Source organism: Dendropsophus ebraccatus, chromosome 10 (genome assembly GCF_027789765.1).
Source record: "Dendropsophus ebraccatus isolate aDenEbr1 chromosome 10, aDenEbr1.pat, whole genome shotgun sequence".
NCBI lineage: Eukaryota > Metazoa > Chordata > Amphibia > Anura > Hylidae > Dendropsophus > Dendropsophus ebraccatus.
Window position 1 is genome coordinate 3,372,364 of NC_091463.1, and position 144,179 is coordinate 3,516,542.

The 144,179-nt window shown below is 48.2% G+C and overlaps 4 protein-coding genes, 1 long non-coding RNA gene and 3 other non-coding genes across 15 annotated transcripts in view; 2 read left to right on the top strand and 6 right to left on the bottom strand.

Moving 5' to 3' along the window:
• Nucleotides 1-1,728, top strand: part of DIPK1B (divergent protein kinase domain 1B) — a 130,002-nt gene extending 128,274 nt beyond the window's left edge. For all 4 annotated transcript variants that reach the window (XM_069985626.1, XM_069985624.1, XM_069985623.1 and 1 more), the window contains one exon: nucleotides 1-1,728. This exon is cut by the window's left edge and continues 114 nt beyond it. In XM_069985626.1, the coding sequence (XP_069841727.1) occupies nucleotides 1-699 (699 nt within the window). In that variant the 3' untranslated portion in view covers nucleotides 700-1,728.
• A 2,322-nt stretch (nucleotides 1,729-4,050) lies between these two features.
• Nucleotides 4,051-8,043, bottom strand: LOC138802611 (uncharacterized). 4 transcript variants are annotated; one of them, XR_011364788.1, is made up of 5 exons: nucleotides 7,992-8,043; nucleotides 6,787-6,818; nucleotides 6,234-6,264; nucleotides 4,913-4,946; nucleotides 4,051-4,547 (listed from the first exon to the last, which is right to left on the bottom strand). It is a non-coding gene; the product is annotated as an uncharacterized lncRNA (long non-coding RNA). The 4 variants fall into 4 exon arrangements; XR_011364787.1 differs by having other exon boundaries at nucleotides 4,913-4,943; nucleotides 7,992-8,042; XR_011364789.1 differs by having other exon boundaries at nucleotides 4,913-4,943; nucleotides 6,234-6,267; nucleotides 7,992-8,035.
• Nucleotides 4,751-4,881, bottom strand: LOC138766723 (small nucleolar RNA SNORA17). Its single transcript, XR_011358761.1, has one exon. It is a non-coding gene; the product is annotated as a small nucleolar RNA SNORA17 (small nucleolar RNA).
• LOC138766721 (small nucleolar RNA SNORA17) lies at nucleotides 6,072-6,202 on the bottom strand. Its single transcript, XR_011358759.1, has one exon. It is a non-coding gene; the product is annotated as a small nucleolar RNA SNORA17 (small nucleolar RNA).
• On the bottom strand, nucleotides 6,625-6,755 carry LOC138766722 (small nucleolar RNA SNORA17). The gene has a single exon (XR_011358760.1). It is a non-coding gene; the product is annotated as a small nucleolar RNA SNORA17 (small nucleolar RNA).
• Nucleotides 8,044-26,487: 18,444 nt separating the features above from the next.
• MRPS2 (mitochondrial ribosomal protein S2) lies at nucleotides 26,488-40,711 on the bottom strand. 2 transcript variants are annotated; one of them, XM_069986349.1, is made up of 4 exons: nucleotides 40,555-40,711; nucleotides 34,996-35,109; nucleotides 34,791-34,920; nucleotides 26,488-27,105 (listed from the first exon to the last, which is right to left on the bottom strand). In XM_069986349.1, the coding sequence occupies exons 1-4, from the start codon at nucleotides 40,694-40,696 to the stop codon at nucleotides 26,562-26,564; spliced, it is 930 nt and encodes a 309-aa protein (XP_069842450.1). In that variant the 5' UTR covers nucleotides 40,697-40,711; the 3' UTR covers nucleotides 26,488-26,561. The 2 variants fall into 2 exon arrangements, with proteins under 2 accessions (XP_069842450.1, XP_069842451.1); XM_069986350.1 differs by having other exon boundaries at nucleotides 40,589-40,698.
• Nucleotides 40,712-44,477: 3,766 nt separating this feature from the next.
• PIERCE1 (piercer of microtubule wall 1) lies at nucleotides 44,478-48,851 on the top strand. The gene is made up of 3 exons (XM_069986375.1): nucleotides 44,478-44,672; nucleotides 44,836-44,914; nucleotides 48,468-48,851. The coding sequence occupies exons 1-3, from the start codon at nucleotides 44,560-44,562 to the stop codon at nucleotides 48,654-48,656; spliced, it is 381 nt and encodes a 126-aa protein (XP_069842476.1). The 5' UTR covers nucleotides 44,478-44,559; the 3' UTR covers nucleotides 48,657-48,851.
• Nucleotides 48,852-52,401: 3,550 nt separating this feature from the next.
• PPP1R26 (protein phosphatase 1 regulatory subunit 26) lies at nucleotides 52,402-94,282 on the bottom strand. The gene is made up of 5 exons (XM_069986408.1): nucleotides 94,149-94,282; nucleotides 84,730-88,116; nucleotides 61,154-61,262; nucleotides 56,046-56,092; nucleotides 52,402-54,300 (listed from the first exon to the last, which is right to left on the bottom strand). Exons 2-4 carry the CDS (start codon nucleotides 88,068-88,070, stop codon nucleotides 56,087-56,089), a joined length of 3,456 nt encoding a protein of 1,151 aa, XP_069842509.1. The 5' UTR covers nucleotides 88,071-88,116; nucleotides 94,149-94,282; the 3' UTR covers nucleotides 52,402-54,300; nucleotides 56,046-56,086.
• Between the last annotated feature and the right edge of the window lie 49,897 nt (nucleotides 94,283-144,179).

Below are 144,179 nucleotides of genomic sequence, written 5' to 3' on the forward strand. Positions count from 1 at the left end.
CTGCTGCAGCTGAATGAATTTCTCCTCATGCTGTCGCTTCATGAGAAGGAACACACGTCCCAGCTGCTCGGACACTGCGGTGACCTCTATGTGACGGAGAAGATCCCTCACGACTCCCTGTATGGCACTCAGATGCCTGGCTTCCTCCAAAACCTCCTCCCTTCCCCGATGTATCGGCTCATCCACCAGTGGTTTGCTCCCGCCTGGCCCAGAAGAGCCAAGATCGCCATTGGATTGCTGGAGTTTGTGGAGGAGATCTTCCACGGGACATACGGAAGTTTCTTCATCTGCGAAACCAGCTTTAAGAACATCGGATATAACGAAAAGTACGACTTCAAAGTGGTGGATCTGAAGAAAGTGGCCACTGAGATGACCATCAGAGGCTTCCTGAAGGGCCGCCACTGCGAGCAGAACTCAGACTGCACGTTCGGCAGAGACTGCACCGCTGCCTGCGATAAACTCATGAAACAATGTAAAAATGATGTTATCCAGCCGAACCTGGCGAAAGCCTGTAAACTTCTGCAGGAATACCTACTGTACGGATCACCCTCCGACCTGAGGGAGGAGCTGCAGAAACAGCTGCGGACTTGTATGACCCTCAGCGGCCTTGCCAGTCAAATGGAAGTCCACCATTCGCTGGTGCTAAACAATCTCAAGACTTTACTTTGGAAAAAGATCTCAAATACCAAATATTCCTAACCGGGGATTGGGAGTGGGGTGATGCCGCCGATACTGATGGGGTCCGCACAGGGAGGGGGCTTAGAGAGCTCACGCACGATCGTCTGGAACTGCCAATAAACACACTCTGCCTATATGCTACATGACGCTGGCCATAGAGGGAACCAGTGTCACCCCTTATATCATAACAGCCGACCGTAAGGGGAATGATTGTGTGATTGCTTGTTAAAGGTGAACACCACCAAAACTCATTACAGATGCATCAGAACGGGTCTAGCAGATCCCACACAACAGGCTTTGGTGGTATACAGAGACCCCAGAAAAAGAGCAGCGCCCTCTTTACTGGAGGAAACATGAGTGGTCTCAATCCAACCACTGCCCCCTCAAACCCCCCATCCTGTGTCATACGGTGGATTTAAAGGGATCTTTCGCCCATTTTACTATGATAGCCTATCCTCAGGATATTAATGTCTGATCATCAGGGTGCAGACATCAAGCCCCCTCAGCAGTCAGCAGAGTCGTGGCTCCACCGGACAAAGTGAACAGGTGGAAGCAGGAGGGGCAGGTCGCTGCGGAGTGGCAGCCTAGACGATCACCATGAACAGAGCCATCGGCTTCCGGCCATTCATAATGCTGTGGGAATTCCGGGAGTGGACGAACCTGTGGATAGGCCATCAGTGTTTAATATCTGGAACTCCCCTTTAAGTGTAAATGCACTGTGGATCAGCTTTGAGTTCGGGGAGTTATCAATTTTGATGCCGTTGTGGAGTGAGTGTACTCCGTAGGGGGCAAAGCTCTTCCTGATCCTCTTTCAGAATTTCCATCTATCGTTATGACTGTCGCCATTTACACGGTGTCCATCAATAACGTTTCCCGTAGATCCATCAGCCGTTCAGTGTAGTCTATGGCCGGCTGCCATGCTTCCTCCGTGTGCCACCACCTCTGATCTCCTGCAGGCTCCCGCTTCCCTCCTTGGCTCCTGCTGTATTCGTCAGCGCCGTCTCCAGACGTCAATTTACATGTAAATTAAAGGCTTTTATGTGACGCTAATTCATTTTTTGATGTCGCCATTAGCGGTGAATGTTTCCTATTCACAGGAGCATGAATTACCGGAAGACGCCTCTGCCCCGTGTGCGTCTCTTATCGGCTGCTGTGACCTCTTCTCCCTCAGACAATAAGTTTCTCTATGGCATAATTCATCTCGTGCTGCTCACTATGATTTCTATGGAAACTGTAGCTGTGGGTCACAATAAGAGGGCGGCCATTTATAAACCCTCCGATAACAGAGCAACAGCACAGTGACCCTGCGTGACACGGCCGCCCCAGAGGATGAGGAGCCTGAACCGTGACACTCAGAGCATATCCCATATACTCCACTCCCTACAGGTGAGGTATATCCCTTATACTCTGCTCCCTACAGGAGAGGGGTATCCCGCACACTCTGCTCCCTACAGGAGAGGGGTATCCCGCATACTCTGCTCCCTACAGGTGAGGGTCATCCCACACACACTCCACTCCCTACAGGTGAGGTATCCCGAATACTCTGCTCCCTACAGGAGAGGGGTATCCCGCATACTCTGCTCCCTACAGGTGAGGGGTATCCCGCATACTCTGCTCCCTACAGGTGAGGTATCCTGCATACTCTGCTCCCTACAGGATAGGAGTATCCTGCACACTCCACTCATTACAGAAGAGGGGTATCCGGCGCACTCTCCACTCCCTAGAGGTGAGATGTATCCCTTATACTCTACTCCCTAGAGGTGAGGGTCATCCCACACACACACTCCACTCCCTAGAGGTGAGATATCCCTTATACTCTGCTCCCTACACTCCTTACAGGTGGGGACTGTCCCCAATGCTCCATCCTAGTCTAGTACGGTTTAGGTCAGGGATGGGGAACCTTCATCCCTCCAGCTGTTGCAAAACTACAATTCCCATCATGCCTGGACAGCCTTTGTAGTTTGCAACAGCTGGCAGGCCAAAGGTGCCCCATCCCTGGCTTAGGTGAACAAAAACACACGAGACCCCTAGAAAGGAGTACAGGCCCCCTAAGTGTCAGCTGCATCAGAGCAAAGTGTGATCTGATGTGAGGGCATAAGGTGAAGCCCTCACAATGTGACTGATCCAGAATCAACCATCACCTGATTAGTTATATCCATAGAGCTCTGTCGCCATCAAGTGTCAAACCAGCAGTACTACAGGCACACTAGTCTGATCTGCAATTTACACATAAAAATATAGGGTGCGCTGTAACTACAATCTCCTCCCATCTAGGAACTGGTCACATCAGGAGCAAAGACAATGGCCAGAGGGACAGCAAACAGACAGGCCAGTACAGCCATGTATACAGGTCAATGCATCCCCCCCCCAGCTACTGGTCCATGCCCATATTACAGAGACCAAGTCTTCAAGTGTCATGTGGCTCTCCCAGCAGAACTACATCTCCCAACATGCCTCAAAATCCTGCAGATTACCATTTTAAACCTTTGATTTTCCAGCCATTGCCCAACTACAACTCCCATCCCATTATAATGCCCAGAGCATAATAGGAGTTGTAGTGTAACAGCAGGAGAGCCACAGCTAAGTGACATAACCCAGGCAGATACTGAGCCCCAGTAATGGCTTCTAGCCAAGAACCTCGTCCTAGTTCTGCACAGAGATCAGTAGTGAAGCCAACACCTCAGGTATCCAGAATCACAACCGGTAAGACGGCAAGTGCAACAGCATGACAACCGCCGTAACCTCAGCTGCTGCTCCACCTCTTGTTCGCCATGACTGTGCTGGCTGCATCAGATGAGACCTCAGTGGGATTCTTCAGGCCGGACTCCACTAGCTGTGACCTCTACCAGTTAGTGGCTTCATCCTACTGCCGCTCGGCTGGTGAGGACTTTTGGGCCCAATAATTCCAGCCACCAGACGAGTGCAATCCCCAGCCACCAGACGAGTGCAATCCCCAGCCACCAGACGAGTGCAATCCCCAGCCACCAGACGAGTGCAATCCCCAGCCACCAGACGAGTGCAATCCCCAGCCACCAGACGAGTGCAATCCCCAGCCACCAGACGAGTGCAATCCCCAGCCACCAGACGAGTGCAATCCCCAGCCACCAGACGAGTGCAATCCCCAGCCACCAGACGAGTGCAATCCCCAGCCACCAGACGAGTGCAATCCCCAGCCACCAGACGAGTGCAATCCCCAGCCACCAGACCCTGCCCAACCACCAGACGAGTGATCGCTCTGCCACAAGTAATCGTCAGGAGGGCTGCTGGGGTAAAGGGTGCAGCCAGTGTGAGATGGAGACCCCAGCAGCAACCTGTGCCCCCCAATCATCAAACAACCGCCCCTTTCCAGCAAACACAGCAGAGACACACACATCACTTTATATAAAACTTTATTTAAATACAGAGAAATCATGAGACGTGGAGCTAAACTACCAGGATTCACCCCCCAAACCGGAGCCACAAGGACCCCATTACTACTACAGCTAATGAAAGGGAACAGGGTCATGTGACCCACACATGACGATGAAGATCCAGCAGTCACTACTAACCCATTCCCCAGCCATAGGACAGATCCCTGAGGTGACCCAGGCCAACACATTAAGGCTATGTTCACACAACATTGTGGGGAGAAAAATGGCCACATTTTCATTATTGATAAGAAAAGTGATAATTTATACAAACATTTTGGCCTTTTTTTAAAAACATTGTGTGAAGATTAAACCTTTCAAGTGCGTCTATGTGCGCCCCTCCGGGTGGTGGCAGGCGGGGGTACTGCTCCTCCATTGTGCACAGCACCACATAAGGTTTAGTCAGGGGGAGCTAGGGGCTCGGCATCCATCCCTCACCGTGTCCTCAGAGCAGACGCCATCCTGAGAAAGGAAAAACACATTGTGCTGATCAGTCAGGTTATAACAGGCTTTCCCACCATATATCTGCCCACCGCGCCAACTCAGCACTGCTACATCTACTGGTTACTAGGAGCAGCAGAGCAGAGGCCTCTTCTATAGAGGGGAAGGGGGGGGGATTGGACCACAGACATCCGACCCGTAAGCTACAACATGGACACTGAACCAGTGTGTGGCTGGAAATCATTCCTAGCGCCCACATAGCGGGCACCGAGCGTAGACGCAGCCGTATTCTCTATGCCGCCTAATGACACAGACATGAAACCAGGGTCATATCTGCAACGCCTCTAGGGGCAACAAAACCAGGAATATAAAGATGGCCGACGTACCTGAGGGGGCTCCGGGGTCACCGCACCCATCCTGCTGGAAACAAGTCAGTGACAGTGGCGTTACTACAATCTATCATACATACTACATATATACACACACACACTACACATACATATATACACACATACACACTACAATACTACACACCCATCATGGGTGCACTACCCTCTCAGTGCCCAGGAGACCACCATGACCCGAACAGTAACCCAACAGCCCCTGCATGGTTATTACTTTCTGGCTACTCGGCCCCCCATGATGGATTTCTCTCTATAACCAGGGCGTACATGACTCCAGGTTGGTGGGGGAAGGGACGGAAACACTCAATGGTGTAAAGCAGCGTTTCCCAACCGGTGTGCCGCGGGATCCTGGTAGGAAATAAGCGCTGTCTCTAAGCATCCCGAGAAGCTGCGGCCGCGCAGCTTCTCGGGATGCACGGATCACTTTCATGTTCCGCCCGCACTGAGCGCTATAAGCTGGCGGAACATTAAAGTGAGCAGAATATAGGAGCAGGACCTGTCAGCGTCCTGCTCCTATACTCCCTCCCATAGGCCGCCGGCACTTCATACCAGCAGCCTATGGGAGGCCGGGCCGTGACATCTCCAGCAGGCGTGATCATGTGACCATCACGCCTGCCGGAAGTCCTGTCCCTGCAGCTCGCAAGATGGAGCCCGAAGAGGAAGAGCTGCTGCCTGCAGCCACAGTGTGGATTAGGCGAGTAGGATGTTTTTTTTTTTTTTTTAAGGGGCAGAGCAGGGGGCATTATTAGTTCATGGGGGCACAGCTGGGAATCCTACATACAGGGGGCACAGCAGGGGACCCCACATACAGGGGGCATCCCACATAGCGCAGTTACTTTGGGAGCCGACAGGAGGGAGAAAGGAAAGGAAGTTGCTAGAAATGTGCGGAGCCTAAATTGTTTGTTTCGCAGGTTCTGAAAAGATGAAACATATCTGGAAGGAATCATGGAGGTCTGGGCCAGATGGAGAAGAAAAGGGAAAGTGACGCCTCAGATCAAAGAAGACGTCACCTGTCAGTCACTGTATGACACTTTTCTTATTTTGTAGAACATTTAGTAGGGGCGCCCCGAGGGGGAAAAGGTTGGGAAGCACTGGTGTAAAGAGTCACCAGAACCTTCTGGTCCCACCAGTCACATCACCAGGTGTCCGGCTGGAAATCATTCCTAGCGCCCACATAGCGGGCACCGAGCGTAGACGCAGCCGTATTCTCTATGCCGCCTAATGACACAGACATGAAACCAGGGTCATATCTGCAACGCCTCTAGGGGCAACAAAACCAGGAAAATAAAGATGGCCGACGTACCTGAGGGGGCTCCGGGGTCACCGCACCCGTCCTGCTGGAAACAAGTCAGTGGCAGTGGCGTTACTACAATCTATCATACATACTACATATATACACACCCTACACACTACACACCCATCATGGGTGCACGACCCTCAGTGCCCAGGAGACCACCATGACCCTAACAGTAACCAACAGCCCCTGCACGGTTATTACTTTCTGGCTACTCGGCCCCCCGGTGACTGGACAGCCCCCCGCAGCCCCCCCTGCCTGAGCAGCCATGATGGATTTCTCTCTATAACCAGGGCGTCCATGACTCCAGGCTGGTGGGGAAGGGACGGAAACACTCAATGGTGTAGAGTCACCAGAACCTTCCGGTCCCGCCGGTCACTCAGCGCGTCACACATCACCAGGTGTCCGGCTGGAAATCATTCCTAGCGCCCACATAGCGGGCACCGAGCGTAGACGCAGCCGTATTCTCTATGCCGCCTAATGACACAGACATGAAACCAGGGTCATATCTGCAACGCCTCTAGGGGCAACAAAACCAGGAATATAAAGATGGCCGACGTACCTGAGGGGGCCCCGGGGGTCACAGCACCCATCCTGCAAGACAGACAGACAGCATGAACAAGATCTGCAGACTACTACTACCCCCACCAGCCCCCCTCTTCCCATAACTACCCCCACCTTACCCCAAGACTACCCCCATCATCCTCCTAACTAGCCCATCATCTACATCCACCGCCCTTCTAACTACTACTACCACCCCCACCTGACTAACACCAACAAGTACCCCCACCCTACTCTGCTGACTACTACCACCAACCTTCTTTTCATCCATCCCCCATCCCACCCTCCTCCCAACCACTACTACCCCCATCGTCACCACCCTCCTTCCTCCCGACAGCCTACAATACAGACACTATAGGGATCACAAGGCACTGAGCACTCTACACCCCAATACTGGAGACCATGGACACTTCTGGGTGATGCAGCCAGAGCTGAAATCATAAAGCAGCATTCACCATCGCCAGGTGTCCAGCTGGGAACCATTCATGGTGCCCACATGGGGGCAAGTATATATATACCCCAACCCCAGGGGAGAACTACAGCACCCAGGCTTCTACTGACTAGAACAGAGCACACAGATACACGTATATACCAGCAGCCACTCACAGGGCACACAGATACATGCATATACCAGCATATACTCACAGAGCACAGATACATGTATATACCAGCAGCCACTCACAGAGCACACAGATACATGCATATACCAGCATATACTCACAGAGCACACAGATACATGCATATACCAGCATATACTCACAGAGCACACAGATACATGCATATACCAGCATATACTCACAGAGCACAGATACATGTATATACCAGCATATACTCACAGAGCACACAGATACATGCATATACCAGCATATACTCACAGAGCACAGATACATGCATATACCAGCATATACTCACAGAGCACAGATACATGTATATACCAGCATATACTCACAGAGCACAGATACATGTATATACCAGCAGCCACTCAGAGCACAGATACATGTATATACCAGCATATACTCACAGGGCACAGATACATGTATATACCAGCAGCCACTCACAGAGCACAGATACATGCATATACCAGCAGATACTCACAGGGCACAGATACATGTATATACCAGCAGCCACTCACAGAGCACAGATACATGCATATACCAGCAGATACTCACAGGGCACAGATACATGTATATACCAGCAGATACTCACAGAGCACAGCACCCGCCCGGAGCTCACACAGCGGAGAGAGAGGAAGCACATGCGCGCACAGAGCCTTATATAGCCGCCTACGGAGCGTCAGAGGGGTCAGAACTACACAGGCGCCGCTAGGTGGCAGCAGAGACAACACCAGGTTATGTGCAGGAAGCGTCAGACTAAGCTGTGACATCATAAATCACCACTAGATGGCGGCAGAAAGCTGAGAAATATTACACAGAAGGGATAGATAGATAGATAGATAGATATATAGATAGATAGATAGATAGATAGATAGATAGATAGATAGATAGATAGATAGATAGATAGATAGGAGATAGATAGGAGATAGATAGATAGATAGATAGATAGATAGATAGATAGATAGATAGGAAATAGATAGATAGATAGGAGATAGATAGATAGATAGATAGATAGATAGGAGATAGATAGATAGATAGATAGATAGATAGATAGATAGGAGATAGATAGGAGATAGATAGATAGAAGATAGATAGATAGATAGATAGATAGGAGATAGATAGATAGATAGGAGATAGATAGGAGATAGGAGATAGATAGGAGATAGATAGATAGATAGATAGATAGATAGATAGATAGATAGATAGGAGATAGATAGATAGATAGATAGATAGATAGATAGATAGGAGATAGATAGATAGATAGATAGGAGATAGATAGATAGATAGATAGATAGATAGATAGGAGATAGATAGATAGATAGATAGATAGATAGATAGATAGATAGATAGGAGATAGATAGATAGATAGATAGGAGATAGATAGATAGGAGATAGATAGATAGATAGATAGATAGGAGATAGATACGGTAGATAGATAGATAGATAGATAGATAGGAGATAGATAGATAGGAGATAGATAGATAGATAGATAGATAGATAGATAGATAGATAGATAGATAGATAGGAGATAGATAGGAGATAGATAGATAGATAGATAGATAGATAGATAGATAGATAGATGGGAGATAGATAGATAGATAGGAGATAGATAGGAGATAGATAGATAGATAGATAGGAGATAGATAGATAGATAGATAGATAGATAGATAGATAGATAGATAGATAGATAGGAGATAGATAGATAGATAGGAGATAGATAGGAGATAGATAGATAGGAGATAGATAGATAGATAGATAGGAGATAGATAGATAGATAGATAGATAGATAGGAGATAGATAGATAGATAGATAGATAGATAGATAGATAGATAGATAGGAGATGGATAGATAGATAGGAGATAGATAGATAGATAGATAGATAGATAGGAGATATATAGATAGATAGATAGGAGATAGATAGATAGATAGATAGGAGATAGATAGGAGATAGATAGATAGGAGATAGATAGGAGATAGATAGATAGATAGATAGATAGATAGATAGATAGATAGATAGATAGGAGATAGATAGATAGGAGATAGATAGGAGATAGATAGATAGATAGATAGATAGATAGATAGATAGATAGATAGGAGATAGATAGATAGGAGATAGATAGATAGATAGATAGGAGATAGATAGATAGATAGATAGATAGATAGATAGATAGATAGATAGATATATAGGAGTTAGATAGATAGATAGATAGATAGATAGATAGATAGATAGATAGGAGATAGATAGATAGATAGATAGATAGGAGATAGATAGATAGATAGATAGATAGATAGATAGATAGATAGATAGGAGATAGATAGATAGGAGATAGATAGATAGATAGATAGATAGGAGATAGATAGATAGAATCCTCAGCTTCCTCACCGAACACGACGTTCTCAGCAAGAGCCAAGCAGGGTTCATGCCAAATCACCGCTTCACCGACCATATCTTCACCCTGCAACAACTCATCAAGAGCCACGTCCATGATACAAAGCACGGAAAGATCTAGGCCTACTTTGTAGACTTCAAAAAGGCCTTTGACTCAGTGTGGCATCCGGGCTATTCCTGAAACTTCTGGAGAGTGGAATAGGAGGGAAGACATACGACGTCATCAGAAGCTCGTACACCAATAACAGATGCAGCGTGAGGGTGAATGGAAAGAGAACGGCTTATTTCCGGCAGAGCCGAGGAGTCAGACAGGGCTGCAGCCTCAGTCCTACTCTTTTTAACATTTACATCAACGAGCTGGCAGCAGCCCTGGGGTCCCCCTCGGCACCAGGCCTCGCCCTCCTCGGCACCAGGCCTCGCCCTCCTCTGCACCCTCGCCCTCCTCTGCACCAGGCCTCGCCCTCCTCTGCACCCTCGCCCTCCTCTGCACCAGGCCTCGCCCTCCTCGGCACCAGGTCTCGCCCTCCTCTGCACCAGGCCTCGCCCTCCTCTGCACCAGGCCTCGCCCTCCTCTGCACCCTCGCCCTCCTCTGCACCAGGCCTCGCCCTCCTCGGCACCAGGTCTCGCCCTCCTCTGCACCCTCGCCCTCCTCTGCACCAGGCCTCGCCCTCCTCGGCACCAGGTCTCGCCCTCCTCTGCACCAGGCCTCGCCCTCCTCTGCACCAGGCCTCACCCTCCTCGGCACCAGGCCTCGCCCTCCTCTGCACCAGGCCTCACCCTCCTCTGCACCAGGCCTCACCCTCCTCTGCACCAGGCCTCGCCCTCCTCTGCACCAGGCCTCGCCCTCCTCTGGACCAGGCCTCGCCCTCCTCTGCACCAGGTCTCGCCCTCCTCTGCACCAGGCCTCACCCTCCTCTGCACCAGGCCTCGCCCTCCTCGGCACCAGGTCTCACCCTCCTCTGCACCAGGCCTCGCCCTCCTCTGCACCAGGTCTCACCCTCCTCTGCACCAGGCCTCACCCTCCTCTGCACCCGGCCTCACCCTCCTCTGCACCAGGCCTCACCCTCCTCTGCACCAGGTCTCACCCTCCTCTGCACCAGGCGCCTCACCCTCCTCTGCACCAGGCCTCGCCCTCCTCGGCACCAGGTCTCGCCCTTCTCTGCACCAGGCCTCGCCCTCCTCTGCACCAGGCCTCGCCCTCCTCTGCACCAGGCCTCGCCCTCCTCTGGACCAGGCCTCGCCCTCCTCTGGACCAGGCCTCGCCCTCCTCTGCACCAGGCCTCGCCCTCCTCTGCACCAGGTCTCACCCTCCTCTGCACCAGGTCTCACCCTCCTCTGCACCAGGCCTCGCCCTCCTCTGCACCAGGTCTCGCCCTCCTCTGCACCAGGTCTCGCCCTCCTCTGCACCAGGTCTCACCCTCCTCTGCACCAGGCCTCACCCTCCTCTGCACCAGGCCTCACCCTCCTCTGCACCAGGTCTCACCCTCCTCTGCACCAGGCCTCACCCTCCTCTGCACCAGGTCTCACCCTCCTCTGCACCAGGCCTCGCCCTCCTCTGCACCAGGTCTCACCCTCCTCTGCACCAGGCCTCACCCTCCTCTGTCCCAGGTCTCACCCTCCTCTGCACCAGGCCTCGCCCTCCTCTGCACCAGGTCTCGCCCTCCGCTGCACCAGGCCTCGCCCTCCTCTGCACCAGGCCTCACCCTCCTCTGCACCAGGCCTCACCCTCCTCTGCACCAGGCCTCACCCTCCTCGGCACCAGGCCTCACCCTCCTCTGCACCAGGCCTCACCCTCCTCTGCACTAGGCCTCACCCTCCTCTGCACCAGGTCTCGCCCTCCTCTGCACCAGGTCTCACCCTCCTCTGCACCAGGCCTCATCCTCCTCTGCACCAGGTCTCGCCCTCCTCTGCACCAGGTCTCGCCCTCCTCTGCACCAGGCCTCGCCCTCCTCTGCACCAGGCCTCACCCTCCTCTGCACCAGGTCTCACCCTCCTCTGCACCAGGCCTCGCCCTCCTCTGCACCAGGCCTCGCCCTCCTCTGCACCAGGCCTCGCCCTCCTCTGCACCAGGCCTCGCCCTCCTCTGCACCAGGCCTCACCCTCCTCGGCACCAGGTCTCACCCTCCTCTGCACCAGGTCTCACCCTCCTCTGCACCAGGCCTCACCCTCCTCTGCACCAGGTCTCACCCTCCTCTGCACCAGGCCTCGCCCTCCTCTGCACCAGGCCTCACCCTCCTCTGCACCAGGCCTCACCCTCCTCTGCACCAGGTCTCGCCCTCCTCTGCACCAGGCCTCACCCTCCTCGGCACCAGGTCTCGCCCTCCTCTGCACCAGGTCTCACCCTCCTCTGCACCAGGCCTCGCCCTCCTCTCTCCCAGGTGAGATTTCTCTTGTATGCAGACGACCTTCTCCTCCTCTCACCAACCGGGAAAGGTCTCCAAGACCAGCTGCTCATCCTGGAGAAATCCAGCACCACGTGGGCTCTGCCCATCAACCCAAAGAAAACCAACGTCATGGTGTTCCAGAAAAGAAAACAGAAACCACCCGGGCATTCTACCTTTCTGCTGAACAACCACCCACTCGCAGAAACAGACCGGTACACTTACCTGGGCCTGGAAATCAGCCAATCAGGGAGCTTCAAACAAGCCACAGAAATCCTGAAGGACAAAGCCTACCGAACCTTCTATGCCATAAGAAGGCGCTTCTACCATCTTAGACCACCAGTGACAGTGTGGCTGAAAATATTCAACACCATCATTGCCCCAATCCTTCTGTATGGTAGTGAAGTCTGGGGCCCCGAGATATACTCAGACTGGTCAAAATGGGACTCCGGACCCACAGAAGTCTTCCACCTAGAATTCTGTAAATACCTTCTCCAGGTCCATCGGAGCACTTCACACAGCGCCTGTCGAGCAGAGCTGGGCAGGTTCCCACTACACATTGCTGTCCACAAGAAGGCGCTATCATTCAGGGCCCACCTACACAGCAGCCATCCCAGCTCCTACCATCACAAAGCCTTGGTGCATCAAGAAACCCCAGGAAAACAAAGCCCCCGGGAACAAGTCTCCCAAACCCAACCTGACCAAGCCGCCAACCAGCACATCATTACGAAAAGCCAAATCTGTAAGATGATAGACAAGGAGAAGGAGGATTACCTCAGCGTCTGGAGGAACGACATCAGAGAATCCCAAAAACTGACCATATACCAGAGACTACAGAGGGATTACAGACTGGCCCCATATACCAGAGACTACAGAGGGATTACAGACTGGCCCCATATACCAGAGACTACAGAGGGATTACAGACTGGCCCCATATACCAGAGACTACAGAGGGATTACAGACTGGCCCCATATACCAGAGACAACAGAGGGATTACAGACTGGCCCCATATACCAGAGGCTACAGAGGGATTACAGACTGGCCCCATATACCAGAGACTACAGAGGGAGTACAGACTGGCCCCATACCTGGAGAAACTACCCAACCACAGAGACCGGAAAACCCTGAGCCGCTACAGACTGAGCGCCCACAACCTGGCCATTGAAACAGGGCGGCACCGACAGACGTACAACCCCAGGGAGAGCCGACTGTGCCAGCAGTGCGACCAGGAGGCCGTGGAGGATGAGGCCCACTTCCTGCTACACTGCTCTAAATACTCAGCAGTGAGGGACACTCACTATAGGAGACTCTCCAACCTCCTTCCAGGCTTCTCCACCATGGAGGAGGAAGAGAAACTACCCATCCTGCTGGGGGAAGAAGAGACCACAGCAACTATAGCGGCACAATACGTCACTGCCTGCCATAGACTGAGAGGAGCGTGATACGTCATGGACTCCAACTACCTGACCCCGGTATCACCCCCCATCCCGCCACATACGATACCACAGACACCCATCTTCCCCACCCATCCCCCAAATATCTCCTGTTTGCTTTGGCCATGCTAATGGCTAATATGTTATTTAGACCTGACAATAAAGCTGATTTGATTTGATAGATAGGAGATAGATAGATAGATAGATAGATAGATAGATAGATAGATAGATAGATAGATAGATAGGAGATAGATAGATAGATAGATAGATAGATAGATAGGAGATAGATAGATAGATAGATAGATAGATAGATAGATAGATAGGAGATAGATAGATAGATAGATAGATAGATAGATAGATAGATAGATAGGAGATAGATAGATAGATAGATAGATAGATAGATAGATAGATAGGAGATAGATAGATAGGAGATAGATAGGAGATAGATAGATAGGAGATAGATAGATAGATAGATAGATAGATAGATAGATAGATAGGAGATAGATAGATAGATAGATAGATAGATAGATAGATAGATAGATAGGAGATAGATAGATAGATAGATAGATAGATAGATAGTTAGATAGGAGATAGATAGATAGGAGATAGATAGATAGATAGATAGATAGATAGATAGATAGATAGGAGATAGATAGGAGATAGATAGATAGATAGATAGGAGATAGATAGATAGGAGATAGATAGATAGATAGATAGATAGATAGATAGATAGATAGATAGATAGGAGATAGATAGATAGGAGATAGATAGGAGATAGATAGATAGATAGATAGATAGGAGATAGATAGATAGATAGATAGATAGATAGATAGATAGATAGATAGATAGATAGATAGATAGGAGATAGATAGATAGGAGATAGATAGATAGGAGATAGATAGATAGATAGATAGGAGATAGATAGATAGATAGATAGATAGATAGATAGATAGATAGATAGGAGATAGATAGATAGATAGGAGATAGATAGATAGATAGATAGATAGATAGATAGATAGATAGGAGATAGATAGATAGATAGATAGATAGATAGATAGATAGGAGATAGATAGGAGATAGATAGATAGATAGATAGGAGATAGATAGATAGATAGATAGGAGATAGATAGGAGATAGATAGATAGATAGATAGATAGATAGATAGATAGATAGGAGATAGATAGGAGATAGATAGATAGATAGATAGATAGATAGATAGATAGGAGATAGATAGGAGATAGATAGATAGATAGATAGATAGATAGATAGATAGGAGATAGATAGATAGATAGATAGATAGATAGATAGATAGATAGATAGATAGGAGATAGATAGATAGATAGGAGATAGATAGGAGATAGATAGATAGATAGATAGATAGATAGATAGATAGATAGATAGATAGATAGGAGATAGATAGGAGATAGATAGATAGGAGATAGATAGGAGATAGATAGATAGATAGATAGATAGATAGATAGATAGATAGATAGATAGGAGATAGATAGGAGATAGATAGATAGATAGATAGATAGATAGATAGGAGATAGATAGGAGATAGATAGATAGGAGATAGATAGGAGATAGATAGGAGATAGATAGATAGGAGATAGATAGATAGTAGATAGGAGATAGATAGATAGGAGATAGATAGATAGATAGATAGATAGATAGATAGATAGATAGAGTGAGTATATGGCATGTGAGTATAGCAGTATAGCGGGATGTGAGTATATGGCATGTGAGTATAGCGGCATGTGAGTATATGGCATGTGAGTATATGGCATGTGAGTATAGCGGCATGTGAGTATATGGCATGTGAGTATAGCAGTATAGCGGGATGTGAGTATATGGCATGTGAGTATAGCGGCATGTGAGTATATGGCATGTGAGTATAGCAGTATAGCGGGATGTGAGTATAGCAGTATAGCAGGATGTGAGTATAGCGGGATGTGAGTATAGCGGTATAGCGGCATGTGAGTATATGGCATGTGAGTATATGGCATGTGAGTATAGCGGCATGTGAGTATAGCGGCATGTGAGTATAGCGGCATGTGAGTATAGCGGCATGTGAGTATAGCAGTATATGGCATGTGAGTATAGCGGGATGTGAGTATAGCGGCATGTGAGTATAGCGGGATGTGAGTATAGCAGTATAGCGGCATGTAAGTATAGCGGGATGTGTGTATAGCAGTATATGGCATGTGAGTATAGCGGCATGTGAGTATAGCAGTATATGGCATATGAGTATAGCGGGATGTGAGTATAGCGGCATGTGAGTATAGCGGGATGTGAGTATAGCAGTATAGCGGCATGTGAGTATAGCGGCATGTGAGTATAGCGGCATGTGAGTATAGCAGTATAGCGGCATGTGAGTATAGCGGCATGTGAGTATAGCAGTATATGGCATGTGAGTATAGCGGGATGTGAGTATAGCAGTATAGCGGCATGTGAGTATAGCGGCATGTGAGTATAGCAGTATATGGCATGTGAGTATAGCGGCATGTGAGTATAGCAGAATAGTGGCATGTGAGTATAGCAGTATAGCGGCATGTGAGTATAGCAGTATATGGCATGTGAGTATAGCGGCATGTGAGTATAGCAGTATATGGCATGTGAGTATAGCGGCATGTGAGTATAGCAGTATATGGCATGTGAGTATAGCGGGATGTGAGTATAGCAGTATATGGCATGTGAGTATAGCGGCATGTGAGTATAGCAGTATATGGCATGTGAGTATAGCGGGATGTGAGTATAGCAGTATATGGCATGTGAGTATAGCGGGATGTGAGTATAGCAGTATATGGCATGTGAGTATAGCGGCATGTGAGTATAGCAGTATAGCGGCATGTGAGTATAGCGGCATGTGAGTATAGCAGTATATGGCATGTGAGTATAGCAGTATAGCGGCATGTGAGTATAGCGGCATGTGAGTATAGCGTGACTTTGTGAAACAATTACAACTTTATATAGACGAGTTACAAATTCATACAAAGCATCATTGGTTGTGAGAAAATGATTCAAAGACCAGCAGCTGTGTAGAGACAAGTGCAAACTTAACCCCTTATCACCACATTTGATGGCAATATATGGGAATAATAGTGTCCATAATAGCTTGAGAATTAGGGGAAGCTACATCCCACAAATGATTTCAGAGTCCATTTATAGGTAGATAGAAATACAACATAAATATAGTTGTTCCAAACTTCATTGTGTGGTCCCACAAGCTCACTGCTTCACAAGAGCTAAGACGTTGTTCACATAGCAGAATTTTGTCACTTCTATTGTGCTGAGAATTGGCAGATCAGTGAGGTCCTGGTATCGGTTCCTGTCCGGACTAAGAGCGGCATAAGATGTATGTGCAATCACAATGACGTGCAGCGGCTCAGGGGGGACAGTCATCGTCTCACCATATAGGATCATTGTCAGTACTGTGACCAATTCATTACACCTCCGACACACTGCTGGGTACTAGTGTGCGCCATTCCCGGTAACTTCCACCCCTGCCGTTCCCGGTAACTTCCACCCCTGTCGTTCCCGGTAACTTCCACCCCTGCCGTTCTTGGTAACTTCCACCCCTGCCGTTCCCGGTAACTTCCACCCCTGCCGTTCCTGGTAACTTCCACCCCTGCCGTTCCCGGTAACTTCCACCCCTGTCGTTCCCGGTAACTTCCACCCCTGCCGTTCTTGGTAACTTCCACCCCTGCCGTTCCCGGTAGCTTCCACCCCTGCCGTTCCCGGTAACTCCCACCCCTGCCGTTCCCGGTAACTCCCACCCCTGCCGTTCCCGGTAACTCCCACCCCTGCCGTTCCCGGTAACTCCCACCCCTGCCGTTCCCGGTAACTTCCACCCCTGCCGTTCCCGGTAACTTCCACCCCTGCCGTTCCTGGTAACTCCCACCCCTGCCGTTCCCGGTAACTCCCACCCCTGCCGTTCCTGGTAACTTCCACCCCTGCCGTTCCCGGTAACTTCCACCCCTGCCGTTCCCGGTAACTTCCACCCCTGCCGTTCCCGGTAACTTCCACCCCTGCCGTTCCCGGTAACTTCCACCCCTTCCACGCCGGATGGTCACTCCAGACCGTATTCTACTGCATTACGGCTTCTATATCCTGCTGTTGTTTCACTCATGTTAGAAGAACATCTCAGTATTTCCTCTTGTTAATAGAATGAGCTCCCGGTCCACCATACTGCAAAAGAGAGAGAAAAACCTAGGTAAGTATCTAATGTTTCACAAAGTAAACACCAGCATAAGTGTGAACATGATCCTAGAGATACCACAGGAAAATCCCCTGTACAAACCCCTGCTGACTTTATAGTCTACATTTAATCCTTTAGGTGTGAATGTTTGTAGATCCATTGTCACTCTTGTTTTTCTATCTCCCCCATATTTCGGAGGTGCAATCCTGTCTATTATCATGTATTTCAGATCTCTTCCTCCATGACCAGCCTCAAAAAATGCTTGGAGACAGGTAAGTCTAACTTTCCTTTTGGAATGGTGTATGGGTGTATGGGTGCTGCGTGAATCACATGTGGCCTCTCCTACATATAACATCAATGACCCAGTCAGAGTCAGAAGTGAGAAAGTATCTGATTTTGGATGGCTTACTTCTTTCCATATATCTACAATTAACGCTTCTGCAGCAAGGATAGCGTCCTAGAGGGCGGAGGGACCAATCTAAAAACTGTGATAGCCCCTCTGTCACCGAGACAGCGATTTATGAATTTTGGGGAGCAAGTACCATTTGGGCTTGTGGGGATCATTGGGAGACAATTTGTCAGCGAGCTGGGCATCAATGGCTCCTGCGGCAATATGCGCAGAGATTCACTAATTCTGCCTATTGGATCCTTCTTGAGCTTGGCGTATACGGCCGTATTGCTCAGCTGTTTCTCCGCTTCTTCATTATACTGTGTGGTTGATAATACCACTGTCACTCCACCTTATCCGCCCAATCTGGGCGATTATCGTCAAATCTGGGCGATTTTTTCTTCCTTCTCTTCAGGTGAGATTAGGTACGATTTTGGGATAAATTACAGCCTTCACCGATACTGCTTTCTGAAATTGGTCTATGGCCCCACCTGGGGTGACCTGTGGAGAAAAAGAAGATTATTTGCCTATTTTTGGCTGAAGTGGAGAATAGAGTTATATTTTCTGTACGTAACCCTTTCATTACTGCTTCTCAGGTACATTGACGACCTCTTCATAATATGGGAAGGCGCAGAGACACAATTCCATGACTTTGTCAACTATCTTAATGAGGTTAACGGTGCTAACAAGCAGTTCCCTATAAATACAGGGGACAATGTATTGAATCATGGATGTGTGGGTGTAGGCGAAGGAGGGGCTCCTACATACATTGCTATACCGTAAGCCCACTGTCAGGAATGTGACTTTGCGCTCCTCGATCCGTGCTGGGCGACCAAGGAAGCGCTGAGCCTCTGGTTCTTGTTTGTTTGCAGTTCTGTCTGAATGCTGTCTTAGGGTCCTATTCCACGGGCCGAGCAGGGCCTGATCAACAATGTAAACGAGCGGCGATCTGTTAGATCACCGCTAGTTTACTGGGCCTATTCCACGGCACGATGATCGTTGAGCCAGGGCTGCAGGGACATCGTTACCGATGTCCTTGCAGCCCTTGCAGCATCATACATTACCTGGCTGCAGGGCTTGTCCTCCACTCCGTCTCCTCCCCGGGTCCCGCGCGCTCTATCTTCTGAATGGCCGGTCAGCTGACAGGCCGCGGCGGTCCCGGCTTGTGATTGGCTGAGCGCTCTGTCAGCTGACCGGCCATTCAGAAGATAGAGCGCGCAGGACCCGGGGATGAAGACAGCGCAGAGAAGAAGCCCTGCAGCCAGGTAATGTATGATGATGCTGCTGCTGTTTCTTCTCAAATCGTTGGTCGCCCGCCGCGCACCACTATTCAACTGTAGCCATGCGCTGTGGGGGAATGATGATTTTAGATCTGGCCCTCAATGAACGATCAGCCGATGACACGATCATCGCCTGATCGTTCTCTCTATTTCACCGAACGATAATCGGCCGAATCGGGCTAAATGGGGCCGATCCGGCCGATTATCGTTACTGTGGAATAGGGCCCTTAGTTTCCCAGCCACACCCGCATTGCCTGTTACACTCTGGCAGTGCGGGGGTTACTCCTTCTTAGGGCTCGTTCACACAGAGCAAAAGCAGCTGAATTTCTGCGCTGAATCAGCGCTGAAATTTCAGCCATTAAAATAGGTGCAGAGCTAATTTCCATTGTGTTGAATGGAAATTCTGCTCTGCAGTTCACACGGTGGAATTTCCGCACTGAACTAATCCGCTTTCCGCTAGCGGAAGCCTATACAAACCAATGGGGCTCAGATTTTCTGTTTCAGCGCAGAATATGCGTGTATTCAGCGCGGAATACAAGCGTAATACAAGCGAAAATTACGCGCTGAATCAGCGCAGAAATGGGGAAAAAAAAAGGGGGGAGGAGGATTCTAGTATATATTCTGGTATAGTCTAGTTTACTCGCCAAATACTCGCTGAATTTCAGCGCTGAATGCATGCGGATTCCTCGAGTATTCCGCGCTGAATTTGTCAAGAGCTGATTACGAGCTGAACACTTTCCTAGCGGAATACGCAGGGATTCTGCTTACATTCTGCTCAGAATTCAGCGTCAGTTGATTTGAGGCGGAAATATTTCCTCACGTAATCCGCCCCTTTTGCTCTGTGTGAACGACCTGTCCAGCTGAGCTGGGGGCTGGGATCAGGGCCGATCCAATCACGTGCTGGACCCAGTCCCTGATCCCAGATAAAAAGCAGCAGACTCCTCATTTCCCTGCTGGCTATTGAGTGTTACTCAGCTAAGTGCGGCATCTCTCCTGGTTCTGTTACTTCTGTTGTCTGACCTATTGCTTCATCTCCCAACCTGCTTTGTCTGCTGCCTGCCCTGACCTCCTTGCCTGTCCCCGACTCTTCTTCTGCCTTACGTTTTTGTACCTCGCTGACCCGGACCGTAGACTCTTTATTATTGTGTTTGTTTCATCTGTCTTGTTTTGTGTATCACCTGGTGTAGGACTGACACCGTGGTTGTCCGCGGCCATTAAGGCAAGTAGGTAGGGACAGAAGGTGGGTTCTAGCTTTAGGGCTCACTGTCTTGTCCTGTTCCCTACCTACGTCTGGCGCTTTTGTGACACCCACCTCATGCAATGCTTTGTTATATTATCAAAGCTCCCATCCGGCCACAGTGGGCAATGCCATCCTCTATGGGCAAATGACCAGGCTTAGAAGAATCAACTCTTCCGATGAAGGCTTCATGAATCAAGCCGAAAAACTTAAACAGGGCTTCCTCAGTAGAGGATATCCGGAGGACATTGCTGCTAATAGTATAACAAGAGCCACTGCCCTGGATCGGAATACACTCCTGCGCCAGTCATACAAAAGTAACGCCCCTGATAGATTTGCATTTGCCTTTCAGAATACCCCCTTTAATAAAATCATTGCTTCAGCTATAAGGAAGCACTGGAAGATATAAGAAGCTGATACTGATCTTAGTCCTAAGGTTCATAATCCACCAGTCATCACTTGTAGGAAAACGTTACTATCGGCAATGAATTGAACACCGTCCTCAAGGCAGAAACCTCTACACCTAATTGGCTGAGCCAAACTCTGCCACCGTGCGGCTACTGTAACAACTTCCATGACAAATCCTTCATCAGGCCTAATGGCAGAGAAATATCAGTGAGAAACGTTACCTGTCACAGCACACACCTGGTTTATGTGATTTTTTTGTCCATGTTCCCGTTTTATGTCGGTAAGACTAAATAGATGTGGATCCGTTTCAAAGAACACGTGTACTCGGTCCGATCAGGTAAAGGTGTGCCACGCCTGACCGAGCACATCCATACTGTCCATAAGGGGGACACCATATGGGGTTAGAAAGAGTTAAAACCCCGGCAGAAGGTAGTGACTGGCATAGACGTCTCTTGGTCAGAGAAGTGCTCTGGATCTCTAATCTAAATGCAGTGGGACTCAACGAGCGCAATGACTATAACAACTGCCTATGAATTATGTGTGTTATATACATTTTTTCACTGTTTGTTTTTTTTGGTGATGGTATTTAAACACACCCCTTCCCAAGTTCGGGCGACTTTCCCAGCAGGAAGAAGTGCCATAAGGGTGTGAAACGTCGCTCCGAGGGTGTACGCGCCCGCCTAGTCCATCTGTCCTGCCTTCCCTAGGACCTTAGCCACATGCAATAAAGGACTATCAAGCTTGAAGTTATCAGTGAGTGCCCCGCGCTTTACTCTCTTTTTGTCTTGTTTGCACTCAGCATTTCCCGGGAGCACCACGAGTACGAGCTATCTGTGTCTTGGTCGCTACCTGACATCCGTTGGTTTGCGGTATCGACAGGGCCGACTGAACTCTACTGACCTGCATAACTACTATAATACTGCTCCTATATACAGGAATATAACTACTATAATACTGCTCCTATATACAGGAATATAACTACTATAATACTGCTCCTATATACAGGAATATAACTACTATAATACTTCTCCTATATACAGGAATATAACTACTATAATACTGCTCCTATATACAGCGATATAACTACTATAATACTGCTCCCTATATACAGGAATATAACTACAATAATACTGCTCCTATATACAGGAATATAACTGCTATAATACTGCCCCCTATATACAGGAATATAACTACTATAATACTGCTCCTATATACGGCGATATAACTACTATAATACTGCTCCTATATACAGCGATATAACTACTATAATACTGCCCCCTATATACAGGAATATAACTACTATAATACTGCTCCTATATAACGGGATATAACTACTATAATACTGCTCATATATACAGGAATATAACTACTATAATACTGCTCCTATATACAGGAATATAACTACTATAATACTGCTCCTATATACGGCGATATAACTACTATAATACTGCTCCTATATACAGCGATATAACTACTATAATACTGCCCCCTATATACAGGAATATAACTACTATAATACTGCTCCTATATAACGGGATATAACTACTATAATTCTGCTCCTATATACAGCGATATAACTACTATAATACTGCACCTATATACAGGAATATAACTACTATAATACCGCTCCTATATACAGGAATATAACTACTATAATACTGCTCCTATATACAGGAATATAACTACTATAATACCGCTTCTATATACAGGAATATAACTACTATAATACCGCTCCTATATACAGGAATATAACTACTATAATACTGCTCCTATATACAGGAATATAACTACTATAATACTGCTCCTATATACAGCGATATAACTACTATAATACTGCTCCTATATACAGGAATATAACTACTATAATACAGCTCCTATATACAGGAATATAACTACTATAATACTGCTCCTATATACAGGAATATAACTACTATAATACTGCTCCTATATACAGGAATATAACTACTATAATACTGCTCCTATATACAGCGATATAACTACTATAATACTGCTCCTATATACAGGAATATAACTACTATAATACTGCACCCTATATACAGGAATATAACTACTATAATACTGCTCCTATATACAGGAATATAACTACTATAATACTGCTCCTATATACAGGGATATAACTACTATAATACTGCTCCTATATACAGGGATATAACTACTATAATACTGCTCCTATATACAGGGATATAACTACTATAATACTGCTCCTATATACAGGAATATAACTACTATAATACTGCTCCTATATACAGGAATATAACTACTATAATACTGCTCCCTATATACAGGGATATAACTACTATAATACTGCCCCTATATACAGGAATATACTACTATAATACTGCTCCTATATAAAGGAATATACTACTATAATACTGCTCCTATATACAGGAATATACTACTCTAATACTGCTCCTATATACAGGAATATACTACTATAATACTGCCCCCTATATACAGGAATATAACTACTATAATACTGCTCCTATATAAAGGAATATACTACTATAATACTGCTCCTATATAAAGGAATATACTACTATAATACTGCTCCTATATACAGGAATATACTACTCTAATACTGCTCCTATATACAGGAATATACTACTATAATACTGCTCCTATATACAGGGATATAACTACTATAATACTGCCCCCTATATACAGGAATATAACTACTATAATACTGCTCCTATATACAGGAATATACTACTATAATACTGCTCCTATATACAGGAATATACTATAATACTACCCCCTATATACAGGAATATAACTACTATAATACTGCTCCTATATACAGGAATATACTACTATAATACTGCTCCTATATACAGGAATATACTATAATACTACCCCCTACATACAGGAATATAACTACTATAATACTGCTCCCTACATACAGGAATATAACTACTATAATACTGCTCCTATATACAGGAATATAACTACTATAATACTGCTCCTATATACAAGAATATAACTACTATAATACTGCCCCTATATACAGGAATATAACTACTATAATACTGCTCCTAAATACAGGGATATACTACTATAATACTTCCCCCTATATATAAGAATATAACTACTATAATACTGCTCCTATATACAGGAATATAACTACTATTATACTGCTATATACAGGGATATAACTACTATAATACTGCTCCTATATACAGGAATATACTACTATAATACTGCTCCTATATACAGGAACATACTACTATAATACTGCTCCTATATACAGGAATATACTACTATAATACTGCTCCTATATACAGGGATATAACTACTATAATACTGCCCCCTATATACAGGGATATAACTACTATAATACTGCTCCCTATATACAGGAATATAACTACTATAATACTGCTCCCTATATACAGGAATATAACTACTATAATACTGCTCCCTATATACAGGAATATAACTACTATAATACTGCTCCTATATACAGGAATATAACTACGATAATACTGCTCCTATATACAGGGATATAACTACTATACTACTGCTCCTATATACAGGAATATAACTACTATAATACTGCTCCTATATACAGGAATATAACTACTATAATACTGCTCCTATATACAGGGATATAACTACTATAATACTGCTCCTATATACAGGAATATAACTACTATAATACTGCTCCTATATACAGGGATATAACTACTATAATACTGCCCCCTATATACAGGGATATAACTACTATAATACTGCTCCTATATATAGGAATATACTACAATACTGCTCCTATATACAGGAATATAACTACTATAATACTGCTCCTATATACAGGAATATAACTACTATAATACTGCTCCTACATACAGGAATATAACTACTATAATACTGCCCCCTATATACAGGAATATAACTACTATAATACTGCTCCTATATACAGGAATATACTACTATAATACTGCTCCTATATACAGGGATATAACTACTATAATAGTGCTCCTATATACAGGGATATAACTACTATAATACTGTTCCTATATACAGGAATATAACTACTATAATACTGCTCCTATATACAGGGATATACTACTATAATACTGCTCCTGTATACAGGAATATACTACTATAATACTGCTCCTGTATACAGGAATATACTACTATAATACTGCTCCTATATACAGGAATATAACTACTATAATACAGCTCCTATATACAGGAATATAACTACTATAATACTGCTCCTATATACAGGGATATACTACTATAATACTGCTCCTATATACAGGAATATAACTACTATAATACTGCTCCTATATACAGGGATATACTACTATAATACTGCTCCTATATACAGGAATATAACTACTATAATACTGCTCCTATATACAGGGATATACTACTATAATACTGCTCCTATATACAGGAATATACTACTATAATACTGCCCCTATATACAGGAATATAACTACTATAATACTGCTCCTATATACAGGAATATAACTACTATAATACAGCTCCTATATACAGGAATATAACTACTATAATACTGCTCCTATATACAGGGATATACTACTATAATACTGCTCCTATATACAGGAATATAACTACTATAATACTGCTCCCTATATACAGGAATATAACTACTATAATACTGCCCCCTATATACAGGAATATAACTACTATAATACTGCACCTATATACAGGAATATAACTACTATAATACTGCTCCTATATACAGGAATATAACTACTATAATACTGCCCCCTATATACAGGAATATAACTACTATAATACTGCACCTATATACAGGAATATAACTACTATAATACTGCTCCTATATACAGGAATATAACTACTATAATACTGCTCCTATATACAGGAATATAACTGCTATAATACTGCTCCTATATACAGGGATATAACTACTATAATACTGCCCCTATATACAGGAATATAACTACTATAATACTGCCCCTATATACAGGAATATAACTACTATAATACTGCTCCTATATACAGTGATATAACTACTATAATACTGCTCCTATATACAGTGATATAACTACTATAATACTGCTCCTATATACAGTGATATAACTACTATAATACTGCTCCTATATACAGGAATATAACTACTATAATACTGCTCCTATATACAGGAATATAACTACTATAATACTGCTCCTATATACAGGAATATAACTACTATAATACTGCACCTATATACAGGAATATAACTACTATAATACTGCTACTATATACAGGAATGTAACTACTATAATACTGCCCTCTATATGGTGGGGCAGTCATGTTGCGGGGTCACATGGTGTAGGGGCAAATTATAAATTGGCCAATTACATTACAACATGGCATCCACAGCAAGTGAAAAACGTCAGTAATAACTTTATTGATAATGGACAATTTACAGTGGGGGTCTCCAGGGGGCGCTAAGTTACGACTCTTCCATCTTGTTTCTCAGTCCGTATAGAACCTCCATCTGCTTTCTCTTGGCTTTGGCGCGGGTGATGGTCATCTTGAAGAGTTGTGCGTACAGCTCCATGGCGGCGGGGGTGTCATCGTTCCCGGGTACGGGGTAGCTGATCAGGCTCGGGTTGCAGTTGGTGTCCACTATCCCCACGGTCGGGATGTTCATCTTGGAGGCGTCCCGGATGGCGACGTGCTGCTCAAACACGGTATTGAGAGTCCCCAGGAAGACGATGAGGTCCGGAAGGCGGACGTTGCGGCCATATTGGATGTTGGCGTTGGTCAGCAGACCACCCCTCCAGAACCGCGTGTGAGCGTACTCCCCGCACTCCTGTGCCAGAGTCTCCACCATGTGCACAAACTGACGATGGCGGGTGACTAAGAGGATGATCCCACTGCGGTAGGCCACGTGGGCCGTGAAGTTTAGCGCCAGTTGCAGGTGCTCCAGGGTCTGGTTCAGATCAATGATATCCTGATCCAAGCGACAGCCGAAGATGTACGGCTCCATCAGCCTGCCGCAACGGGGAGAAGAGCAAGAGTTAGAAGAGGAGGAGGCTACACCCCGCCCCCATCAAAGAACACCCCGCCTCCAGCAGCCTGCCGCAACGTGGGGGGAGGAACAAGAGTGAGAAGAAGAGGAGAATACACCCCACCCCCATCAGCCTGCCACAACAAGGAGAAGAGCAAGAGTTAGAAGAGGAGGAGGCTACACCCCGCCCCCATCAAAGAACACCCCGCCTCCAGCAGCCTGCCGCAATGTGGGGGGGAGGAGCAAGAGTGAGAAGAAGAGGAGAATACACCTAATCCCCATCCCAGAACACCACACCCCCATCAGCCTGCTGCAACGAGGAGAAGAGCAAGAGTGAGAAGAGGAGGAGACTACACCCCGTCCCCATCCCAGAACACCTCACTCCCATCCCAGAACACCCCGCCCCCATCAAAGAACACATAGCCTCCAGCAGCCTGCCACAATGGGCAGAAGAGCAAGAGTGAGAAGAGGAGGAGACTACACCCCAACCCCACCCCCGTCAGCAGCCTGCCGCAACGTGGGGGGAGGAGCAAGAGTGAGAAGAGGAGGAGACTAGATTTGTGGTGATGGACCCAGGTCCACAAGGAGGCCCGACAAATCGTTTTTTACAACAAGGGGTTGGTCCCCCAAAAAATGCCCTTATTTCCGAGTGGGTTAAAAATTTACTTTTAATATATTACATAACAAATCACCCAAAAACAGTAACAAAAAGTGAATTTAAAAACCAGGTGTCATGTGTGACTATTAGGCGGCACTATCAGTGGTCTATTATTAGCTGAGAAGTGATCGGCCTTACCTGTCAGTAGTCGTGTCCACACATTTGGGATACAATCAAATCAATTTCGTACAGAATGAGGATAAAGACACCTCAGTATTTGTACAGATGGCTGCCAGGTAGGTACGGCGCAGGAGAGGGGAGACTAGATACAGGCTGCACAACTAGCCGGCCTGCTATACGCTTCACTACATCCCGCTGCAACTCCTATACCCCAGGTGGCAATGGATACACTTCTCACTGCTGATTGGTGCATGCCGCTTACAAAGATGGTCCCAGCTGTTACAATGATCCTAACATATTCCTCACACAATGTAAATCGGCTCTGAGAGGGGAGGGGTTAATCGGCCCTTTTATACTAGTCCAGGAACCCATCCGACCGCATGATTGGTTGTGCCCGGGGGGGGGGGGGACTGATGTATTGTGGACGATCACTATTGGTGCATATCCCGGGTAGGTTAATTGTGTCTGACAGGCGAATCCGTCCACAACCTGGAGGGGTCATTCCAGAGTAGCGCATGTCCGAGAACTTCCATTCATCTTCTCTACTTGTCTCTCTTTGCGCAATGTCTTTGGTGTTAGTCTGGAAATCAGCACGGTGCGCAGGTGTTATAACTTAGTCTTTTTCTGTTCTTTCCCATCTATTGCGCAGGTGTTATAACTTAGTCTTTTTCTGTTCTTTCCCATCTATTGCGCAGGTGTTATAACTTAGTCTTTTTGTTCTTTCCCATCTATTGCGCAGGTGTTATAACTTAGTCTTTTCCTGTTCTTTCCCATCTATTGCGCAGGTGTTATAACTTAGTCTTTTCCTGTTCTTTCCCATCTATTGCGCAGGTGTTATAACTTAGTCTTTTTCTGTTCTTTCCCATCTATTGCGCAGGTGTTATAACTTAGTCTTTTCCTGCTCTTTCCCATCTATTGCGCAGGTGTTATAACTTAGTCTTTTCCTGCTCTTTCCCATCGATTGCGCAGGTGTTATAACTTAGTCTTTTTCTGATCTATTGCGCAGGTGTTATAACTTAGTCTTTTTCTGTTCTTCCAGATCTATTGCGCAGGTGTTATAACTTAGTCTTTTTCTGTTCTTCCAGATCTATTGCGCAGGTGTTATAACTTAGTCTTTTTCTGTTCTTTCCCATCTATTGCGCAGGTGTTATAACTTAGTCTTTTTCTGTTCTTTCCCATCTATTGTGCAGGTGTTATAACTTAGTCTTTTTCTGCTCTTTCCCATCTATTGCGCAGGTGTTATAACTTAGTCTTTTCCTGTTCTTTCCCATTTATTGCGCAGGTGTTATAACTTAGTCTTTTCCTGTTCTTTCCCATCTATTGCGCAGGTGTTATAACTTAGTCTTTTCCTGTTCTTTCCCATCTATGGCGCAGGTGTTATAACTTAGTCTTTTCCTGTTCTTTCCCATTTATTGCGCAGGTGTTATAACTTAGTCTTTTCCTGTTCTTTCCCATCTATTGCGCAGGTGTTATAACTTAGTCTTTTCCTGTTCTTTCCCATCTATTGTGCAGGTGTTATAACTTAGTCTTTTCCTGTTCTTTCCCATCTATTGCGCAGGTGTTATAACTTAGTCTTTTCCTGTTCTTTCCCATTTATTGCGCAGGTGTTATAACTTAGTCTTTTCCTGTTCTTTCCCATCTATTGCGCAGGTGTTATAACTTAGTCTTTTCCTGTTCTTTCCCATCTATTGCGCAGGTGTTATAACTTAGTCTTTTCCTGTTCTTTCCCATCTATTGCGCAGGTGTTATAACTTAGTCTTTTTCTGATCTATTGCGCAGGTGTTATAACTTAGTCTTTTCCTGTTCTTTCCCATCTATTGCGCAGGTGTTATAACTTAGTCTTTTTCTGATCTATTGCGCAGGTGTTATAACTTAGTCTTTTCCTGTTCTTTCCCATCTATTGTGCAGGTGTTATAACTTAGTCTTTTCCTGTTCTTTCCCATCTATTGTGCAGGTGTTATAACTTAGACTTCAAAAGGTAAGAAAACGTTTTTTTCTAGCAGGATTTGAGTCCAGATGTGTCTTCCGGGGAGCTTTAGCCTCTACCGAATATGCTATTTGCATCATTAACCTATCTAGGAGGAGGGGGAGAATAATTCAGATCTACTTCGATAATGTCTTGGCTTATTTCATAAATAGAGAAGTTATACGAGAAGGAGGAAGAAAAACCTTATATGTTATAATCTCTTCTTCCCTACCAGCTGTTGTTACCTGTTCTTTAATTTCATCTTTTCTATTCTATTATCTTATGATTGTAATTCCCTTTGCTGACACCATTCTTTGAGGAGCCATAAGGTCTCTATGACTTTTAGCTGCCAGCCAGAAGTCCCACCCTACGCAGATGATTACAACCAACTAAAGTCACTTCCGAAATGTTTATTTAGGGTGTAGATAACTTCCCATTCTTGTCTCTATAGAAGCGGGGTATAGGTGAACCCTTCATTCAAGCCGGAGGGTGAAAGCGTCTTAAGTCGGAAAATCCACTTTGCCTCAGCCTGAAGAAGTTTCCAGTCCAGACTGCCTTCCTTGGGCCCAATTTAATTTTGGACACCCCAGAACTTCAGTACCCTGGGATCTCCCCATGTTCCGAATTAACATGGCGGGCCACGCTGCTTTCTGTTTTCTTTCTTATATCACTCATATGTTTACAAATCCGATGTTTACAGGGTTGTGGAGTCTTGACAACGTAAAGTCGTCGGCAGGAACACTGGACTACATACCCGATGCCAGAGGTGAGGCAATTTATGAACTCCCGAATTTCATACTGTTTGTTATCGATGGGATTGAGGAAAGATTTTGTTTTGTGAATATATCTGCAGAATATACAGGATCCACATGAGAACGACCCGACAGGTTTCGGCAGGAACCACACCCCCTCCATTGCTTTCTTTAATTTCATTAGAAAAATGGCAATGTACCAGCCAATCCTTTACATTTTTTCCGCGACAATAGCGACAATATGTAATACTGGATTTAGTTGTTATATCTTAGGTCCGGATCTACCATGGGGGTGGGCCAGTATTTTTCTAAAATCTGTCGGATCTTCCAGTGGGTTACGTCATAGGTGCAATGCACCGAATTGTATTTTTGTTTTTTATCCGAGTTTGTATTGTTGATCAGAACCTTTGTATCACTGTTTTTTCCAGGAAGTAGGCTGTGTGTAAGATTCTTTTTGGGTATCCCCTTTGTATGAACCTTACATAGAGAACCCGACACTCTTTTTCAAATGTAGGCTGGTCAGAGCAATTTCTTTGAGCTCTGATATCTTGGGCTACGGGAATACCTCTTTTTAGGGGGGTCTGGTGATGACCGGTCCACATAAAAACTGTGGCTGTCTTCTTTCTATAAATTTTCGTGGATAACGTCCCATCATGTGTTAACGTCCCGTCATGTGAGATCTTAAGGTCCAAGAATGTGGTTTGGTGGTCATGAATGTCACTGGTAAAGACTGATCTGATTGTCATTTGTAGCTGTAACAAATTTGTGAAAGAGGCCGGAATCTCCGTCCCTGATGATGAGGACATCATCGATGTACCGGCCCCAAAATAAAATGTGCTGTGTAAAAGAGTGGAGGGAGTCTGAAAAAACTGTTGGACTCCCACCACCCCAAAGAAGGTTTGCATATGTTGGGGCACATGTAGTCCCCATTGCCGTTCCCGTTGTCCCTCCGGCTTGAATGAAGGGTTCACCTATACCCCGCTTCTATAGAGACAAGAATGGGAAGTTATCTACACCCTAAATAAACATTTTGGAAGTGACTTTAGTTGGTTGTAATCATCTGCGTAGGGTGGGACTTCTGGCTGGCGGCTAAAAGTCATAGAGACCTTATGGCTCCTCAAAGAATAGTGTCAGCAAAGGGAATTACAATCATAGGATAATAGAATAGAAAAGATGAAATTAAAGAACAGGTAACAACAGCTGGTAGGGAAGAAGAGATTATAACATATAAGGTTTTTCTTCCTCCTTCTCGTATAACTTCTCTATTTATGAAATAAGCCAAGACATTATCGAAGTAGATCTGAATTATTCTCCCCCTCCTCCTAGATAGGTTAATGATGCAAATAGCATATTCGGTAGAGGCTACAGCTCCCCGGAAGACACATCTGGACTCAAATGCTGCTAGAAAAAAACATTTTCTTACCTTTTGGAGTCAAAGTTCAAACACCTGCGCAATAGATGGGAAAGAACAGAAAAATACTAAGTTATAACACCTGCGCAATAGATCTGGAAGAACAGCAAAATACTAAGTTATAACACCTGCGCAATAGATGGGAAAGAACAGAAAAAGACTAAGTTATAACACCTGCGCAATAGATGGGAAAGAACAGAAAAAGACTAAGTTATAACACCTGCGCAATAGATGGGAAAGAACAGAAAAAGACTAAGTTATAACACCTGCGCAATAGATGGGAAAGAACAGGAAAAGACTAAGTTATAACACCTGCGCAATAGATGGGAAAGAACAGAAAAAGACTAAGTTATAACACCTGCGCAATAGATCGGGAAGAACAGAAAAAGACTAAGTTATAACACCTGCGCAATAGATGGGAAAGAACAGGAAAAGACTAAGTTATAACACCTGCGCAATAGATGGGAAAGAACAGGAAAAGACTAAGTTATAACACCTGCGCAATAGATCTGGAAGAACAGGAAAAGACTAAGTTATAACACCTGCACCATAGATGGGAAAGATCAGAAGACGACTAAGTTATAACACCTGCGCAATAGATGGGAAAGAACAGGAAAAGACTAAGTTATAACACCTGCGCAATAGATGGGAAAGAACAGAAAAAGACTAAGTTATAACACCTGCGCAATAGATGGGAAAGAACAGGAAAAGACTAAGTTATAACACCTGCGCAATAGATGGGAAAGAACAGAAAAAGACTAAGTTATAACACCTGCGCAATAGATGGGAAAGAACAGGAAAAGACTAAGTTATAACACCTGCACAATAGATGGGAAAGAGCAGAAAAAGACTAAGTTATAACACCTGCGCAATAGATGGGAAAGAACAGGAAAAGACTAAGTTATAACACCTGCACCATAGATGGGAAAGAACAGCAAAAGACTAAGTTATAACACCTGCGCAATAGATGGGAAAGAACAGGAAAAGACTAAGTTATAACACCTGCGCAATAGATGGGAAAGAACAGGAAAAGACTAAGTTATAACACCTGCGCAATAGATGGGAAAGAACAGGAAAAGACTAAGTTATAACACCTGCGCAATAGATGGGAAAGAACAGGAAAAGACTAAGTTATAACACCTGCGCACCGTGCTGATTTCCAGACTAACACCAAAGACATTGCGCAAAGAGAGACAAGTAGAGAAGATGAATAGAAGTTCTCGGACATGCGCTACTCTGGAATGACCCCCCCCCCCCTAGGTTGTGGACAGATTCACCTGTCAGACACAATTAATCTACCCGGGATATGCACCAATAGTGATCGTCCACAATACATCAGTCCCCCCTCTGGGCACAACCAATCATGTGGTCGGATGGGTTCCTGGACTAGTATAAAAGGGCCGATTAACCCCTCCCCTTTTACATTGTGTGAGGAATATGTTAGGATCATTGTAACAGCTGGGACCATCTTTGTAAGCGGCATGCACCAATCAGCAGTGAGAAATGTATCCATTGCCACCTGGGGTATAGGAGTTGCAGCGGGATGTAGTGGAGCGTATAGCAGGCCGGCTAGTTGTGCAGCCTGTATCTAGTCTCCCCTCTCCTGCGCCGTACCTACCTGGCAGCCATCTGTACAAATACTGAGGTGTCTTTATCCTCATTCTGTACGAAATTGTTTTGATTGTATCCCAAATGTGTGGACACGACTACTGACAGGTAAGGCCGATCACTTCTCAGCTAATAATAGACCACTGATAGTGCCGCCTAATAGTCACAGATGACACCTGGTTCACTTTTTGTTACTTATTAAAAGTTAAATTTTAACCCACTCGAAAATAAGGGCATTTTTGGGGGACCAACCCCTTGTTGTAAAAAAAGAGGAGGAGACTACACCCCGCCCCCATCCCAGAACACCCCACCCCCAGCAGCCTGCTGCAATGGGGAGAAGAGCCACAGTGAGAAGAGGAGGAGACTACACCCAGTACACCCCCCCAGCACACTACACCCCCCCCCAGCACACTACACCCCCCCAGCACAGTACACCCAGTACACCCCTCCAGCACAGTACACCCACCCCAGCACACTACACCCCCCCAGTACAGTACACCCAGTACACCCCCCCAGCACACTACACCCACCCCAGCACACTACACCCCCCCAGTACAGTACACCCCCCCAGCACACTACACCCACCCCAGCACACTACACCCCCCAGCACAGTACACCCACCCCAGCACACTACACCCCCCCAGTACAGTACACCCCCCAGCACAGTACACCCACCCCAGCACAGTACACCCTCACCCCCTCCAGCACAGTACACCCTCACCCCCTCCAGCACAGTACACCCTCACCCCCCAGCACAGTACACCGCCTTCAGCACAGTACACCCTCACCCCCCCCAGCACACTACACCCTCACTCCCCAGCACAGTACACCCTCACCCCCCAGCACAGTACACCGCCTTCAGCACAGTACACCCTCACTCCCCAGCACACTACACCCTCACTCCCCAGCACAGTACATCCCCCCCCCCAAGCACAGTACACCCCCCCCCCAGGCCCCACGGTAATAACTGGAGGAGACAGCCCCGCCTCAAAAACACCCCCCCCCGCCCGGATGGATCTCTGGTGGCAGTCAGTGTTGCTCTGCAGCCCTTCATTACCAGTCACCTCCCCCCCCTGTAGGCCATCAGTGGTATTACAGCTCATCTACAGTACCAGGCCCGGCTTGTGGGCAGGGGTGGCCCTGGATGTATCACCTGTGGCGGCATCCCTTTTTGTGTCCCAGGTGAACACGGGCGTCATACAACGTCCGCACCGACAGCAGCTCCTTCACATTGAAGAAATCCGGATGTTTCAGCGGCTCCGAGATCAGCCAATCCTTGAAGTCTGCAAGAGGACCAAAGGGTTAATGGCCAGTCATCATAACAACAGTGCAGAAGGGGTTTTGTGGGGGTCACTGACCTGTCACGCTGGTCTCTGGGGTCTCCGCTGAGGGGGCCGGGGCGCTGCCTGCACCAATAGAGGAGAAGAACCGCAACGGAGCAGGGAAAACGGGAGCACCGAACCTGCGGAGAGCTGGAACACAGACACAGGGGGTAAGGGGGACCCCGAAATCCAGTACCCCCAACCTGAGAATCAAGAGGGACCACGCAGTAAAAAAACCCATTATACAGAGCGCAGGGACCCCCCCCCCCAATTATACAGAGAGCAGGGACCCCCCCCAATTATACAGAGAGCAGGGACCTCCCCCCCCAATTATACAGAGAGCAGGGACCCCCCCCAATTATACAGAGAGCAGGGACCTCCCCCCTCATTATACAGAGAGCACGGACCCCCCCCATTATACAGAGTGCACGGACCCCCCCCCCATTATACAGAGTGCACGGACCCCCCCCCCCCCATTATACAGAGTACACGGACCCCCCCCCCATTATACAGAGAGCAGGGACCCCCCCCCATTATACAGAGAGCAGGACCCCCCCCCCATTATACAGAGCAGGGACCCCCCCCCCCATTATACAGAGCAGGGACCCCCCCCCAATTATACAAAGAGCAGGACCCCCCCCATTATACAGAGAGCAGGGACCCCCCCCCCCAATTATACAAAGAGCAGGACCCCCCCCCATTATACAGAGCAGGGACCCCCCCCCAATTATACAAAGAGCAGGACCCCCCCATTATACAGAGAGCAGGGACCCCCCCCCCAATTATACAAAGAGCAGGACCCCCCCCCATTATACAGAGCAGGGACCCCCCCCAATTATACAAAGAGCAGGATCCCCCATTATACAGAGAGCAGGACCCCCCCCCCCAATTATACAAAGAGCAGGACCTCCCCCAATTATACAAAGAGCAGGGACCCCCCCCCCCCCATTATACAGAGTGCACGGACCCCCACCCCCATTATACAGAGAGAGCAGGGACCCCCCCCCCATTATACAAAGAGCAGGGACCCCCCCCATTATACAAAGAGCAGGACCCCCCCTATTATACAGAGCAGGGACCCCCCCCCTTATACAGAGAGCAGGACCCCCCCCCATTATACAGAGCAGGGACCCCCCCCCCATTATACAGAGAGCAGGGACCCCCCCATTATACAGAGAGCAGGGACCCCCCCATTATACAGAGAGCAGGGACCCCCCCATTATACAGAGAGCAGGGACCCCCCCCCCATTATACAGAGAGCAGGACCCCCCCCCCATTATACAGAGAGCAGGGACCTCCCCCATTATACAGAGAGCAGGGACCCCCCCCCATTATACAGAGAGCAGGGACCCCCCCCCCATTATACAGAGAGCAGGGACCCCCCCCCCCATTATACAGAGAGCAGGGACCCCTCCCATTATACAGAGAGCAGGGACCCCCCCATTATACAGAGAGCAGGGACCCCCCCCATTATACAGAGAGCAGGGGACCCCCCCCCCCCATTATACAGAGAGCAGGGACCCCCCTCATTATACAGAGCAGGGACCCCCCCCCCCCATTATACAGAGAGCAGGGACCCCCCTCATTATACAGAGCAGGGACCCCTCCCCCCATTATACAGAGAGCAGGGACCCCCCCCCCCCATTATACAGAGAGCAGGGACCCCTCCCATTATACAGAGCAGGGACCCCTCCCATTATACAGAGCAGGGACCCCCCCCCATTATACAGAGCAGGGCCCCCCCCATTATACAGAGAGCAGGGCCCCCCCCCCCATTATACAGAGCAGGACCCCCCCCCCCATTATACAGAGAGCAGGGACCCCCCTCATTATACAGAGCAGGGACCCCTCCCCCATTATACAGAGAGCAGGGACCCCCCCCCCCATTATACAGAGCAGGACCCCCCCCATTATACAGAGAGCAGGGACCCCCCCCCATTATACAGAGAGCAGGGACCCCCCCCCCCATTATACAGAGAGCAGGGACCCCCCCTCATTATACAGAGAGCAGGGACCCCCCCCCCATTATACAGAGAGCAGGGACCTCCCCCATTATACAGAGCAGGGCCCCCCCCCCCATTATACAGAGCAGGGACCCCTCCCCCCATTATACAGAGAGCAGGGACCCCCCCCCCATTATACAGAGCAGGGCCCCCCCCCCCCATTATACAGAGCAGGGACCCCTCCCCCCATTATACAGAGAGCAGGGACCCCCCCCCATTATACAGAGAGCAGGGACCCCCCCCATTATACAGAGCAGGACCCCCCCCCCCATTATACAGAGAGCAGGGACCCCCCTCATTATACAGAGCAGGGACCCCTCCCCCCATTATACATCGAGCAGGGACCCCCCCCCCATTATACAGAGAGCAGGGACCCCTCCCATTATACAGAGCAGGGACCCCTCCCATTATACAGAGCAGGGACCCCCCCCCCATTATACAGAGCAGGGCCCCCCCCCCCCATTATACAGAGCAGGGACCCCTCCCCCCATTATACAGAGAGCAGGGACCCCCCCCCATTATACAGAGAGCAGGGACCCCCCCCCCCATTATACAGAGCAGGACCCCCCCCCATTATACAGAGTGCAGGGACCCCCCCCCCATTATACAGAGCAGGACCCCCCCCATTATACAGAGCAGGGACCCCCCCCCCATTATACAGAGCAGGGACCCCCCCCCCATTATACAGAGCAGGGACCCCCCCCCATTATACAGAGCAGGGACCCCCCCCCCCCATTATACAGAGCAGGGACCCCCCCCCCATTATACAGAGCAGGGACCCCCCCCATTATACAGAGCAGGGACCCCCCCCCATTATACAGAGCAGGGACCCCCCCCCATTATACAGAGAGCAGGACCCCCCCCCATTATACAGAGCAGGACCCCCCCCATTATACAGAGAGCAGGGACCCCCCCCCATTATACAGAGAGCAGGGACCCCCCCCCCCCCCCCCATTATACAGAGAGCAGGGACCCCCCTCATTATACAGAGAGCAGGGACCCCCCCCCCCCATTATACAGAGAGCAGGGACCTCCCCCATTATACAGAGAGCAGGGACCTCCCCCATTATACAGAGAGCAGGGACCTCCCCCATTATACAGAGAGCAGGGACCTCCCCCATTATACAGAGAGCAGGGACCCCCCCCCATTATACAGAGAGCAGGGACCCCCCCCCCCCATTATACAGAGAGCAGGGACCCCCCCCATTATACAGAGAGCAGGGACCCCTCCCATTATACAGAGAGCAGGGGACCCCCCCATTATACCGAGAGCAGGGACCCCCCCCATTATACAGAGAGCAGGGACCCCCCCCCCCCCATTATACAGAGAGCAGGGACCCCCCTCATTATACAGAGAGCAGGGACCCCCCCCCCCCCATTATACAGAGAGCAGGGACCCCCCCCCCCCATTATACAGAGAGCAGGACCCCCCCCCCCCATTATACAGAGAGCAGGGACCTCCCCCATTATACAGAGAGCAGGGACCCCCCCCCATTATACAGAGAGCAGGGACCCCCCCCCCCATTATACAGAGAGCAGGGACCCCCCCCCCCATTATACAGAGAGCAGGGACCCCTCCCATTATACAGAGAGCAGGGACCCCCCCATTATACAGAGAGCAGGGACCCCCCCATTATACAGAGAGCAGGGACCCCCCCCATTATACAGAGAGCAGGGACCCCCCTCATTATACAGAGCAGGGACCCCCCCCCATTATACAGAGAGCAGGGACCCCCCTCATTATACAGAGCAGGGACCCCTCCCCCCATTATACAGAGAGCAGGGACCCCCCCCCCATTATACAGAGAGCAGGGACCCCTCCCATTATACAGAGCAGGGACCCCCCCCCCCCATTATACAGAGCAGGGACCCCCCCCCCCCCATTATACAGAGCAGGGACCCCTCCCCCCATTATACAGAGAGCAGGGACCCCCCCCCATTATACAGAGAGCAGGGACCCCCCCCCCCATTATACAGAGCAGGGACCCCCCCCCCCATTATACAGAGCAGGGACCCCCCCCCCCATTATACAGAGCAGGGACCCCCCCCCCATTATACAGAGCAGGACCCCCCCCCCCCATTATACAGAGCAGGACCCCCCCCCCCATTATACAGAGCAGGACCCCCCCCCCATTATACAGAGTGCAGGGACCCCCCCCCCCATTATACAGAGCAGGACCCCCCCCCCCATTATACAGAGAGCAGGGACCCCCCCCCCCATTATACAGAGAGCAGGGACCCCCCCATTATACAGAGAGCAGGGACCCCCCCCCCCCATTATACAGAGAGCAGGGACCCCCCCCATTATACAGAGAGCAGGGACCCCCCCCCCATTATACAGAGTGCAGGGACCCCCCCCCTCATTATACAGAGAGCAGGGACCCCCCCCCCATTATACAGAGTGCAGGACCCCCCCCCCCATTATACAGAGAGCAGGGACCCCCCCCCCAATTATACAGAGAGCAGGACCCCCCCATTATACAGAGAGCAGGGACCCCCCCCCATTATACAGAGAGCAGGGACCCCCCCCCCATTATACAGAGAGCAGGGACCCCCCCCCCCCATTATACAGAGTGCAGGGACCCCCCCCCCTGATTATACAGAGTGCAGGGACCCCCCCCCCCATTATACAGAGAGCAGGGACCCCCCCCCCATTATACAGAGTGCAGGGACCCCCCCCCCTGATTATACAGAGTGCAGGGACCCCCCCCCATTATACAGAGAGCAGGGACCCCCCCATTATACAGAGAGCAGGACCCCCCATTATACAGAGAGCAGGACCCCCCCCCATTATACAGAGAGCAGGACCCCCCCCCCCCATTATACAGAGAGCAGGGACCCCCCCATTATACAGAGAGCAGGGACCCCCCCCATTATACAGAGAGCAGGGACCCCCCCCCCCATTATACAGAGAGCAGGGACCCCCCCCCCCCATTATACAGAGTGCAGGGACCCCCCCCCTGATTATACAGAGAGCAGGACCCCCCCCCCCATTATACAGAGAGCAGGGACCCCCCCATTATACAGAGAGCAGGGACCCCTCCCATTATACAGAGAGCAGGGACCCCCCCATTATACATAGAGCAGGGACCCCCCCCCCCCCCATTATACAGAGAGCAGGGACCCCCCCCCCCATTATACAGAGTGCAGGGACCCCCCCCCCTGATTATACAGAGTGCAGGGACCCCCCCCCTGATTATACAGAGAGCAGGGACCCCCCCCCCCCCATTATACAGAGAGCAGGGACCCCCCCCCATTATACAGAGTGCAGGACCCCCCCCCATTATACAGAGAGCAGGGACCCCCCCCATTATACAGAGTGCAGGACCCCCCCCCCCATTATACAGAGAGCAGGACCCCCCCCCCCCATTATACAGAGCAGGACCCCCCCCCATTATACAGAGCAGGGACCCCCCCCCATTATACAGAGCAGGGACCCCCCCCATTATACAGAGCAGGGACCCCCCCCCATTATACAGAGCAGGGACCCTCCCCCCCATTATACAGAGAGCAGGACCCCCCCCATTATACAGAGCAGGACCCCCCCCCCCATTATACAGAGAGCAGGGACCCCCAGTTCCCCAGTACACACCGTGCGGTACCGTCACCCCGGGGGCCACACTCACCAGTCCCGAGGAGCCCGGCCAGTACGGGGGAGGCCATGCTGCCGGGAAGGTCACACCGTGCGTCACTTCCTCCCTCTGCGCCTTCTCTCTCCGTGACCGCAGCGACATCTGGTGGATGAGCGGAGCGCTGCATGCTGGGAGGGATGAGAGCCTGCTGCTCAGATACACGGCGGTACACCCCAGCATGTATCACCAACCTGGAGGGCGCCTCATGGTCAGACAGCCTGCAAATCAGACTGCAGCAGAACTACAACTCCCAGCATGCCCCAAACCTGTGCAGGACTACAACTCCCAGCATGCCCTCCAACCTGTGCAGGACTACAACTCCCAGCATGCCCTCCAACCTGTGCAGGACTACAACTCCCAGCATGACGCCAACCTGTGCAGACTACAACTTCCAGCATGCCCCGCAGCATCTACATCAGTAAACCTGTGACCCCTCCAGCTGTGCAGAATGAATGAGCTGAAAAGCCTCTATACTGGGGATGGGGGACCTGAGACCCTCTATACCGGGGATGGGGGACCTGAGACCCTCTATACCGGGGATGGGGGGGGACCTGAGACCCTCTATACTGGGGATGGGGGACCTGAGACCCTCTATACTGGGGATGGGGGGGACCTGAGACCCTCTATACTGGGGATGGGGGACCTGAGACCCTCTATACTGGGGATGGGGGGGACCTGAGACCCTCTATACTGGGGATGGGGGACCTGAGACCCTCTATACTGGGGATGGGGGGGACCTGAGACCCTCTATACTGGGGATGGGGGACCTGAGACCCTCTATACTGGGGATGGGGGGGACCTGAGACCCTCTATACTGGGGATGGGGGACCTGAGACCCTCTATACTGGGGATGGGGGACCTGAGATCCTCTATACCGGGATGGGGGACCTGAGACCCTCTATACTGGGGATGGGGGACCTGAGACCCTCTATACTGGGGATGGGGGGACCTGAGACCCTCTATACTGGGGATGGGGGGACCTGAGACCCTCTATACTGGGGATGGGGGACCTGAGACCCTCTATACCGGGGATGGGGGGACCTGAGACCCTCTATACCGGGGATGGGGGACCTGAGACCCTCTATACTGGGGATGGGGGACCTGAGACCCTCTATACTGGGGATGGGGGACCTGAGACCCTCTATACTGGGGATGGGGGACCTGAGACCCTCTATACTGGGGATGGGGGGGACCTGAGACCCTCTATACTGGGGATGGGGGGGACCTGAGACCCTCTATACCGGGGATGGGGGACCTGAGACCCTCTATACCGGGGATGGGGGACCTGAGACCCTCTATACCGGGGATGGGGGACCTGAGACCCTCTATACCGGGGATGGGGGGACCTGAGACCCTCTATACTGGGGATGGGGGACCTGAGACCCTCTATACCGGGGATGGGGGACCTGAGACCCTCTATACCGGGGATGGGGGACCTGAGACCCTCTATACTGGGGATGGGGGACCTGAGACCCTCTATACTGGGGATGGGGGACCTGAGACCCTCTATACCGGGGATGGGGGACCTGAGACCCTCTATACCGGGGATGGGGGGGGACCTGAGACCCTCTATACCGGGGATGGGGGACCTGAGACCCTCTATACCGGGGATGGGGGACCTGAGACCCTCTATACTGGGGATGGGGGACCTGAGACCCTCTATACCGGGGATGGGGGACCTGAGACCCTCTATACCGGGGATGGGGGACCTGAGACCCTCTATACTGGGGATGGGGGACCTGAGACCCTCTATACTGGGGATGGGGACCTGAGACCCTCTATACCGGGGATGGGGGACCTGAGACCCTCTATACCGGGGATGGGGGGGGACCTGAGACCCTCTATACCGGGGATGGGGGACCTGAGACCCTCTATACCGGGGATGGGGGACCTGAGACCCTCTATACTGGGGATGGGGGACCTGAGACCCTCTATACTGGGGATGGGGGACCTGAGACCCTCTATACCGGGATGGGGGACCTGAGACCCTCTATACTGAGGATGGGGGGACCTGAGACCCTCTAAACCGGGGATGGGGGACCTGAGACCCTCTATACCGGGGATGGGGGACCTGAGACCCTCTATACCGGGGATGGGGGACCTGAGACCCTCTATACCGGGATGGGGGACCTGAGACCCTCTATACCGGGATGGGGGACCTGAGACCCTCTATACTGGGGATGGGGGGGACCTGAGACCCTCTATACTGGGGATGGGGGACCTGAGACCCTCTATACCGGGGATGGGGGGGACCTGAGACCCTCTATACTGGGGATGGGGGACCTGAGACCCTCTATACCGGGGATGGGGGACCTGAGACCCTCTATACTGGGGATGGGGGACCTGAGACCCTCTATATCGGGGATGGGGGGACCTGAGACCCTCTATACCGGGGATGGGGGGACCTGAGACCCTCTATATCGGGGATGGGGGACCTGAGACCCTCTATACCGGGATGGGGGACCTGAGACCCTCTATACCGGGGATGGGGGACCTGAGACCCTCTATACTGGGGATGGGGGACCTGAGACCCTCTATACTGGGGATGGGGGACCTGAGACCCTCTATACCGGGGATGGGGGACCTGAGACCCTCTATACTGGAGATGGGGGGGGACCTGAGACCCTCTATACCGGGGATGGGGGACCTGAGACCCTCTGTACTGGGGATGGGGGGGACCTGAGACCCTCTATATCGGGGATGGGGGGACCTGAGACCCTCTATACCGGGGATGGGGGGACCTGAGACCCTCTATACTGGGGATGGGGGACCTGAGACCCTCTATACTGGGGATGGGGGGGACCTGAGACCCTCTATATCGGGGATGGGGGGACCTGAGACCCTCTATACCGGGGATGGGGGGACCTGAGACCCTCTATACCGGGGATGGGGGACCTGAGACCCTCTATACTGGGGATGGGGGACCTAAGACCCTCTATACCGGGGATGGGGGGGACCTGAGACCCTCTATACTGGGGATGGGGGACCTAAGACCCTCTATACCGGGGATGGGGGGGACCTGAGACCCTCTATACCGGGGATGGGGGACCTGAGACCCTCTATATCGGGGATGGGGGGACCTGAGACCCTCTATATCGGGGATGGGGGGACCTGAGACCCTCTATATCGGGGATGGGGGGACCTGAGACCCTCTATACCTGAGATGGGGGCACCTGAGACCCTCTATATCGGGGATGGGGGAACCTGAGACCCTCTATACCGGGGATGGGGGACCTGAGACCCTCTATATCGGGGATGGGGGGGACCTGAGACCCTCTATACCGGGGATGGGGGACCTGAGACCCACTATATCGGGGATGGGGGACCTGAGACCCTCTATACTGGGGATGGGGGACCTGAGACCCTCTATATCGGGGGTGGGGGACCTGAGACCCTCTATACCGGGGATGGGGGACCTGAGACCCTCTATACTGGGGATGGGGGACCTGAGACCCTCTATACCGGGGATGGGGGACCTGAGACCCTCTATACCGGGATGGGGGACCTGAGACCCACTATATCGGGGATGGGGGACCTGAGACCCTCTATACCGGGGATGGGGGACCTGAGACCCTCTATACCGGGGATGGGGGACCTGAGACCCTCTATACCGGGGATGGGGGACCTGAGACCCACTATATCGGGGATGGGGGACCTGAGACCCTCTATACTGGGGATGGGGGACCTGCCACCCTTCAGCTGTTCCCACAGTTCCCACAGTTTGTCTCTGGATATCCGGGCATGATGGGAATTGTAGTTGTGCAGCAGCCGGAGGGCGGCAGGTGACACCTGTGCTCTATGTCACCAGGAGAACGGGGATGTCATGTGACTCTGCCCCTCACACTGGCCACACCCCCTGCTCTGTGACTGGAAGTTGATACTTTGTTGCTTCCTGCTGGTTTCTTAGCAACAGTCTCCAGGAGACTCCATATAAACCTGAGGAGGCGGCCGCAGTGGTGGACGCCATGACTGACAGCACAGGACCCCAGGGGCCCCCCCAGACCTGTGACTACTACCGGGTGCAGCCAGACCTCCCTGCCAGGTTCAACCAGCCGGAGACGTGGCGAGGAGGATACAGGTAACGGCGGCTCGTAGGCCTCATGTCGGCCGCCCAGGACGGGTAGCAGCCAGGCAGCTATGGGGGGCATATTGAGCTGCAGAGGATTGTGGGAGAGCTGGGGGAGGGGGCACTTACTTATTAGCTGGGCTGTAATATATACTGTATACTATATCATCCTCAGGTCAAAGCCGGGAAATCCGCTGTACAGGACGACGAACCAGACGTACGGGAGCAAAGCACCGACCGTCCACGAGATGCCGGTGAGTGCGGACCCCCCAGTATACAGGGGTGGGCTACTGTCACCCTGATATAGTGATACTACAACTCCCAGCATGCCCTGTCACCCCCCCCCCCCACCCTGAGGCTCCAGCTATAGTGATACTACAACTCCCAGCATGCCCTGTCACCCCCCTGAGGCTCCAGCTATAGTGATACTACAACTCCCAGCATGCCCTGTCACCCCCCCTGAGGCTCCAGCTATAGTGATACTACAACTCCCAGCATGCCCTGTCACCCCCCCCTGAGGCTCCAGCTATAGTGATACTACAACTCCCAGCATGCCCTGTCACCCCCCCACCCTGAGGCTCCAGCTATAGTGATACTACAACTCCCAGCATGCCCTGTCACCCCCCTGAGGCTCCAGCTATAGTGATACTACAACTCCCAGCATGCCCTGTCACCCCCCCTGAGGCTCCAGCTATAGTGATACTACAACTCCCAGCATGCCCTGTCACCCCCCCCTGAGGCTCCAGCTATAGTGATACTACAACTCCCAGCATGCCCTGTCACCCCCCCCCCCACCCCCACCCTGAGGCTCCAGCTATAGTGATACTACAACTCCCAGCATGCCCTGTCACCCCCCCACCCTGAGGCTCCAGCTATCGTTATACTACAACTCCCAGCATGCCCTGTCACCCCCCCCCACACCCTGAGGCTCCAGCTATAGTGATACTACAACTCCCAGCATGCCCTGTCACCCCCCCACACACCCTGAGGCTCCAGCTATAGTGATACTACAACTCCCAGCATGCCCTGTCACCCCCCCCTGAGGCTCCAGCTATAGTGATACTACAACTCCCAGCATGCCCTGTCACCCCCCCCCCCCCACCCTGAGGCTCCAGCTATAGTGATACTACAACTCCCAGCATGCCCTGTCACCCCCCCACCCTGAGGCTCCAGCTATAGTGATACTACAACTCCCAGCATGCCCTGTCACCCCCCCCTGAGGCTCCAGCTATAGTGATACTACAACTCCCAGCATGCCCTGTCACCCCCCCCTGAGGCTCCAGCTATAGTGATACTACAACTCCCAGCATGCCCTGTCACCCCCCCCCCCCCCTGAGGCTCCAGCTATAGTGATACTACAACTCCCAGCATGCCCTGTCACCCCCCCCACCCTGAGGCTCCAGCTATAGTGATACTACAACTCCCAGCATGCCCTGTCACCCCCCCCCCACCCTGAGGCTCCAGCTATAGTGATACTACAACTCCCAGCATGCCCTGTCACCCCCCCACCCTGAGGCTCCAGCTATAGTGATACTACAACTCCCAGCATGCCCTGTCACCCCCCCCTGAGGCTCCAGCTATAGTGATACTACAACTCCCAGCATGCCCTGTCCCCCCTGAGGCTTTAGCTATAGTGATACTACAACTCCCAGCATGCCCTAGCAGACCCTATACACATTAGTGCAGTGTTCCCCACCCTGGGGCTCCAGCTGTAGCAAAACTGAGGACTGACTCATCATGTCCTCACTGCTGGTATGTTAGGAGTTGTAGTCTCACTATAGCTGGAGCCTCAGGGGGGGTGGGGGTGACAGGGCATGCTGGGAGTTGTAGTCTCACTATAGCTGGAGCCTCAGGGTGGGGGGGGGTGACAGGGCATCCTGGGAGTTGTAGTATCACTATAGCTGTAGCCTCAGGGTGGGCGCGGGGGTGACAGGGCATGCTGGGAGTTGTAGTCTCACTATAGCTGGAGCCTCAGGGGGGGGGGTGACAGGGCATGCTGGGAGTTGTAGTCTCACTATAGCTGGAGCCTCAGGGGGGGGGGGTGACAGGGCATGCTGGGAGTTGTAGTATCACTATAGCTGGAGCCTCAGGGTGTGGGGGGGGGGTGACAGGGCATGCTGGGAGTTGTAGTATCACCATAGCTGGAGCCTCAGGAAGGGGTGACAGGGCATGCTGGGAGTTGTAGTATCACTATAGCTGGAGCCTCAGGGTGTGGGGGGGGGGGGTGACAGGGCATGCTGGGAGTTGTAGTATCACTATAGCTGGAGCCTCAGGGTGGGGGGGGGGTGACAGGGCATGCTGGGAGTTGTAGTATAACGATAGCTGGAGCCTCAGGGTGGGGGGGGGGGGTGACAGGGCATGCTGGGAGTTGTAGTCTCACTATAGCTGGAGCCTCAGGGGGGGGGGGGTGACAGGGCATGCTGGGAGTTGTAGTCTCACTATAGCTGGAGCCTCGGGGGGGGGGGTGACAGGGCATGCTGGGAGTTGTAGTATCACTATAGCTGGAGCCTCAGGGTGTGGGGGGGGGTGACAGGGCATGCTGGGAGTTGTAGTATCACCATAGCTGGAGCCTCAGGAAGGGGTGACAGGGCATGCTGGGAGTTGTAGTATCACTATAGCTGGAGCCTCAGGGTGTGGGGGGGGGGGTGACAGGGCATGCGGGGAGTTGTAGTATCACTATAGCTGGAGCCTCAGGGTGGGGGGGGGGTGACAGGGCATGCTGGGAGTTGTAGTATAACGATAGCTGGAGCCTCAGGGTGGGGGGGGGGGGGGGTGACAGGGCATGCTGGGAGTTGTAGTCTCACTATAGCTAAAGCCTCAGGGGGGACAGGGCATGCTGGGAGTTGTAGTATCACTATAGCTGGAGCCTCAGAGTGGGGGTGGGGGGTGACAGGGCATGCTGGGAGTTGTAGTATCACTATAGCTGGAGCCTCAGGGGGGGGGTGACAGGGCATGCTGGGAGTTGTAGTATCACTATAGCTGTAGCCTCAGAGTGGGGGTGGGGGGTGACAGGGCATGCTGGGAGTTGTAGTATCACTATAGCTGGAGCCTCAGGGGGGGGGGTGACAGGGCATGCTGGGAGTTGTAGTATCACTATAGCTGGAGCCTCAGGGTGTGGGGGGGGTGACAGGGCATGCTGGGAGTTGTAGTATCACTATATCTGGAGCCTCAGGGTGGGGGGTGGGGGTGACAGGGCATGCTGGGAGTTGTAGTATCACTATAGCTGGAGCCTCAGGGGGAGGGGTGGCAGGGCATGCTGGGAGTTGTAGTATCACTATAGCTGGAGCCTCAGGGTGGGGGGTGACAGGGCATGCTGGGAGTTGTAGTATCACTATAGCTGGAGCCTCGGGGGGGGGGTGACAGGGCATGCTGGGAGTTGTAGTATAACGATAGCTGGAGCCTCAGGGTGGGGGGGGGTGACAGGGCATGCTGGGAGTTGTAGTATCACTATAGCTGTAGCCTCAGGGTGGGCGCGGGGGTGACAGGGCATGCTGGGAGTTGTAGTATCACTATAGCTGGAGCCTCAGGGGGAGGGGTGGCAGGGCATGCTGGGAGTTGTAGTATCACTATAGCTGGAGCCTCAGGATGGGGGTGGGGTGACAGGGCATGCTGGGAGTTGTAGTATCACTATAGCTGGAGTCTCAGGGTGGGGGCGGTGCTGTAATGTGTACAGGGGTCTGCTAGGGCATGCTGGGAGTTGTAGTCTCAGGGTGGGGCCGGTGCTCTACAGGTTTGGACGCTTTGCAGCTACACCCTCGGCTCTGCTACATCTGACCCCGCTCCCCGTCACTACGTTTCTCTTCTCAGACCACATTTAATGGGGTAACAGACAAGTTTTCTGAAGCCGCAATCAAGTGCGGAATGTACCGGAACAACGGACTGAACACGCACATAGAGAAGAGCTTTGTGACCGGCCCGGACAACCTCATCACCGCCCACGACCACCTCAACTTCCACCGCAGCTACAACGTGAGGGGCCCCTCCAACAGCGAGTGAGGACCCCCAATAAAGACTGGACTACTACTCCCAGCAGGTCTCCTCCCACTGGACAACTACTCCCAGCATGTCTCCTCCCACTGGACAACTACTCCCAGCATGTCGCCTCCCACTGGACAACTACTCCCAGCATGCAGTCTGGAGACTTCCCTCTTATTAAGATGTAAAAGTAAATAAAAAGTAACAGGAAGATGATGATTGTGTATACGCTGGAGATGGCGATTGTGTATACGCTGGAGATGGCGATTGTGTATACGCTGGAGATGGCGATTGTGTATACGCTGGAGATGGCGATTGTGTATACGCTGGAGATGGAGATTGTGTATACGCTGGAGATGGCGATTGTGTATACGCTGGAGATGGCGATTGTGTATACGCTGGAGATGGCGATTGTGTATACGCTGGAGATGGCGATTGTGTATACGCTGGAGATGGCGATTGTGTATACGCTGGAGATGGCGATTGTGTATACGCTGGAGATGGCGATTGTGTATACGCTGGAGATGGCGATTGTGTATACGCTGGAGATGGCGATTGTGTATACGCTGGAGATGGCGATTGTGTATACGCTGGAGATGGCGATTGTGTATACGCTGGAGATGGCGATTGTGTATACGCTGGAGATGGCGATTGTGTATACGCTGGAGATGGCGATTGTGTATACGCTGGAGATGGCGATTGTGTATACGCTGGAGATGGCGATTGTGTATACGCTGGAGATGGTGATTGTGTATATGGTGATTGTGTATACGCTGGAGATGATTGTGTATACGCTGGAGATGATTGTGTATACGCTGGAGATGATGATTGTGTATACGCTGGAGATGGTGATTGTGTATATGATGATTGTGTATACGCTGGAGATGATTGTGTATACGCTGGAGATGATGATTGTGTATACGCTGGAGAAGATTGTGTATATGATGGATATGATGATTGTGTATACGCTGGAGAAGATTGTGTATACGTTGGATATAATTGTGTATACGCTGGATGGGATTGTGTATACAATGGATATGATGATTGTGTACTGTATACACTGGATACAATAATTGTCTATACGATTAATATGATTGTGCTTGCAATTCTGTATACAATGGATATGATGATAGTGTATACACTGGGTAAAATTGTGTATATGTTGGGTATGATTGTGTATACGATAATTGTGATATGATTGTGTAAGCAGTGGGTACTAAGATTGTGTATACAATGATTGTGTATAAACTAGATATGATGACTGTGTATATGCTGGATAAGATGATTGTGTATTCAATAGATATGATTGTATATACGCTGGATATGATTATGTATACCCTGGGTATGAGGATTGTGTATACGCTGGGCACACTGATTGTGTATACGATGGATATGATGATTGGGTCTATACGATGACTGTGTATACAATGGATACAATGTTTGTGTATACGATGGATAGGATGGTGTATACATTGGATATAATTGTGTACTGTATATGCTGGATATGATTGTGTAATCAGTGGGTACTATGATTGTGTATAAAATAGATATGATTAAGTACACGCTGGAGATTATTGTGTATACGCTGGATATGATTGTGTATATGATGGATAAGATGATTGTGTATACGCTGGATAGGATTGTGTATACGCTGGATATGATTGTGTATATGCTGGATATGATGATTGTGTATACGCTGGATAGGATTGTGTATACGCTGGATATGACAATGATTGTGTATTGCTGAACTGCCCCCCAATCTTCTGTAACCACCAGGGACCTCAGTGAAATCGAAGGGAATATAGGGAGTAGAGGATAGTGAGGAGCAGGAGATGTCTGGCAGTACAGTGAGGAGCGGGGGATGTCTGGCAGTACAGTGAGGAGCGGGGGATGTCTGGCAGTACAGTGAAGAGCAGGAGATGTCTGGCAGTACAGTGAGGAGCGGGGGATGTCTGGCAGTACAGTGAGGAGCGGGGGATGTCTGGCAGTACAGTGAGGAGCGGGGGATGTCTGGCAGTACAGTGAGGAGCGGGGAATGTCTGGCAGTACAGTGAGGAGCGGGGAATGTCTGGCAGTACAGTGAAGAGCAGGAGATGTCTGGCAGTACAGTGAGGAGCGGGGAATGACTGGCAGTACAGTGAGGAGCGGGGGATGTCTGGCAGTACAGTGAGGAGCGGGGAATGTCTGGCAGTACAGTGAGGAGCGGGGAATGTCTGGCAGTACAGTGAGGAGCGGGGGATGTCGGGCAGTACAGTGAGGAGCGGGGGATGTCGGGCAGTACAGTGAGGAGCGGGGGATGTCTGGCAATACAGTGAGGAGCGGGGGATGTCTGGCAGTACAGTGAGGAGCGGGGGATGTCTGGCAGTACAGTGAGGAGCGGGGGATGTCTGGCAGTACAGTGAGGAGCGGGGGATGTCGGGCAGTACAGTGAGGAGCGGGGGATGTCGGGCAGTACAGTGAGGAGCGGGGGATGTCTGGCAATACAGTGAGGAGCGGGGGATGTCTGGCAGTACAGTGAGGAGCGGGGGATGTCTGGCAGTACAGTGAGGAGCGGGGGATGTCTGGCAGTACAGTGAGGAGCAGGAGATGTCTGGCAGTACAGTGAAGAGCAGGAGATGTCTGGCAGTACAGTGAGGAGCGGGGGATGTCGGGCAGTATAGTGAGGAGCGGGGGATGTCTGGCAGTATAGTGGGGAGCGGGGGATGTCGGGCAGTATAGTGGGGAGCGGGGGATGTCGGGCAGTATAGTGGAGAGCGGGGGATGTCGGGCAGTATAGTGGGGAACGGGGGATGTCGGGCAGTATAGTGGGGAGTGGGGGATATCGGGCAGTATAGTGGGGAGCGGGGGATGTCGGGCAGTATAGTGGGGGAGGGTGATGTAGCAGTATAGTGGGGGATGTAGCAGTATAGTGGGGAGTGGGGGATATCGGGCAGTATAGTGGGGGAGGGGGATGTAGCAGTATAGTGGGGAGCAGGGGATGTCGGGCAGTATAATGGGGAGTGGGGGATGTCGGGCAGTATAGTGGGGGAGGGGGATGTAGCAGTATAGTGGGGAGTGGGGGATATCAGGCAGTATAGTGGGGGAGGGGGATGTAGCAGTATAGTGGGGAGCGGGGGATGTCGGGCAGTATAGCGGGGGATGTCGGGCAGTATAGTGGGGAGCGGGGGATGTCAGGCAGTATTGCAGGGAGCGGGGGATGTCGGGCAGTATAGCGGGGGATGTCGAGCAGTATAGTGGGGAGCGGGGGATGTAGCAGTATAGTGGGGAGCGGGGGATGTCGGGCAGTATAGTGGGGATGGGGAGCAGGGGATGTAGCAGTATAGTGGGGAGCGGGGGATGTAGGGCAGTATTGCAGGGAGCGGGGGATGTAGCAGTATAGTGGGGAGCGGGGGATGTAGGGCAGTATTGCAGGGAGCGGGGGATGTAGCAGTATAGTGGGGAGCGGGGATGTCGGGCAGTATTGCAGGGAGCGGGGGATGTCGGGCAGTATAGTGGGGATGGGGAGCAGGGGATGTAGCAGTATAGTGGGGAGCGGGGGATGTCGGGCAGTATAGTGGGGAGCGGGGGATGTAGGGCAGTATTGCAGGGAGCGGGGGATGTCGGGCAGTATAGTGGGGATGGGGAGCAGGGGATGTAGCAGTATCTTCTCTGTAGTTATCACGGATTCCAGCAAGGTGGAGGTGAGTGCACACTCTTATCTGAGAGCACGCTCACTACATACATCGCTCTGGTATATGTTGTCTCTATGTAAATAAATGATTCGGACTTTGGATAAAACAAATAGATGGAAACTTTATTGTGATTTTTTTTTTTGAATAAAAACAAATTTACCAACATTTCAGTGTGAACAAAAACATAACGCACAATGTTGCCCCCATTTTGTGTCATGTGCCCCCAGCAGTAATAGTGGAGGGGCTGTCAGCTGTGGGGGCCAATGATACTGAGGGGCCACAGTCATAAGGGCCCGCACCTTCCCATAAGTGTCACACAGGGACCCTGACCAATCACACAGGAAAGTGCACAAATACAGTGACCAATCAGTGACTCCCGTCCGGCCCCGTGCTGATTGCCGCTATAATCTCCTGATATACATTGTATGACCCCTGGCTCCAGCTATAGACACAGCGCCCCCCAGAGGTAAACACAATGTATAACAGCTATCTGCTCAATATCCATAGCAATGTAAGTGCATGAGTGCACCTGAGGATGGCGCCGCTGCCTCCACCAGATGCAGGAAAGAGGGAACCAAAGCCACAAGATGTCCATTCGGATGCCAGCGCAATTCACCGCTGCACACAATGGAGCGTGCAGCCGGAGCCGCACTCTCCACTGTGTGAACTGACATGTAGGTGCGGCCGCTATTCAATGTTGCAAATTGCAACAACGGCAGCGATTTATGCCAAGCATACGGTGTGTGAACAAGGCCTTAATGGGCTTGGTCACTTTACCTTAATCATCCCTCATATCTGATCATCCCTCATACATGACGCTGATCGTCCCTCATCACTGATCGTCCCTCATACATGACGCTGATCATCCCTCATACATGACGCTGATCATCCCTCATCACTGATCGTCCCTCATACATGACGCTGATCATCACTCATACATGACGCTGATCATCCCTCATCACTGATCATCCCTCATACATGACGCTGATCATCCCTCATACATGGCGCTGATCATCCCTCATACATGGCGCTGATCATCCCTCATACATGACGCTGATCATCCCTCATACATGACGCTGATCATCCCTCATTACTGATCATCCCTCATACATGACGCTGATCGTCCCTCATCACTGATCATCCCTCATACATGACGCTGATCGTCCCTCATACACGACGCTGATCGTCCCTCATACACGACGCTGATCGTCCCTCATACACGACGCTGATCGTCCCTCATACACGACGCTGATCGTCCCTCATACACGACGCTGATCGTCCCTCATACATGACGCTGATCGTCCCTCATACATGACGCTGATCGTCCCTCATCACTGATCATCCCTCATACATGACGCTGATCATCCCTCATACATGGCGCTGATCATCCCTCATACATGACGCTGATCTTCCCTCATACATGACGCTGATCTTCCCTCATACATGACGCTGATCTTCCCTCATACATGACGCTGATCGTCCCTCATACATGACGCTGATCATCCCTCATTACTGATCATCTCTCATACATGACGCTGATCGTCCCTCATACATGACGCTGATCGTCCCTCATACACGACGCTGATCGTCCCTCATACACGACGCTGATCGTCCCTCATACATGACGCTGATCGTCCCTCATACATGACGCTGATCATCCCTCATACATGGCGCTGATCATCCCTCATACATGACGCTGATCTTCCCTCATACATGACGCTGATCTTCCCTCATACATGACGCTGATCTTCCCTCATACATGACGCTGATCGTCCCTCATACATGACGCTGATCGTCCCTCATACATGACGCTGATCTGACACAGGAAACAAGAACTTGCCACAAAAACATGAAAACTGATTATTCTGAAAAGACAAAAGACGGAAAAGAAACCAAAGAATGCCGAAAATCGGAAGATTAACTGTGAAGAGTGTCGGGTATCAGAGGAGAACGCCGCAGCGATGCATCAACCACTCATCATCTATAGATACGGCCTGGAAGAGAGGAGAGAAAATGTCACCGACTGACTGCAGGAACTAATGCATCAAAGCTGTGAGGAAAGGAGAGAGGTGGAGTAATCCCAGGAGCCGACCTCTGCCGGCTGATAACAGGGAGCAATAGCCTCACCTGTGCAGTATATACACTGCAGACTGCAGGTGTAGTGCCCCCCTCACCTGTACAGTATATAGACAGCAGGTGTAGTGCCCCCCTCACCTGTACAGTATATAGACAGCAGGTGTAGTGCCCCCCTCACCTGTACAGTATATAGACAGCAGGTGTAGTGCCCCCCCTCCCTGTACAGTATATAGACAGCAGGTGTAGTGCCCCCTCCCTGTACAGTATATAGACAGCAGGTGTAGTGCCCCCCCTCCCTGTACAGTATATAGACAGCAGGTGTAGTGCCCCCTCCCTGTACAGTATATACACAGCAGGTGTAGTGCCCCCCTCCCTGTACAGTATATAGACAGCAGGTGTAGTGCCCCCTGCCTGTACAGTATATAGACAGCAGGTGTAGTGCCCCCCTCCCTGTACAGTATATAGATAGCAGGTGTAGTGCCCCCCTCCCTGTACAGTATATAGACAGCAGGTGTAGTGCCCCCCTCCCTGTACAGTATATAGACAGCAGGTGTAGTGCCCCCTGCCTGTACAGTATATAGACAGCAGGTGTAGTGCCCCCCTCCCAGTACAGTATATAGACAGCAGGTGTAGTGCCCCCCTCCCTGTACAGTATATAGACAGCAGGTGTAGTGCCCCCCTCCCTGTACAGTATATAGACAGCAGGTGTTGTGCCCCCCTCCCTGTACAGTATATAGACAGCAGGTGTAGTGCCCCCCTCCCTGTACAGTATATAGACAGCAGGTGTAGTGCCCCCCCTCCCTGTACAGTATATAGACAGCAGGTGTAGTGCCCCCCTCCCTGTACAGTATATAGACAGCAGGTGTAGTGCCCCCCTGCCTGTACAGTATATAGACAGCAGGTGTAGTGCCCCCTCGCCTGTACAGTATATAGACAGCAGGTGTAGTGCCCCCCTCCCTGTACAGTATATAGACAGCAGGTGTAGTGCCCCCCTCCCTGTACAGTATATAGACAGCAGGTGTAGTGCCCCCCTCCCTGTACAGTATATAGACAGCAGGTGTAGTGCCCCCCTCCCTGTACAGTATATAGACAGCAGGTGTAGTGCCCCCCTCCCTGTACAGTATATAGACAGCAGGTGTAGTGCCCCCCTCCCTGTACAGTATATAGACAGCAGGTGTAGTGCCCCCCTCCCTGTACAGTATATAGACAGCAGGTGTAGTGCCCCCTCCCTGTACAGTATATAGACAGCAGGTGTAGTGCCCCCCTCCCTGTACAGTATATAGATAGCAGGTGTAGTGCCCCCCTCCCTGTACAGTATATAGACAGCAGGTGTAGTGCCCCCCTCACCTGTACAGTATATAGACAGCAGGTGTAGTGCCCCCCTCACCTGTACAGTATATAGACAGCAGGTGTAGTGCCCCCCTCCCAGTACAGTATATAGACAGCAGGTGTAGTGCCCCCCTCACCTGTACAGTATATAGACAGCAGGTGTAGTGCCCCCCTCACCTGTACAGTATATACACAGCAGGTGTAGTGCCCCCTCACCTGTACAGTATATACACAGCAGGTGTAGTGCCCCCCTCACCTGTACAGTATATAGACAGCAGGTGTAGTGTCCCCTCCCTGTACAGTATATACACAGCAGGTGTAGTGCCCCCCTCACCTGTATGATGGTGCTGTGGCATCGCGACAGGGTCTCACTTTCTAAATCTAAACATAAGCACAAAACAAGTGTAATATACGACAGTCAGTGCCATAAAACCAGAAAACATACGTATGTACTGAGCTCCGGGGGTGAGGGGTCTATGGGGGATCGGCAGCCGTATAATCAGTCATACACCAGGGCAGGTTCATCCACAGACAGCAGAAGTGATGAGAGACTGACCAGAATACAATATATACATATAGTCACCATACCAGACTGTATATACACTGGACGTCCACAATATATACATATAGTCACCATAACAGGCTGTATATACTGGACGTCCACAATATATACATATAGTCACCATACCAGACTGTATATACTGGACGTCTACAATATATACATATAGTCACCATACCAGACTGTATATACTGGACGTCCACAATATATACATATAGTCACCATACCAGACTGTATATACTGGACGTCCACAATATATACATATAGTCACCATAACAGGCTGTATATAGTGGACGCCTACAATATATACATATAGTCACCATACCAGGCTGTATATACTGGACGTCTACAATATATACATATAGTCACCATACCAGACTGTATATAGTGGACGCCTACAATATATACATATAGTCACCATACCAGGCTGTATATACTGGACGTCTACAATATATACATATAGTCACCATACCAGGCTGTATATACTGGACGTCTACAATATATACATATAGTCACCATACCAGACTGTATATACTGGACGCCTACAATATATACATATAGTCACCATACCAGACTGTATATACTGGACGTCCACAATATATACTGTAGGGATCTTCCCGGGGGATGGTGTGTTTGGACACAGTTCACAGCAGACTTGGACTTGTAAAATAACGGCTTGGCGTTTATTTGTAGCATAAACCGTCCATAACAGAAATATAGCAACACTGCGCTTTAAGAACAAAACAAAAGGTCTTGCCCGTCTGGGCGCTAACTAACAACGCAGGTTACCTCTCTGGCACTTCAGTCGGCAGTATTGCGGGGTGTGAATAGGCCCCAGCAGCGGCTGTCTTCCCAGCTCTCACCAAACACCATGCAGGCTGTTCACTCCTGGCTGAGAGCAAGGACCTGTACACTGAGCTCACCTTTTGCCTTCTCAGGCTGATTGGGATCAGAGCTCACCTGACCCCAAAACCCACACTGGATCGAGGGGGAGGGAATGGCAGATCCCACTACCAACCTATCCACCATTCCAGTAAATCCAGGCCCGGTAACAATAAATAATAAGGGCCCTATTCCACCGGACGATTATCGTTAGCATAATTGTTAACGATTAACGATCTCAAACGACCGCTATTGCGAAAGACCTGAAAAAATTCACTCATTTCCATGGAACGATAATCGTTACTTATGATCGTAATTGCAATCGTTTCTTCTTCCGTATTTATTCGCTATTGCGTTCTTATCTATTGCAAACGACCAAACGATGTCTTATTCAATGCGAACGTTTTGCGAACGAGCAACGATAAAAATAGGTCCAGGTCTTATAAAGCGATCAACAATTTCTCGTTCGGTCGTTAATCGTTACTGCATTTCAACCGAACGATTATTGTTTAGATTCGAACGATTTAACGATAATCTGAACGATAATTGTCCGGTGGAATAGGGCCCTAACTCAGCAGCATAGCACTGCTGAGCAACAGATCCCTCCTGGACTCACCATCTCACACTATGCATCAGCCTAGGTGAGATGTACACCCCCTCGAACACATCTCCAGTGACATGTCTACAATACATATAGTCACCATAACAGGCTGTATATACTGGACGTCTACAATATATACATAAAGTCACCATACCAGACTGTATATACTGGACGTCTACAATATATACATATAGTCACCATACCAGACTGTATATACTGGACGTCTACAATATATACATATAGTCACCATACCAGACTGTATATATTGGACGTCCACAATATATACATATAGTCACCATACCAGACTGTATATACTGGACGTCCACAATATATACATATAGTCACCATACCAGACTGTATATACTGGACGTCTACAATATATACATATAGTCACCATACCAGGCTGTATATACTGGACGTCTACAATATATACATATAGTCACCATACCAGACTGTATATACTGGACGTCCACAATATATACATATAGTCACCATAACAGGCTGTATATACTGGACGTCTACAATATACACATATAGTCACCATACCAGACTGTATATACTGGACGTCTACAATATATACATGTAGTCACCATAACAGGCTGTATATACTGGACGTCTACAATATACACATATAGTCACCATACCAGACTGTATATACTGGACGTCTACAATATATACATATAGTCACCATAACAGGCTGTATATACTGGACGTCCACAATATATACATATAGTCACCATACCAGACTGTATATACTGGACGTCTACAATATATACATATAGTCACCATACCAGACTGTATATATTGGACGTCCACAATATATACATATAGTCACCATACCAGACTGGATATACTGGACGTCTAAAATATATACATGTAGTCACCATACCAGACTGTATATATTGGACGTCCACAATATATACATATAGTCACCATACCAGACTGTATATACTGGACGTCTAAAATATATACATGTAGTCACCATAACAGGCTGTATATCCTGGACGTCTACAATATATACATGTATTGCTTTTAAAGGGGTTATCCAGTGCTACAAAAACATGGCCACTTTCTTCCAGCGACAGCCCCTCTTGTCTCCAGCTTGGGCGGGCTTTTGCTGCTCAGTTATATTGAAATGAATGGAGCTTAACCCTTTAAGGACAGAGCAAATTTCGATTTTTGCGTTTTCGTTTTTTCCTCCTTGTGCATAAAAGGCCATAGCACTTGCATTTTTCCAACTAGAGACCCACATGAGCCCTTATTTTTTGCGTCACTAATTGTACTTTGCAATGACAGGCTGAATTTTTGCATAAAGTACACTGCGAAACCAGAAAAAAATTCAAAGTGTGGTGAAATTGAAAAAAAAAATGCATTTTGTTTATTTGGGGGAAATGTGTTTTTACGCCATTCGCCCTGGGGTAAAACTGACTTGTTATATATGTTCCTCAAGTCGTTACGATTAAAACGATATGTAACATGTATAACTTATATTGTATCGGATGGCCTCTAAAAAATTTAAACCATTGTCAACAAATATACAACACTTAAAACCGCTCCATTCCCAGGCTTATAGCGCTTTTATCCTTTGGTCTATGGGGCTGTGTCAGGTGTCATTTTTTGCGCCATGACATGTTCTTTCTATCGGTACCTTGATTGCGCATATACGACTTTTTGATCGCTTTTTATTACAATTTTTCTGGATTTGATGCGACCAAAAATGCGCAATTTTGCACTTTGGGATTTTTTTTGCGCTGACGCCATTTACCGTGCGAGATCAGGAATGTGATTAATTAATAGTTCGGGCGATTACGCACGCGGCGATAGCAAACATGTTTATTTATTTATTTATTTATTTACTTTTATTTATAACCTGGGAAAAGGGGGGTGATTCAGACTTTTATTAGGGGAGGGGGCTTTTTACTATTAATGACATTTTTTTTTAAACTTTTACACTTATACTAGAAGCCCCCCTGGGGTTAGGGTTATTCCCCCCTGGGGTTAGGGTTATTCCCCCTGGGGTTAGGGTTATTCCCCCCCCTGGGGTTAGGGTTATTCCCCCCCCTGGGGTTAGGGTTATTCCCCCCTGGGGTTAGGGTTATTCCCCCCCTGGGGTTAGGGTTATTCCCCCTAGGGGACTTCTAGTATAAGTGCTTTGATCTCTCATAGAGATCTCTGCAGCATAGATATGCTGCAGAGATCCATGAGATAGGCACTCGTTTACTTCCGGCTGCTGCAGCCGGAAGTAAACGAGTGCCGAGCCGGGGACGGCGCCATCTTGGAGCGGTCCCCGGCCGGCTTCATTTACGGAGATCGCTCCTCCGGGATAACATCCCGGAGGAGCGATCTCCCCACTAGACACCAGGGATGACGCTGCGTCCGGTAATCGGATGCAGCTGTCAACTTTGACAGCTGCATCCGATTACTGTATTAGCGGGCACGGCGATCGGACCGTGCCCGCTAATACCTACGGTCCCGGGCTACACGCGGCACCCGGGACCGGCGCGGTTCAGAGCGGGGCTGCCGCGCGGCCCCGCTCTGAACTCCCTTACCGGCATCAGGGCGTAAATTTACGCCCGATGTCGTTAAGGGGTTAAAGGGGTTATCCAGCGCTACAAAAACATGGCCACTTTCCCCTAATGTTGTCTCCAGTTTGGGTGGGGATTTGAAACTCAGTTCCATTGAAGTAAATGGAGCTTAATTGCAAACCGCACCTGAACTGGGGACAACAGTAGGGGGGTAAGTGGCCATGTTGTTGTAGCGCTGGATAACCCCTTTAACTATTTTCATGTCTGTAGTGGGTCTGTATCTTGCCATTGCGGTGAGCTGTTGCATTTTTCTGTGTTTTTTTGTGAATACATACATGTAGTCGACATAACAGACTGTATATACTGGACGTCTCCTATATTAATCATAATACGGCCATGTTCACACAACATATGTTTTACATAAATCACGGCCATAAAACGTTGCATTTCAATGAATGGAATCCCGTCCGGAGTGTATACAAATAGATCATATATACATACACTTAGTATATGCTCCGGCCGGGACTCATTGAATAGCGTCTGCAGAGAACCTGCTGGTTCACACAATGGAGCGTGCGGCTCCGGTGAATTGGCACACCGATGCACCCGCATCCCAAATAAAGATCATCTTTGACAACGGCCGGTGTCTTACGCCATGTGAACATGGCCTAACACTGTATATTCTGGATGCCCCTATATATATATATATATATATATATATATATATGTATGATTGACATAAAAGACCATATAGACTGTACACCCTTATATATATATGTATACATGAACTATATAACATACTGTATATACTGGAGACCCCTATATATATGTATATGACCCATATAACACAATGTATACTGCATGTTCCTATATACCTTTGCCATGATGCTGTTAGCTCTCCTGTGGAGGTGCTGGCGTCTACACATATCCCCGGGGATCAGTGATATATACAGCGGCGCCCACCGTCCTGGGTCTATGGGGGAGCTGGAGAGAAGACAGTGGGAGGTCAGAAGTCCTGCTGTATTATGGAGAACAGAGTGTCAGCTTATATGCCCCCCCCCTCCCCGACCACACAGGGTTGTTTGTGGTTTGTAACCATACAAATACAATGCACATCAGACTACACAGAGCTGTCTGTAGTCTGTTACCATGGGGCCATATTACAGGTTCAGACTACACAGAGCTGTCTGTAGTCTGTTACCATGGGGCCATATTACAGGTTCAGACTACACAGAGCTGTCTGTAGTCTGTTACCATGGGGACATATTACAGATTCAGACTACAGAGAGCTGTCTGTAGTCTGTTACCATGGGGACATGGGACATATTACAGGTTCAGACTACACAGAGCTGTCTGTAGTCTGTTACCATGGGGACATATTACAGGTTCAGACTACACAGAGCTGTCTTTAGTCTGTTATCATGGAGACACATTACAGGTTCAGACTACACAGAGCTGTCTGTAGTCTGTTACCATGGGGACATATTACAGATTCAGACTACAGAGAGCTGTCTGTAGTCTGTTACCATGGGGACATATTACAGATTCAGACTACAGAGAGCTGTCTGTAGTCTGTTACCATGGGGACATATCACAGGTTGGGACTACACAGAGCTGTCTGTAGTGTGTTACCATGGGGACATATTACAAGTTCAGACTACACAGAGCTGTCTGTAGTCTGTTACCATGGGGACATATTACAGGTTCAGACTACACAGAGCTGTCTGTAGTCTGTTACCATGGGGACATATTAGGGTTCTGACTAAACAGAGCTGTCTGTAGTCCATGATCATAGTGACACATTACATTTTCTGACTACACAGAGCTGTCTGTAGTCTGTTACCATAGAGACACATTACAGGTTCAGACTACAAAGAGCTGTCTGTAGTCTGTTACCATGGGGACATATCAGGGTTCTGATTAAACAGAGCTGTCTGTAGTCCATGATCATAGTGACACATTACAGGTTCTGACTACACAGAGCTGTCTGTAGTCTGTTACCATAGAGACACATTACAGGTTCAGACTACAAAGAGCTGTCTGTAGTCTGTTACCATGGGGACATATCAGGGTTCTGATTAAACAGAGCTGTCTGTAGTCCATGATCATAGTGACACATTACAGGTTTTGATTGCACAGAGCTGTCTGTAGTCTGTTACCATAGAGACACATTACAGGTTATGACTACACAGAGCTGTCTGTAGTCTGTTACCATGGGGACATATTACAGGTTGAGACTACACAGAGCTGTCTGTAGTCTGTTACCATGGGGACATATTACAGGTTCAGACTACACAGAGCTGTCTGTAGTCTGCTACCATGGGGACATATTACAGGTTCAGACTACACAGAGCTGTCTTTAGTCTGTTATCATGGAGACATATTACAGGTTCAGACTACACAGAGCTGTCTGTAGTCTGTTACCATGGGGACATATTACAGGTTCGGACTACACAGAGCTGTCTGTAGTCTGTTACCATGGGGACATATTACAGGTTCAGACTACAAAGAGCTGTCTGTAGTCTGTTACCATGGGGACATATTACAGGTTCAGACAACACAGAGCTGTCTGTAGTCTGTTACCATGGGGACATATTAGGGTTCTGACTAAACAGAGCTGTCTGTAGTCCATGATCATAGTGACACATTACAGGTTCTGACTACACAGAGCTGTCTGTAGTCTGTTACCATAGAGACTCATTACAGGTTATGACTACAAAGAGCTGTCTGTAGTCTGTTACCATGGGGACATATCAGGGTTCTGATTAACACAGAGCTGTCTGTAGTCCATGATCATAGTGACACATTACAGGTTTTGATTACACAGAGCTGTCTGTAGTCTGTTACCATAGAGACATATTACAGGTTCTCACTAAACAGAGCTGTCTGTACCGTCCCCCCCCCTCTCGGCACAGTGTCAGAGCACACCACTGACCCCCCTCCCTCCTGGCACAGAGTGTCAGAGCACACCACCGACCCTCCCGGCACAATGTCAGACCGCACCACCAACCTCCCCTCCCTCCCGGCACAGTGTCAGAGCACACCACCAACCCCCCTCCCTCCCGGCACAGTGTCAGAGCACACCACCCACCCCCCTCCCTCCTGGCACAGAGTGTCAGAGCACACCACTGACCCTTCAGGCACAATGTCAGACTGCACCACCAACCCCCCTCCCTCCCGGCACAGTGTCAGAGCACACCCCCCACCCCCCTCCCTCCTGGCATAGAGTGTCAGAGCACACCAACGACCCCGCCCCCTCCTGGCACAGAGTGTCAGAGCACACCACCGACCCTCCCGGCACAATGTCAGACAGCACCACCAACCCCCTCCCCCCGGAACAAAGTGTCAGAGCACGTATGTATACCATCACGTATACATAGTGATATAGAGAGTGGTCACACATAGTGATATAGAGAGGTCACACATAGTGATATAGAGAGGTCACACATAGTGATATAGAGAGGTCACACATAGTGATATAGAGAGGGGTCACACATAGTGATATAGAGAGGGGTCACACATAGTGATATAGAGAGGGGTCACACATAGTGATATAGAGAGGTCACACACAGTGATATAGAGAGGGGTCACACAGTGATATAGAGAGGTCACACATAGTGATATAGAGAGGGGTCACACATAGTGATATAGAGAGGTCACACATAGTGATATAGAGAGGTCACACATAGTGATATAGAGAGGTCACACATAGTGATATAGAGAGGGGGTCACACATAGTGATATAGAGAGGTCACACAGTGATATAGAGAGGGGTCACACATAGTGATATAGAGAGGGGTCACACAGAGCGATATAGAGAGAGGTCACACATAGCGATATAGAGAGGGGTCACACAGAGTGATATAGATAGAGGTCACACATAGTGATATAGAGAGGTGTCACACATAGTGATATAGAGAGGGGTCACACATAGTGATATAGAGAGGGGTCACACATAGTGATATAGAGAGGGGTCACACAGTGATATAGAGAGGGGTCACACATAGTGATATAGAGAGGGGTCACACAGTGATATAGAGGTCACACATAGTGATATAGAGGTGTCACACATAGTGATATAGAGAGGTGTCACACATAGTGATATAGAGAGGGGTCACACATAGTGATATAGAGAGGGGTCACACATAGTGATATAGAGAGAGGTCACACATAGTGATATAGAGAGGTCACACATAGTGATATAGAGAGGGGTCACACATAGTGATATAGAGAGGTCACACATAGTGATATAGAGAGGGGTCACACATAGTGATATAGAGAGGGGTCACACAGTGATATAGAGGTCACACATAGTGATATAGAGGGGTCACACATAGTGATATAGAGAGGGGTCACACATAGTGATATAGAGAGGGGTCACACTAAGTGATATAGAGAGGGGTCACACATAGTGATATAGACAGAGGTCACACATAGTGATATAGAGAGGGGTCACACATAGTGATATAGAGAGGTCACACACAGTGATATAGAGAGAGGTCACACATAGTGATATAGAGAGGTCACACATAGTGATATAGAGAGGGGTCACACATAGTGATATAGAGAGGGGTCACACATAGTGATATAGAGAGAGGGGTCACACATAGTGATATAGAGAGGGGTCACACATAGTGATATAGAGAGGGGTCACACAGTGATATAGAGGTCACACATAGTGATATAGAGAGGGGTCACACATAGTGATATAGAGAGGGGTCACACATAGTGATATAGAGAGGGGTCACACATAGTGATATAGAGAGGGGTCACACATAGTGATATAGAGAGGGGTCACACATAGTGATATAGAGGGGTCACACATAGTGATATAGAGAGAGGTCACACAGTAATATAGAAGGTCACTGTGGGGGCACGCAATAGCACACACACACACACACACACACACACACAGCTGCAGCCATAGAACACTGAAGAAAAACACACAATCTTTTCCCAGAGAGAAAACCCGGCACTGAGGACAGAGGTTACAGCTACACTACTTATGTCTTCTCCTCCTCCTCTATATTACACAGGATATCTCCATATTACACCGCTGCTCATATACAGTCATCCAGCATCCAGGAAGAGACCAGCACAGATCTCCCCCCACACAATGGACTCTTCCAGCTCAGAAACAAACTGCCAAATAGTGACCGACAACTTTTCCCCGACCACCCTTATGTAATAGGCCCAGTGTCCTATTACTGATATATTCCCCGACCACCCTTATGTAATAGGGCCAGTGTCCTATTACTGATATATTCCCCGACCACCCTTATGTAATAGGGGTAGTGTCCTATTACTGATATATTCCCCGACCACCCTTATGTAATAGGGGTAGTGTCCTATTACTGATATATCCCCCGACCACCCTTATGTAATAGGGCCAGTGTCCTATTACTGATATATTCCCCGACCACCCTTATGTAATAGGGCCAGTGTCCTATTACTGATATATTCCCCGACCACCCTTATGTAATAGGGGTAATGTCCTATTACTGATATATCCCCCGACCACCCTTATCTAATAGGGCCAGTGTCCTATTACTGATATATTCCCTGACCACCCTTACGTAATAGGGCCAGTGTCCTATTACTGATATATTCCCCGACCACCCTTATGTAAAAGGGCCAGTGTCCTATTACTGATATATTCCCCGACCACCCTTATGTAATAGGGGTAGTGTCCTATTACTGATATATCCCCCGACCACCCTTATGTAATAGGGCCAGTGTCCTATTACTGATATATTCCCGACCACCCTTATGTAATAGGGCCAGTGTCCTATTACTGATATATCACCCGACCACCCTTATGTAATAGGGCCAGTGTCCTATTACTGATATATTCCCGACCACCCTTATGTAATAGGGCCAGTGTCCTATTACTGATATATCCCTCGACCACCCTTATGTAATAGTGGTAGTGTCCTATTACTGATATATTCCCCGACCACCCTTATGTAATAGGGCCAATGTCCTATTACTGATATATTCCCCGACCACCCTTATGTAATAGGGGTAGTGTCCTATTACTGACATATTCCCCGACCACCCTTATGTAATAGGGCCAGTGTCCTATTACTGATATATTCCCCGACCACCCTTATCTAATAGGGTCAGTGTCCTATTACTGATATATCCCCCGACCACCCTTATGTAATAGGGCCAGTGTCCTATTACTGATATATTCCCCGACCACCCTTATGTAATAGGGGCAGTGTCCTATTACTGATATATTCCCCGACCACCCTTATGTAATACGGGTAGTGTCCTATAACTGATATATTCCCCCGACCACCCTTATGTAATAGGGCCAGTGTCCTATTACTGATATATTCCCCGACCACCCTTATGTAATAGGGCCAGTGTCCTATTACTGATATATTCCCGACCACTATTATGTAATAGGGCCAGTGTCCTATTACTGATATATTCCCCGACTACCCTTATGTAATAGGGCCAGTGTCCTATTACTGATATATTCCCCGACCACCCTTATATAATAGGGCCAGTGTCCTATTACTGATATATCACCCGACCACCCTTATCTAATAGGGCCAGTGCCCTATTACTGATATATTCCCTGACCACCCTTATGTAATAGGGCCAGTGTCCTATTACTGATATATCCCCCGACCACCCTTATGTAATAGGGGTAGTGTCCTATTACTGATATATCCCCCGACCACCCTTATGTAATAGGGGTAGTGTCCTATTACTGATATATTCCCCGACCACCCTTATGTAATAGGGGTAGTGTCCTATTACTGATATATCCCCCGACCACCCTTATGTAATAGGGCCAGTGTCCTATTACTGATATATTCCCCGACCACCCTTATGTAATAGGGCCAGTGTCCTATTACTGATATATTCCCCGACCACCCTTATGTAATAGGGGTAATGTCCTATTACTGATATATCCCCCGACCACCCTTATCTAATAGGGCCAGTGTCCTATTACTGATATATTCCCCGACCACCCTTACGTAATAGGGCCAGTGTCCTATTACTGATATATTCCCCGACCACCCTTATGTAAAAGGGCCAGTGTCCTATTACTGATATATTCCCCGACCACCCTTATGTAATAGGGGTAGTGTCCTATTACTGATATATCCCCCGACCACCCTTATGTAATAGGGCCAGTGTCCTATTACTGATATATTCCCGACCACCCTTATGTAATAGGGCCAGTGTCCTATTACTGATATATCACCCGACCACCCTTATGTAATAGGGCCAGTGTCCTATTACTGATATATTCCCGACCACCCTTATGTAATAGGGCCAGTGTCCTATTACTGATATATCCCTCGACCACCCTTATGTAATAGTGGTAGTGTCCTATTACTGATATATTCCCCGACCACCCTTATGTAATAGGGGTAGTGTCCTATTACTGATATATCCCCCGACCACCCTTATGTAATAGGGCCAGTGTCCTATTACTGATATATTCCCCGACCACCCTTATGTAATAGGGGTAATGTCCTATTACTGATATATCCCCCGACCACCCTTATCTAATAGGGCCAGTGTCCTATTACTGATATATTCCCCGACCACCCTTATGTAATAGGCCCAGTGTCCTATTACTGATATATTCCCCGACCACCCTTATATAATAGGGCCAGTGTCCTATTACTGATATATCCCCCGACCACCCTTATGTAATAGGGCCAGTGTCCTATTACTGATATATCCCCCGACCACCCTTATGTAATAGGGCCAGTGTCCTATTACTGATATATTCCCCGACCACCCTTATGTAATAGGGCCAGTGTCCTATTACTGATATATTCCCCGACCACCCTTATGTAATAGGGCCAGTGTCCTATTACTGATATATTCCCCGACCACCCTTATGTAATAGGGCCAGTGTCCTATTACTGAGATATTCCCCGACCACCCTTATGTAATAGGGCCAGTGTCCTATTACTGATATATTCCCCGACCACCCTTATGTAATAGGGCCAGTGTCCTATTACTGATATATTCCCCGACCACCCTTATGTAATAGGGCCAGTGTCCTATTACTGATATATTCCCCGACCACCCTTATGTAATAGGGCCAGTGTCCTATGACTGATATATTCCCCGACCACCCTTATGTAATAGGGCCAGTGTCCTATTACTGATATATTCCCCGACCACCCTTATGTAATAGGGCCAGTGTCCTATTACTGATATATCCCCCGACTACCCTTATGTAATAGGGCCAGTGTCCTATTACTGATATATTCCCCGACCACCCTTATGTAATAGGGCCAGTGTCCTATTACTGATATATTCCCCTACCACCCTTATGTAATAGGGCCAGTGTCCTATTACTGATATATTCCCCGACCACCCTTATGTAATAGGGCCAGTGTCCTATTAGAATGTTGCTCATAATATATATTCATGAGCAAAACTTGTAAAATTAATATCAAAATTCAATTCTACATTTTTTAAAGATTTTTTTAAAGCTGGAGTCGGTGTCGGTACATTTTTTTCGGACTCCGACTCCAGCCAAAACTAAATCAAAATCCACAGCCCTGGATAACACAGTGATGTCACTTCCTGCATAACGCGGTGATGTCACTTCCTGGATAACGCGGTGATGTCACTTCCTGGATAACGCAGTGATGTCACTTCCTGGATAACGCAGTGATGTCACTTCCTGGATAACGCAGTGATGTCACTTCCTGGATAACGCAGTGATGTCACTTCCTGGATAACATGGGGATGTCACTTCCTGGATAACATGGTGATGTCACAGCCCAACTCCCAGAGCTGTGCGGGCTGTGGCTGCTGGAGAGGATGATGGCAGAGAGATGCTCAGTGTCCCTCAGTGTCCCCCTGCCATCATCCTCTCCAGCAGCCACAGCCTGCACAGCTCTGGGAGTTGGGCCGTGACATCACCATGTTATCCAGGAAGTGACATCACCATGTTATCCAGGAAATGACATCACCATGTTATCCAGGAAGTGACATCACCGCGTTATCCAGGAAGTGACATCGCCATGTTATCCAGGAAGTGACATCACCGCGTTATCCAGGAAGTGACATCGCCATGTTATCCAGGAAGTGACATCACCATGTTATCCAGGAAGTGACATCGCCATGTTATCCAGGAAGTGACATCGCCATGTTATCCAGGAAGTGACATCGCCACGTTATCCAGGAAGTGACATCGCCATGTTATCCAGGAAGTGACATCACCATGTTATCCAGGAAGGGACATCACCACGTTATCCAGGAAAACGATACATATACACCTACAAAAAAATACTGTACCCATATATAATATAGTCACAAAATAATTTTTTATCACAATTTTTTTTTTAGATAAAATGCAATAAAAACACGAAATGAGGTATTGGGTATTGTGTGAACAGCATCTTAGGTAATGTTCCAGTAATGGGGCTCTCTATGACATTGTTTTATGGTCTTTTGGTACATGTTGCTTACTGTAATGAACCCCTGCTGAATATGTAGATGTTATTTATTGTGCCAGGCACTTTATTTGTAGCACTTGCATTTTTGCACATTCTTGTTACATGACGGCACCTTAGTACATGCACTTTACCCATGTGTTTTCTGTAATCATCTGTTCTGATTCATTTCGCGTTTTTATTGCATTTTATACAAAAAAATTTTTTGTGATTAATAAAAAAAATTTTTGTGACTATATTATATCTGAGTACAGTATTTTTTTTTAGGTGTATATGTATCGTTTTGCTGTTGTTGCACCCAGTAAGATATCCCCACCTATATTACATTTGCATTTGCTTTATGCATCGGGGTAGAATATCGGCTATTACATTTTTTGTTCGAATGTTATCCAGGAAGTGACATCACCATGTTATCCAGGAAGTGACATCACCACGTTATCCAGGAAGTGACATCACCATGTTATCCAGGAAGTGACATCACCATGTTATCCAGGAAGTAACATCACCACGTTATCCAGGAAGTGACATCACCGCGTTATCCAGGAAGTGACATCACCATGTTATCCAGGAAGTGACATCACCGCGTTATCCAGGAAGTGACATCACTGCGTTATCCAGGAAGTAACATCACCATGTTATCCAGGAAGTGACATCACCATGTTATCCAGGAAGTGACATCACCATGTTATCCAGGAAGTAACATCACCACGTTATCCAGTAAGTGACATTACTATGTTAGGGCTCGTTCCCACTGAGCAAAAGCAGCTGAATTTCTGCGCTGAATCAGCGCTGAAATTTCAGCCGTTAAAATAGGTGCAGAGCTCATTTCCATTGTGTTGAATGGAAATTCTGCTCTGCAGTTCACACAGTGGAATTTCCGCACTGAACTAATCCGCTTTCCGCCAGAAGAATGAACATGTTCATTCTTCCGCTAGCGGAAGCCTATACAAATCAATGGGGCTCTGATTTTATGTTTCAGCGCGGATTCAGCGCGGATTCAGCGCGGAATACAAGCGTAATACAAGCGGAAATTACTCGCTGAATCAGCGCGGAAATGGGGAAAAGGGGGGGGAGGAGGATTCTAGTATATGTTCTGGTATAGTCTAGTTTACTCACCAAATACTCGCTGAATTTCAGCGCTGAATGCATGCGGATTCAGCGCGGATTCCTCGAGTATTCCGCGCTGAATTTGTCAAGAGCTGATTACGAGCTGAACACTTTCCTAGCAGAATACGCAGGGATTCTGCTTGCATTCTGCTTATATTCTGCTCGGAATTCAGCGTCAGTTGATTTCAGGCGGAAATATTTCCTTGCGTAATCCGCTCCTTTTGCTCTGTGTGAACGTAGCCTTATCCAGGAAGTAACATCACCGTGTTATCCAGGAAGTGACATCACCATGTTATCCAGGAAGTGACATCACTGCGTTATCCAGGAAGTGACATCACCGCGTTATCCAGGAAGTGACATCACCATGTTATCCAGGAAGTGAAGCCTTGATGCAGTAGTAAGTGCAGAGAGAAAAGCCCTTTATAAGCATTTCCTATAATAAGTGTATATTGGGGATTCCTATAACTTTTGGGGGGAAATACAATACTTTAATACAAATTTACACCGGACTTCTCCTTTAAGCATGTATTACACAGGGCGACTCGTTCCCCACTCGCTGCCACTACTATAACATGTGGCGGCAGGAAGCGAGTGAGTACAATGGGGGGGGGGCTGTCCAGGTGATGGCTAGACCGTCCGGGCAGCCCATAGGAGATAGCGGCGGTCTGCTGCCCCCTATCCCACGGAGCGGCCACAGGAAATCGCTGCTATATTAGTCGTCTAAAATGTTGAAGGACATATGACTGCAATGATCATCCGTCATCGTTCATGCCGCATGATGGTTGCCTTCTATTACACACAACTATTATCAGCCGTAACGGACGATATTGGCTGAATACGGCCGCTTATCGTTTTGTGTAATTATGGCCCAGCCCTAGTAGGACGTCTTGTCTCTTCCTCCTGAATATTCTAGTTACTTCTTTGTTATTCACAAACTGAACCAAAAGAATGAGAGATCAGCGGCGACGGATCCAAGAGATCAGCAGCAACAGATACGAGAGATCAGCAGCAATGGATCCAAGAGATCAGCGGCAACAGATACGAGAGATCAGCAGCAACGGATCCAAGAGGTCAGCGGTGACGGATCCGAAAGGTCAGCGGCGACAAATCCAAGAAATCAGAGGCAACAAATCAGAGAGATCAGCGGCAACAGATACGAGAGATCAGCAGCAACGGATCCGAGAGGTCAGCGGCAACAGATACGAGAGATCAGCAGCAACGGATTCAAGAGGTCAGCGGTGACGGATCCGAAAGGTCAGCGGCGACAAATCCAAGAAATCAGAGGCAACAAATCAGAGAGATCAGCGGCAACAGATACGAGAGATCAGCAGCAACGGATCCGAGAGGTCAGTGGCAACAGATCCGAGAGATCAGCAGCGACGGATCCAAAAGATCAGCAGCAACAAATCCGAGAGATTAGCGGTGACGGATCCAAAAGATCAGCGGTGACGGATCTGCATCTGTGCAGAAAGATCCTCACCCTGAACCTGCAACAGATGCCCAGCGAGTGAATGAGATTGCTGCAAATATCACTCACTTTACTGCTACAGTAATGCTCTGCAGACCCTGTACTGTATGATCACTCTTACAGTAATACTCTGCAGACCCCACACTGTGTGATCAGACTCTTACAGTAATACTCTGCAGACCCTGTATTGAGAGCAGATGTTTGTGTTTCCCGCACCGATCACATGACACTACAATTACTTATAAGCCACCCCAATCACATGACGCTACAATTACTTATAGGTCGCCCCGATCACATGACGCTACAATTACTTATAAGCCACCCCGATCACATGACACTACAATTACTTATAGACCGCCCCGATCACATGACGCTACAATTACTTATAGACAGGCCCGATCACATGACGCTGCAAACACTTATAGGCCGCCCCGATCACATGTCACTACAATTACTTATAGACCGCCCCATATTCTCTACCTGTATCACCACACAGCACGCTGTATTCTCTACCTGTAACACCACACAGCAGGCTGTATTCTCTACCTGTAACACCACACAGCACGCTGTATTCTCTACCTGTAACACCACACAGCACGCTGTATTCTCTACCTGTAACACCACACAGCACTCTGTATTCTCTACCTGTTACACCACACAGCGCTGTATTCTCTGCCTGTAACACCACACAGCACGCTGTATTCTCTACCTGTAACACCACACAGCACTGTATTCTCTATCTGTAACACCACACAGCACTCTGTATTCTCTACCTGTTACACCACACAGCGCTGTATTCTCTGCCTGTAACACCACACAGCACTGTATTCTCTACCTGTAACACCACACAGCACGCTGTATTCTCTACCTGTAACACCACACAGCACTCTGTATTCTCTACCTGTTACACCACACAGCGCTGTATTCTCTACCTGTAACACCACACAGCACAATGTATTCTCTACCTGTAACACCACACAGCACGCTGTATTCTCTACCTGTAACACCACACAGCACTGTATTCTCTACCTGTAACACCACACAGTACTGTATTCTCTACCTGTAACACCACACAGCACACTGTATTCTCTACCTGTAACACCACACAGCACGCTGTATTCTCTACCTGTAACACCACACAGCACACTGTATTCTCTATCTGTAACACCACACAGCACGCTGTATTCTCTATCTGTAACACCACACGGCACACTGTATTCTCTACCTGTAACACCACACAGCACTGTATTCTCTACCTGTTACACCACACAGCACTGTATTCTCTACCTGTAACACCACACAGCACACTGTATTCTCTACCTGTAACACCACACAGCACGCTGTATTCTCTACCTGTAACACCACACAGCACTGTATTCTCTACCTGTAACACCACACAGCACACTGTATTCTCTACCTGTAACACCACACAGCACCCTGTATTCTCTACCTGTAACACCACACAGCACCCTGTATTCTCTACCTGTAACACCACACAGCACACTGTATTCTCTACCTGTAACACCACACAGCACGCTGTATTCTCTACCTGTAACACCACACAGTACGCTGTATTCTCTACCTGTAACACCACACCGCACATTGTATCCTCTACCTGTAACACCACACAGCACGCTGTATTCTCTACCTGTATCACCACACAGCAGACTGTATTCTCTACCTGTAACACCACACAGCACGCTGTATTCTCTACCTCTAACACCACACAGCACTCTGTATTCTCTACCTGTAACACCACACAGCACGCTGTATTCTCTACCTGTAACACCACACAGCACGCTGTATTCTCTACCTGTAACACCACACAGCACGCTGTATTCTCTACCTGTAACACCACACAGCACGCTGTATTCTCTACCTGTAACACCACACAGCACGCTGTATTCTCTACCTGTAACACCACACAGCACTCTGTATTCTCTACCTGTAACACCACACAGCACACTGTATTCTCTACCTGTAACACCACACAGCACTGTATTCTCTACCTGTAACACCACACAGCGCGCTGTATTCTCTACCTGTAACACCATACAGCACACTGTATTCTCTACCTGTAACACCACACAGCAGGCTGTATTCTCTACCTGTAACACCACACAGCACTGTATTCTCTACCTGTAACACCACACAGCACCCTGTATTCTCTACCTGTAACACCACACAGCACGCTGTATTCTCTACCTGTAACACAACACAGCACTGTATTCTCTACCTGTAACACCACACAGCACACTGTATTCTCTACCTGTAACACCACACAGCACACTGTATTCTCTACCTGTAACACCACACAGCACACTGTATTCTCTACCTGTAACACCACACAGCACGCTGTATTCTCTACCTGTAACACCACACAGCACGCTGTATTCTCTACCTGTAACACCACACAGCACTCTGTATTCTCTACCTGTAACACCACACAGCACGCTGTATTCTCTACCTGTAACACCACACAGCACACTGTATTCTCTACCTGTAACACCACACAGCACACTGTATTCTCTACCTGTAACACCACACAGCACACTGTATTCTCTACCTGTAACACCACACAGCACACTGTATTCTCTACCTGTAACACCACACAGCACACTGTATTCTCTACCTGTAACACCACACAGCACACTGTATTCTCTACCTGTAACACCACACAGCACACTGTATTCTCTACCTGTAACACCACACAGCACTGTATTCTCTACCTGTAACACCACACAGCACTGTATTCTCTACCTCTAACACCACACAGCACGCTGTATTCTCTACCTGTATCACCACACAGCGCTGTATTCTCTACCTGTAACACCACACAGCACACTGTATTCTCTACCTGTAACACCACACAGCACCCTGTATTCTCTACCCGTAACACCACACAGCACTGTATTCTCTACCTGTAACACCACACAGCACGCTGTATTCTCTACCTGTAACACCACACAGCACACTGTATTCTCTACCTGTAACACCACACAGCACACTGTATTCTCTACCTGTAACACCACACAGCACGCTGTATTCTCTACCTGTAACACCACACAGCACTGTATTCTCTTCCTGTAACACCACACAGCACTGTATTCTCTACCTGTAACACCACACAGCACACTGTATTCTCTACCTGTAACACCACACAGCACACTGTATTCTCTACCTGTAACACCACACAGCGTGCTGTATTCTCTACCTGTAACACCACACAGCACACTGTATTCTCTACCTGTAACACCACACAGCACGCTGTATTCTCTACCTGTAACACCACACACCACACTGTATTCTCTACCTGTAACACCACACAGCACTGTATTCTCTACCTGTAACACCACACAGCACACTGTATTCTCTACCTGGAACACCACACAGCACACTGTATTCTCTACCTGTAACACCACACAGCACTGTATTCTCTACCTGTAACACCACACAGCACGCTGTATTCTCTACCTGTAACACCACACAGCACCCTCTATTCTCTACCTGTAACACCACACAGCATGCTGTATTCTCTACCTGTAACACCACACAGCACTCTGTATTCTCTACCTGTAACACCACACAGCAGACTGTATTCTCTACCTGTAACACCACACAGCACACTGTATTCTCTACCTGTAACACCACACAGCACGCTGTATTCTCTACCTGTAACACCACACAGCACGCTGTATTCTCTACCTGTAACACCACACAGCACACTGTATTCTCTACCTGTAACACCACACAGCACGCTGTATTCTCTACCTGTAACACCACACAGCACTGTATTCTCTACCTGTAACACCACACAGCACGCTGTATTCTCTACCTGTAACACCACACAGCACGCTGTATTCTCTACCTGTAACACCACACAGCACACACTGTATTCTCTACCTGTAACACCCACACAGCACTGTATTCTCTACCTGTAACACCACACAGCACGCTGTATTCTCTACCTGTAACACCACACAGCACGCTGTATTCTCTACCTGTAACACCACACAGCACGCTGTATTCTCTACCTGTAACACCACACAGCACTGTATTCTCTACCTGTAACACCACACTGTATTCTCTACCTGTAACACCACACAGCACACTGTATTCTCTACCTGTAACACCACACAGCACTCTGTATTCTCTACCTGTAACACCACACAGCACGCTGTATTCTCTACCTGTAACACCACACAGCACGCTGTATTCTCTACCTGTAACACCACACAGCACGCTGTATTCTCTACCTGTAACACCACACAGCACACTGTATTCTCTACCTGTAACACCACACAGCACGCTGTATTCTCTACCTGTAACACCACACAGCACTGTATTCTCTACCTGTAACACCACACAGCACGCTGTATTCTCTACCTGTAACACCACACAGCACACTGTATTCTCTACCTGTAACACCACACAGCACTGTATTCTCTACCTGTAACACCACACAGCACGCTGTATTCTCTACCTGTATCACCACACAGCACTGTATTCTCTACCTGTATCACCACACAGCACTGTATTCTCTACCTGTAACACCACACAGCACTGTATTCTCTACCTGTAACACCACACAGCACGCTGTATTCTCTACCTGTAACACCACACAGCACTGTATTCTCTACCTGTAACACCACACAGCACTCTGTATTCTCTACCTGTAACACCACACAGCACACTGTATTCTCTACCTGTAACACCACACAGCACACTGTATTCTCTACCTGTAACACCACACAGCACACTGTATTCTCTACCTGTAACACCACACAGCACACTGTATTCTCTACCTGTAACACCACACAGCACACTGTATTCTCTACCTGTAACACCACACAGCACACTGTATTCTCTACCTGTAACACCACACAGCACGCTGTATTCTCTACCTGTAACACCACACAGCACTGTATTCTCTACCTGTAACACCACACAGCACGCTGTATTCTCTACCTGTAACACTACACAGCACTGTATTCTCTACCTGTAACACCACACAGTACGCTGTATTCTCTACCTGTAACACTACACAGCACTGTATTCTCTACCTGTAACACCACACAGCACTGTATTCTCTACCTGTAATGCTGATATTGGAATAAAGCAAAGAACTTTTTAAATTATTTTTTTCTTTTTCTTTCCACGCACCTATTATGATCTAGCATCTTTTATCTTTGAAATTGATTCCCACTTTATCCGATACTATCTTACATGGGATATACTGTTTAGGCCTTGTTTTTTGTGCAGGTGGGATTGGTGCCAGCTCTTATCCTCTCTGCTGTTTAGCATTATCTAATTGTGTTACTGCATCATTTTTTGTGCAGATGCTGCAGTACTGCAATGACACTCCAACATGTGTTAACACAGCCCTAATTTCTCTGTAGACATTTGCACAATCAGTGAAGTTAAAACACCTGCTTCTGGCCGGTCACAGATGGTGAATCACGCCCTGCCCCCTGTCTGCATCATCAGCCTGTCCTCAGCAAACACACACAATGTGAGACAGAGGCATGGAAGATTTGTCTCCTAAGGTGGGAGAGCAGTGGGGGCAGAAGACATTGTGAAGTTTTCCTTATCCGGAGTCCCCCTTTAAATTGTCAGAGAAGACATAAGGCCCCTTCCCACATCTGTGGCCGTTTTTACCATCAGGAAACACTAATTAGGAAGCTTCCGTCAACCATAAGACTAAGCGAATGGAGGAGGAATAAAAACCACACCACCACATACTCACCAGCTGCAGTGGTGCCCTCCTTGCTCTTCTGGCTATGCAAGCGCTCAAGTAGGTCACTCATGCACCACAGTGCTCGAGGGGAAAAGAACGGCATCAGGCACAAAGCTGCCTCTGGGTAGAACAGTGATTGACAGGGCTGGGAGCCAACCACCCCCGGATGTCAGACACGGCACTGCTTTTAACTATCTGCGCTAATTAGGAGCACATACAGTTAAAGGGCCAGATGCCGCTGCTGGGACAGAGCGGTGAACAGTATTCCCGACACTTACCTATAGGGGCGACTGGGCTGCGAACTAGTATGCTGGCTCCTCTATGGCAGGAAGTTAACAGCATCATAGGCAGTACCCACCACAGCGACTGGATGCCAGTGGCGGATTAACTGTATCATGGGTCCCAGGCTGCCCACAGATCTATAGTCCACCTGAGGTGCTGCACTTATATAACATTTCCTAGCCACCTATGAGGAAGCTCCCCATCTACAGTGCTCCCTTCTGTAGCCAATGCGGTATTAGCACCCCTTAAAACTGCCCCATAAATTAGTCACCCCCACACAGTACTGAACCCATTATTTCCCCCCATGCAGATCTCTATATTAACGTCCAATACAGTAGTCAGTCCCCCACCAATAGTGCCCCATACAGTAGTCAGTCCCCCACCAATAGTGCCCCAGAGTAGTCAGTCCCCCACCAATAGTGCCCCATACAGTAGTCAGTCCCCCACCAATAGTGCCCCATACAGTAGTCAGTCCCCCAATAGTGCCCCATACAGTAGTCAGTTTCACACCAATAGTGCCCCATCAAGTAGTCAGCCCCCCACCAATAGTGCCCCATATAGTAGTCAGTCTCCCCAATAGTGCCCCCCTGGTGGGTGTTTTTTAATTTTAATATCCAAAGGTGTTAAGTAGGGAGATGATTTAGCTCTCTGCAATTTTGAGTCTCCTATTAGTTGCGGTGTGCATGACACTGTGAACCAATGTGACCACATGCTGCTAGCAGTAAGACCTAACCACTAGTGTTGTTACTATGTGGCCATAAAATATACGTTTGTATGACTAATCCGTCTGATCACAGCGTCTAAAGGACACATTTATCTGCAACATTGTAACAGTCTCTATATTACTGATTCTTATCCTATCCTGCCATCTTCTGGCTATCCAATATACTGCAGGTCCCGTGGGCTACAATAGTGTTGGATGTACACTATTTGGTAATCTCTATTAGAAACAACTCTCCCGAACATCTTTATTAATTTTATTATTAGTTTATTGCACACGGTTATTAAAAGAATCTCATTAAAAGCTACGTTTTAATCTTAAGGGATCTGTATAGTATAGGATTTCTTTTTTTGTTAATCACTATTGTACCTAGCATGATTGATCCTGGGCAACCCCTTGTTGTATATAATAGTGCCCCATACAGTAGTTAGTCCCCCACCCATAGTGCCCCATACGGTAGTTAGTCCCCCACCCATAGTGCCCCATACGGTAGTCAGTCCCCCACCCACAGTGCCCCATACGGTAGTCAGTCCCCCACCCACAGTGCCCCATACGGTAGTCAGTCCCCCACCCACAGTGCCCCATACCGTAGTCAGTCCCCCACCCACAGTGCCCCATACCGTAGTCAGTCCCCCACCCACAGTGCCCCATACAGTAGTCAGTCCCCCACCCACAGTGCCCCATACAGTAGTCAGTCCCCCACCCACAGTGCCGCATACAGTAGTCAGTCCCCCACCCACAGTGCCCCATACAGTAGTCAGTCCCCCACCCACCGTGCCCCATACAGTAGTCAGTCCCCCACCCACAGTGCCCCATACAGTAGTCAGTCCCCCACCCATAGTGCCCCAGACAGTAGTCAGTCCCCCACCCATAGTGCCCCAGACAGTAGTCAGTCCCCCACCCATAGTGCCCCATACAGTAGTCAGTCCCCCACCAATAGTGCCCCATACAGTAGTCAGTCCCCCAAACGTTTGTTACTTACCTCATTATTGCCCCTCTTTATAGTTTGCTTCTCTTCCAGGTAGATGGGCTGGACTTCAATGCTGCGGCTGCTCCGCCTGAAGGATATACCTGGCACAAGCAGCCTATGTGATGATGCCACCAAGCTTCCCGTGACAGGACGTGGCACTGCCTTCTATTACAACACACTTCTAGGCAGCTGTCATTTTTTTTTCTTTTTTTTGCAGAAATCAGTAGTATAAACGATTTTAAGAAACTCTAGAATAGGTTTTATTAGGCAGAAAAGCCTCTTTCTGTACTCAAAAAGCAATCTCCCAGCCTCCCCCACTCACTTCTTATCTGTTCATTATCAGGCAAACACGTCAGAGAAGCCAGTGAAGACGGGTTCTGCTGTGTCTATTATATCCTATGGAGGGGGGAGGGGACGAGGGAGATGAGTGAGCAGGGAGAAGAGACATGAAGGTCAGCTGATTTAAGAATGGGGACCTAAAATGCTGGACTCTATCTAGGAACTTGCTGAGAGAAGATTTCAGGGTGTTGTGCAGGACTACTCCGTGCTCACTCACTCCTCTCAGCCCCTCCCCTCTCCATAGAGCATAATGGACACAGAAATCCTGCTTCTTCTGAAGTCAGGGGGGAGCTAGGAAAACTGCTTTTTCAGTACAGAAGGAAACTCTTTTGGTAAATAAAACCTATTACAGTGTTTCTTAAAATCGCTTGTACTATGACAGTTACGCTTTAAGCAATGCGAGCTGTAATAGGAGGCGGCGTGTCCCGGAACAGGCAGGGCATGCTTCTGTGGCAGGTACATCCTGCAGTTTATAATATGGACAGTCCAGGCAGGCGCCCAGACCGCTCATATTATAATTAGCTGTGCTGTCTCATTGGCAGGCCATCGCTAGGGCCCAAGAATAATGAGGTTGACGTGCCTGATCTTCATGATGAGCCAATTACGGCTCCATGATGACATGTGACCCTGGTAAAACCATGACCGTAATGGGATGTATGTCCTAGTGGTGTGGTGGCGATAGGCGAGTACACAGCATAATATACCAGAGGGCGACCTCCGGAGGGGGCACTAGGAGACTTCTGTCTGCTGATCACAATATCACTTCCAGGCCAACGTACAGTGCGACCACAGGAGCCGCTGATGATAAGCCATCACGCAGATAGCCAGGTTTAACTGTCTGTGTCCTGGATATGCCCGCCATTACACTGAAGCCTCCACATCACTGGAAGGGAGGTACCCAAGGCTGTGATGCTTCAGCTCTTACTAAACTACAACTCCCAGCATCTACAGCAGGGTGTCAAACTCCACGACAACCAGGCATGATGGGCAGGTATGACACCCCGATCTAGAGCCTTCTCCCCAAACCTGTGACTGCTCCCCCATGCATTACAAAACTACCACCCCTAGCATGCCTGGACAGCAGTGACCTTCAAAAGGGTACTCCAGCAAAAAAATAAAAATCAACTGGTGTGAATTTTTAAAATGATTTTGATTTATTCATCTCCAGTCTTTCAGTACTTATCAGCTGCTGTATGTCCTGCAGGAAGTGGTATATTCTCTCTAGTCTAACAGAGCTCTCTGCTGCCACACCTGTCCATGTCAGGAACTGTCCAGAGCAGGAGAGGTTTTCTATGGGGATTTGCTGCTGCTCTGGACAGTTCCTGACATGGACAGAGGTGGCAGCAGAGAGCACTGTGTCAGACTGGAGAGAATAAACCATTTCCTGCAGGACATACAGCAGCTGATAAGTAATGGACAACTGGAGATTATTTTACAAAAGTAAATTACAAATATATAGATAACTGACGCCAGTTGATTTGAAAAAAAAATTCACTTGAAGCGCCCTTAAATAATAACACCCCCCAGACAGCGCCCCCTACCGGTACCAGATACATGAAGAGCAATAAATCCCAGTGCAGAAATGAAACATTCGGCTTCACGTGACACAAACCCTGAGCCAAGACTCGAACAACAAGCAGTTTTGTATTAGATTTTTTTTTTTTCCAAGAAAAGGAGAAAGTTTTTACATCATTTACAAAATCTACAGAATATAAGATAAGATCATGGCAGGATGCGTGGAGAGAGAAGCCCCCCGGACACCACCGTCCAGGGGAACAAACGCTTAAAATCAAAATCCTCATTACAAGAAAATAACAAACCGATTAAAAAGGAGGAGGAGGAGGAGTGCAAATAAGAGGAGGAGGAATCCTTCAGAGTCTGCACAGAGAACAAAGGGATCTACAGGTATCAAACTTCTGGAATGTTCCTGGGATTGTATGAGAGGGAGGGGCCCCGAGCACAAAGGTGCGGTTACACCCGGGGGTCACCAGCTAATGACTTAGGGTCCTATTCCACAGGCTGACCAGGGCCCGATCATCAATGTAAACAAGCGACGATCTGCTAGATTGGCGCTCGTTTACTGGCCCTATTCCACGGCCCGATAATCGTTTAGCGAGGGCTGCAGGGACATCGTTACCTATCTCCTTGCAGCCCTTGTTTAAACATTATACTTTACCCATCCAGGCTGTAGAGCTTCTTCTGTGCTCCTTCTCCCCGAGTCCCGCACACAGCAGTAGCTTTAAAACACGGCCAGTCTGAGCTGACAGACCACTCAGCCAATCACTGTCCGGTACCGCCGCGGCCAGTGATTGGCTGAGCGGTCTGTCAGCTCACACCGGCCGCTCCGAAGCTACTGCTGCGAGCTGGACCGAGAGAAGGAGCACAGAAGAAGCTCTGCAGCCTGGATAAGTATGATGGTTTTTAAATCATCGGTCGCCTGCTGCCCACCGCCATTCCATGTAGCGATGCGCAGGCGGCAACCGATGATTTTAGGTTTGAACCTAAATGAACGATCAGCCGATGACGCGATCGGCTGATCGTTCTCTCTACTCCACGGAGCAATAATCAGCCGAATCGGGCCAATTATCACTCCATGGAATAGGCCCCTTACTCCTGGAGAGTTGTGGGATTCATCAAGCTTTCCCTTAAAGCGAATCTACTACTTAGATCATTACTTAGACCCAATTGGCATCAGAAACGATGTAGACGGCAGGAACCATATAAAAACCTTTCAATGATCTGAGTAGCAAAATCACTTTAAAAAGTTTGTCATTTAAAAAAATACTAGGAATGTCACAAGTTTTGATCAGTTGGGGCAGAATGTTCAGAGCCAAAACAATGTGTAAAGCAAGTAGGGAGAGAAGCGCAGCTCAGCAATTGGCTCTCCCAGGCTGTCACATGGCTACAGCTGGGCTCCTCCTAGAGATCAGTCGAGGCCTGATCACACAGACCCAAAACAATCAAAGCTTCTGACCCATCTCCACAATGTTTTTTCTTTTTAAGTTAAAGTGCCCAGTTAAAGTTTAAAACTAGTGAAGGTGCGGGCAGATCCAGGAGAACAGAATTTTTTCTATTCCCTTAAATTGTGATGTAGTGGAGCTCTGTCACCGCTGCCTATAGGATGTAGGTCCTCTAGTCTCAGACCTAAGGCTGCCACACACAGACATCAGCCGAACCTGCCGATCCCAGAGGGACCGCCTCCCCCAACAGGTGTCTGGGAGGAGGACACGCCCACCCCAAACAGATGACGTCAGGGAGGAGGACGCGTCCACCCCGAAGAGATGACGTCAGGGAGGAGGACATTCCCAACAGATGTCAGGAAGAAGGACGTCCCCCCAACAGATGACATCAGGGAGGAGGACCACCACCACCACAGATGACGTCAGGGAGGAGGACGCCCCCCCAACAGATGACGTCAGGGAGGAGGACGCCCCCCCAACAGATGACGTCAGGGAGGAGGACGCCCCCCCAACAGATGACGTCAGGGAGGAGGACATCCCCAACAGATGTCAGGAAGAAAGACGTCCCCCCAACAGATGACATCAGGGAGGAGGACCACCACCACCACAGATGACGTCAGGGAGGAGGACGCCCCCCAACAGATGACGTCAGGGAGGAGGACGCCCCCCCAACAGATGACGTCAGGGAGGAGGACGCCCCCCCAACAGATGACGTCAGGGAGGAGGACGCCCCCCCAACAGATGACGTCAGGGAGGAGGACGCCCCCCCAACAGATGACGTCAGGGAGGAGGACATCCCCAACAGATGTCAGGAAGAAGGACGTCCCCCCAACAGATGACATCAGGGAGGACCCCCGACACCACCACAGATGACGTCAGGGAGGAGGACCCCCCCCCCCCAACAGATGATGTCAGGGAGGACCCCCCCCCCCCCCGACAGATGTCAGAGAGGAGGAAGTCCCCCCCAACAGATGACCTCAGGGAGGTCAGCCGTCCCCCTCCAAAGATGTCATGGAGGTAATTGGCCATGAATTTTAGCACTCAGTGCCATTTTCGGTAGAGATAAGCCCCCGTCAGGACTGTGACAGTGGATTTCTCCCCTCTTCCCATGGGAGAATTGAATAGGAATATCTTGTCTAGGCCATGAGCTGTCATTTGTGTATGGCAGCCTACTGAGAAGGCTAGAGGAAGAAGCAATCCCATAATATAACGGTCTAGCAGACCACATTAGTAATGGATCCAATTCCTCTGTCACATATAGGTAGAGTGGACACAGTATCTATATCCATACACCTGTGAGTGGATTATTGGATGGTATATAGTATACACCTGCCCATAAGTTCCTTCCAATAGAGGCTAATGCCAAGGCATGACTTGTACTATATACAGTGTTGTGTACCTGCGGAGCCTATAGTACTTACACTTTCTCTCTCTGCACCATGCTAGCTCCTGCCTCTCTATCCTCGGCTGCTCGCTGGGTGACATTAGGGCGCCTGCTCTCTCCATCTAGAAGCCCTGCTGTTGTCTCGCTTGCTTTGGTTATGAGGGTGGGAATCTCTCCTGCCTTGCCGGGGGTAATAACCATGGCCTCACCGTTTCGGGTTTGCTGAAAAGTAAAGGGGGCAGTGCATGCGGATGGGTGGGCCGCTACCTGACTAGGACAGTACTGAATGCTCATGAGGTTCAGGCCAGTGTCATAGGTGGCTGCGTTTATGGGGAGACATAGGGAGGCTGAAGTTTCTTGCATCACTTTGGTGGTTACCACATACAATGCGGGGCGGACCATGGGGGCGGCGAGAGAGAAGGCAGGGGCTTGTACCACTTTCGGCTGTTCTAAGATGAGGGTTTTTTTCTGACAGTTCCCCAGCTGAGCGATAGCTCCTCCAGGATTGTACAAGTCCGTGGCCAGCCTGGCTGTTCCAGTCTTCCCTACATTTAATAGAAGCTGCTGTTCTCTTCCTGAAATGTATTTAACGCCAGCCACAAAGTTCCCGGAGATTGGTATGGTCCCTTGGGAGCTGTTCACTCCAGTTTTCACTATCGGCAGTGTCTTCTCGGCTGGCCGTGTGACACACTCTCTCTTGACGATGACGCTGTGGACCGGAGCGGCTGCCTTGGCTATGCTTGCAGGCTGGTGTACCCCGGCAGCTGCCGGAGACAAGTTGTCTTTATAGCTGTATAGCCGCTGTATGACGGCAGCGGGCTGCAGTGCTGCTGGCGCACTGGAGCGATCTTTCTCACGGACTTTTTGGAGAATGGTCTCAGTCACAGAACTGGATAAGACCCTGGGCTCCTTCTTTAAGGGTGCAGCCTTGATAGCGGTGGGGACAATGACAGGAGCGGCTGTCCTTTGTGCTGCAGACAGTTCGGCGGACTCCCGCGCTCGCTCGGCCAGGAACTTTCTTATTTCTTGCTCTATGCTATCATCACTGTCCACTGAGCTGCTGTCCTGGGGATCGGGCAAGGCACTACTACTACTAACCTTCACTGACTTCTCTGAGGCACACGCTGGCTTACAGTCCATGGGTTTGCTAACAGAAGAGGAGTCCGTACTTCCCACTGGAAACTTTTTCTCTTCCTTCACTTTAACGTTAGTCTTTGACTTCTTGAGGGGATTTTCCTTCAGTTCGTTGGGAATTACGAGGCAGCTTTTGATAACGAGGGGTTTGGGATGGCAGTCCTTCTGCTCCACAGTTCCCCCTAGGGTTTCCAACGATCGGGTTGTGGTTTCCCCAAATCGGACCTTCTTCTTACACTGTGGTCGGCCATCTTTTGGTCTCTTTTTCCACTTTCTTTTAGACCTCAGCAGGTCCTTTATAGCGGAGTCCAGGTCTTCATCGCTGTCCAGAGAGCTGCTCTTATCCCCGCTGCAGTTACTTCTCACCTTCATGTACATTTTTCGTCTCCCTCCAATCACTCCGGGAGAAGACTCCAGACTTTCCATAGCTTGGATAATGTGATGCTTGGCATCCTCAGACTGGCGTGGAGGCTTATAAGAGTCCTCTGAGCACGGCTCAGTAGTTTTACTCAAGTGTTGAGTAAAGGGTACGGCAGAATGGACTGGGCTGCTATCAACATTCACAGACTCAACCCCTTTACCAGAAGATTCCTTCAGTACAATTTTGCTTTCGATGACTTTGCCTTTACTTGTGCCAGCTGCCTTAGCACCGGGAGGGGGCAGCTGTTTTGGGGGGTCAGACTTTTGTTCCTTTGGTATCTGTTTGGCTGAGGTTGTGCCCTGACTCTCCGCTTGTGCCTTCTGAGCCAGAAATGTTCTAATCTCTTGCTCTATGCTGTCATCGCTGTCCACAGAGCTGTCACTCACACACGGGGATGCCAGCTCAGCTGGAGGCTTCTCATGCAAAACTGATAAAGAACTTTGTGGTTGTGAAGGCAATATGGCCTTGGAGATGTCCAGTATGGCCTCCGCACACATCAGCTCTGCCGCTGTCTCCGCTCTGCGCGTAGCTGCTACTTCAGTTTGGTATTCCAGACTCCGCTCATCTCCAGAATGTAAGGCTCTCTTACTCGTGAAGTCTTGAGACGCTGTCGTTTTGATGGTGGTCAGTTTTCTCTTCCTATGGTCTGTCGTCTTTTTCAGGGATTCAGGAGGGGACGTCTTCGTCTGGCACTGAGCAGCGTCTGACGCTGCATGCGCTGTGCTTTTCCTGTCTTTCTCTGGATATGACCTGGGAGCAGAGGAGCTGAAACTTCCTTCCAATCTGCTTTTTTCCAGTTGGTAGAGCTGAATGGCTTCCTCAATGCCATCATCACTGCTGGAGTCTGAGAGATCGGCACACTGAGCAGGAGGAGGAGGAGGTGGAGGAGGAGGAGGAGGAGGAAGGGCTGGTCTCATGACGTTGGACTTGGCTGGGCCGGGAGCTGCCTTCAGGTGGAAGTTACTTCTCCAGCTTTCTGCTTTAGGTTTGGGATTCTTAGCCGGTAGATTAAGGCTCTCGGTTTTGACGGCTGGCCCCTTCAGTCCTTGCTTGAAGCTGGATTTCTCTACAGCCTTGATGGGTTTTGGTTTGGCTGCACAGGGTGCGGCTTTTTTTATGGCTCCGGACTCGCTTAGATTATTTTGCAGCTTCTTCTCGATAAGAAACTGCTCGATTTCCTCTTTGATGCTCTGCTCGAAGGAGTCATCGCTCCCCACACTGTCTGGGGAGGAGCAGCGGGACAGGCTCTGCATGGGGAAGGAATCGCACACTTTAGGGGAGGTCACCATCTTGACGGGTGACCTCCTGGCCGGGGCGGCTTTTACTTTGTCTCCGTCATGTTCTGCAGCAATGTGTGGGCTCTTGGCTACAGTGACTGAGGATGACGGGGTGGCGTTGCCCTTGTTCTTTAAGTACTCCTGGATGGCTTCTTCAATGTCTCTGTCTACAGAATCATCACTGTCCGAGTCCAGAGCGAGATCCCTGAAGCCCGTGTCCTCCTCTTTAATGTCTTTGAAATGTGTCGGGACGATGAGTGCGGCAGTCTCTCTAGCGTGTGCTCTGAACAGGGCCGGACCACCCTTCACTCCTCTGTCAATGTGAAGATCCCCCTTTCTGTTCTTCTGCATAATCCGCTCATATTCAAAGTTCACAGTCAGAGAAGACACATCATTCTGTGGACTGTCTATAGCACCCTCAACGTCTGCGGCTACCGGTACGGGCTGAGGAAGGGCGGGGGTCACTCTACAGGGTGCAGTGTTACATCCAAACGGCGTCCATTGTGTCTGAAAAGCTGCCAGAGGAGGAGCGTTCAGAAGGAACATTCTAGCTGTAGGTGCGATGTCTGCGAACACCAGAGGATCTCATATCCTGAAGGGGGAAGAGAGAGAGGAAGGGTTAACAGGAAGCAAATACAAGACCACACAATACAGGAGACCCCCCCTAAAAGTGGTGGTGGGGGGGATCCGGAGAGGAAGCACCTTCTGTTATGCCAGAATAACATGGTACATCACATGATCACTCTCACCCAACTCTGAGCAGTGTCCTCTGAGCGTGGCAGCAGTGGACGACGGGCCGCGTGGCAGCATTTGACGACGGGCGGTGTAGTAGTAGTAGATAATGATGGGCGGTGTAGTAGTAGTAGATGATGGGCGGTGTAGTTGTAGTAGTAGATGATGATGGGCGGTGTAGTAGCAGTAGATGATGGGCGGTGTAGTAGTAGATATGATGGGTGGTGTAGTTGTAATAGTAGATGATGGGCGGTGTAGTTGTAGTAGTAGATGATGATGGGCGGTGTAGTAGCAGAAGATGATGGGCGGTGTAGTAGTAGTAGATGATGATGGGCGGTGTAGTATTAGTAGATGATGATGGGCGGTGTAGTATTAGTAGATGATGATGGGCGGTGTAGTATTAGTAGATGATGATGGGCGGTGTAGTTGTAGATGATGATGGGCGGTGTAGTTGTAGATGATGATGGGCGGTGTAGTTGTAGTAGTAGATGATGATGGGCGGTGTAGTTGTAATAGTAGATGATGATGGGCGGTGTAGTTGTAGTAGTAGATGATGATGGGCGGTGTAGTTGTAGTAGTAGATGATGATGGGCGGTGTAGTTGTAATAGTAGATGATGATGGGCGGTGTAGTTGTAGTAGTAGATGATGATGGGCGGTGTAGTTGTAGTAGTAGATGATGATGGGCGGTGTAGTAGCAGTAGATGATGGGCGGTGTAGTAGTAGATGATGGGCGGTGTAGTTGTAGTAGTAGATGATGATGGGCGGTGTAGTTGTAGATGATGATGAGCGGTGTACTAGCAGTAGATGATGGGCGGTGTAGTAGTAGCAGTAGATGATGGGCGGTGTAGTTGTAATAGTAGATGATGGGCGGTGTAGTTGTAGTAGTAGATGATGATGGGCGGTGTAGTAGCAGAAGATGATGGGCGGTGTAGTAGTAGTAGATGATGATGGGCGGTGTAGTATTAGTAGATGATGATGGGCGGTGTAGTTGTAGATGATAATGGGCGGTGTAGTTGTAGATGATGATGGGCGGTGTAGTTGTAGTAGTAGATGATGATGGGCGGTGTATTTGTAGTAGTAGATGATGATGGGCGGTGTAGTTGTAGTAGTAGATGATGATGGGCGGTGTAGTTGTAGTAGTAGATGATGATGGGCGGTGTAGTTGTAATAGTAGATGATGATGGGCGGTGTAGTTGTAGTAGTAGATGATGATGGGCGGTGTAGTTGTAGTAGTAGATGATGATGGGCGGTGTAGTTGTAGTAGTAGATGATGATGGGCGGTGTAGTTGTAATAGTAGATGATGATGGGCGGTGTAGTTGTAATAGTAGATGATGATGGGCGGTGTAGTTGTAGTAGTAGATGATGATGGGCGGTGTAGTAGCAGTAGATGATGGGCGGTGTAGTAGTAGATGATGGGCGGTGTAGTTGTAGTAGTAGATGATGATGGGCGGTGTAGTTGTAGATGATGGGCGGTGTAGTTGTAGATGATGATGAGCGGTGTACTAGCAGTAGATGATGGGCGGTGTAGTAGTAGCAGTAGATGATGTGCGGTGTAGTAGTAGATGATGGGCGGTGTAGTAGTAGTAGATGATGATGATGGGCGGTGTAGTAGATGATGGGCGGTGTAGTAGTAGTAGATGATGATGGGCGGTGTAGTTGTAGTAGTAGATGATGATGGGCGGTGTAGTTGTAGTAGTAGATGATGATGGGCGGTGTAGTTGTAGTAGTAGATGATGATGGGCGGTGTAGTTGTAGTAGTAGATGATGATGGGCGGTGTAGTTGTAGTAGTAGATGATGATGGGCGGTGTAGTTGTAATAGTAGATGATGATGGGCGGTGTAGTTGTAATAGTAGATGATGATGGGCGGTGTAGTTGTAGTAGTAGATGATGATGGGCGGTGTAGTAGCAGTAGATGATGGGCGGTGTAGTAGTAGATGATGGGCGGTGTAGTTGTAGTAGTAGATGATGGGCGGTGTAGTTGTAGATGATGATGAGCGGTGTACTAGCAGTAGATGATGGGCGGTGTAGTAGTAGCAGTAGATGATGTGCGGTGTAGTAGTAGATGATGGGCGGTGTAGTAGTAGTAGATGATGATGATGGGCGGTGTAGTAGATGATGGGCGGTGTAGTAGTAGTAGATGATGATGGGCGGTGTAGTTGTAGTAGTAGATGATGATGGGCGGTGTAGTTGTAGTAGTAGATGATGATGGGCGGTGTAGTTGTAGTAGTAGATGATGATGGGCGGTGTAGTTGTAGTAGTAGATGATGATGGGCGGTGTAGTTGTAGTAGTAGTAGATGATGATGGGCGGTGTAGTTGTAGATGATGATGGGCGGTGTAGTTGTAGTAGTAGATGATGATGGGCGGTGTAGTTGTAATAGTAGATGATGATGGGTGGTGTAGTTGTAATAGTAGATTATGATGGGCGGTGTAGTAGATGATGGGCGGTGTAGTAGTAGTAGATGATGATGGGCGGTGTAGTAGATGATGGGCGGTGTAGTAGTAGATGATGATGGGCGGTGTAGTAGTAGATGATGAAGGGCGGTGTAGTAGTAGATGATGATGGGCGGTGTAGTAGATGATGGGCGGTGTAGTAGATGATGGGCGGTGTAGTAGATGATGGGCGGTGTAGTAGTAGATGATGGGCGGTGTAGTAGATGATGGGCGGTGTAGTAGTAGCAGTAGATGATGGGCGGTGTAGTAGTAGATGATGATGGGCGGTGTAGTAGAAGATGGGCGGTGTAGTAGTAGCAGTAGATGATGGGCGGTGTAGTAGATGATGATGGGCGGTGTAGTAGATGATGATGGGCGGTGTAGTAGTAGCAGTAGATGATGGGCGGTGTAGTAGTAGCAGTAGATGATTGGCGGTGTAGTAGCAGTAGATGATGGGCGGTGTAGTAGTAGCAGTAGATGATGGGCGGTGTAGTTGTAGTAGCAGTAGATGATGGGCGGTGTAGTAGCAGTAGATGAAGGGCGGTGTAGTAGTTGTAGTAGATGATGATGGGCGGTGTAGTAGTTGTAGTAGATGATGATGGGCGGTGTAGTAGTAGTAGATGATGATGGGCGGTGTAGTAGTAGCAGTAGATGATGGGCGGTGTAGTAGATGATGATGGGCGGTGTAGTAGATGATGATGGGCGGTGTAGTAGATGATGATGGGCGGTGTAGTAGATGATGATGGGCGGTGTAGTAGATGATGATGGGCGGTGTAGTAGATGATGATGGGCGGTGTAGTAGATGATGATGGGCGGTGTAGTAGATGATGATGGGCGGTGTAGTAGTAGCCGTAGATGATGGGCGGTGTAGTTGTAGTAGCAGTAGATGATGGGCGGCGTAGTAGCAGTAGATGATGGGCGGTGTAGTAGCAGCAGATGATGGGCGGTGTAGTAGCAGCAGATGATGATGATGGGCGGTGTAGTAGTAGATGATGGGCGGTGTAGTTGTAGTAGTAGCAGTAGATGATGGGCGGTGTAGTAGTAGTAGATGATGATGGGCGGTGTAGTAGTAGATGATGATGGGCGGTGTAGTATTAGTAGATGATGGGCGGTGTAGTAGCAGTAGATGAAGGGCGGTGTAGTAGTTGTAGTAGATGATGATGGGCGGTGTAGTAGTTGTAGTAGATGATGATGGGCGGTGTAGTAGCAGTAGATGAAGGGCGGTGTAGTAGTTGTAGTAGTAGATGATGGGCGGTGTAGTTGTAGTAGTAGATGATGATGAGCGGTGTAGTAGTAGTAGATGATGGGCGGTGTAGTAGCAGCAGATGATGGGCGGTGTAGTAGCAGCAGATGATGGGCGGTGTAGTAGCAGCAGATGATGATGATGGGCAGTGTAGTAGTAGATGATGGGCGGTGTAGTTGTAGTAGTAGATGATGGGCGGTGTAGTAGCAGCAGTAGATGATGGGCGGTGTAGTAGCAGTAGATGATGGGCGGTGTAGTAGTAGTAGATGATGATGGGCGGTGTAGTAGTAGTAGATGATGATGGGCGGTGTAGTAGTAGATGATGATGGGCGGTGTAGTAGATGATGATGGGCGGTGTAGTAGATGATGGGCGGTGTAGTAGATGATGGGCGGTGTAGTTGTAGTAGCAGTAGATGATGGGCGGTGTAGTTGTAGTAGCAGTAGATGATGGGCGGTGTAGTAGCAGTAGATGATGGGCGGTGTAGTTGTAGTAGCAGTAGATGATGGGCGGTGTAGCAGTAGATGATGGGCGGTGTAGTAGTAGCAGTAGATGATGGGCGGTGTAGTAGTAGATGATGATGGGCGGTGTAGTAGCAGTAGATGATGGGCGGTGTAGTAGTAGTAGATGATGGGCGGTGTAGTAGTAGCAGTAGATGATTGGCGGTGTAGTAGCAGTAGATGATGGGCGGTGTAGTAGCAGTAGATGATGGGCGGTGTAGTAGCAGTAGATGATGGGCGGTGTAGTTGTAGTAGCAGCAGATGATGGGCGGTGTAGTAGCAGCAGATGATGGGCGGTGTAGTAGCAGCAGATGATGGGCGGTGTAGTAGCAGCAGATGATGGGCGGTGTAGTAGCAGCAGATGATGGGCGGTGTAGTAGCAGCAGATGATGGGCGGTGTAGTAGTAGCAGTAGATGATGGGCGGTGTAGTAGTAGCAGATGATGGGCGGTGTAGTAGTAGTAGCAGTAGATGATGGGCGGTGTAGTAGTAGTAGCAGTAGATGATGGGCGGTGTAGTAGTAGTAGCAGTAGATGATGGGCGGTGTAGTAGTAGTAGCAGTAGATGATGGGCGGTGTAGTAGTAGTAGCAGTAGATGATGGGCGGTGTAGTAGTAGTAGATGATGATGGGCGGTGTAGTAGTAGTAGATGATGATGGGCGGTGTAGTAGTAGTAGATGATGGGCGGTGTAGTAGTAGTAGATGATGGGCGGTGTAGTAGTAGATGATGGGCGGTGTAGTAGTAGTAGATGATGATGGGCGGTGTAGTAGTAGTAGATGATGATGGGCGGTGTAGTAGTAGTAGATGATGATGGGCGGTGTAGTAGTAGTAGATGATGATGGGCGGTGTAGTAGTAGTAGATGATGATGGGCGGTGTAGTAGTAGCAGATGATGGGCGGTGTAGTAGTAGCAGATGATGGGCGGTGTAGTAGTAGATGATGGGCGGTGTAGTAGTAGATGATGGGCGGTGTAGTAGTAGATGATGGGCGGTGTAGTAGTAGATGATGGGCGGTGTAGTAGCAGTAGATGATGGGCGGTGTAGTAGCAGTAGATGATGGGCGGTGTAGTAGCAGTAGATGATGGGCGGTGTAGTAGCAGTAGATGATGGGCGGTGTAGTAGTAGATGATGGGCGGTGTAGTAGTAACAGTAGATGATGGGCGGTGTAGTAGTAACAGTAGATGATGGGCGGTGTAGTAGTAACAGTAGATGATGGGCGGTGTAGTAGTAGGTGTAGATGATGATTGTAGTAGCAGTAGATGATGATTGTAGTTGTAGTAGTAGTAGCAGTAGATGATGATTGTAGTTGTAGTAGTAGTAGCAGTAGATGATGATTGTAGTTGTAGTAGTAGTAGCAGTAGATGATGATTGTAGTTGTAGTAGTAGTAGCAGTAGATGATGATGGGCAGTGTAGTAGTAGCAGTAGATGATGGGCGGTGTAGTAGTAGATGATGATTGTAGTAGTAGTAGTAGTAGATGATGATTGTAGTAGTAGTAGTAGTAGTAGTAGCAGCAGTAGCAGTGTGGTCCGGAGCCGCGCTGATGTGTTGGTGCGCTGGGCCCGGGCTCTGGTTGCGGCCTCCACCCGCCCGCAGCCGGCTCAGCCCCGCTCCTCTCCCCGCCCTCTCCTCTCTGCATCCCGGACCTCTGCCCCCGCTCCGGCTGCAGGTCCCGCCGTCTCCCCCGGCCCACAGCCCCGCCGCCCGGCTCCAGCACTCACCTCCCGGGCCGGTCCAGCCCCCGGGCCTCACGGCGGACGCGCTCTCTGCCCATCCTGGAGCCGCCAACACCGGCAGCACAGCCCGCAACTCTCCACAGCAACAGCGCCGCACGGCGGGAGCGCGCACGTACGGGAGAACGTGCTGACGTCGCCTCGCGCTACACCAGCGTTACCATGGCGACGTGGACAGGCCTCACAACTGCTAGTAGGCCGCATGTGAAACAGGCGGCAATGTACGGCTTCTGTCCCACAGGTGTGGAAGAACAACTCCCAGTATCATGAGGGTGAGGGTTTAATACACAGAGAAATCAGAATGCATAGCTCATGTATTGGTGCGCCCCCTCTGGCATCCATACATCACTGCAGTGCTGCCCCTGTGCAGTGTCACGTGTCATCCAGCCTGCAGGGAGCTCCAAGCAGCCCTGACCCTGCTGAAGCGGGGCCCAGGGGTACAGGTGCTGCAGGGGGGGGGCAGGGGGGGGGGCCGGGGGTACAGGTGCTGCAGGGAGGGCCCGGGGGTGCAGGGAGGGCCCCGGGGGTGCAGGGAGGGCCGAGGGTACAGGTGCTGCAGGGGGGGCCCGGGGGTACAGGTGCTGCAGGGAGGGCCCGGGGGTGCAGGGGGGCCCGGGGGTACAGGTGCTGCAGGGGGGTAACTTATATATCACATATCCAGCTGCTGTGTTATCAGGGTTATACAGTTACTATACATTATACACCACATGCTGCTATACTGTACAGTAACTTATATATCACATCTCCAGCTCCTGTGTTATCAGGGTTATACAGTTACTATACATTATATACCACATGCTGCTATACTGTACAGTAACTTATATATCACATATCCAGCTGCTGTGTTATCAGGGTTATACAGTTACTATACATTATACACCACATGCTGCTATACTGTACAGTAACTTATATATCACATATCCAGCTGCTGTGTTATCAGGGTTATACAGTTACTATACATTATACACCACATGCTGCTATACTGTACAGTAACTTATATATCACATATCCAGCTGCTGTGTTATCAGGGTTATACAGTTACTATACATTATACACCACATTCTGCTATACTGTACAGTAACTTATATATCACATATCCAGCTGCTGTGTTATCAGGGTTATACAATTACTATACATTATATACCACATGCTGCTATACTGTACAGTAACTTATATATCACATATCCAGCTGCTGCTGTGTTATCAGGGTTATACAATTACTATACATTATATACCACATGCTGCTATACTGTACAGTAACTTATATATCACATATCCAGCTGCTGTGTTATCAGGGTTATACAGTTACTATAAATTATACACCACATGCTGATTGCTATACTGTACAGTAACTTATATATCAAATATCCAGCTGCTGCTGTGTTATCAGGGTTATACAGTTACTATACATTATATACCGAATGCTGATTGCTATACTGTACAGTAACTTATATATCACATATCCAGCTGCTGTGTTATCAGGGTTATACAGTTACTATACATTATATACCAAATGCTGATTGCTATACTGTACAGTAACTTATATATCACATATCCAGCTGCTGTGTTATCAGGGTTATACAGTTACTATACATTATATACCACATGCTGCTATACTGTACAGTAACTTATATATCACATATCCAGCTGCTGTGTTATCAGGGTTATACAGTTACTATACATTATATACCACATGCTGCTATACTGTACAGTAACTTATATATCACATATCCAGCTGCTGTGTTATCAGGGTTATACAGTTACTATACATTATACACCACATGCTGCTATACTGTACAGTAACTTATATATCACATATCCAGCTGCTGTGTTATCAGGGTTATACAGTTACTATACATTATACACCACATGCTGATTGCTATACTGTATAGTAACTTATATATCACATATCCAGCTGCTGCAGTGTTATCAGGGTTATACAGTTACTATACATTATATACCACATGCTGCTATACTGTACAGTAACATATATCACATATCCAGCTGCTGCTGTGTTATCAGGGTTATACAGTTACTATACATTATATACCACATGCTGCTATACTGTACAGTAACTTATATATCACATATCCAGCTGCTGCTGTGTTATCAGGGTTGTGCAGTTACTTTACATTATGTACCACATGCTGATTGCTATACTGTACAGTAACTTATATTACACATATCCAGCTGCTGTGTTATCAGGGTTATACAGTTACTATACATTATATACCACATGCTGATTGCTATACTGTACAGTAACATATATCAAATATCCAGCTGCTGCTGTGTTATCAGGGTTATACAGTTACTATACATTATATACCACATGCTGCTATACTGTACAGTAACTTATATATCACATATCCAGCTGCTGTGTTATCAGGGTTATACAGTTACTATACATTATATACCACATGCTGCTATACTGTACAGTAACTTATATATCACATATCCAGCTGCTGTGTTATCAGGGTTATACAGTTACTATACATTATACACCACATGCTGATTGCTATACTGTACAGTAACTTATATATCACATATCCAGCTGCTGCTGTGTTATCAGGGTTATACAGTTACTATACATTATATACCACATGCTGATTGATATACTGTACAGCAGTGCTTCTCAAACTGTGAGGCGCCCCCTAGTTGTTGGTGAGGCCCAGCTGGGGAGCCAGTTTTTACAAAAGTAACTAATATCTGCACAGTCGTTTTGCTGTTTGCAAAAATCTCCATTTTATCAACATTATTAATTTATTTGTACTTGCTTTATTAGTAGATAGAGCTTGGGAAATGGGTGTAAGGTAGCTTTAGCATTATTTTCAACTTTTAAATGGACTTTCATCACAGATAGTGAGGCCCGGCACCCTCTTGGTCAGTCTGGTGAGGCCCCGGGCATCCTCTTGGTCAGTCTGGTGAGGCCCAGGCGCCCTCTTAGTCAGTCTGGTGAGGCCCAGGCATCCTCTTGGTCAGTCTGGTGAGGCCCCGGCATCCTCTTGGTCAGTCTGGTGAGGCCCCGGCATCCTCTTGGTCAGACTGGTGAGGCCCAGGCACCCTCATGGTCAGTCTGGTGAGGCCCAGGCATTGCATGGGTCTGTTGGGTGAGGGTCCAGTAGAAAAAGTTTGAGAAACACTGCTGTACAGTAACTTATCACAGATTCTACATGTTTTTCAGAATAAAAAATGCGGACTGCACTGGAGTGTATACAGACTGCACCGGGGTGTACACAGACTGCACCAGGGTAATGGCCGCCATTTAATGGCAAATATTTGCTGTTATTTAAAAACAGCGGCCGTTGTATTGAAATAATGGCAGTTATTTACCGTTATATGGCGGCCATCCACTCAATTTCAACTTTGTGTGTCAGAGCCTTTCTGACTGAAATATACTGTGTGTGAACCCAGCCTTAAGCTGCGTTCACACTACGTATATTTCAGTCAGTATATGTACATTTCAGTCAGTATTGCAACCAAAACCAGGAGTGGATTAAAAACACAGAAAGGATCTGTTCACACAATGTTGAAATTGAGTGGATGGCCGCCATTTAATGGCAAATATTTGCTGTTATTTTAGAACAACGGCTGTTATATTGAAATAATGGCCGTTATTTACTGTTATATGGCGGCCATCCACTCAATTTCAACATTGTGTGAACAGATCCTTTGTGTTTTTAATCCACTCCTGGTTTTGGTTGCAATATGAGGACCACAATACTGACTGAAATATATGTAGTGTGAATGCAGCCTCATGCTGTAAATAGATGTAATGTCTGTATTTCCAGGCTCTTTTTGACGCTTTTTTCCTTTTCCTTTGTGTTGTCACATCTTTGTGCTGCCGTCCATCTTAGAGAAAACGCTGGAAGGTAATATTTGTATAATACAGGTGAAGAATGGATGTGCCCAACATACAAAATGGCTTGCATCTCCGGAAATCTATGGGGTGAGGTATGTAGGTGGGCAGCGTCCTGGTACCTGCTCCTTTACATGGAAGGTTGTGGTGTGGCTGTGGAATACTTTGCACTCTAAGCTGTGACTGGGTATTGTATATTCTATGTATATACTACTACATACTGTTTAACAACATACACTGAGGAATATTGTCAGTGAAAGGGTTCACAATTCTGCTGTCACTTACCGCACCCAGTGTCACATGTATGGAGGTAAGATGCTTTGGTCACATGATGCCTCCCAGCCAATGAGAGCAGAGTCCAGCTCCCCAGTTTACCTAGAAAGGAGTAGAGGTCAGTGACATGTCTCCTGCCCGTCTCACCATCCATCCAGTTATTCAAGAAAACAGGGGAACAGGTTCCATCCTCTTCTTATCGCCTGATTGTAAAGGTCAAGTCAGGGAGCAGATTTTGCTTTTAGATATATGTCAAGATCCTAAATGAGGTGTTCCAGAAGCATCTGTGAGGAGAAGAAGCTACAAGCAGGACATGCGGTGTCTCCACCAGGGTATATATACTGCCTGCCCCCAGAATATATACACTGCCCGCCCCCACGATATATATATACTGCCCGCCCCCAGGATATATACACTGCCCGCCCCCACGATATATATACTGCCCGCCCCCACGATATATATACTACCCGCCCCCACGATATATGTACTGTCCACCCCCAGGATATATACACACTGCTCGCCCCCAGGATATATATACTGCCCGCCCCTAGGATATATATACTGCCCGCCCCCAGGATATAGGGAAATTTTATACTCACCGTAAATTCTCTTTCCTGTATTCCGAAGCAGCAACACATAATGGGGAAGATTCTATCTTCCTGCAATGATAGGACAGATGGTAACAAGCAATAAAGAGTTAATTGCCCCGCCTATAAGGCCTATGCTGACCCAGCCTCCTTGTGTACTTCTAACGATCTAGGAAAACATAACCCAAAACACTCAAGGTATGATGCATAAACTTTTATAGGGAGGGTTAGTTTGTGCTGCTGCTTCGGACTACAGGAAAGAGAATTTACGGTAAGTATAAAATTCCCCTTTCCCTTACGTCCTACGCAGCAGCACATAATGGGGATATAGCAAGATCACATAAAGGGTGGGAGAATCATACAGCAGCCATGAGAACCGCTTTACCAAGATTGGCTGCCCAGAGGTTCTAATGTCCAAAAGTATAAGAAGACCACAATGCAGTTCTGTATATCTGATCAATGGGCATGCACATCTCCTCCACCCAGGATGTAGACATTGCCCTTGTGGTTAGGGCCTTAATGCATTGAGGTACTTGGACTCTCACCTCTTGGTAACACACAGAGTCTGCCGTATCCATCTGGATAAAGTAGCTTTTGAGGACTTCCAATCACTGTTCCTTCCTGAAAAAGATACAGATAAAATCTTCTGACTTCTCTGGTTCTCACTAAATAAACTCTCAAGGCTCCGCCCACAACCAGAGAGCGCAGGCTCAAGGCTTGGCCCCCGTCCAGAGAGCACAGGCTCAAGGCTCCGCCCACAACCAGAGAGCGCAGGCTCAAGGCTCCGCCCACATCCAGAGAGTGCAGTTGTAACGCTTCCTCATTGGAGGAATTTAGGCAAAAACAGGTAACTCAATCTGCTGAGTAATGTTGGATAAGGAAGGAACCTTAAGGGTAAAAGACAAAGTCCTGAAGGATACAAGATATGGTTCAGTGGCTCCTAATGTCTGAACATCCTCCTGCGTTTAGCAGATGTAATAGCTACTAGGAAGCATACCTTGAGGGTGAGGTATTTTAATTCAACTAAAGATAAGAACTCAAAACGGAGCCGAGCAAGGTGATGAAGGACGAGTCCCGGATCCCACCTGGGAGTTGGATCCATTACAGTGGCTTTAATCCTTTGCGTAGCTTTAATAAATCTCTGTATTAGGGATTTATGGGACAGTCAGCTGTCTGGAAGAGCATAAAGAGCAGAGACATGTACTGTGACGGTCGCAGCTTCAGCCCATTCTCAAACCCATCCTGCAGAAATCGAAGGATCGCCTTTATAGACAGTGATATGGGAGAAGTCCAATTCTTCACACCAGGATAGACAATGTCCTTCACCCTCAGGGAGGTTCTCTTTGTGGGTTCTGCTCTTAATAGCAGAATCATGTTTACCACCAATTCTAAAAAGCCTCAGCTCATCAGGCCTGTCAATCTTCAGGCAGTCAATCATAGGTGGTCCAGACCCAGACACAATCTGCCCTTCTGTGACAGTAAGTAAGGATTCTGGGGAAGTCTCCAAAATGTCCTTTTGGACACCTGTATCAAGAGAGAACAACCATGCCTTCCTGAGCTATAGGAGTAATGAGGCATGGTTCTGTCTTATCCTTACAAGACTACTACGGGTTGTCGTCCCCAGCAGTTTTAGGGAGTAAAAACCACGTATTCTGGCATTATCCGAAATGGCCATTAGGTCCACGTAAGGGTCGCCATAATATCTGGTGATTGGCCTGACATAATCCGTCCTCATGGGGCAGTAGGTGAGGAATCTGGGGAAGTCTCCAAAATGTCCTTTTGGACATATTCATCAGGAGAGAACAACAATTACCACAATGACCTCTTGGGCCAATCTGTGGCAATCAGGATTAATGAGACTGATCCTGCATTGTCTTTTTACAAGACTTCTACTGATTGTTGTCCACAGTAGTCTTTAGGGAGTTTTTTCCTGGTTTTACCCGAAATAGCCATGGGACCAATGGGTCGCTGTAATATCTGGCGATGGGTCGCTGTAATATCTGGCGATTCACTAGAACATCTCCTGGTCTAGAGACCATTCTTCTGTCAGGGTTATATAATGGCTTTAGCCTTTTACATTAAGGTATTGTGACTTCCCTTGTTGCTGGATAGATCTCTTGGTCCATGCAAAAACAGCTTCTGCTTTTAACAGTAATGCTACTGATCACATGCAGCTCTGAAGATCTATATGCAGCACTGTAGATGTGTTACTTACTCCGATAGCTTCCCCATAGATGGATATGCAGCACTGTAGATGTTACTTACTCCGATAGCTTCTCCATGGATGGATATGCACCACTGTAGATGGGTTCTTGAGCTTACTCCGATAGCTTCCCCATAGATGGATATACACCACTGTAGATGTGTTACTTACTCCGATAGCTTCCCCATAGATGGATATACACCACTGTAGATGTGTTACTTACTCCGATAGCTTCCCCATAGATGGATATGCACCACTGTAGATGTGTTACTTACTCCGATAGCTTCCCCATAGATGGATATACACCACTGTAGATGTGTTACTTACTCCGATAGCTTCCCCATAGATGGATATACACCACTGTAGATGTGTTACTTACTCCGATAGCTTCTCCATGGATGGATATGCACCACTGTAGATGGGTTCTTGAGCTTACTCCGATAGCTTCCCCATAGATGGATATACACCACTGTAGATGTGTTACTTACTCCGATAGCTTCCCCATAGATGGATATGCACCACTGTAGATGTGTTACTTACTCCGATAGCTTCCCCATAGATGGATATGCACCACTGTAGATGTGTTACTTACTCCGATAGCTTCCCCATAGATGGATATGCACCACTGTAGATGTGTTACTTACTCCGATAGCTTCCCCATAGATGGATATGCACCACTGTAGATGTGTTACTTACTCTGATAGCTTCCCCATAGATGGATATGCACCACTGTAGATGTGTTACTTACTCCGATAGCTTCCCCATAGATGGATATACACCACTGTAGATGTGTTACTTACTCCGATAGCTTCCCCATAGATGGATATACACCACTGTAGATGTGTTACTTACTCCGATAGCTTCCCCATAGATGGATATGCACCACTGTAGATGTGTTACTTACTCCGATAGCTTCCCCATAGATGGATATGCACCACTGTAGATGTGTTACTTACTCCGATAGCTTCCCCATAGATGGATATGCACCACTGTAGATGTGTTACTTACTCTGATAGCTTCCCCATAGATGGATATGCACCACTGTAGATGTGTTACTTACTCCGATAGCTTCCCCACAGATAGATGGATATGCACCACTGTAGATGTGTTACTTACTCCGATAGCTTCCCCATAGATGGATATGCACCACTGTAGATGTGTTACTTACTCCGATAGCTTCCCCATAGATGGATATGCACCACTGTAGATGTGTTACTTACTCTGATAGCTTCCCCATAGATGAATATGCACCACTGTAGATGTGTTACTTAAGCCCGTATTCCACGGGTCGTTGGAGGAGCAAACGAGCGGTGTCAGTGCTCGTTTGCTCCTCGTTCGCCGCTCGCTGCCGCCGCTATTCAACGCGGCTGCAGCGAGCGGGTGAGTGCGGGAGGGGGCGGCGGGGAGCTGCGGGGGGGCTGCCCGGGGGATCGCTAGATCGTCCGGGCAGCCCATAGGATATAGCAGCATCTGCTGCCGATGCTCCTATTCAACGGAGCGACGGCAGCAGATCGCTGCTATATCAGTCGCTTGTTTTTCAACATGTTGAAAAACAAGCGACTGCAACGATCAGCCGACATGAACGATGTCGGCTGATCGTTGCACTCTATTCCATGGAACGATTATCGTCCGTAGCGGTCGATATCGTCCGAAAACGAACGATAATCGTTCCGTGGAATAGGGCCATTACTCTGATAGCTTCCCTATAGATGGATATGCACCACTGTAGATGTGTTACTTACTCTGATAGCTTCCCCATAGATGGATATGCACCACTGTAGATGTGTTACTTACTCCGATAGCTTCCCCATAGATATATATGCACCACTGTAGATGTGTTCTGGATCTTACTCCGATAGCTTCCCCATAGATGAATATGCACCACTGTAGATGTGTTCTGGATCTTACTCCGATAGCTTCCCTATAGATGGATATGCACCACTGTAGATGTGTTCTGGCTCTTACTCCGATAGCTTCCCCATAGATGGATATGCACCACTGTAGATGTGTTCTGGATCTTACTCCGATAGCTTCCCCATAGATTGATGTGCTGAAGTGGACTGGAGCTCACTTACCGCACTCATCTCTCACATGTTGGATGACAGCCACTTCTGTTAGGAACAAAGTCTTCTTCGCCTGTCTCACCCTTTGTTAGATGGATCGGTGGTTGCCTTCACCCACTTTGAGGGCGAGATTGGTCTGCCACTGACTGAAGAAAATGTTGAGGCCCTTTTATCTGTGGGTATAAACCATAACCCAATGTAGGCTGTTTATTCTTTGGTCCCATACTGACAGCATCTGCTGCAAGGGGATACATATGCCAACCTGCCGATTCAATTCGTTGCTTGCAGACGTCATGAGACCTGACAATCATCATTGGGTGAAGGGACACCAATTGGGGAGTTCTAGGAATCCTGACCCAGGAATGGTTACGGGTAGGTGAAAATATAGTACTGTAAGTTTGACAATTAATCACTCGTGCAGGAAGGAGACAATGGTGATCTTGGATTCTCTGCAGATGGTGACTACAGCCGACATAACAGAAGAGTGTCCCATCTACTTCCCTTCTTATCTTAGGATAGATATATGTCATCCCAGGCCCGGCAGGTAACCTTAGTGAATGTAAAGGGAGCGGAGGTCATTTCAGAAAGATGCAAAGGAATATGCAGTCTTCTCTGTAGCCAGGTACATGCAGGTGTATGCAGTCTTCTCTGTAGCCAGGTATATGCAGTCTTCTCTGTAGCCAGGTACATGCAGGTGTATGCAGTCTTCTCTGTAGCCAGGTATAAGCAGTCTTCTCTGTAGCCAGGTACATGCAGGTGTATGCAGTCTTCTCTGTAGCCAGGTATATGCAGTCTTCTCTGTAGCCAGGTACATGCAGGTGTATACAGTCTTCTCTGTAGCCAGGTATATGCAGTCTTCTCTGTAGCCAGGTACATGCAGGTGTATACAGTCTTCTCTGTAGCCAGGTTCATGTAGATATGTGTCTCTCACAACTAGCATGGTTAGTCTCCTTTAGGAGGGGGAACACAGAGCGTATGTTCTCCCTATGGAACCTTCTTTGCATAGAACTGTAGATCTATGGACGTTCACCAACAACTTACCTTCTTTGGATCGGAAACTGTCGAGAATATGGCATCATAAGGTAAACCAACGGTTGCTGCCAGAGAAGCTTTAGTCACAAGCTTCTTTGTCCCCATCCACAAGACCTCGGAGATGGGATTATCCCTTTTAGTGACGGATCCATCATTTCTTCCAGTACCTTCCATGCTGGAAACTTCTATAGAATATGGAACAAGGGAGGATTTTCTTCTCCTTTTCAGACTGGGGCAGAGATTGTACCTTTCTGTAAGGAAGAGTCCTTCCTCAGAGTGTTCCCAATCTATTCAGGTGGATTCTCATGGTACATAGAGTACTGACCTGGATGGGACTTTGGCCGTTGGACGCTCCTGTAGTGGATTTGGCTCTGAGACTTTCCACTTATAGCTCAGGTTTTCTTGCTATGAACGTCCCCTGTTTGTTGTCATTTCGAATCCTCTGTGTGTGAACGTCCCCTCAGAGACCTCGCTAATCGTCGCCTTAATTAAGCGAGTGGAAAATCTGCGATCTCGGGTGACTTCCAGAATGGCGGCCCTGGTAATAAGGAGAGTCACTAAGCCGCAGCTAAATATAAGAACGGCTGGCGCAGATCACACGCCAGGACACCGTCACATCAGTGACAGCTTGTAGCTGCCATAGTGACAGCCGCGCATTTATAACATAGAAACAGAAAGACATTCAGCTGCTGAGGGCCCCTTAGGAATAGGGGCCCCGCTCATCACTATAGGCTCTGCATGAGAGTTAGAGAGGGAGGGCCTCACATCACCCTTATCCTCTGTAGGTCGGGGGGGAATTAGAGAAATGTGACAGCTTTCTTCCACAAACAGCGCCACCTCTGGTCATAGGCTGTGTGTGCAGGGCCGGCGTTAGGGGGGGGGCAAAGAGGGCAGTTGCCCAGGGCCCCCATCCCCCAGGGGCCCCCTGCCCCAGTTACAGTGAGTGTTAGGTGCAGGAGCGCACAGACAGCGTCCTGCAGCCTCTGTCAGTGATCTCTGGCTGCAGCTTATGGCTGCTATCAGGGTCACACAGAGGCTACAGGACGCTCTGCTCCCCAGTGTGTAGCTTCCCCCTCCCCCTCTCTTCTGTACCATGTGATTTCCTCTCTCTTCCTGGTGAGGCTGGTGTGGAGCTGTCGGGACGATGGAGGAGAGGGCTGCAGGGTGAGGAGCACAGCCTCAAGGACAACTACACCCAGCATGCTGTTAGAGGGGGTAAGTATACTGTCCATGTAGTGTGTGTATGAATGTAGGTGTATAATGGATGACTGTAGTGTGTGTTACATGTCATGTGTGTAGTGTGTGGACTCTATGGTTTGGATCTGTATAATGTGTTTTCATGGATGTGTTAGTGTGTGTGTGTATATATATATATATATATATATATATATATATATAGTAGTGGTTGGGTCCGCGGTTACACAGTGCAGGATGCACAGTCCTCATGGGGTTCGGTCCTTCACCCCAATCGTATTCCAGAAAAACAATCCGAGGACAGCATCTCCTTATAAAGTGCTTATTGCTTTATTGTGCCAGTTTGCAAAGATTCTTTGCAAACTGGCACAATAAAGCAATAAGCACTTTATAAGGAGATGCTGTCCTCGGATTGTTTTTCTATATATATATATATATATATATATATATATATATATTAGTGTGTGTGTATTAGCACTGCTGACTCCAAGTGTTGAGGTGAATAGACTGTATATAGGAGCTGCAGCCATTCTCTGGTGACCACTGAGGCCGGTGATTGGCTGCAGCTCCTATGTATAGTGTATGATGATGTCACTAAGGTAATACCGTGTATTTTATTGAGAAAAAAACAAGGTGGCGGTCACTGTATGGTGGTAATATTGGTCCGTATATAGTGTCATTATGCAGTGGTCAGTCTATGGTGGTAATATTGGTCTGTATATAGTGTGTATAGAGAGTTATTACCGCCATAGAGGGACCGCCACATAATGACTCTATATACACTATATACAGACCAATATTACTGCCATAGACTGACCACTGCATAATGACTCTATATACAGACCAATATTACCCCCATAGACTGACCACCACATAATGACTCTATATACACACTATACACAAACCATTATTACCACCATAGAGTGACCGCCACATGATATTGGTCTGTATATAGTGTATATACAGTCATTATGTGGTGATCACTCTATGGCAGTAATATTGGTCTGTATATAGTGTCATTATGCAGTGGTCAGTCTATGGCGGTAATATTGGTCTGTATATAGTGTGTATAGTGTCATTATGCAGTGGTCAGTCTATGGTGGTAAAATTGGTCTGTATATAGTGTATATAGAGTCATTATGCAGTGGTCAGTCTATGGCGGTAATATTGGTCTGTATATAGTGTGTATAGTGTCATTATGCAGTGGTCAGTCTATGGCGGTAAAATTGGTCTGTATATAGTGTATATAGAGTTATTTCCGCCATAGAGTGACCGCCACATAATGACTCTATATATACACTATATACAGACCAATATTACCGCCATAGAGTGACCACCACATAATGACTCTATATACACTATATACAGACCAATATTACCGCCATAGAGTGACCGCCACATAATGACTCTATATACACTATATACAGACCAATATTACCACCATAGACTGACCACCACATAATGACTCTATATATACACTATATACAGACCAATATTACCGCCATAGAGTGACCGCCACATAATGACTCTATATACACTATATACAGACCAATATTACCGCCATAGAGTGACCACCACATAATGACTCTATATATACACTATATACAGACCAATATTACCGCCATAGAGTGACCGCCACATAATGACTCTATATACACTATATACAGACCAATATTACCGCCATAGACTGACCGCTGCATAACGACTCTATATACACTATATACAGACCAATATTACCGCCATACAGTGACCGCCACATGATATTGGTCTGTATATAGTGTGTATATAGAGTCATTATGTGGTGATCACACTATGGTGGTAATATTGGTCTGTATATGGTGTATATATGGAGTCATTATGTGGTGGTCATGGTGTGTGCTGGTCTGTATATAGTGTCATTATGTGGCGGTCAGTCTATAGCGGTAATATTGCTCTGTATATAGTGTATACAGAGTCATTATGCAGTGGTCACTCTATGGCAGTAATATTGATCTGTATATAGTGTATACAGAGTCATTATGCGGTGGTCAGTCTATGGCGGTAATATTGGTCTGTATATAGTGTATATAGAGTCATTATGTGGTGGTCAGTCTATGGGGGTAATATTGGTCTGTATATAGAGTCATTATGCGGTGGTCAGTCTATGGTGGTAATATTGGTCTGTATATAGAGTCATTATGTGGTGGTCAGTCTATGGGGGTAATCAGGGCCGGACTGGGACTTAAAATCAGCCCTGGCAATCAGACCCCAGCAGCCCACACACCATATCATGGATAGCCGTGTAAAATATGCGCTGTAGCAAAATCTGCTTCATTTTGCCGTGTCCCCCACTACTCCCTTAAACACGTGAACCCCACCACCAGCACCTAAAAATAATGATATAACATGATCTGCTGTGGATTTGATGCAGCATATTTATGCAATCATTTCAACTGATTAAATCAGAAGCATCAAATCCGCATTGGATTAGGTATGAATGTTCCCTTAAAGGGAACCTGTGGGCTCTATACCAAGTGCACAGCTGTAGATCCCAGCGTACAGGTCAGGGACTAGATCTTTAGTCCAGTGTAAACCTCTATAATCATTCTTTTCATTACCAGCTGAAGTGTCAGAGAGGTGGAGCCACAGCAGCACCTTCTGCCCCGCACCTGCCTGCTCTGACTGATGGACATATAGGGTGCTGCTGCTGCAGCTGCTGTTGTGAAACTTTAGTTGGAAATAAAAAAGGACAATTATATAAGTTTACACTGGACTAAAGTTCCTGTCAGTGATATCTCCCTCACACCTGTCTGCTGAGATCTACAGCCCTAGACCTAGATTCTCTTTAAAGGAGAAAAACATGGCCACCTTCTTCCAGAAACAGCGCCACACTCTTCTTCAGTTTGTGTGAGGTATTGCAGCTCAGTTTCATTGAAGTGAATGGAGCCAAGTTGTAATATCACACACAGTCTGAGGACAGGGTGGTGCTGTTTTTGGAGAAAAGTTACTATATTTTTAAAATCCCTTTTATCCTGACTATGTCTGCACATCATATAATGGCGGTATAAGTAGTAAGGTTTTAATGGTTGTGATCTCATGTGTAATCAAAGCTACATAATAAGCTGCTAGATAGACAGTTCCTACTGGACATCTATCTATCTATCGTATAAGTAGGGCCCCAGGACAAATTTTAGTATATATAATGGTAATGTAGGTAAGAATTTTCTGTGCATGATAATACTGTCATAGTTAATAACACCAGGAAGCAAATATTATCACCACACTATACACCTTACTGCTATACTGTTATTAAGCAAACCCACCAATATTCCAATACTACCAGTATATAAGTAACAAATAATATCACCACACCATGAGCATTGCCATTACCACCACATAATGACTAATACCGCTATACTGTGACTGAATACAATCCACTATATACAACACTAATATTACCAATAATACGAGTAATACCATCACACCATGCCCACTACCCGCAGCATACGGTGACTGGATAATACCACTATACTGGCACCAAATAACAGCCACTATATAAAGACCAATATTCTCCCAGAACAGTGACCATAGAACACAGGTGTCACACTCCGGCCCTCCAGCTGTTACAAAACTACAGATCCCATCATGCCTAGACAGCTAAAGCATGATGGGAATTGTAGTTTTGCAACACCTGGAGGGACAGGTTTGACACCCCTGATACTGAGGTAGATCCCAGCTGTATAAAGGTTCTGAAGACCTTATAAGGGTCTATTTAAACAGAAAGATTATCTGCCAAAGATTTGAAGCCAAAGCCAGAAACAGACTATAAACAGACATCAGGTCATAAAGGAAAGCCTGAGATTTTTCCTCTTTTTAAATCCATTCCTGGCTTTGGCTTCAAATCTTTGGCAAATAATCTGTCAGATAATCTTTCTGTGTAAACGGACCTTTAGTGATATAGTGCAGTTACATCCTGTCACTCACAGTAGGCGTCTTCTCTGCATGAAGAGACGTCCACTTTTCCTTTTCTTCTCCATCTGGCTCCGGCCATCATGAAGGCTTCTCTGGCCAGGACTCCTCTCCACGGGATCTGCCAGACAGACATTTTAGGCTTCTTGCTCCAGCAACATCCTCATCTATACATCCCTCCATATAGAATAGCCCCCCTGCTGTACATCCCCCATATAGAATAGCCCCCCTGCATCCCCGCATTTAGAATAGCCCCCCTGTGCATTCCCCCATATAGAATAGCCCCCCTGCATCCCCTCATAAAGAATAGCCCCCTGCATCCTCTCATATAGAATAGCCCCCCCTCCTGTACATCCCCCCATATAAAATAGCCTACCCTGTACATTCCCCCATATAGAATAGCCCCCCCTGCATCCCCCATATAGAATAGCCCCCCCCCTGCATCCCACCATATAGAATAGCCCCCCTCCTGCATCCCGCCATATAGAATAGCCCCCCTGCATCCCGCCATATAGAATAGCCCCCCCCCGCATCCCCTCATATAGAATAGCCCCCTCCTGTACATCCCCCCATATAAAATAGCACCCCCTGTACATTCCCCCATATAGAATAGCCCCCCCCGTGCATCACGCCATATAGAATAGCCCCCCCTGCATCCCCCTATATAGAATAGCCCCCCTGAATCCCCAATATAGAATAGCCCCCTGCATCCCCCCAATATAGAATAGCCCCCTGCATCCTCCTCCCATATAGAATAGCCCCCCTGCATCCCCCCAATATAGAATAGCCCCCTGCATCCTCCTCCCATATAGAATAGCCCCCCCTGCATCCCCCCAATATAGAATAGCCCCCCTGCATCCCCCCAATATAGAATAGCCCCCTGCATTCTCCTCCCATATAGAATAGCCCCCTGCATCCCCCTCCTATATAGAATAGCCCCCTGCATCCCCCTCCTATATAGAATAGCCCCCTGCATCCCCCTCCCATATAGAATAGCCCCCTGCATCCCCCTCCTATATAGAATAGCCCCCTGCATCCCCCAATATAGAATAGCCCCCTGCATCCCCCTCCTATATAGAATAGCCCCCTGCATCCCCCTCCTATATAGAATAGCCCCCTGCATCCCCCTCCTATATAGAATAGCCCCCTGCATCCCCCAATATAGAATAGCCCCCCTGCATCCTCCTCCTATATAGAATAGCCCCCTGCATCCCCCTCCTATATAGAATAGCCCCCTGCATCCCCCAATATAGAATAGCCCCCTGCATCCCCCTCCTATATAGAATAGCCCCCCCTGCATCCCCCTCCTATATAGAATAGCCCCCCTGCATCCTCCTCCTATATAGAATAGCCCCCTGCATCCCCCTCCTATATAGAATAGCCCCCTGCATCCCCCAATATAGAATAGCCCCCTGCATCCCCCTCCTATATAGAATAGCCCCCTGCATCCCCCTCCTATATAGAATAGCCCCCTGCATCCCCCTCCCATATAGAATAGCCCCCTGCATCCCCCTCCTATATAGAATAGCCCCCCTGCACCCCCCTCCTATACAGAATAGCCCCCCTGCATCCTCCCATATAGAATAGCCCCCTGCATCCCCCTCCTATATAGAATAGCCCCCTGCATCCCCCTCCTATATAGAATAGCCCCCTGCATCCCCCTCCCATATAGAATAGCCCCCTGCATCCCCCTCCTATATAGAATAGCCCCCTGCATCCCCCTCCTATATAGAATAGCCCCCTGCATCCCCCTCCCATATAGAATAGCCCCCTGCATCCGCCTCCCATATAGAATAGCCCCCCTGCATCCCCCTCCCATATAGAATAGCCCCCCCTGCATCCCCCCATATAGAATAGCCCCCTGCATCCCCCTCCTATATAGAATAGCCCCCCTGCATCCCCCTCCCATATAGAATAGCCCCCTGCATCCCCCCATATAGAATAGCCCCCCTGCATCCTCCTCCTATATAGAATAGCCCCCTGCATCCCCCTCCCATATAGAATAGCCCCTGCATCCCCCCATATAGAATAGCCCCCTGCATCCCCCTCCTATATAGAATAGCCCCCCTGCATCCTCCTCCTATATAGAATAGCCCCCTGCATCCCCCTCCTATATAGAATAGCCCCCTGCATCCCCCAATATAGAATAGCCCCCCTGCATCCTCCTCCTATATAGAATAGCCCCCTGCATCCCCCTCCTATATAGAATAGCCCCCTGCATCCCCCAATATAGAATAGCCCCCTGCATCCCCCTCCTATACAGAATAGCCCCCCTGCACCCCCCTCCTATACAGAATAGCCCCCCTGCATCCTCCCATATAGAATAGCCCCCCTGCATCCCCCTCCCATATAGAATAGCCCCCTGCATCCCCCCATATAGAATAGCCCCCTGCATCCCCCAATATAGAATAGCCCCCTGCATCCCCCTCCTATACAGAATAGCCCCCCTGCACCCCCCTCCTATACAGAATAGCCCCCCTGCATCCCCCCATATAGAATAGCCCCCCTGCATCCCCCTCCCATATAGAATAGCCCCCTGCATCCCCCCATATAGAATAGCCCCCTGCATCCCCCTCCTATATAGAATAGCCCCCTGCATCCCCCTCCTATATAGAATAGCCCCCTGCATCCCCCCATATAGAATAGCCCCCCTGCATCCCCCTCCCATATAGAATAGCCCCCCCCCATATGGCCACATATGAAGGGGTTAAAAAAAAAAAAAACATTCTCACCTCACCTCGATCCCCAGCAGCTTCTTCCTCGGCTGGATCTTCGGTCCACGGCGGCGGCGGCTCTCCTCTCTCTCCTCCAGGTCCTCAGCGGCGCGTCAGGGAAGTGACGTCACCGCTGGGGGCCTGGTGGAGGTGGCTGCAGACGTGCCTGCGCGCGGTACGTCTGCGGCCCTTGGCACTTGGTGGGGGATCAGGCACGGCGGAGACACACCACCGCAGCCCCCTCCCGCCCCCTCCCGCAACCACAGCCCGCTCACCTCGACCCGGCTGGCCCGCTCCTGACGTGCTCCTGCAATCAACGAGGGGCCGATGCGGCCGGCCGCATCGGCCCCACATTGATTGGATTGGAGGAGCATGTCAGGAGCGGGCCGCAGCGGTGATTTTTTAATTATTTTTTTTTTCCATTGTGCGGCCCCCGGGCTGGTAATCTGGCCAGCCCAGCGGGCATTTGCCCGCCTTGCCAGATTACCAGTCCGGGCCTGGGGGTAATATTGGTCTGTATATAGAGTCATTATGCGGTGGTCAGTCTATGGTGGTAATATTGGTCTGTATATAGTGTATATAGAGTTATTATGTGGTGGTCACTCTATGGCAGTAATATTAGTCTGTATATAGGATCCTTATGCGGTGGTCACTCTATGGCAGTAATATTGATCTGTATATAGTGTATACAGAGTCATTATGCGGTGGTCACTCTATGGTGGTAATATTGGTCTGTATATAGTGTATATAGAGTTATTATGTGGTGGTCACTCTATGGCAGTAATATTGGTCTGTATATAGTGTATACAGAGTCATTATGCGGTGGTCACTCTATGGCAGTAATATTGGTCTGTATATAGTGTATACAGAGTCATTATGCGGTGGTCAGTCTATAGTAGTAATATTGGTCTGTATATAGTGTATATAGAATCATGTGGCGGTCATGGTGTGGTGCTAATATTGGTGTGTATATAGTGTCATTATGGGGCGGTCACTTTATGTTGGTAATATTGGCCTATATATAAGAAAAGTTTTCTTCAATAACGGTATGGAGGTAATATTTGGTCCTGATAGAGTGATTTTTAATTTTATTTTTTAAAACAATGCATATAGTCCTGACATGTAGCGGCAGTCCCGACATGTAGCGGCAGTCCCGACATGTAGCGGCAGTCCCGACATGTAGCGGCAGTCCTGACATGTAGCGGCAGTCCCGACATGTAGCGGCAGTCCCGGCATGTGGCGGCAGTCCCGGCATGTGGCGGCAGTCCCGGCATGTGGCGGCAGTCCCGGCATGTGGCGGCAGTCCCGGCATGTGGCTGCAGTCCCGGCATGTAACCTTCTGAATTGACTCAATGTGACTAAGGGCCCTAATATACAGAGCAAAAATTGTCCTAACCCGGCCGATATCGCTCTGTGTATATAGAGACAACTGTAATCAAATGATCATTGTCTTTTGGCAAGTGTAAAAATCATTGTCTGCTGATTGTGCGTATAACATAATAAAGCTGTTACTTACCTGATCACGTTCCCCGGTGTCCTCAGGCCTTGTCTGTTTGTTACGGCCAGTGATTGGCTGAACGGCCTTTCACCTCAGAGAGAGGACCAGAAGTGAGAGCTGGGACTGGGGGATCCCACAGACAAGGCCTGAGGACACCGGGGAACGTGATCAGCTAGTATATATCTTCATTGTTCACTATATACAGCAAGGGCTGCACACACATCACTAATGATATATATATATATATATATATATATATATATATGTATATATATATATATATATATATATATATATAAAATCTCATCTGGCCCTGTCCTCCCCATACACAGGAATGTTCGGCACAGCTGAGCGTTTCTGTGTTCTCTATAGGAGGGGTAAGCCATAGCCAGACAGATCTGATGACGGCTTGTCTCTCTGAGAACAAAGAGGTTGGATGTTGATTTTCCATCAAGCCCAACCCCATATGTCCATTGATATCATGTCAGAGGACTGTACAAAGTGCATCATTCACCTTACACTGATGGCCGAACCCACCACGAGCAGCAGGTACCACCAACAAGTGTATGGGAACCTTAAATTGCTGCTACAATATTTCAGCATTTGGGGCCCCACTTTGCTCAACTTTGCCCAGGGCCACATTTAGTCTAAAACCGGCCCTGTGTGTGTGGTACTGCAGATTGGCCCTTGTCACTCCAGTATACCAGACATGGACAGGTAGGGCGCTGTTTCTGAAATATACAACCATGGTTTTCTAATCCTAGACAGCTATTTAGGAGCACCCCACCTGGAAGACAATAGAATGAACCTCGTACAATCTGCTCCTCAGCTGTCAGGAACAGGGTCTTCTGGGGGTCTCTCAGCACCTGGGCCGTGCCGATCACAGAGGGATAAGCAGGTACTATGATACCGATGACTCTGCAGTATACACTATGACACACTGCCTGATGCAGGTGTGCACTGCGCCTATAGGGAGCTGCGTGTTACCAGTCCTGGCAGGTAGTCCCAGTGCTCCGCCTGACCTCCACCCCCAATGACGCAAGACACATAGATATCTGTGTAAGCCACAAACCTTCCTCTCAGGCCGGGTTCATATATATGCAGTGATCAGGAACGGACCAGGATGCTGGATGATACAAATCCACAGCATATCTGCCCCGTGTGACTGCTGGATGATACAAGTCCACAGCATATCCGCCCCATGTGACTGCTGGAGGATACAAGTCCATAGCATATCCGCCCCGTGTGACTGCAGGATGATACAATCCACAGCATATCCGCCCCCTGTGACTGCTGGAGGATACAAGTCCATAGCATATCCGCCCTGTGTGACTGCTGGAGGATACAAGTCCACAGCATATCCGCCCCATGTGACTGCTGGATGATACAATCCACAGCATATCCGCCCCCTGTGACTGCTGGAGGATACAAGTCCACAGCATATCCGCCCCATGTGACTGCTGGATGATACAATCCACAGCATATCCGCCCCCTGTGACTGCAGGATGATACAAGTCCATAGCATATCCGCCCCGTGTAAATGCTGGAGGATACAAGTCCATAGCATATCCACCCCCTGTGACTGCTGGAAGATACAAGTCCATAGCATATCTGCCCAGTGTGACTGCTGGATGATACAAGTCCACAGCATATCTGCCCCCTGTGACTGCAGGATGATACCAAACCACAGCATATCCGCCCCATGTGACTGCAGGATGATACCAGTCCACAGCATATCTGCCCCCTGTGACTGCAGGATGATACCAGACCACAGCATATCCGCCCCATGTGACTGCATGATGATACAAGTCCACAGCATATCCGCCCCATGTGACTGCAGGATGATACACGCCCACAGCATATCCGCCCCGTGTGACTGCTGGAGGATACAAGTCCATAGCATATCTGCCCCGTGTGACTGCAGGATGATACATGTACACAGTATATCCACCCCGTGTGACTGCTGGAGGATACAAGTCCATAGCATATCCGCCCCCTGTGACTGCAGGATGATACCAGACCACAGCATATCCGCCCCCTGTGACTGCTGGAGGATACAAGTCCATAGCATATCTGCCCCGTGTGACTGCAGGATGATACCAGACCACAGCATATCCGCCCCATGTGACTGCTGGAGGATACAAGTCCATAGCATATCCACCCCGTGTGACTGCTGGAGGATACAAGTCCACAGCATATCCGCCCCCTGTGACTGCTGGAGGATACAAGTCCACAGCATATCCGCCCCGTGTGACTGCTGGAGGATACAAGTCCATAGCATATCTGCCCCATGTGACTGCTTGAGGATACAAATCCATAGCATATCCACCCCGTGTGACTGCAGGATAAAACCAGACCACAGCATATCCGCCCCGTGTGACTGCAGGATGATACAAGTCCAAAGCATATCCGCCCCCTGTGACTGCTGGAGGATACAAGTCCATAGCATATCCGCCCCCTGTGACTGCTGGAGGATACAAGTCCATAGCATATCCGCCCCCTGTGACTGCTGGAGGATACAAGTCCATAGCATATCCGCCCAGTGTGACTGCTGGAGGATACAAGTCCACAGCATATCCGCCCCGTGTGACTGCTGGAGGATACAAGTCCACAGCATATCCGCCCCGTGTGACTGCTGGAGGATACAAGTCCACAGCATATCCGCCCCCTGTGACTGCTGGAGGATACAAGTCCATAGCATATCCGCCCCGTGTGACTGCTGGAGGATACAAGTCCACAGCATATCCGCCCCGTGTGACTGCTGGAGGATACAAGTCCACAAGGTACAAAACAGGATCCATGAGAATTCTCAGGTAACAGGACACAAGAAGCCTGGTAACAAAACATGAGAAGGAGACGCTCAACATGCTAGAAAACTAATAGCCGGTGTTGATATCAGGGGACTGATACACTATATCAGTATGTATATGAATGGAGAAACCAGAAGTCAATCACCTAAGCAAAACAGAGGTAAACTATGAAGTGACCAGAGAGAACTCAGAGGAAGAGACGGATGTGGCAGATACAGTAATTCAATACCAGAGCAGGAGGATTAGAGCAGTGTTCAGACTGGAGCAGATGAAACGTAGAATACAAGCACTAATTCTTGGCCATTAAAGGGGTGCTCCAGCATGGGGGCACTTTCTGGGGGGGACTGGGGAGGAGGTGGCTGAAATAAAAGATGTCCACTCACCTCCCCGGTTCCAGCAGCGGGTCACTCATCGCAGCGCTCCGGTTCCCGGCTGCTTCCTGATGTCTGACGCCGCCCGAGACGCTACGTCTCAGGGCCGCTCAGCCACTCAGTGAAGGTGACGGGATCCGAGTGGACTTCAAACGGATCCCGCCTCCTTCACTGAGTGGCTGAGCGGCCCTGAGACATAGCGTCTCGGGCGGCGTCAGACACCAGGAAGCGGCCGGGGACCGGAGCGCCGCGATGAGTGACCCGCCGCTGGAATCGGGGAGGTGAGTGGACGTCTCTGGGTGGGTGGGTTAGTCTCAGTCTCTGGGTGGTCTCTTTGTGCTGTCACTACTTGCGGCCCCCCATACACAGCCCTCATGGTTACCCACCCAATAAACGACAACTTTCATTGAATCTGTGATAATCTGTGTATAGATTGGCCGGTGATCTTCTATCCATTGCAGTTAGCAGCTTCACCAGCAGGGGGAGCTGTTCACCCACGTATGTCCTGTGGCTCCAGCTCGGGCGCGGGGACCAGTCATTTATTATAAGGATGTTAGAATTATTACTGCAGAACAGCAATTACATTGATGAGGACGTTTTGCCCTCTGTCATTTTACATCTTATAGTTTTAAGATTCTTCATTTTAATTATAATTATTTCATCTTTCAAGCAGCAAAATCCATTTCAGATCCTAAATGACTAAATAGGAAAAGCAAGAACAATAATAACACGATAATAACGCTAGTGACCCCTTACATGGCGGATTAGGACCTGATAAGCAGGCGCTATTTACAGATTGTACACACATCCTATGGCCGTAACAAAAGATCCTCGCCACGTAACCAATCCCCAAACAGGTGCTAGATACCTTACACTGGGGGGTCACCCTGTGCAGACCTCGATACCTTACACCGGGGGGGTCACCCTGTGCAGACCTCGATACCTTACACCGGGGGGGTCACCCTGTGCAGACCTCGATACCTTACACCGGGGGGTCACCCTGTGCAGACCCCCGATACCCTACACCGGGAGGGGGTCACCCTGTGCAGACCCCCGAAACCCTACACCGGGAGGGGGTCACCCTGTGCAGACCCCCCATACCTTACACTGGGGGGTCACCCTGTGCAGACCTCGATACCTTACACCGGGGGGGTCACCCTGTGCAGACCCCCGATACCTTACACCAGGGGAGTCACCCTGTGCAGACCCCTGATACCTTACACCAGGGGAGTCACCCTGTGCAGACCCCCGATACCTTACACCAGGGGAGTCACCCTGTGCAGACCTCGATACCTTACACTGGGGGGTCATCCTGTGCAGACCCCCGATACCTTACACCAGGGGAGTCACCCTGTGCAGACCTCGATACCTTACACCGGGGGGGTCACCCTGTGCAGACCCCCGATACCTTACCCCAGGGGAGTCACCCTGTGCAGACCCCCCATACCTTACACTGGGGGGTCATCCTGTGCAGACCCCCGATACCTTACACCAGGGGAGTCACCCTGTGCAGACCCCCGATACCTTACACCAGGGGAGTCACCCTGTGCAGACCCCCGATACCTTACACCAGGGGAGTCACCCTGTGCAGACCCCCGATACCTTACACCAGGGGAGTCACCCTGTGCAGACCCCCGATACCTTACACCAGGGGAGTCACCCTGTGCAGACCCCCGATACCTTACACCAGGGGAGTCACCCTGTGCAGACCCCCGATACCTTACACCAGGGGGTCAGACCTCGATACCTTACACCAGTGCACCCTGGAGTCACCCTGTGCAGACCCCCAGGCTTCTTACACCAGTGCACCCCGATCCTGTGCAGACCCACTACTGACATGAAAATAGTTTAAAGTAGCCCCCCCCCCCCCAACTGCTAAAAGAGTTCCCACAGAAATAATGAGGCTCCTGGTTACCATTTGCAAACAGTGTAAACTGCCCCACCACGATAAGGTGGCCTCATGCTCGGGGCAGATCCTACACTGTACTATGGCCTCTCCATAGCGTGTAATGCGCCTATGCTCTGGGCATGCAAGATCCACCTTATACCAGCAAAAGTAATTGCACCACCTGGGTGGGGTAGGTGGAGTGCACGACCAAGTAGAGGCAGCCACTCCCCCCATCTGGAACCCAGAAAAAAAGACAAATTTGTTCAGCTCTCCTAGAACACCATTCACACTAGACAGGAGCACGTTGCTATGGCTGAAATTGCAAACACTCAGAAACACAGAATAATGCAACAGCTCATTGCAATGGCAAGATACAGACCCACTACAGACATAAAAATAGTTAAAAGCATAAAAGCACCCCCCCCCCTTCCCCCCACAAAAATAATGAGGCTCTTGGTTACCATTTGCATAACTTTGTATAACTTTCTATACAGAGGTCGGGGCAGGATAATCAGAATGCCGTGTGATGTCTGTATCCTGAGCTCAGGAAGCTGCACCCCCCACCCCCCTGACATTTTGCCGGGACGCCGGGGGGGGGGGGAGGCGTTTCTGCTCGTCGGGGAGGCAGCCATTTCTCTCCTGAAGTGTCAGAGCTTCTCATTACCTGGGCGGCTCATTGTGTTGCTGTACAGCGCGGTGTCTCTGGAGCCCTGGCCTTTTCCTCTAAAGTTCATCCTTTTTTATTTTTCCAATCGTTTCACCATTTTGTGGAGAAAAAACAACAGCCGACGCTATGCATTAGAAGCAGAATTATTTGTAGCTGCTCCGTGATGGATGAGCGCGATGTTCTGCGGCCCAGATCTCAGGCTCTGAAGGACGGGAGGGTTATTATTTCTTACTGCAGTTTCTGTTGCAGGAGGGACCGACACAACTTTTTGCAGCCATTGGAGCGGGATGACAAATCGTCTAGTTATACAGAGTAAACTTAGACTAGACAGGCTACAGCTGCACCAGATCTACCACGGGGGCTTTGGTTGTGAATATGGTGCATCTTTAGCATCTCTTCTTTTACACCAACAATTAGTTTTGGTGCCCAATGTTACATTGAAGACACGCCTCTTCTAACAAACCACAACCCTTTTTTGACAGGCCACACCCAGTTATTGAGTGTGGAACAAGTGTCTAAAAGACACCGGAATCAGAGCATTTCTAGAGGGGCTGATCTTTTTTTTTTTTTTTTTTTTAATAATTGTCTTTTTATTAAGATTTTCAAATATAAGAGAACATAACAGAGTCAAGTAAAATAAGAAAACTGACATAGTCATGGGCAGCAAGAACAATCAGAGAGCCCATGGGGAGTTTAAGGGAAAGATGAATAATAAGCAATAAAACAAACAATTTGCAAACATGAACCAAGCAATTGTCCGGAAAGGGACCTGTAGAGGGCAGGAGCCCGGGCTGATAAACACTGAGAGAGTGCATGACCCGGTGGGCCAGGTGGGTGTGGGTCAGGAGTGACCTAGTGACTGATAGTAGGGCATGGGAAACACCTTAGGACCCTCAGGCAATGCAGTGTAAGGACAGATCCCACTCCGGAGTAGGACTAGGGATGGAAAAGGAGAAAAAAGAGAGGAGGCAGTGTGAGAGAAGGGGTGATAGAAACATCAGAGGGAAAGGGGAGAGAGAATGGTAAAGGGGGAGAGTTATCTCAGACGTCTGTCCCAGAACGCATCCCACGGCACCCAGACCTAGTTGAACTTGTCTATGGTGTTATTCAAAAGGGCCGTAAGGGATTCCATACTGCGGACATCTCTAACCCTCGTCAGCAAATCCAGCGAGGACGGGGGGGAAGTACTTTTCCAGTGAAGAGAAATAAGGCACTTCGCAGCCGTGAGGATATGAAGGAGCATCTTGGCAGCACGTGTCCCGATAGACCTCGGGGGGACATTAAAGAGCAAGTGTAGGGGGGCCAGTGGGACCTGAATCTCGAGGACCTCTCGTACAGTGTTTTGGACCATTGCCCAATACGGGGTGATCAGGGGGCAGTCCCAGAATATGTGGAGTAATGTCCCGGGGGCAGACAGGCATCGCCAGCATGTGTTGGGAAAAGCAGGGTTAAATTTATTGAGGAGGTGAGGGGTGTGGTACCATCGCATAAGTAGTTTGTACTGAGCCTCCTTGTATTGTATGCATAAGGAAGAAGTGGCTGCTTTACGCCACACTACTTGCCACGTAGATGGCGTGATCGTAAGGCCCAGGTCCCGCTCCCATTGGTGCATATAGCCATGTCCCGGGGGGGTCTGCCGGGAAGAGCAGACGGTAAAGGTCTGATATCAGCCCTTTGGAGGATGCACCTCTCAAACAACAGAACTCAAATTGGCTAGGGCGCGGGCAGGTCAACGAGCCCAAACGGGAGCGGAAGAGGTCACGGATCTGCAGATAGGAAAAATAAGTGCGCTGTGTTAAACCGTACTTCTCTTGCAATGCTGAGAAATCCGGGAATGTCCGGGTGACCGGATTGACTAGGTCATAGAACCTGAACAGGTCCACAGCGGACCAGGGATGGGTCATGGAGGAGGTGACACTGACTGAGAAGTCGGGGGTGAAGAGGAAGGGTTCGAGCGGGGAAGAAGGGGCAGAGAGACCATATTTAGAACGGCATTGGGACCAAATTGATACAAGGAAGGCCATGGTAGCAAGAAGCGCCGAGTCCGGTAAGACACGACGTGGAGCCCAGAGGAGGGCGCAGGGATGAATAGCGGCTATCCCAAGCTTCTCAATTTCCACAAATTTCTTGTAGGAACGGAGGGACGCCCAGGCAGGAATAGTGCGCAGATGTGCGGCCAGATAGTAGCGGGATATATCAGGTAGCGACAGCCCGCCCTTATGAAGTGGCGAGGTGAGGACCGAGAGGGGGATTCTGTGGCGTCCCTGCTTCCAGAGAAACCTGAGGAAAAGGGCCTGGATACGTCGAAGGGCGGGGCGGGGTACCATAACAGGGAGGGTCTCGAAGAGATACAGAAATTTGGGCAGGATCGCCATCTTTATCGTATTAATGCGGCCTATGAGGGATATAGGTAAGTGCGTCCACAAATTTAGCAACCGGGAGACCTCGGCGATTAAGGGGGTGAAGTTGGCCTGAAAGAGGAGAGAGTACGAGGGAGTCAGCTTAACCCCAAGGTACGAGAGGGAAGAAGATTGCCAGGTGTAGGGGAAGGACTGTTGGAGGGAGGCCAGAAGGGGACTAGAGATATTAATGGGGAGGGCATCAGTCTTGGAGGTGTTAATTTTATAACCGGACAGCCTGCCAAAGGAGGAGATGAGGGTGTGCAAAGAGGGCAGGGAAATCAATGGTTGGGTGATAGTGAGAAGGACGTCGTCCGCATAAAGGGCAATTTTAAATTCCCTGTCGTGTAGGCGGACCCCATGGATGTCTGGGTGCGCTCAAATAGCAGCCGCAAGGGGCTCTATACATAGAGCGAAGATTAACGGGGACAGCAGACATCCCTGGCGTGTGCCGTTGCACACAGGGAAGGGGGAGGATGTGGCGTGGGGGAGTCGGACTGCAGACATCGGGGTGGAATATAGTCCATGGAGGGCAGTGATAAACTCGCCCCGGAAGCCCAGGTGATCCAGAGTGGTAAAGAGGAACTGCCACAAAAGGCGGTCAAAGGCCTTTTCGGCGTCGAGACTCAGGAGGAGCATGGGGGAGCGCTGTCTATCAGCCACATCAATCAGGTCAATCGTCCGGCGGGTGTTGTCTCCCGCTTGGCGGCAGGGGACAAAGCCCACTTGATCATGATGAATGAGCTGGGGAAGCCAAGCATTAAGTCGATTGGCCAGTATTTTAGCAAAAATTTTCAAATCAGAATTGAGAAGAGTGATGGGCCGATAGCTATCGCATGCGGTGTCGTCCTTCCCCGGCTTAGGGATAACAACAATGTGCGAATAGAGCATAGTGTCTGGGTTAGGGTGCCCCTGAAAAAACGAAGTGAACAGTTTTAGGAGGTACGGGTTGAGGACCTCTCTGAACGTTTTGTAGTACAAGTAAGGGAACCCATCCGCACCGGGAGATTTGCCGTTGGGCAGGGCTTTAATAACCTCCTCCAGCTCCTCCGAGGTAATAGCTGAATTCAGGTGGTCCCGGGCTTCCGAGGGGAGACTAGAGAGGGGGAGAGTAGAAAGGAACGAGGAGATAAGGGACCGTCGCTCAAGGGGGTCGTCAGGTAGGGAGGAGGGGAGAGAGTAGAGGGAGGTATAGTAGTCGCGGAAGAGGTCCGCTATCCCATCTGGGTCGTAAACATGAGTGCCAGACAGGGAGCGGATACTAAAAGGAGTAGTCTGCGCCTGTCGGTCCCTAAGCTGCTTTGCAAGGAGCGTATGGGCCTTATTACCCCTCTCGTAGTAGAGTCGTCTAGAATAGTGCATGAGCTTCTCGACCTGCGACATAGCCAAATCTTTAAGCTTCGCCCTAATTTCCACAATCCTACGCAGGGTAGGGACCGCGGGGCGCAGTAGCATCCGAGCCTCCAAAGACTGGAGGCGGGTCCGCCAGTGGGCCACTTGTTCTAGCCTAGAGGGGCTGATCTTGTGGGGTCACTACTTACCAGTAGTGTCCAAGGAAGGACGAGCGGGGACCGAGACATGAAGGGACAAGGAAGGGCAAAGGGTGACCGAGACATGGGGGATAAGGAAGGGCGAGTGGGGGCCGAGACATGGAGGGACAAGGAAGGGCGAGTGGTGACCGAGACATGGGGGGATAAGGAAGGGCGAGTGGGGGCCGAGACATGGAGGGACAAGGAAGGGCGAGTGGGGACCGAGACATAAAGGGACAAGGAAGGAAGACCGAAGACATAGACATGGGTAGACAAGGAAGGACAACCAAGGACTGAGATATGGGGAGGCCAAGAGAGCACAAGCGGGGACCGAAACATGGCAGAACAAGAAAGTACAACCAGGATCCAAGACATGAGGAGACGAGGAAGTACAATTAGGGGCCGAAACATGGGGGTCAGGAAAGAACAACTGGGTACTGAGACATGAGGGGACAAGGAAGGACATACAGGGACCAAGACATAAGGGGTGTCCAAGGAAGGATGACCACAGACTTAGACATAGGGGAAAGGAAGGACAACCAGAGACTGAGACATTGGGGGGGGGGGGGGGGGAAAAGTGGAAAAAAGATCAAGAATGTTTAGATGGAGTGCACGTCTCTCCGCACAGGACCCTTCCGTTCGGCTTCAATCCAATAGTAAACGTAGGAGACAGCACTTCTTGTGAAAAAACGTGATTTTTTTATTCACATCAGACGTGACGTTCTCAAGCGTGAGGAAGTACCAGCCGAAATGTCGCGTTTTCACAAGAAGTGCTGTCTCCTACGTTTACTAATGTATCACCCACCTGACCATTGTACACACCAAGCCCCCCCCCCCATGGTAATGGGACCCCCTCAGCAGGATAATGCCCCGTGGGCCACCCTACAGTACACTGTATATTGGGATGTGTTCTGTAGATAATCTATGGTATTGGTGATATATTTGCTTGCAGTATATAATCCGGTGATCTTTCCGCACACATATAGTTATGTGGGTCAGGTGATTATCATATGTCACCATCCTGGGAAGTGACTAATGGCGCTCGGCGGATTGTCAGGTGCGGCTGTGGTGATAAATAATTCACTGGGACTGCTCCGCATGGCGGCAGGAAGCACCTGGGCCATCAATAATGCATCCCATGTACAATATGGTGACTGCGGGAATAGGATTGGGCGCAGCGCCTTGTAATGTGTGTGACCTTTCCCGGCTCGGACCCCTGTGGCTCGCCATGCTGACACACGCTCTCCGTCCTCTTTGTTCTTTATTGTTTATAATCAGGAGCCATCACACCCCGGTATAAGTCACCTTCACACTTGTGAAATCCTCAAACTATGAACTACATCTCCCAGCATGCCCTGGCATACATCCCAGCTTGCTTCCTCCAAAGTGGTGACTGTGTGTGGGGTCAGGTACCGCCATGCGGTGCAGTGATGTCTCAGCGATCCTAGTGCTCTCGTGGGCGTTTCTTTGGTCTCTGTAGTTCTTTGTATGTGATGGAATTACCTCACACCCTGTGATCACCCGCCGCAGGCCGAGGCTTCTTCACTTTCCTCCTCCTTCTCCTCACACTGAACATTTTAGCACTGCACTGTACTGTATATAGAGCTGCAGTTCTTGGTGGCGAGATACGATCCCGCTCAGATGTGTGAGGATGGGATGTTTATAGACATCAGGCGAGATGAAGAGTCACAGGTCGGGCTTCATTGCTGAGCTAGAAACACTGATGCCTCCCTATGTAGTGTACATACCGCCATTACAGGTATATAGTGCTATATAGTCTGGTTATACAGTAATAGAGGTGATATAACACTGATGCCTCCTGTATGTAGTGTACATACCGCCATTACAGGTATATAGTGCTATATAGTCTGGTTATACAGTAATAGAGGTGATATAACACTGATGCCTCCTGTATGTAGTGTACATACCGCCATTACATGTATATAGTGCTATATAGTCTGGTTATACAGTAATAGAGGTGGTGATATAACACTGATGCCTCCTGTATGTAAAGTACATACCGCCATTACATGTATATAGTGCTATATAGTCTGTTTATACAGTAATAGAGGTGATATAACACTGATGCCTCCTGTATCTAGTGTACATACCGCCATTACATGTATATAGTGCTATATAGTCTGTTTATACAGTAATAGAGGTGATATAACACTGATGCCTCCTGTATGTAGTGTACATACCGCCATTACATGTATATAGTGCTATATAGTCTGGTTATACAGTAATAGAGGTGGTGATATAACACTGATGCCTCCCGTATGTAGTGTACATACCGCCATTACATGTATATAGTGCTATTTAGTCTGGTTATACAGTAATAGAGGTGATATAACACTGATGCCTCCCGTATGTAGTGTACGTACCGCCATTACATGTATATAGTGCTATATAGTCTGGTTATACAGTAATAGAGGTGATATAACACTGATGCCTCCTGTATGTAGTGTACATACCGCCATTACATGTATATAGTGCTATTTAGTCTGGTTATACAGTAATAGAGGTGGTGATATAACACTGATGCCTCCTGTATGTAGTGTACATACCGCCATTACATGTATATAGTGCTATATAGTCTGGTTATACAGTAATAGAGGTAGCTTATATTGGACTATACAGCACGCTTATCCCCCGGTCTGGGTGTTTGGGTATAGTTATATTAGTAGCTTATATTGGACTATACAGCACGCTGATCCCTCCGGTCTGGGTGTTCGGGTATAGTTATATTAGTAGCTTATATTGGACTATACAGCACGCTGATCCCTCCGGTCTGGGTGTTTGGGTATAGTTATATTAGTAGCTTATATTGGACTATACAGCACGCTGATCCCCCCGGTCTGGGTGTTTGGGTATAGTTATATTAGTAGTAGATTATATTGGACTATACAGCACGCTGATCCCTCCGGTCTGGGTGTTTGGGTATAGTTATATTAGTAGTAGATTATATTGGACTATACAGCACGCTGATCGCCCCGGTCTGGGTGTTTGGGTATAGTTATATTAGTAGTAGCTTATATTGGACTATACAGCACGCTGATCCCCCCGGTCTGGGTGTTTGGGTATAGTTATATTAGTAGCTTATATTGGACTATACAGCACGCTGATCCCTCCGGTCTGGGTGTTTGGGTATAGTTATATTAGTAGCTTATATTGGACTATACAGCACGCTGATCACTCCGGTCTGGGTGTTTGGGTATAGTTATATTAGTAGTAGCTTATATTGGACTATACAGCACGCTGATCCCTCCGGTCTGGGTGTTTGGGTATAGTTATATTAGTAGCTTATATTGGACTATACAGCACGCTGATCCTCCGGTCTGGGTGTTTGGGTATAGTTATATTAGTAGTAGCTTATATTGGACTATACAGCACGCTGATCCCTCCGGTCTGGGTGTTTGGGTATAGTTATATTAGTAGTAGCTTATATTGGACTATACAGCACGCTGATCCCTCCGGTCTGGGTGTTTGGGTATAGTTATATTAGTAGTAGCTTATATTGGACTATACAGCAAGCTGATCCCTCCGGTCTGGGTGTTTGGGTATAGTTATATTAGTAGCTTATATTGGACTATACAGCACGCTGATCCCTCCGGTCTGGGTGTTTGGGTATAGTTATATTAGTATCTTATATTGGACTATACAGCACGCTGATCCCTCCGGTCTGGGTGTTTGGGTATAGTTATATTAGTAGCTTATATTGGACTATACAGCACGCTGATCCCTCCGGTCTGGGTGTTTGGGTATAGTTATATTAGTAGCAGCTTATATTGGACTATACAGCACGCTGATCCCTCCGGTCTGGGTGTTTGGGTATAGTTATATTAGTAGCTTATATTGGACTATACAGCACGCTGATCCCTCCGGTCTGGGTGTTTGGGTATAGTTATATTAGTAGTAGCTTATATTGGACTATACAGCACGCTGATCCCCCCGGTCTGTGTGTTTGGGTATAGTTATATTAGTAGCTTATATTGGACTATACAGCACGCTGATCCCTCCGGTCTGGGTGTTTGGGTATAGTTATATTAGTAGCTTATATTGGACTATACAGCACGCTGATCCCTCCGGTCTGGGTGTTTGGGTATAGTTATATTAGTAGCTTATATTGGACTATACAGCACGCTGATCCCCCCGGTCTGTGTGTTTGGGTATAGTTATATTAGTAGCTTATATTGGACTATACAGCACGCTGATCCCTCCGGTCTGGGTGTTTGGGTATAGTTATATTAGTAGTAGCTTATATTGGACTATACAGCACGCTGATCCCTCCGGTCTGGGTGTTTGGGTATAGTTATATTAGTAGCTTATATTGGACTATACAGCACGCTGATCCCTCCGGTCTGGGTGTTTGGGTATAGTTATATTAGTAGTAGCTTATATTGGACTATACAGCACGCTGATCCCTCCGGTCTGGGTGTTTGGGTATAGTTATATTAGTAGTAGCTTATATTGGACTATACAGCACGCTGATCCCTCCGGTCTGGGTGTTTGGGTATAGTTATATTAGTAGTAGCTTATATTGGACTATACAGCACGCTGATCCCCCGGTCTGGGTGTTTGGGTATAGTTATATTAGTAGTAGCTTATATTGGACTATACAGCACGCTGATCCCCCCGGTCTGGGTGTTTGGGTATAGTTATATTAGTAGCTTATATTGGACTATACAGCACGCTGATCCCTCCGGTCTGGGTGTTTGGGTATAGTTATATTAGTACCTTATATTGGACTATACAGCACGCTGATCCCTCCAGTCTGGGTGTTTGGGTATAGTTATATTAGTAGTAGCTTATATTGGACTATACAGCACGCTGATCCCTCCGGTCTGGGTGTTTGGGTATAGTTATATTAGTAGCAGCTTATATTGGACTATACAGCACGCTGATCCCCCCGGTCTGGGTGTTTGGGTATAGTTATATTAGTAGCAGCTTATATTGGACTATATAGCACGCTGATCCCTCCGGTCTGGGTGTTTGGGTATAGTTATATTAGTAGCTTATATTGGACTATACAGCACGCTGATCCCCCCGGTCTGGGTGTTTGGGTATAGTTATATTAGTACCTTATATTGGACTATACAGCACGCTGATCCCTCCGGTCTGGGTGTTTGGGTATAGTTATATTAGTACCTTATATTGGAGTATACAGCACGCTGATCCCTCCGGTCTGGGTGTTTGGGTATAGTTATATTAGTAGTAGCTTATATTGGACTATACAGCACGCTGATCCCTCCGGTCTGGGTGTTTGGGTATAGTTATATTAGTAGCTTATATTGGACTATACAGCACGCTGATCCCTCCGGTCTGGGTGTTTGGGTATAGTTATATTAGTAGTAGCTTATATTGGACTATACAGCACGCTGATCCCTCCGGTCTGGGTGTTTGGGTATAGTTATATAGTAGTAGCTTATATTGGACTATACAGCACGCTGATCCCTCCGGTCTGGGTGTTTGGGTAGAGTTATATAGGTAGTAGCTTATACTTGGACTATACAGCACGCTGATCCCTCCCGGTCTGGGTGTTTGGGTATAGTTATATTAGTAGCTTATATTGGACTATACAGCACGCTGATCCCTCCGGTCCTAGGCGTGTTTGGGTATAGTTATATTAGTAGCTTATATTGGACTATACAGCACGCTGATCCCTCCGGTCTGGGTGTTTGGGTATAGTTATATTAGTAGTAGCTTATATTGGACTATACAGCACGCTGATACCTCGGTCTGGGTGTTTGGGTATAGTTAATATTAGTAGCTTATATTGGACTATACAGCACGCTGATCCCTCCGGTCTGGGTGTTTGGGGTATAGTTATATTGTAGTAGCTTATATTGACTATACAGCACGCTGATTCCCTCCGGTCTGGGTGTTTGGGTATAGTTATATTAGTAGTAGCTTATATTGGACTATACAGCACGCTGATCCTCCGGTCTGGGTGTTTTGGGTATAGTTATATTAGTAGTAGCTTATATTGGACTATACAGCACGCTGATCCCTCCGGTCTGGGTTGTTTGGGTATAGTTATATTAGTAGTAGCTTATATTGGACTATACAGCACGCTTGATCCCTCCGGTCTGGGTGTTTGGGTATAGTATATAGTAGCTTATATTGGACTATACAGCACGCTGATCCTCCGGTCTGGGTGTTTGGGTATAGTTATATTAGTAGCCTTATATTGGACTATACAGCACGCTGATCCCTCCGGTCTGGGTGTTTGGGTATAGTTATATTAGTAGCTTATATTGGACTATACAGCACGCTGATCCCTCCGGTCTGGGTGTTTGGGTATAGTTATATTAGTAGCTTATATTGGACTATACAGCACGCTGATCCCCCCGGTCTGGGTGTTTGGGTATAGTTATATTAGTAGCTTATATTGGAGTATACAGCACGCTGATCCCTCCGGTCTGGGTGTTTGGGTATAGTTATATTAGTAGTAGCTTATATTGGACTATACAGCACGCTGATCCCTCCGGTCTGGGTGTTTGGGTATAGTTATATTAGTAGCAGCTTATATTGGACTATACAGCACGCTGATCCCTCCGGTCTGGGTGTTTGGGTATAGTTATATTAGTAGCAGCTTATATTGGACTATACAGCACGCTGATCCCTCCGGTCTGGGTGTTTGGGTATAGTTATATTAGTAGCAGCTTATATTGGACTATACAGCACGCTGATCCCTCCGGTCTGGGTGTTTGGGTATAGTTATATTAGTAGCTTATATTGGACTATACAGCACGCTGATCCCTCCGGTCTGGGTGTTTGGGTATAGTTATATTAGTAGCTTATATTGGAGTATACAGCACGCTGATCCCCCCGGTCTGGGTGTTTGGGTATAGTTATATTAGTAGTAGCTTATATTGGGACCTATACAGCACGCTGATCCCTCCGGTCTGGGTGTTTGGGTATAGTTATATTAGTAGCTATATTGGACTATACAGCACGCTGATCCCTCCGGTCTGGGTGTTTGGGTATAGTTATATAGTAGCTTATATTGGACTATACAGCACGCTGATCCCTCCGGTCTGGGTGTTTGGGTATAGTTATATTAGTATAGCTTATATTGGACTATACAGCAAGCTGATCCCGTCCGGTCTGGGTGTTTGGGTATAGTTTATATTAGTAGCTTATATTGGACTATACAGCACGCTGATCGCCCGGTCTGGGTGTTGGGTATAGGTTATATTAGTAGCTTATATTGGACTATACAGCACGCTGATCCCTCCGGTCTGGGTGTTTGGGTATAGTTATATTAGTAGCTTATATTGGACTATACAGCACGCTGATCCCTCCGGTCTAGGGTGTTTGGGTATAGTTATATTAGTAGCTTATATTGGACTATACAGCACGCTGATCCCTCCGGTCTGGGTGTTGGGTATAGTTATATTAGTAGTAGCTTATATTGGACTATACAGCACGCTGATCCCTCCGGTCTGGGTGTTTGGGTATAGTTATATTAGTAGCTTATATTGGACTATACAGCACGCTGATCCCTCCGGTCTGGGTGTTTGGGTATAGTTATATTAGTAGCTTATATTGGACTATACAGCACGCTGATCCCTCCGGTCTGGGTGTTTGGGTATAGTTATATTAGTAGCTTATATTGGACTATACAGCACGCTGATCCCTCCGGTCTAGGTGTTTGGGTATAGTTATATTAGTAGTAGCTTATATTGGACTATACAGCACGCTGATCCCTCCGGTCTGGGTGTTTGGGTATAGTTATATTAGTAGCTTATATTGGACTATACAGCACGCTGATCCCCCCGGTCTGGGTGTTTAGGTATAGTTATATTAGTAGCTTATATTGGACTATACAGCACGCTGATCCCCCCGGTCTGGGTGTTTGGGTATAGTTATATTAGTAGTAGCTTATATTGGACTATACAGCACGCTGATCCCCCCGGTCTGGGTGTTTGGGTATAGTTATATTAGTAGCTTATATTGGACTATACAGCACGCTGATCCCTCCGGTCTGGGTGTTTGGGTATAGTTATATTAGTAGCTTATATTGGACTATACAGCACGCTGATCCCTCCGGTCTGGGAGTTTGGGTATAGTTATATTAGTAGTAGATTATATTGGACTATACAGCACGCTGATCCCTCCGGTCTGGGTGTTTGGGTATAGTTATATTAGTAGCTTATATTGGACTATACAGCACGCTGATCCCTCCGGTCTGGGTGTTTGGGTATAGTTATATTAGTAGCTTATATTGGACTATACAGCACGCTGATCCCTCCGGTCTGGGTGTTTGGGTATAGTTATATTAGTAGTAGCTTATATTGGACTATACAGCAAGCTGATCCCTCCGGTCTGGGTGTTTGGGTATAGTTATATTAGTAGCTTATATTGGACTATACAGCACGCTGATCCCTCCGGTCTGGGTGTTTGGGTATAGTTATATTAGTAGCTTATATTGGACTATACAGCACGCTGATCCCTCCGGTCTGGGTGTTTGGGTATAGTTATATTAGTAGCTTATATTGGACTATACAGCACGCTGATCCCTCCGGTCTGGGTGTTTGGGTATAGTTATATTAGTAGTAGCTTATATTGGACTATACAGCACGCTGATCCCTCCGGTCTGGGTGTTTGGGTATAGTTATATTAGTAGCTTATATTGGACTATACAGCACGCTGATCCCTCCGGTCTGGGTGTTTGGTATAGTTATATTAGTAGTAGCTTATATTGGACTATACAGCACGCTGATCCCTCCGGTCTGGGTGTTTGGGTATAGTTATATTAGTAGCTTATATTGGACTATACAGCACGCTGATCCCTCCGGTCTGGGTGTTTGGGTATAGTTATATTAGTAGCTTATATTGGACTATACAGCACGCTGATCCCTCCGGTCTGGGTGTTTGGGGTATAGTTATATTAGTAGCTTATATTGGACTATACAGCACGCTGATCCCTCCGGTCTGGGTGTTTGGGTATAGTTATATTAGTAGCTTATATTGGACTATACAGCACGCTGATCCCCCCGGTCTGGGTGTTTGGGTATAGTTATATTAGTAGTAGCTTATATTGGACTATACAGCACGCTGATCCCTCCGGTCTGGGTGTTTGGGTATAGTTATATTAGTAGTAGCTTATTTTGGACTATACAGCACGCTGATCGCCCCGGTCTGGGTGTTTGGGTATAGTTATATTAGTAGCTTATATTGGACTATACAGCACGCTGATCCCTCCGGTCTGGGTGTTTGGGTATAGTTATATTAGTAGTAGCTTATATTGGACTATACAGCACGCTGATCCCTCCGGTCTGGGTGTTTGGGTATAGTTATATTAGTAGTAGCTTATATTGGACTATACAGCACACTGATCCCTCCGGTCTGGGTGTTTGGGTATAGTTATATTAGTACCTTATATTGGACTATACAGCACGCTGATCCCTCCGGTCTGGGTGTTTGGGTATAGTTATCTTAGTAGCTTATATTGGACTATACAGCACGCTGATCCCTCCGGTCTGGGTGTTTGGGTATAGTTATATTAGTAGCTTATATTGGACTATACAGCACGCTGATCCCTCCGGTCTGGGTGTTTGGGTATAGTTATATTAGTAGCTTATATTGGACTATACAGCACGCTGATCCCTCCGGTCTGGGTGTTTGGGTATAGTTATATTAGTAGTAGCTTATATTGGACTATACAGCACGCTGATCCCCCCGGTCTGGGTGTTTGGGTATAGTTATATTAGTAGTAGCTTATATTGGACTATACAGCACGCTGATCCCTCCGGTCTGGGTGTTTGGGTATAGTTATATTAGTAGTAGCTTATATTGGAGTATACAGCACGCTGATCCCTCCGGTCTGGGTGTTTGGGTATAGTTATATTAGTAGTAGCTTATATTGGACTATACAGCACGCTGATCCCTCCGGTCTGGGTGTTTGGGTATAGTTATATTAGTAGCAGCTTATATTGGACTATACAGCACGCTGATCCCCCCGGTCTGGGTGTTTGGGTATAGTTATATTAGTAGCTTATATTGGACTATACAGCATGCTGATCCCTCCGGTCTGGGTGTTTGGGTATAGTTATATTAGTAGTAGCTTATATTGGACTATACAGCACACTGATCCCTCCGGTCTGGGTGTTTGGGTATAGTTATATTAGTAGTAGCTTATATTGGACTATACAGCACGCTGATCCCTCCGGTCTGGGTGTTTGGGTATAGTTATATTAGTAGCTTATATTGGACTATACAGCACGCTGATCCCTCCGGTCTGGGTGTTTGGGTATAGTTATATTAGTAGCAGCTTATATTGGACTATACAGCACGCTGATCCCCCCGGTCTGGGTGTTTGGGTATAGTTATATTAGTAGTAGCTTATATTGGACTATACAGCACGCTGATCCCTCCGGTCTGGGTGTTTGGGTATAGTTATATTAGTAGCTTATATTGGACTATACAGCACGCTGATCCCTCCGGTCTGGGTGTTTGGGTATAGTTATATTAGTAGCTTATATTGGACTATACAGCACGCTGATCCCCCCGGTCTGGGTGTTTGGGTATAGTTATATTAGTAGCTTATATTGGACTATACAGCACGCTGATCCCTCCGGTCTGGGTGTTTGGGTATAGTTATATTAGTAGCTTATATTGGACTATACAGCACGCTGATCCCTCCGGTCTGGGTGTTTGGGTATAGTTATATTAGTAGTAGCTTATATTGGACTATACAGCACGCTGATCCCTCCGGTCTGGGTGTTTGGGTATAGTTATATTAGTAGCAGCTTATATTGGACTATACAGCATGCTGATCCCTCCGGTCTGGGTGTTTGGGTATAGTTATATTAGTAGCTTATATTGGACTATACAGCACACTGATCCCTCCGGTCTGGGTGTTTGGGTATAGTTATATTAGTAGCTTATATTGGACTATACAGCACGCTGATCCCTCCGGTCTGGGTGTTTGGGTATAGTTATATTAGTAGCTTATATTGGACTATACAGCACACTGATCCCTCCGGTCTGGGTGTTTGGGTATAGTTATATTAGTAGTAGCTTATATTGGAGTATACAGCACGCTGATCCCCCCGGTCTGGGTGTTTGGGTATAGTTATATTAGTAGCTTATATTGGACTTTACAGCATTGTTCACCTTTTTCTTTTTTCCCCCTAGTTTTGTCTTCAGTTTCTTGTCCGTTGTTTCATGTCCGTGTAACATGGTGGACCAGGCTCTGCAGGACAAGTTTGGACCGCCATCTAATGTGATGAGAAAACCTGTGCACAAGGGCTAATATTGCTGCAGATCTTTCATCTTCCAGGGGGGTCTATACTGAGATGAATCACTGCTGATGTGAGGAGGCTGGATGACACTAGATGAGTAGGGGGGAGGGGGGGGCGGATGACACTAGATGAGGCTAGAGGAGGCCAGATGACACTAGATGAGGCTAGAGGGCGCCAGATGACACTAGAGGAGGCTGGAACACTAGAGGAGGCCAGAGATGACAGTAGATGAGGCTAGAGGGGGCCAGATGACAGTAGATGAGGCTAGAGGAGACCAGATGACACTAGATGAGGCTAGAGGGCGCCAGATGACACTAGATGAGGCTAGAGGAGGCCAGATGACACTAGATGAGGCTAGAGGGGGCCAGATGACACTAGAGGAGGCTGGAACACTAGAGGAGGCCAGAGATGACAGTAGATGAAGCTAGAGGGGGCCAGATGACACTAGGGGAGGCTGGAACACTAGAGGAGGCCAGATGACAGTAGATGAGGCTAGAGGGGGCCAGATGACACTAGAGGAGGCTGGAACACTAGAGGAGGCCAGAGATGACAGTAGATGAGGCTAGAGGAGGCCAGATGACACTAGATGAGGCTAGAGGGCGCCAGATGACACTAGAGGAGGCTGGAACACTAGAGGAGGCCAGATGACAGTAGATGAGGCTAGAGGAGACCAGATGACAGTAGATGAGGCTAGAGGGGACCAGATGACACTAGAGGAGGCTGGAATATACGGCACATATTAAGCAGCTGATTTACAGCTATTAATAAGTGATGAAATGTAAAGTGTGAATATATGGTAAATCCTGTGATACAGAAGAAGCTGTGCTGAAGGCCCGGAGCATCGGAGATTATACCTTATACCTCTTCACAGTTACGGTTGTTGCTATCTTCTCATTTCACCAGGCTCATCCCCACACAGATACGTCTCTGCTCCCCTTCTGGATGTCTCCGCCATGTTTCTCTGATGTGACACAACCATCCAGAATCATTGAATTCTCTGCAGTTTTATTTGCTACCATCACAGAGCCAAGGCGGTCGGGAACATGCCCAGAACCTGCTCCCGGCATCGACTACTCTCTTGAGTTCTTATCGGCTAGTATCGGTATCTCAGAGTAGTGGTATTGGTGGTTTACCACATGGATATTGCTGATGTCTAGTGGTTGTTGTGTACAATGGCGGAGCGAATACCTCTCATCTATTGCACTACACAGCCCTATGGGCTAGAAGGTTCTAGAGTATGGGAGATGTCTGCTCAGCCACTGATCCCTGCTCCATCAGAGAGAAGACCACCCTGTGATGTCCTCTGTACAGAAAAGGGATCCGGCCTGTAGAAGGAGAGAGAGACGTGTGGAGTCTCCTGTGTCCTACGGGTTCTCACCCCAGAGAAGACAGCCATAATCTGGGGATTACCAGTCCTGTCCAAGAACTTCCAAGTCTTCAAGTCTAGTGGTCAAGAAGACAATTCAGTAGAGGTCCTATCAAGGTCCACAGGCTGACTCTGAGGAGCAAACGACAGCGCTTACACACACGGCGGCAGCGAGCGGGTGAGTGCGGGAGGGGCCACTGGGGGCTCCAGGGGGCTGCCCGGGTGATCGCTAGATCGTCCGGGCAGTCCATAGAGGATAGTGGCGGTCTCCTGCCACCACTCCTATTCCACGGAGCGACGGCAGCAGATCACTGCTATCACAGTCATTTGTTTTTCAACATGTTAGAAACACAAACGACTGCAACGATCAGCCAACATAAACGATGTCGGCTGATCGTTGCCTTCTATTCCACGGGATGATTATCGTCTGTAACGTCTGATATCTGCTGAATGCAGCCGATAATCGTTCCATTGAATAGGGCCTTTAGACAAAGATTGAAAACAACAGAACAATAGTTAATAATTAGTTATTATTGTTACCAAGATCGTTTACTCGGTCCAATCCCAGCAAATGAAGGAACAATGTGGAATTACATAAAACGATAGTCGTTAGTTACTATCATCGTTTACTCCGTCTGATCCAGGCAAATGGAGGAATGATGTGGAATTACATAAAACGATAGTCGTTAGTTACTATCATCGTTTACTCCGTCTGATCCAGGCAAATGGAGGAATGATGTGGAATTACATAAAACGATAGTCGTTAGTTACCATGATTGTTTACTCCGTCTGATCTCGGCAAATGAAGGAACAATGTGGAATTACGCAAAACGATAGTCGTTAGTTACTACCATCGTTTACTCCGTCTGATCTCGGCAAATGAAGGAACGATGAGTAATTACACAAAACGATAGTCGTTAGTTACTACCATCGTTTACTCCGTCTGATCTCGGCAAATGAAGGAACGATGAGTAATTACACAAAACGATAGTCGTTAGTTACCATAATCGTTTACTCTGTCTGATCCCGGCAAATGAAGGAACGATGTGGAATTACACAAAACGATAGTCGTTAGTTACCATAGTCGTTTACTCGGTCCGATCACGGCAAATGAAGGAACGATGTGGAATTACACAGAACGATAGTCGTTAGTTACCATAATCGTTTACTCCGTCTGATCCCAGCAATTGAAGGAATGATGAGGAATTACACAAAATGATAGTCGTTAGTTACCATAATCATTTACTCCATCTGATCTCGGCAAATGAAGTAACGATGTGGAATTACACAAAACGATAGTCGTTAGTTACTATCATCGTTTACTCCGTCCGATCACGGCAAATGAAGGAACGATGTGGAATTACACAAAACGATAGTCGTTAGTTACCATAATCGTTTACTCCGTCTGATCTCGGCAAATGAAGGAAGGATCAGGAATTACACAAAACGATAGTCGTTAGTTACCATAGTCGTTTACTCGGTCTGTTAACGGCAAATGAAGGAACGATGTGGAATTACACTGAATATTGGTATGTGATCTCTTCTAATTTCCTTCCTGTCTCCAGTTGTGCTGGTCCTGACGGAGATTCCTGAAGTGTTGGTGATGGACACATTAATATTCTCGGCAGAGACGCCATGCGGAGGGATAAATATGGAGAGCGGCTTCTCCCCGCATTGGGCGGCGGAACATTTCATCAACCTGTCATCTCAGCTGGAACAACTCCCAAAACTCTATTTACATCCGTATCGAGTACCGCAGGTCCTGTGCTCCGTGACAACCTGGGGATCGGCGTGATGTGTGTCTGCGAGATCTGTCATATCTGATGTGTATGGGGGAAGGGCATTGATGACCACCAGAGTAGGGATGGAAATCAGTAAGTCCCCTATCTTTGTATTGTTATCGTTACTGGGCGGACTTATAAGTCTGAGCTGTATAGCATGGTCACTGGGATGTCACCAATATGTTACCAGGATATCACTGGGAGGGCCCCAGGATGTCCCCAATATGTCACCAGGATCTCACTAAAATCCCCCCAATATGTCACCAGAATCTCACCGGAATCCCCCCAATATGTCACCAGGATCTCACCGGAATCCTTCCAATATGTCACCAGCATCTCACCGGGATGTCCCCAATATGTCACCAGGATATCTCCAATATGTCGCCCGGATGTCACCAGAATGTCCCCAATATGTAACTGGGATGTCACTGGGATGTCCCCAATATGTAACTGGGATGTCCCCAATATGTCAACGAGATCTCACTAGTATTTCACCGGGTGGTCACCAGGATGCCATAGGGATGTCACCGGGATATCACCAGGATGCCATAGGGATGTCACCGGGTGGTCACCAGGATGCCACTGGGATGTCCCCAATATGTCACGGTAGGGCACCAGGATGACTCCAATATGTCACCAAGATGTCAAACGTGATGTCTCTAATATGTCACCAGGATGTCCCCAATTTGTCACTGGGATCCCACCAGGATGTCCCCAATATGTCACCTGGATCAGGATGTCACCAGGATGTTTCCAAGATGTTGCTGGGATGTCACAAGGATGTCACCCTGAAGGCACCAAGATGTCCCCAATATGTCCCTATCTTTATATTGTTATCATTACTGGGCAGACGTAAGCTGTATAGCATGGCACCAGGATCTTACCGGGATGTCCTCAATATGTCAACAGGATCTCTCCAGGATATCTTCAGGAGGGCACCAGGAGATCACTGGGACGTCACCAGGATGTCATAGGGATATATGACACCAAGATGTTCCCAATATATCACTAGGATTTCACCAGGATGTCACTGGGAGGGCACCAGGATGTCATAGGGATTTTACTGGGATGTCCCCAATGTGTCACCAGGATGTTCCCAATATGTCACTAGGATTTCACCAGGATGTCACCAATATACGACTGGGATGGCACCAGAATGTCACCGGGATGTCTCCCCTGATGCGGCAGATATACAATAGCTGTAGGGAACCTATAACAATTCACCGTACACGACGGTCCAGGAATTATCGGGAATATTTGACATTACATTGAAATACTCTGTAATAGAGGAGACATTGGGTATCTGTGGAGCGGCTGTATTTCTGCCACTACATTTGCAGGTAATATACTCTGATAGATGAACCTTCAGAAAAGCTTTTATCTCGTTTACCCAATATCCACGGAATATCCACCATGGCGGCCGCTTCTCTCCGGATGACGACACCCGGGATGGAGTGAAGATTAACGGCCCTCCGATTGTCTCATATTCTGTATGGATTAGATGTCGTTCTGTTACTTTACACTGATCAGGGAAGATCCGAGCCCATTGTCTATTCTGATTATTCTATTAGATGTTCTCAGTAATGGAGACAGCGCTGGCTGGAGACGGATGATCGGCATTATATACAGAACATATGCCTCATTCCTGGTGCTCAGCTCTATAGTGATATATACAGCAATCATACAGTATATATATATATATATACAGTATATCTTCACTGACAGAGACAGGATAAAGAGAGGAACTGTCCAGAGCAGGAGAGGTTTTCTATGGGGATTTGCTGCTGCTCTGGACAGTTCCTGACATGGACACAGGTGGCAGCAGAGAGCACTGTGTCAGACTGTAGAGAATACACCACTTCCTGCAGGGCATACAGCAGGTGATAAGTACTGGAAGACTGGAGATTTTTTTTAAAGAAGTAAATTACAAACCTGTATATCTTTCTGACACCAGTTGATTTAAAAGAAAAAGATTTTCACCAGAGTACCCCTTTAAGGAGGCTCAGTCATGAAAGAGCGCTACTTTAATGGGTTTGGCTGCCATGATGCCTGGCACGCATCTGATTTCCTTGGGAAGCTGTGGCCAGATGGTTACTTTGGCTGCTGCAAAAATGTGTTATTAGGTGACGGCTGCCGGAACGGGAAGAGGCGGGAATGTGATTACCCCCTGTATCCCGGTTCTCTCTGGTCTTCCTTTGTCTTTTCTGTTTATAATCCCATTTCATTCAGCGATTTCTGACAGATCCATCACAGACATTGGGGCTGGATTACTGACGTCTTTCCAGCAGCAAATTGTCAGGATTTTGTCCATTTTCCTGTCGATATGATGTTCCCACATAATTACAAAAGGTGTGCGACACAATTTTTCCAAAAAACAGACAAACCTGTCATTTTTGTCCAAAAACCCTCCAAGTGGGTATATCATGGGTGTGTGGTGGGCGTGTCATGAGTGTGTTGTGGGCGTGTCATGAGTGTGTTGTGGGCGTGTCATGGTCGTGTTATGGGTGTGTCTTTGATACCCGCCACAACTGGCAGATTTACTCAGTAAACTGGCATTGATGGGTTTTCTGTTCTACAGATCAGCCACTTCCAGTTTAGCGGCATGGTCGTATTTTAGTATTTTGCTGTGAAAATTTGATGCGGAAAAAAAAACGACAGCATAACGGCTTAAAATTGAGGGCTTGTTAGTAAATCAGCCCCATTGACTCTGGTGTGCTCCATTCGTGTTGCTGGGAGTTTTCTCTCCTGATGACGTCTTCCTCGCTCTCCCGGTATGTTCTCCCTTTCTATCCTTCCCATTCTCTGTATACCTGCTCTGTATATTACACACAGCTGACTGGGAACAACCAGCATCTCCTCCCGCACCCCTGTTGGAGGAGTTGTGTGACCCTTCCAGTGATACAGCAGCTCTCTGTCAGGTTATGTCTCCCCAATGAGCCCGTCCACAGCTCGGGGAAGGTCTATGGCGCTTTCCCTGGTACCCGCACAATCACTCCCATTTCTAGACTTGTCTCCAGATTTTCTCTAGAAATGGGAGGTTTTTTCCTCTGCTCGATCTAGATGTCTGCATAGACAGGTATAGCGGATATTTCTGTACAGTAATAAAAGATGTAAGGGCATATAGAAGTCCGATAGACACTGGCGGCTTCCATCACCTGGGTCTTATACCAGAGGAGACCTATGCCTGGCCCCCGGGGTGTACAGGGCTGTATAGGGATATGAAGCCGTAACTCGGACGCTTACCACCACTGATGTTACTCGTCCTTATCATCCTTTCCGCCTGACCTTTTCCTCTTACCGCGGCTCAGATAGAACATGTCTTGCCGCCATCACTTCATTGTTTTATACTGCAGTCTTGTGTGAAAGGGCAGCGGCTGTAATCCGCACGCCAAAAGAATTCAGATACAATGTCGTCTATTGATTCCCGCGTAGAAATGACGACTTCTCCGGCTGTTATAACCCCGGAGACACCGCGCCGTCCCCATCACCGGCAGCCAGAAAATACAACATCTACCGTCTATTACTGATATAACACTGTGGAGGTTACTATGTGTGATCCCTGTAGTATATAGTATGATATAACACTATGCAGGTTACTATGTGTGATCCCTGTAGTATATAGTATGATATAACACTATGGAGGTTACTATGTGTGATCCCTGTAGTATATAGTATATAGTATGATATAACACTATGCAGGTTACTATGTGTGCTCCCTGTAGTATATAGTATGATATAACACTATGGAGATTATTATGTGTGATCCCTGTAGTATATAGTATATAGTATGATATAACACTATGGAGGTGACTATGTGTGATCCCTGTAGTATATAGTATATAGTATAATATAACACTATGCAGGTTACTATGTGTGATCCCTGTAGTATATAGTATATAGTATGATATAACACTATGGAGGTTACTATGTGTGATCCCTCTAGTATATAGTATGATATAACACTATGGAGATTATTATGTGTGATCCCTGTAGTATATAGTATATAGTATGATATAACACTATGGAGGTGACTATGTGTGATCCCTGTAGTATATAGTATATAGTATGATATAACACTATGGAGATTACTATGTGTGATCCCTGTAGTATATAGTATATAGTATGATATAACACTATGCAGGTTATTATGTGTGATCCCTGTATTATATCCTGTTATATCGTATGACGTGTGATGTAACAGTATGGAGATGACACTATAGACCTGTCATCCATCCTGTGTATTGTATCTTATTATAGAGCAGTTCTTCTCAAACTATTTCTACTGGAGCCTCACTCAACAGACCAAGGCAATGCCTGGGCCTCACCCAACAGACCAAGGCAATGCCTGGGCCTCACCCAACAGACCAAGGCAATGCCTGGGCCTCACCCAACAGACCAAGAGGTTGCCTGGGCCTCACTCAACAGACCAAGGCAATGTCTGGGCCTCACCAGTCTGACCAAGAGGGTGCCTGGGCCTCACCCAACAGACCAAGAGGGTGCCTGGGCCTCACCCAACAGACCAAGGCAATGCCTGGGCCTCACCCAACAGACCAAGGCAATGCCTGGGCCTCACCCAACAGACCAAGGCAATGCCTGGGCCTCACCCAACAGACCAAGAGGGTGCCTGGGCCTCACTCAACAGACCAAGGCAATGTCTGGGCCTCACCAGTCTGACCAAGAGGGTGCCTGGGCCTCACCCAACAGACCAAGGCAATGCCTGGGCCTCACCCAACAGACCAAGAGGATACCGGGCCTCACCCAACAGACCAAGAAGATACTGGGCCTCACTATCTGTGGTGAAAGTCTATTTAAAAGCTGAAAATAATGCTAGGACTGCCTTTCATCCATCTCTTAAGCTCTCAATACTAATAAAGAAGTACAAATTAAATTAATAATGTTGCTGAAATGGAGTGTATTGAGGACTGTGCAGATCCTAGTTACTTTTGTGAAAACTGGCTCCCCAGCTGGGCCTCACCAACAACTAGGGGGCGCCTCACTGGTAAGGCCCGCCTCACAGTTTGAGGGCAGTTCCTATTTGTTATTCTGCCTTTGTATATTCCAGCTTGTACAGCTCTGTGTGGATTATAGTGTATACTCTGTCAGTCTGCACCTCACAGTTTCTCACGTCTTGTGACTGCCCTGTAAGTCCAGGAGGTAATGGACCCATGAAGGTGACTGCTGTAGGTGAGCCCCTGTTCTGCCATCTTGTTACAGGTGAAAGGATTTTAGCTCGGCACAATAAAGTAAGACAACTAGTTGCAGATAATGCCTCTCGTGGACTTTTCATAACCCCTCCAGATCTGCAAGGAACTCGATGGAACGATAACGCTCGCCGCATCTCATACAATTTGCAGATAATTAACTTCCACCGTAGAACATTTGCTGCTACAAACAGACAATAATATCCAGATTGTTTCTGATGAAGACATGTAATAAGTCATGGAGGGAGGGGCAGATCTGTAATACACATATAATAAGTCATGGGGGGAGGCGCAGATCTGTAATACAAATGTAATAAGTCATGGGGGGAGGGGCAGATCTGTAATACAAATGTAATAAGTCATGGGGGGCACAGAGCTGTAATACACATGTAATAAGTCATGGGGGGGGGACGCAGAGCTGTAATGCACATGTAATAAGTCATGGGGGGCACAGAGCTGTAATACACATGTAATAAGTCATGGGGGGGCACAGAGCTGTAATACACATGTAATAAGTCATGGGGGGGGGGACGCAGAGCTGTAATGCACATGTAATAAGTCATGGGGGGCACAGAGCTGTAATACACATGTAATAAGTCATGGGGGGGCACAGAGCTGTAATACACATGTAATAAGTCATGGGGGGGGCACAGATCTGTAATACACATGTAATAAGTCATGGGGGGGCACAGAGCTGTAATACACATGTAATAAGTCATGGGGGGGCACAGAGCTGTAATACACATGTAATAAGTCATGGGGGGCACAGAGCTGTAATACACATGTAATAAGTCATGGGGGGGACGCAGAGCTGTAATGCACATGTAATAAGTCATGGGGGGGCACAGCTGTAATACACATGTAATAAGTCATGGGGGGACGCAAAGCTGTAATACACATGTAATAAGTCATCGGGGGGACGCAGAGCTGTAATGCACATGTAATGAGTCATGGGGGGACGCAGAGCTGTAATACACATACAATACGTCATGGGGAGATGCAGAGCTGTAATGCACATGTATTAAGTCATGGGGGGGACGCAGAGCTGTAATGCACATGTAATAAGTCATGGGGGGCACAGAGCTGGGGTCTGTCTGAGCGCAGGGTGGGTCCATCTGGGAGATGGGCACAGGGTGGGTCGGTCCGGGAGCAGGGCGCAGGGTGGGTCCGTCCAAAAGCAGGGCGCTGGGTGGGTCCGTCCGGGAGCAGGATGCAGGGTGGATCCATCCGGGAGCAAGGGGCAGGGTGGGTCTGTCTGGGAGCTGGGGGCAGGATGGGTTCATCCGGGAGCAGAGCGTAGGGTGGGTTTGTCTGGGAGCAGGGTGGGTCCGTCCAGGAGCAGGGTGGGTTTGTCCAGGAGCAGGGCGCAGGGTGGGTCTGTGTGTTA

Bases quoted from the DNA above. Each gene is read 5' to 3' on its own strand.
- PIERCE1 (XM_069986375.1), top strand. From the start codon at position 44,560: ATGACTGACAGCACAGGACCCCAGGGGCCCCCCCAGACCTGTGACTAC. The intron at 44,673-44,835 runs GTAACGGCGGCT...TATCATCCTCAG, and splicing joins ACGTGGCGAGGAGGATACAG to GTCAAAGCCGGGAAATCCGC. The intron at 44,915-48,467 runs GTGAGTGCGGAC...TTCTCTTCTCAG, and splicing joins CGACCGTCCACGAGATGCCG to ACCACATTTAATGGGGTAAC.
- MRPS2 (XM_069986349.1), bottom strand. From the start codon at position 40,696: ATGTCGCTGCGGTCACGGAGAGAGAAGGCGCAGAGGGAGGAAGTGACG. The intron at 34,921-34,995 runs GTCAGTGACCCC...GTCCTCTTGCAG, and splicing joins CCCAGAGACCAGCGTGACAG to ACTTCAAGGATTGGCTGATC. The intron at 27,106-34,790 runs GTGATACATCCA...CCGTTGCGGCAG, and splicing joins AAAAAGGGATGCCGCCACAG to GCTGATGGAGCCGTACATCT.
- PPP1R26 (XM_069986408.1), bottom strand. From the start codon at position 88,070: ATGTTCCTTCTGAACGCTCCTCCTCTGGCAGCTTTTCAGACACAATGG. The intron at 61,263-84,729 runs GTAAGTACTATA...TCTTCTCTCCAG, and splicing joins ATGGTGCAGAGAGAGAAAGT to CTCCCCCATAGACCCAGGAC.